This window comes from Pygocentrus nattereri, chromosome 15 (genome assembly GCF_015220715.1).
Source record: "Pygocentrus nattereri isolate fPygNat1 chromosome 15, fPygNat1.pri, whole genome shotgun sequence".
NCBI lineage: Eukaryota > Metazoa > Chordata > Actinopteri > Characiformes > Serrasalmidae > Pygocentrus > Pygocentrus nattereri.
The window spans coordinates 2,590,216-2,733,885 of record NC_051225.1 but is presented as its reverse complement, the minus strand read 5'-3'; the positions used below and the strand labels follow the sequence as shown (position 1 = coordinate 2,733,885).

Genomic DNA, 143,670 nt, shown 5'->3' with positions numbered 1-143,670 from the left:
TTTTTGCTTTACAGAATTCAGAAAACCTGTAGATGAACATGGATATCTATTTGGAATAGTAATTAGGCTTCTCAAATGTATTAGTTTGTAATGTGTACCAACTTAGCCTTGATAAACAAATTAGTCAGACATGAATAGCTTAAAATACTGAATGTAGAGGCCAAACATTACATTAAATGCCTCTCCTTTTCCAGTCAATACCAAGCTAACTGGGTAAACATTCGGTTGTTATAAGTAACACACTAACTGTGACGCTAAGCTTGTTTGTAGCAGATGCTAATAACCTTTCAGGCAGTGACTCACCTTTCCGGGTGGGTTTTCAGGTGGCGAATAAAATTCGATGTGGTGGAACCAGCGTCCTGTATTTTAATTCCACAGACGCTGCAGTTTGCTGCTCTTTTATTTTCCACTTGTGCGAAGTTTTTGTACCCAAAACATTTTATAAAAGGAGGAGCAGAAGCAAGCGTCCTCACCGGCGCCGTCATGATTGCGATGGTTTGCGGCGCGCGCATTTGAGTCACGTGACGTTACGTCAGCGGGAAGTGAAAAGCATACAGACAGGCGGAGACGAGATTGTCAAATGAAACACAAAAGAACGTTACAAATAAAAGATTGTTCACGAGTCTCAAATCACGAGTCCAAGTCGAGTTGGAAGTCTTTTGAATGCAAGTCTAAGTCGAGTCTGAAGTCACTGTATATGCGACTTAAGTGCGACTCGAGTACGAGTCCCAAACTCGAGTCCCCATCTCTGCTGTAGACAGAAGAAAACTTGGTAACTTTACAGGAGGAAGGAAAAAAAACCCCATACACATTAATGCAAGTCAATGGAACCAGAGAAATGAAGTCTTTTTCAGCTATTTGTTTTGGTCCATTCCAATAAATAAATGAATCAATATATAAATAAATAAATAAATAAATATTATTTATTCATTCATTCATATAAAATGTATGATTCATCTGCACTGGCCCAGAATTCCCATACTGGGAATCTCTAGGCATTACCTGATAAAATGCAATTAATACTTATAAAATCTCTCACAAAACTGGGTGTATGAGGGGTAATGTAATTAAAAAAAACAAAGACCCCAACAACAAGAGTTCAGGTTGATGAGGTGAAATAAAGGTCAATTTCTCCATCGTCATTTCAACTACCAGAAGAAACGAGGTGGGAAAAATGAATTCATTCATTAAGGACAAGCGGGAGAAAGACGAGGCACCAAACCCTCCGTTTATGAAGACGACACCACGGGGGTTTGCGTAGAGGCGCGTAAAGCAAACAGCCCGACTCCGTTAATAACTCATCCATTCCTGCGACTGCCCCGGGCTGAGGCGCGAGCTCGGAGTGACAAACATAAACAGTAGGTTCGCTGTGCTGAAGGAAATTACCTCCCAGAACTGCTGGAACCAATCCAGCAACGACACACTCACACGTTTTCTCCCATCCTGCCTCACCACGCAGCGAAGAGGGAGAGTGTGTTAGAGCGAGGCAGCACGCGGACAAGTACGGAACGAGAGCGGGAGAGACAGAACGAGAAGAACGGTGTCACGGTAGGTGATGCGAAGCAGGACTGGGGATTCCTCCAAACCTCCAGGACCAAAGGAAAAATAAAACGGAAGTCAGACGATACTTGGATTTTTTTTTTTTTTTGCTTTTAATTCCTTTTTTGTGAGCACTTGAAATGTGTGAAGCAACAAACGGAGAGGCTTTGTACATTTGTAAAAAGAAAAGAAGCAAAGAATGACAGAAGACGATACTGCAAAGGGCAGAAAAGGGCACAACTAACAAAGGACTCCGTCAGGTTTCAGTTTAAGGTAAGCTCAAAAACACTGCTCACCATTAGTCAGACGTCTGTTCCTTCTGAAATCAAGGGAAGACCTGAAACTGTAAATGCACCTCTGGTCAGTGTTTAAAAGGAACAGAATTCACCAATTCCACCCAGCCTTTAGAGTATTTCACTGGGGGCTTTCACTTATATAATCACTTACAAGTAAACCAATATCAGGCTTGTTTGAATATCCAAGAACATCACATCAAAATCCCGACACAGCTGAACTATTCAGACGGTCAGGTTACCAAGTGGAATCTGCAATTTTGCAAATTCATTCACATTAGTGCTCTTGAATCGTTCCCAACTGCTGTTAATTTACGTGAACTACGCAAACCGATGAAACGCGGATTATATTAAATCAAAACCAACTTCTGTAAACACAAATATTCCCATGAACCAACCAAACTGTAATCTGAAACCTGATTGAGAGGGGAAAAAAAAAAGTGCCATCTGTTCTGATTTATTAAATTTCATTAAAACGTGAAATTGGCCGAGTTTATGAGCAAACAGTGATTACGGCAGATAGCCACTTCCTTGCTTAATTACTCCTCTGCTGTCTAGAACTAATGGCACTAATGGCAGCAGAGGGAGATCTGATATCATTTGTATGGCTAAATGTCAGCTCGAGCCAAGATAGAGACGGCTGATGGAGGCATGCGCTTTGTTTTGTGTTTGCAGCCAGTCTCGTAGAGCGAAGAACATGCTGACCGCAACGTCAAAAGCTCCCGCACTCGACGCACTGACCACTCGCTTGGAGGTATCCCCTCTTGACGGATTACCCTGAGGATCGCGCACAGGCAGCTTGAGGCACATACCCGACTTCTGCTTGGAGTATTCGTCGTGTTTTGTTGTTGACGCTTATTCAAATGGGAACCGTGTCACTCCTGAGCTGAATCTTCCTCCAGTCTAGCTTCCCTCAACGCCCGCCCCAATGTGACAATGCTGGCGAAGCCCCAGGAAAAAAGCCAAAGCACTGCTTCCCACAGCCTGGCCATCCACAGCAGCATGTCCCAGAGCGATGCAGCGAGTCCGTGGCAGACCAATCGCACCACCACGGAACAAAACTGCAGCGTTTCGGACTTTAAATGGGAGGACCTCCACTGGGCCTCGCTGCTCATCATCATAGTCATCATCCCCACCATCGGAGGCAACATCCTGGTCATCCTGGCCGTCTCGCTGGAGCGCAAGCTCCAGAACGCCACCAACTACTTCCTCATGTCGCTTGCTGTGGCGGACCTGCTGGTGGGTCTGCTGGTGATGCCCATTGCACTGGTGACCGTGCTCTTCAGTGAGTGACCCTCTTTTTCTTCTTCACTTCGGCTTGTTTACGCTCTCTTACAGGTTTGGTACATGAACAGACTTCATCAAAAAGCAGATGCACTTGTACAGACTTCACGGCTCACATTGTCCTGGTTGTCTGTCCAAGTTACAAATATTCGCTGATGCTATTTGGAGCGCAGAAGAACAAAGTGAGGTTCATTAATTATTTTGTGGACAGATTATTTGGCGGGGAAGGAAAACAAAATATTTCCATCTATTCTCCCATGAAGTCATGGACGTAAAAATTTAAAATAAATAAAAACCTCTTAGCCGGAACCTCCCTCCCGCCATGGCTTGATGGCTTTCTTCAGAACTGAAGACAATGCACCTACGCAAAACGTTACCTTGTCACCCAGCGAATGACAGCGCTGTGCCTATGCAGCTGTGCTCAGGGCTAATCCTGCTCTCTCTGCCAACTTGGCATTCGGTTCCAGTGCCACTGATCTCCAGCCAGTCCATTCCGCCTCATTAATTAGATTACACAAGGTTCAGCGACACAACATGAGCCTGGACTCGTTTACGCACTGTAGGATTTAGCTGTTACACCAGGCTTTCAAAAAAGCCTTTTACCTGTTTAGAAGCTACATGGGCAGTTCTGCTTCAAGTGGGTGAAAGATGCGGTCAGCCCAACTTTAAATGTCCTTCAGATCAGATAAAACAACAATTACAAGAGTCGCATACCAAGTGATCCACAATCTGCAGCATCAAACAATCAGTTTCCATCAAAGAATGACAACAAAGCATGAAGAGACTCCCAATACTGATGAAAAATGAGACCTCAAAGTGATCTGAGCACTGAAAAGTGACCCACAGGGGTTAACTGAGTAGTGACCGATATAAACTAAAGTCTAGAACTTCACACAAGGCCCAAAAAGCCTTTGGTGAGGGAGAACCACAGGCGCTCTGAGAACATGTCAAGTGCTCTCAGTAGTCAAAGGGGGTTTGGTGCAAACGGCCAAACTGAGCTCGAAATTTACCAGAAGACAGGAACTCTCACGGCTAATTAAATCATATTACTGGGACGGAGAAGGAAGGATAAAGTGCAGTGACCGGTCATTTATCATGAGACGATACTGCAGAGCCGCTTGTGTAGTGTTTATATCTGCCTGGGACTTCCAGGACAGTTGTCTGAGCACAATCTGTGGTCAAAAATGTGTCACTGGCCTTTTGGTTTTGAGAGGGGGAAGAAAAAAAAAAAAGTACAAAAAGTGAATTTAGTTTTCTCAATTTTTAATTTAAGTATTCATAAAAATGATTACAACAAAAATGTTTGGAATTAAATTCATTTACATTAACTTCACTACGCATCCAGTACAGTTGCCATTCTGGACAAGCTTTATTTTGGGATAGGTACAATATCAAATCAAATAAGTTGCATGTTCTCCTCCTCCTGCTTCTCATTGCTTTGAAGTGAACTGCCCATCTTGAGAACTTCTGCAAAGTTTCGTGGCTTTATAGGAGTTTTACTGTTACATTCAGGTATATTGCCTCTTCAGGCAAAGAGCTAAATGAGAAACTGACTTGCTGGCCTTGCCGTCTAGAGAGCAAATGGCTAACGTGTCCACATCTGTTAAGCAGGTGAGCGCAGGATTTACTGTCAACACCTTGAAAAATTAAATGGTTCAATGTCAGGGTAAAATGCTGTCTGACCACAGATGAAATTTAGACAGAGCTTAGATTGCTGTAAAAGGACACCACCAGGGCTAAAAAGGCAAGAAAAAAAATTAAACGTACTCATCAAGGATGGAGAGAAATATTTACATGGGAAATTTCAGGCTTGGCACCAAAAGCCTGGCAGGGCAGACCGTCCTTTTATACTGTTCTCAGGAAAAGGGAGATTACAGGGTAGTGGATCTTACCTGTTAGTCCATTTAGAGGGACAGAAGAAACGACCAGTCGCTCTTATGGTCACACACCAGAGAGCAAAGATCTACAAATCTGATCTCAGCAGGATTTCTGCATCAGTGACGACAAAACACCCTGAACGCTGGTGGCACAAGAGCATCATCCTCGAAATGAGAGAAAATCCCAAGCAAGAAATAAAGGATCCACTCTGGTTCGCTGATTTACACTGTCGCAAGCATCTGAAGAAGAAAGGGCTTTAACTTTTTTTTAAACCACAATCATGTTAAGGACTTCAAAAGTCAGACTATGACAGTTAAGTGGTGGATGAAGTGCATGTACCTGAGTTAATGTCGAGACACCCAAGGTAAAATATTCCTCCAGTAAAAGTAGAAGTTCCTCCCTTTAGACCTCCACTTGAGTAAAAGTACTAAAGTATTTCCCTTCAAATGTACTTAAGTATAAAGTAAAAGTACTAAAAGAGTAATTGTGGCTCTGATCTGGTCCTGTTATCATTTTTATAACCAGACTGGCTTCATGAACTCATTTCAGGTGAAAGTCCTCCAGCGTCTCTCTTGGTAAACCAGTCTTTTAATAGAACGTCATTAATTAGTGACGCTGACGTCTATTAAAATGATCAGAAGCACAAAACACTGAAGGTAAACAGTTTCCATCAGGGAGAACCGAGTGGCTCTGAAATCACTTTTTACACATAAGCAAAGTTTCAGTTTCAGATTTATTTACAACTTAGTTCCAAGTTTAAGTTGAATAAAAACTGGCTTTAAACTCAGGATCACAGATGAGCTCCTTTACTATGTTGATCTGTAGGCGTCTGTTCATAAACATAAACCAGCCCAAACTCATTTACTATTAGACTCTGAAATGTAGTGGAGTGAAAGGAAAAAGTCGCCCAGAAACGGAGAAACTTCAGTACAGATACACCAAAAATACTAAAGTACAGAAACTAATTACATTTACTCAGTTAGTGTCCACCACTTTCACAAAGGATAGGAAATAAAGACTCTGCAAAGCTCTCATGAAACCCAGCAGTGAACGTACAAAGTATTAAGCTATATCTACTGTAGGAAACCTGCTTGCTGTCAGCGATCAAGTCCAACAAGAGGTAGAGATCCTCCACCAAAATCCCCTTCAAAGGGATTATTTTAAAGGCCTTCTGTTACACTGGGCTTCACAATTACAGCGTTTACCGCTACTGCAATTGATGAGGTGATCATGGTATTACACACACCCTGAAGACGAGCTCCAGCACGTTTAATCTCTTCGCAGGTACTACAAGAGGCACAGCTTAAGGTTATAGGCTTGGCCAACTTAACAGCAGGGACTGACAACATAAAGGTGGAACAGATTTCGAATACATTATATTAAACCGTAATTAATAATTAAAGCAGTACAGACAATTTTAGACCACATTAAAAAGGAAGACATGCATGAAGGCATCTGTAGATGGATCTATGCACTGGATGATCTGTTGCTTTCTTAATGAAACGTTTGCTTGCACTGTAAAACGTTATCTTGGCGCCAGAAGCCCAAAATGTTTTTAGTATTATTTCCGGTTTAAAAAATTGTAAGAATATAATAAGATCACTCAACTTATTCCTACATTTTTACACATTTCTAGAAAGTAATTTCATCTGTCTTACTGCACCGGGAGATATTTTAGCTTATTTCACGAGACAAGTTGCTTGTAAATGACCTGCCGATAGATCATCACTGTGGTCGGATCAAAACCTCGTATCGCCACAGCAGCAACTTTGCAGAAGAAGGCAAAAAACATGCTATACTTTGAATGGAAGTCTACGGAACCAGACATTTTCCACGTCATGTTGGGCCGTTTTTTTCGGTCAGTTCATCATGAAATTTACACGCAATGAAAAAGACAACAGGCACTTTAGATTCTGTCAAAAACAAAAAAGAAAAATGACCAAAACGGAGATATAAAGTTTAGTTCAGACAGCAGTGACGTGTTATTCCATACAATTTCACTAGAAACCACGTTAAAACAAGTAAAGCAATGCCTGGGAAGAAGTTATAGTCTCCTACGTCTTCAAAATAAGAAATATTAAACGTGTCAAAGATTATACGACTCGCCGATGTCACTTGGTGCTGTGAGGGCACAAAAGCACTGCTTTATCAATTGAAAATGCAAGTCATGGTTTACTCCCATCAGCCGCAGCAAGAAGTGTGTACACAGTCTGCGGTTTGTAGGGACATCAGTAAAGCCGTTTTGTCCCAGGATCGCCTTTGATCAGGAGTACACTTCAACAGAAACCACATATCTTCAGCTCCAGCTCTTTTCCGGAAAAGCACCTGCACTGACACAATCGCATTAGTCTGTTTAAGCGTCGCACAAAGTGTCACAACTGCTTAACACAACATTCAGCCCAACCAAAGACCACAGCTTTCTGCACAACAGTTTCTGATTTAAGACGTACCTAATCAGGACAGAGAGCGGCAAACAACGTTTGAACTGCGCCTTGTTTCTCTCAGAAGACGACTGGAAGCAGTTATGAGAACAAAAAACAATCCTGTACTGTTTATTTTCTTAAAACTCCTCTGAAAGACAAACAGCATCAAAAGGAAAGAAAAACCAACTCCAGTCCAAACAACAACTAGAAGAATGCTTAAATGCAATTATTTGCACTGGGACAAATTCCAACTAATGTATACGCTGTTATTCATCTCATGTCGAAGGTAAATAATGCCATAAAAGTAACAAAGTAAATAATAGACGTACAGAAGCACTCAGATCAAAGTTATTATTTGATAGAGGTCTGCATCACTGTAAAGTCTGTAAGTGCAGAAAAACCTAGAGAGTCCTAATTAAGGTCATACAGAAAACTTCAACAAGTGCTCTAGTACCGTATTTCTGCTTGCCTGAACGACACCGTTTCGCATACACTACCTCAGGCCAGGCCCCTAAGCACAAATTCACTGTTGTTCTGACCCGCACTCATCTGTTTGTCATTTTATTCCATCCCTCGTTTCTCCCGTAGACTCCAATTCATTTTTGCCACCCCACAAAGTCCATCACTTCTTTGCACAACAGTCACCAAAAAACTTCATGTACTCATTCAGGCCAGGTCCACAAGCTCTAAGCCACAACCATACTGCCCTCACTCTTCTATTTGTCGTTTTTCTACCCCTCCTTTCTTCCATTGTGTCCCATTCATTTTCGCCACCACTCAAAACACTATTACTTCTTTGCCCGACAGCCACCGAAATGCATGGTACTCACTCAGGGCACACCCCTAAGCTCTAATCCACAGCCCTACCTACCCGCACTCCTCTATATGCTGTTTTTTTTTTTTCCATCCCTCGTTCCTCCTATAGAGTCCCATTCATTTTCTAACAAAACAAAGCCCCCCTACTTCTTTTGCCTTCCTTGTATGTTATGCTGCTGTTAACACCTAAATTCCCCACCTGGCATTAATAAACTGCTTTATCCTGACATTAATACAGTCTCCAGCTTCAGTAAATCAGGTTCAGCTATACCCTAAAGAGAAAGAGAAAATGAAGCCGGTTTACCTTTTGCGCTACTTCTACACATCATTAACAACGTGACTGATCAGTTCTCCATGTTTCAGACGCAGAGTGGCCCCTACCCGACTTCCTGTGCCCCATCTGGCTCTTCCTGGACGTCTTGTTCTCCACAGCCTCCATCATGCACCTGTGTGCCATCTCTCTTGACCGCTACATAGCCATCAAGAAACCTATTCAGCACAGCCAGTACAAATCCCGAGCCAAAGCGATGGCCAAAATTGCACTGGTCTGGTTGATTTCTATAGGTAAGATCTCAAATGTCAAAGGTGGATTAAAGCCTAAGACCAGCATTTCCCATGTTATTTGTCATGTTATGTAACATTCTGCAGTGCAAACCTGGATTGTTGGCCTCACAGGTTTGAAAGAATTAACATTGCATTCATCATGTATTATGTACTCAACACCAAGCACATTATGTAAATACAGGGTGATTCAAAAGGGTTCATCCAATTTTAAAATGACTAATTTCTCTTGTAAATCGTTACAGATCAGTGCAGTGAGCAAAAAGTTTATTATGTAATTGTACAAGGTCTCAGTCTGAACCTCCTCCAGCTGTACGGACGACATCAACACCACAGTCAAACTCATCCCATACTGGATTGAGCATGCCAGGTGTCGCTGCACTCACGGCAATTTCAGTGACATTTCAGAGATCATCCAGCGGCACATTAACAAAACCCTTAAGGTACCCCCACGGCATGAGATCTGGTGATGCTGGTGACTTTCACCTTGGAACTGTTGGTACCAACGATGAATGTTCTGACAGAAACCCTATGATCTCCTGTTTCAACTGGATTGTGATTGGTTCCTCGGCGCCTCATGGATATAAAAAAAAACGGTGCCTTAAAATTGGATGAATCTTTTTGAAATCACCCTGTATGGCGCACACCCATCGGGAATCTCCAACAGTGGAAAAGAACTCTAGCTTAGCCAGGCCAATAAACAGCATCCCCCTCAAGCACCCCCTACACTGCCCTTGCAGTGTTTCCAAAGTTCTGCCCACGTTCAAGATACATCAACAAAAGCAGGGCATCCTAGTCTGAAAACTGAAGCCTCATGTGGCTCTGCTGTAGTTGGAAATTAATATTGACAACAGATGCAGTGATGGCTACACTTTTCTTTTTGGTGCGAATGTCGCTTGAACTACGCTAGTCAGCTAACAATGCAACCGGAAAGCAACAACAAAGGCAAACTGCGATGTTGCTGGACTGTAGCGTAGCCATGCGCATAAGCAATTTCCCCGTTTTTCAGTCTCCAACAACCTCTACGCTTCCTCTATTCTCTAAAACTTGCCAGCAAGGATGAAATGTTTACTCTGAGTAACAACTGGTCAGTTTCCTTGCTCTTATCTGATGGTAATCTTGCTCCAGAGATGATAATCGTTTGTGCCACTTTCAAATAACTGACAGCGAGTAGCAATGAACGAGCAGTTGTTTATTTTTTCTGCCACCGTGAATACCACACCTGCCAAGGAGATAAGTTACTTTACTATCTTTGACTTCAAATAAACTCCCTGTTAATAAACTTAAAGCCAAGCGCTGGGGCAGGCATAGTACATCATTTCCTGACCGGGGCTCTTCCCCTCCCTCTCCCCGACAAAACAACATGATTGACCGTTAATGATCCTGGGGCCCGTCTCACGAAGCATGTTCATCTTTGACTGGGTTCCTGACAAACCTTCAGCTTCACAAACACAGCTAGGTTGATACCCAAGCTATGATTAATCCTCTCGCACAAGAAACGGTCACATGAAACGTGGACGAGATGAGCGGCTTTTATTTCCACCACAGACAGTAAGAGAAAACATACTAAGCAAATTTAATGGTTAGGGTTTGGTAGCCGTACAACTGCCAATGTGTTCGTGCTTACTGAAGAAATAATTGCTTTATATTCTTGATATCCAAGTAGTTTGACTTCAGCCGTCAATTTTCAACTAAAATTATGACCTGAAAATGACCAGAGGGGTCCAACTTGATTGGTTTTAGAGTAGGTTCTGATCCAATTTCCCAAAGTTAACTTGCCCTGGAGCAGGTTAGGCATGCAACACAAGCGCTGTAGCGATGTAACCTGGTTTAAACAATAACAAAAAACAAACAAACAAACAAACAAATAAATAAAGTGATCCATTGTAGTGAAACCAAAAAATCAAGGTCAGATTAAACTAGGTTTAAAAATTTAACTGGCTAAGCAAGAAATCGTTCTCCGTGAGACCTGCATCTGGTCTCAGTTCTAAATTTGTTCACCTGGGAAGAAAACCAGTCACCTAGCAGTTCTGCTCATTAACAGAAGTTCAAGCAATCTTTCAGACTGTGTCGTTTTGAGAACTGCAGCATCCAGCACTATAAGAGGAACCTCAGCTGTGCTTTAGAGCCATGAAAGGCAGGCCCTGTGCATCGATACTTCAATTCTACCCCAGCACACCGTGTCCCTGCTTACTCCACAGGCATGAAATCACATATTCCCGCTTTTGACAAAGCAGTATTACTGAGCAAAACCAGACAACAGTAGCTAAAGTTATGGAAGCTCCTCAAGCCAAGGTTAGTGAAAGAGTCTGCTAGCTCAAGATCTACGGTCACTGTCATAACTGCTTTTTCAGCGACAAATGGTTCGTTTACTCACTGCAAGTGTTTCATTTTACAGAGCTCTATAATGCAGAACTTGCCGTTTCACCTGCTGAAAACAAGCAAGCTATGGCGCCACATTTGTCATTGTTACGACTGTCTTGATCGTCTTTTAATGATACTAACTTAATATTCCTCTCTCCTGTAACAGGTATCGCCATACCCATACCCATCAAAGGACTAAAAAGCTCTGATCATCCCAACAATGTAACTTTCAAATGCAACCACACCTGCTTGCTGACACCAGAGAGCTTTGGAGAATTTAAAGTATTTGGCTCTCTGGCTGCCTTCTTCATTCCCCTCATGATAATGATGATCATCTACTTGCTGACAATCCAAGTGCTGCGCAAGAAAGCCTATCTCCTCAGGTCGAGGGTCTCTCAGCGCTTTAACAGACCCACCGTATCTACAGTCTTCCAAAGAGAGCAGCCGGTTCCTTCTCCGCCGGAGAAACTCACCATGCTGGACGGAATTAAAAGGGACCAAATATTGAACTCTAGGAACCCCACCACGGGTGATGAGGTCCCGATTCGGAGAATGTCCACCATAGGAAAGAGATCCATGCAAAACCTGAGCAACGAACAGCGGGCATCGAAGGTCCTCGGGATTGTATTCATGTTGTTTGTGGTCATGTGGTGTCCATTCTTCATTACCAATGTTACCTCGGTGCTCTGCCAGAGTTGTGACATCGATCTAGTGGAGAGGCTTTTGGACATCTTTGTATGGGTGGGTTACATCTCATCAGGGGTCAACCCTCTTGTCTATACGCTTTTCAACAAGACTTTCCGGGAGGCTTTTACACGCTACATCATGTGTAACTTTGGCAGTAAGAAAGCTCCCAAAATTCAATGTAGGAACTTAAACAGAATCTCTTTCCAGTCTTCTATGGCAGAGAATTCCAAAATGTTTATGAAGAATGGGATGAAGAACGGCATTAGCCCTGTAAGCTACCAGAGTCCCTTGCGGCGCCGGCCAACACACCTACAGCCTTCACCTAGCGTCATGCTGGATACCCTTCTTCTTACGGAGAACGAAGATTGCAAACCTGACGAGAGCGTCAGCTACGTATAACAAAAATATCAGAGAGAAAGTTGTGCCACCTTATAAGGTCAACCAGAGCAATGAAGGTAACATGAGGATCATGGGGTTTTGGCAGGGTAACGGCAGATGGAATAACCCATATTTATGGCCTTGAAGTGAATTTTATATGGGTCCATAAGCCATGGAAATTAAAACAAGGCAAAGGAAACCAATGACATCAACCTGGAATGGAAAGAATGAATGACAGGACTGTGCATCGTCAAAACTGACCAACTGAATGGCCTATGTATGTTATTCACATCACTGCTGGTCAACAGGGTCTGCTATAAGTAGCTTAAAACTGAGGGCCTTCTTATGCATGATGAAGGCACTACAAAATCTAAACCTATACCTTCGCTAAGAGAAAGATGAACCATTCTATTGAAGTGTACAGAGGAACATCAAAGGAGCATTTCTGAGTGTATTTAAGAGTATTTGTGCTTCATCGTAACTCGCCTTCTCAAATGTTATAAATATGCAAAGCTATTTGTAGATAACTGAGATGAGATGTCCACACAAACTCTTCTTGTCAAATAAAACGTTTCAGATCAATACTATGCTTTCATGCATTTAATTCAACAAAACAAAAATGTACCCCATTTCCTAAAAAAGCTGGGACAAAATGCAATGATGCGCAGATCATTTAAACCCTACACTTCATTGAAAATAGTCTAAAGAAAACATATCAAATGTTGAAACTGAGAAATGTTGTTTATTGAAAAATATTTGCCAAAAAAGCTGGTAAAGTTGTGTAATGCTAAAAAACAAACAAACAAACAAACAAACAAACAAACAAACACCTGATTGTTAATTGGCAACAGGTCAGCATCATGACTGGGTATAAAGAGCATCTCAGAGAGGCGGAGTCTTTCAGAAGTAAAGAGGAGGAGGGGTCACCACTCTGTGAAAGACTGCACCATCAAATAGAGAAACAACTCAAGAAGAAAGATCTCAACATAAAACAGCAAAGAGCTTCTGCTTTTCATCGTCTACGGTGCAGAATATCATTAAAGACTCAGAGAATCTGGAGAAATCTCTGTCTGTGAGGGACGAGGTTGAAAACCAGTATCAGCTGGCCGTGATCTTTGGGCAGTTCATCACTGCATCCACAAACGCTGTTAAACCTCTAAAACACAAAGAAGAAACCAAATATAAACAGGACCCAGAAACGCTGCCACCTTCTCTGGGCCTGAACTCATTTAAAATGGACTGAGGTGAAGTGGAAAAGTGTCCAAATCAACGTTTGAAATTTTTTGGGGAAATCATGGGCACGGTGTCTTCCAGGCTAAAAAACCACTCAGTTCCAATTGTTTGTAGCATTTTAAAAACATGGTTTACATGATTTGCATATCATTGCATCCTATTTTTATTTATATTCTGCAGTTTCCCAATTTTTTCGGAAATGGGGTTATACACCTGGCATATTAAAACATCAGACTTAACATTGGTAAGCACACAAAAACGATGTTATAGGAGGTCTTTGCATCTGTATATTATGAATTGTGATCTTTCTGCAACTACAGACTGAGGCTTGCCGTCTTCCCTAAACAGAAGCCCGATGGAGGAATATTGCCATAGTGTATATCTATAACATCCCAAGCCCAGGCAAGCTACAGGACTAAAAGGACAAGACACCAGTGAATTGTTACAGCTCTGGAGGCTCTCTAAACACAGGAAGGATTTACACGGGCTTTAGCTCACAGCCAATTGATCATGTGAATATCGTATGGCCTTTTTAGGGCTTTAAATAGTTTGCCCAGTTCCTGCACTTGGCCCAGAACACTTCATGGATACCTGAAGGGTAAATTCACTCCTGGAGAAGAGCAGCACATGTGCTGCTTCTGGTCAATGCAAAACAGCAAATTCCATAGTTAGATTTATGCCACTTAAGTATTAATCTTTATTCTTAATGGAATAAATTAAATTCGGAAGTGAGATCCTACAAACAAAAGTGTCCACAATAATTTAAAGATGCATTCGACTGCAAAGCTACAAACAGTGCTGAAGCAGAGCTAAACGACAACATCGGAATCATAACCGTACATCTGACCAATATTTCAAACGGTCATTTAATAATGTTTATTATATTCCAGAACAACTGAACGTTTGAGGGACACCGGGCTACTAGATTAAAATATCAGAACTGTAATAATTCTGAACAATCAACACAAAGTTCACATACTATCCCTTAACGCATATCCATTTCCCCTTTGATGGATTGGTGACCTGCCCAGGGCATTTCCTGTGTTCTGGCCAACGAGCGCCAAGATAGGCCGAAACACCCCCATGACCCAGGAGGATAAGTGGCTTAGATGCTAATCCAGATATCTTAAGTCTCAACTTCTCAACAGACAAAAAATATCAGATATCAGCACCTTTCACATGCTGCGGTCATTTAAAGTGCTTTACAAATCAGAAAGTACAGACGGGTGAAAAAACAAATTAAAACATGATTAAAACAAGATTTAAAAAAGAAAATCATTAAAATCTAATTGGGATCATTAAAAATCTAAGAGCGACTTTACAGATGACAAGGGTCTAGAAACGCCAACAGTGTTTAAACTGAGCTGACCCGTTCCTAATGATCTGAGAGTTCAGCTCGGCTCATATCGCTGCAGCAGATTAGATAAATACGCTGCTCCTGCAGCACTGAACGATTTATAGACCAGTAACAGTATCTTAGTGTATTCTGGAACAGACAGTAAGGATTTACTCCTAGTGAGACTCTGGCAGCTGCTTTCAGAACCAGCTGAAACTCTTTTATTGTCTTTTTGGTAGTCCAGTACAGGAGACCATTACAGTGATCAATCCTGCTGGAAATAAATGCATGGGTGAATTTCTTTAGACCAGATCAGATCATCTCTGATCATGATATTCTTAACATGATAAGAAGCTGATTTAGTAACTGCTCTGACCGTTCTAGTGCATCTCTAGGTTAAAGTACTAGACATGTGCACTTTGAAATACAATAACACCAACTATGCACTGAAAAGTCTTAGTCTTTGTGTACTGTGTATGTACAAAGCACTTCTGTAAGCAGCTCTGGATAAGAGTATCTGCTCAAGGCTGCAATGTAAACAATGTAATGTAAATGTACAATGTAAGAGTTAAAAGGCAGGGCATGAGGTCCAGAAGAGAATTTGGTTCATAACAAAATGTACCAGTCAAGCTATAAACCCATCATAAGGCCCTCTACAAAGGGGCATAAGCATTGAATGAAGTATTTAAATGTATTTTAAAAGCAATACTTGAACATTTATGACCAACGTATATCAGTTTTCACATGATCAGAGTTCTACAGTGCAAGCCTAATGCATCTCACTGGAACTGCTAAGTAACTAACCTACACAGACGTCTAACGTGCAGTTAAGACCTGCTGGTGTTGCGTACAACTCACTTTAGCTGCGTTCTCATTGCTGTGTAAACCTCATGGGTTAAAACTGGACTACGTGACGTATTTCTAGGGCACTGGCCAGTGTTATTATCCAGTACAGCAACACCAAATTAAAGCCAAAAGTGTGGATTTCACATTGGTATTTAAAACGTTCTGCCACAACTGACGGTTAACAAAACAACCAGCAGTTAAAAGAATCCTCTTACCCCCAAATGAGGGCTCAGTTTGCCTACACTGAGAAGCAGGCCAGGCCAAACTTATAAAAATTGCTGGTACAAAAACAAAACTTTTTGTTAAGCAAACAAAAGACAAGAACTGAAATAAACTGCAAGAGAAGAAGGCAATAAATACTGAATGAACACTGAAAACGAGGGTTCTTAATCTTGTTCAGGTCATCCTTAACGGCCTGGACAGTGTAGGAATAGTGGTAGGTAGTGATGGGAGACACAAAGGAAAAAAGACAGAATAAAAATAAACAAAACAAACAAATAAAAAGGTTCACATGAAGTGAGCGCTCACAGATTTTTCTTCGCGTTCCTGTTTAATCAAGTCAGGTGGACCAGGACTACTTGGAAAAAGGCTCCCTGCAGAACCTCAAAGACATTTAACAAAGCAAATGCTATTGTATCAACACAGGAGCCCTTAAAGTGAAGTGAAAGTCTTCTGTCCCGAGTTAGACGGCCTTCAAATCAAAACACACCAAAAGTAAAACAGGGTTCAAACACGAAAGCCGGCTGTTATAAAGAGGTCAGACAATTGTTATGAATTTAAACATATTCTGATTACCAAAACTGACAAAGGTCTTCGTTGGACAGCTGCTCATAGTGTCATACTGATAAATATACATACTGGGTGCTGCTTGTCCAAAAGAACATCTTACAAACCTCATACAGCTCGTTTTGACTTGGCTGTATTCTTTTTCTCTTAAAATTCCTCCAAAGGGAACCGTATACAGCACTGTGAAGGTTAACCAGACAGACAGCACAACTCTTTGATTTAAACTGTCCTTTCAAAACAATCTGAAGCACCCAGGGAAAGTGTGATGTCCGTCAGATCCTGGATGTCATGCATCAAGCGCATAAAAGTAGAGTAAAACTAAAATCAAACCTCAAGGTAACAGACACACCCCTACAATACTCTCTACGTAGACCCATCAGTGTGTTCGGTTGGAGCTTTGAGTTATTCGTAACACAAAAAGCTTTGAAATATTTCTGTGCACACTTACAAATAACACATTTTGGGACACTTTTCCACAGAATGTGTTAAAATCAGAAAACGATGACACAAAAAGTGTTAAAACAGGTAACAGGAGTATGTTATTTAATGTTTTAGAGCATATATCACTAAAAATACGGCAAAAACTGTGATAATTCAATGTAAATATCACAGTAAACACACGTCCCAAGGATTGTAGACACCAGCGTTTCTTCTCAAATGTTGGATGGTCAGTTCTGGATCACTGCAACTCATCCCAAAGGTAGTGGATGAAGCTTCATCACTCCAGACAAAGTAGTGCCACAGCTCCACAGTCTAATGCTGGGGGGCTTTATACCCTTCTAGCCCATGCTTGGCACTGGATATGACCTTGGAGTCGGTAAGACAAGCTCTCGAGACAAAGCAGTCAACTCCAGAAGAGTTGATGCTGATACTGCACCCAAGAGGGATAAACTCCCTATTAACACCTGCAAGCTCAGAATGAGCAGGTGTTCACAAACCTTTAGACAGACAGGCCCAGTCCCATTTCTTATCTCTACCCCTACCCCTTGTTTTCAAGTGTCACTCTAACCCCTAGTTCCTGAGCTACAGGGCAGTGGTTGAGATCTTCCCTCTGAAATGAGCCCCTCTAATAACAGAGCATCACTTCATTAACGGCTACTAGCGCCGCTCTGTAGGCGACCCTGCCCGTCTGCAGGGACAGCAGAGGAGGGGAAAGTTCAGCTCCTCACTGCTGGTTACATTTAGGGATCATACGCCTTCAAAGAAGGGGCAGTTATTTATTACCACCTCCCCCCTAATTCTTCAGGGATATGAAGCTGAAGTCAGAGATTCTCCAGATTCTTGTTCGAATTTTCCCGTTCCACCTTAAGTCGTCCAGCTGTTCTCAAGCCTGAGGCGCCAGAATGCAACTGCACCACCATTTAAGGTGGAACAGGAAATTTAGCTAGCTTGCTACTGAAACATGAGCTACTACTAGAGCTTTTTTATGCTTGTTATGGCAGAAGGACCATAATGCACTGAAACGACATTAAACTAGGACAATGCAATGGTTAGTGTCATTTTAACTGAGAAAATACTTAAATTTGTGGGCTTCTTTGGTCGCGTGCACGGTCATCCTGCCGGTTTTTCTTTGTTTCCACCTCATAATACTCTATTCGGAGTGAGTCTCTGGAAAAACCTCTGTTTGGAGCGTCTGGAAGCCCTAACACTTCGCCCTACCCCTCTATCTCAACAAGAATCTGGACACCCTTTGCCTAGACGTGGTGTGTACCAGTATAGATGATGAATCGCCCAGTACAAGCCGTTTACACATCTAAACTCCAAGCGCTTTGACAGCGTGGCAGTCCAAATCCAAAACAAACCGTTCAGCCCAAGCCATACAGTCGCAGCAGAAACACCCCAAGGCTTGGAATCAATCAGATCACATAAGTTAAGAAAAGCCAGCACTTCAGAAAAGACGGCTGAAGTTTCCACCGACTTCACTTGTAAAGGGGGGAAAAAAAAAACGACATCCAGTCTCAAAAATACTGACATGCTGGTTAGACACTGCGAAGCAAACGATGGTGGGCGCAGACCCACTAACAACAAAGCACGGAAAAGCCATCTTCATTAAAAGTCTGGGCGGAAGGGATCAATCCCAGTGTTTCTTTTGGAGGTATTAATGTGAGGGAGGGCGGGTGAAGCCAACCACTAGCAACATCCATTTGAAAAGATACTCCAAACACATTTGGAAAATATTCCAGAAGAATGGATGGAATCTTGCCTTTGTGTATACAAGTGCAGGCAGATTAATCAAGCTTAGCTGGGAAAAGGTTCTGGGACAACGCTGACAGACAGGGGTTGTCCAAATAGGAGCCAAACAATCAGAACTCGTCTAAAATAAGAATTCGTACTATTTCGGCCTGAAGGGGGTCACGAAATCTCACGTACAATTGCAGCAGCTTCAAAGGACATTTTAACCATCAACCACAACAGTGGAAGGAATTAGAAAACAGAAGCAGCGTAACAGGAAAGGTTCCCGTCTTGGTTGCTAACATATTTTGGAAAAAGTTCAAAGCTGCGCCATTCAGATTTGGTTTACTGTTGGCTCGGAGACCAGAACTTTAGTTCCAGGAACCTTTTCAGAAGATTCATCAATTAAAACGAGAAGTAACGACGATAAATCATCAAGTCTGATGTCGTGATTTGATTACTGATAACAAAAACCCAAAAAGTCACAAATGCCTAAACTTAAGTGACTTGAGAAAAACCTTCAGCAGGCTGCACACAGATGCAGCTCTGATCACCGACAGCGGTTTCCACGAGCATTTATTAGACAGGAAACGGTGAGGAGCGTCAGTAAACACATACCTGAACATGATGAAGCCAATAGACTCGACAGCTGCTCTACGCACGTCATCATTCACATCACTCACCTGTTAAACGACAGAAAGTGTCATTCACACAGAACTGAAGCACTGTAATAAAATGAGGATGAATTTGAATACTAAAAGAAAGCTGGGCTGCACAATATATCATTTTTGGCAAATTTATGCAAATGAGCTGTTCCTGATGAGTTTGTGGTGAATCAGGAAGCTTGTTATCCAACAAAATACACACACAAATTTATTATATATATATATATATATATATATATATATATATATATATATATATATATATATATATATATATATATATATGTGGAAGTATATTAATGCGTGTGAGTGGAGTAGCAGTAGGGCAGCATCTGAATTGACTGAAGTAATTATCTTGGAGATGTACTGTATGTTTTTGACATGTTACTGAGAGTCTGTTGAGTAAGGAGCCCGCTGGTGACATCCTGTATAAATAAAAATTGTTTGTGGCCATGACTTAGTAAGGTGTGGGTACAAGATCCTGACACATGGTCACAACGTAGTGAAGCATTCTCTCATTCCAACACCTTACTAAGTGGCATGGCTCTGTAGTTCAGTGTCTGTTTTATCTAATGGAACACTCAGTTTTATCTCTCTCTCTCATTTTTTATATATGTGTGTGTATATGATTTTTATATATATATATATATATATATATATATATATATATATATATATATATATATATATATATATATCATATACACACACACACACACACAGTAAATAAAACATCAGCCAACACAGGGAATCGCTCTACAAACATCTGAATGAGCATGAAAAGGCTGCCACCTACAGGTAAACACATTCCTCCACAGTACATAACCTCTCACTGGTCTTCAGTCAGCTTAGATGTAGATTTTTAGCACAATAAACGAGAACTGATTTGTTCAATCTTATCCAGCTCCCTCGCCAGAGGAACTCTACAAAACCGGATTATTTTTCTTTATAATTATTACATTACTCACACAAAGTAATGTAATCAAAACGTAAAGTAATCAATAAGGAGGACATGACTCGAGTCTCGTTAAAGGGGATTCTGTTAACACTTAAGTATGTGTCTGGCTAGCACGAGAATGTGAGGGGAAGACTTACGGCCACATGCAGCAGGCGTCGGATGGCCTTGTTGTTCCCAGAGCCGCAGTACGCCATGCCCACTGTGTACATTCCTGAGCGACGGAGAATAGGATCCTGAAGGGCAGTGAAACAGAACAGAGCTTCAGTGTGCAGACAATGCCAAGCACAGGCTACATAATCAGTGCCACTAAGCGGAAGCAGTGCCTGGTGAATTCTGAGCAGTCAAACTGCCTTTCAGGCTGAAGACATGGATACCAAGAAATGGACAGCAGGACAGAGAGAGAGAGCCAGTCAAGGCAAGAGCTGGAAACATCTGTATTTACCAATAAACACTGAACAGTACGGGAATAGTTCAAGCAGGTAGGAGGACTGAGCCAATTCCGACGACTTGGGATATCTATACACCCGACTGGCCACTTCATTAGATGCAACAACCTTGTATCTACACTCACTGTCCATTTCACCAGCTCTACGTTGTAGTTCTGTAGTTCCATCTGTTTCTCTGCATACTTTATTAGCCTTTTACCCTGATCTTCAGTGGCCATGGACCACTGATGTGGTGGTGGTGTGTTAGTGTGTGTTGTGCTGGTACGAGTGGATCAGGCACATCAGTGCTGCTGGAGTTTTTAAACACCGTGTCCACTCACTGTCCACTCTAGACACTCTTATCTCGATGGTCCACCTTGTAGATGTAAAGTCAGAGACAACAGCTCATCTGCTGCTGCAGTTTGTTAGTCATCCTCTAGTCCTTCATCAGTGGTCACAGGACGCTGCTGGCTGGATGTCTTTGGCCCTGTGGAGGTCCTGACCACTGAAGAACAGGCTAACAAAGTATCAGAGAAACAGATGGACACTAGTCTGTAATTGTAGAACTACAAAGTGCTCCTATATGGTCAGTGGAGCTGACTACATAAAGCCTTGCTTTCACAGAGAGAGGAAATAAAATACTAAAATCAGATTAAAAACTCACTGTAAAAAAAAAAAACTCTGAACAACAGAGATTAGTGTTAAAGGGCCTATATCATGGGGGAAAGTCTTCCTGGCTGAGGAGTCTGATGTAGACTCTGTGTAACACGGTTTCAAAACATGCCATTCGCTTCCCAGTCAATACTTCCCACATATGGAAACTAAGCTGCAGAAACACTCCAGTTTTAAGTCACTGCTTCTGTGATGTCAGGAAAAACACATTTACATATATCTGCATTTTCTGTCTACAACAGTTTAGCCTCTCCCTTTAACACAATGTGGGATCATTACACAGATAAGCACTTTGGAGCAAAATATATAAATAAATAAATAAAAGGTGCTCACTTTATCCCTGCACAGGCTCTCAATCAGAGCATCCGCCTCCTCCATCCTGCCATACATGACCAGCGCGATGCCCACCGCCAGTCCGCGCAGGATCTTCTCATGTTGGGTCTCCTGGGCGTAACCCACCATGTCCTCGATAGCCTGAGCGGACTTGGAGCCCAGCATGACCAGACCAAGAGCCAGCCCAGCAGCCTCTCCTGTACACACAAACCAATATAATGTGATCAAAACAACACGCACACTGACCGATTAGCACCTAAAGGAGTTCCGAGTGAGGATTAACTGGACGCATTGCTGACGCCGTTATACCATTTAATTACAATTATGTTTACTTTTCATTCACCAAACTAAGTCACTTGCCTGTAACTGCATCATCCTGGTAGAGGTTTGATTTGAGCAGATCATACACATCTTGTCGGGCAGTGCCAAGGGCAGCTAGTCCAAGACCAAGTGCACCACCGTGACGGACAATCTGCAACAGAAGGCAAAAGGACTTTAACTTCAAACAACAATAACTTTGTTTACATTCACACTGACATACAATCATGATGTGATCACAAACATAAATCAACACAAACTAGAACTAGAGCGAAAACAAAGGGAGCAGTCTAAAGATCGACATTATAAACATTAACAGGGCCCATCTTTAAAATACTAGAAACATACAACAGACATGCTGACCACCTCCTCGTTTCTACACTCACTGTCCACTTTATCAGCTCCACTTACTGTATAGCTGCACTCTGTAGTTCTACAGTTACAGACTGTAGTCCATCTGTTTCTCTGATACTCTGTTACCCTGTTCTTCAGTGGTCAGGACCCCCATGGACCCTCACAGAGCAGGTACTGTTTGGGTGGTGGGTCATTCTCAGCACTGCAGTGACACTGACGTGGTGGTGGTGTGTTAGTGTGTGTTGTGCTGGTCTGAGTGGATCAGACAGCAGTACTGCTGGAGTTTTTAAACACCTCAGGGTCGCTGCTGGACTGAGAATCGTCCACCAACCAAAAATACCCAGCCAACAGCGCCCTGTGGGCAGCGTCCTGTGGGCAGCGTCCTGCGGGCAGCGTCCTGTGACCACTGATGAAGGTCTAGAGGACGACCAACACAAACTGTGCAGCAGCAGATGAGCTGTCGTCTCTGACTTTACATCTACAAGGTGGACCGACGAGGTAGGAGTGTCTAATAGAGTGGACAGGGAGTGGACACAGTGTATAAAAACTCCAGCAGCACTGCTGAGCCTGATCCACTCGTACCAGCACAACACACACTAACACACCACCACCACGTCAGTGTCACTGTTGGGCTGAGAATGATGCACCACTCAAATAGTCCCTGCTCTGTGAGGGTCCATGGGGGTCCTAACCACTGAAGAACAGGGTAAAAGGGGCTAACAAAGTGTCAGAGAAACATTCTGGTTTGAATGCTGGCCTCCACACACGAGCACTGTTCACTTTCAGCGACATAAAATTAGATTTTTACGCAAAATATCATCTGTGCCAGGATACCACGATATTACATACCCGCATTTCTGTTAGTGATGAGTTTAGCAATATATTTCACAGATAAGGATCATTTAAATTTGTGCACATTTAACTAACTCAAAATCCATAAAAAAGGGCAATTAAGATGTTCATTAACTTTAATGTTAAACTTTACATTTACCTGAATATGATTGTGATGCACTTAAAAACCCAAGATAGTGTTACTGAATTTTATCAGTAACCCAGCACTAATTTAACACAGACAGATATTCTGAGAGGGAAAAAAAGCTTATTAAAATATTAATAATTCAATTTTAACAGAATGACTGCGAGTGAAACTGAAATCTGACCCATGTGTGGATTTCTGCACCACGTTTAATAGTCAGACCTCAAAGAACCGATCGGTCATTTTGCTCAATACATTAATGTTTCATAACTTCAGAGGCAACAGAAGGGTTTGCACTATTATGGGAAGGAAGAGATGCCCCCTTTTATCAGAGACAGGCATCAGGGGATATTTAAACGGATGGAAAAATGGGATGCGCAGATAAACACAGCAGTATGAGGGCGCGCATGTAAACACGACTATAAACAGATTAGACTTTTAAACGACTGTTGTAAAAGTCTTGCTTTGATCTAGTTTTGTAGATCAAGCAAAAACGTGCACTGTGTGCGTGTAAATGTAGTTCTTGTAAAAGCAGACGGGACACTGACGTCATTGCTTGCGTTTTTCAGTTGACTGAGGAGATAATCAATGATGTCCCCTCCGTGGTTGGCATGGATCAGCCCGAGAGCATAAAGACCACCTCCTTCCTGGTAGGCTGAGCCAGGTGAGGTGTCTTTCGGCAGGTAAGTGGCCATTAACTGCAGGGCTTCTTTTTCATGACCCTAGAAAGAGCATAAAAAACGCGCCAATTACCTTGAGGTTTGCAGGGATGCAACAAGCAAATCATTCTGGCATAAAAACAAAAAGCAATTAAACTGAAAAAAACTGCTTACCTTATGAATGACACCAAGACTTGCTGTCGCTGTGAACTTCGCCCAGTTTGTGGCTCTCGCAAGCCATTCCAGATTTTCTCTGTAAGGAAATTAAAACATTTTTATTTTACTTTGGCTGCCTTCGGGATGAACGTTTACTCAAATAAAACATAAAACATATTAAAAAGAGCCAAACAAACTACTGTTAAAAGGCAGCATTACCTGAGAAACTGGTCACTTGTGGTTCCCGTGTGCATGAAGGAGTTTGCTATGACCGTTGCTGTGTGGCATACTGAATTTCGTACTGCATCCTGAAAACACAAAACGCTGCAAATATTAGTACTGCTCCTCCAGCTAATAACACTCCCATCATACAGCAAAAATGAGCGATTAGAGGTTTTTAGAGGCTTTGTTGTGTTATATTTGCCAATATCTTGACAGGTGCCTCGTTTACACGCAGCCTGATAATCTGACTAATAGCTCTGACCAATAGAATAGTTTTTCAGATCGAACAAGGTGGGTATTCCTGTAAATAATCTTAAATTGAGGAATAATATCCGTGTAAGCGTCTGCATCTGATTACATTCCCTATCGGAAAGTTTCAGTCCGTTCTGCATGTGCGTCGCGTCACAGTGAGAGTTTATACCGTTCAACACGGCGGAGCAGAAACTGGTCTGCAGAGGAGACGAAGTTCATGCTCTGATCTTTAAAAGACGGCGGTGGGAGGACGTCCAGCTTATGCGTCTCAGACCACGACGTCTTCCTCTCGGCCTTCTTTAATAAGGACGTGTGAGGGACGTTTTCCTGAGTCTGACGTCATTTTAAAGCAGTTAAAAACTCAATCACTGCTCACTGCTGCTCATCTCACTCTGAGTGGACCTCATGATGCTCGCTGTCATGGTAACGTCTACTCTAAGCAGTTCGATATGCATAATTTTAGATTGGATTACTTGTCGTGAGCATGTAAACAGATTTTCCATCAGATTGTTCTGTAGAGTAAGAATAAACCCCTCAGTCTTAATCTATAACTGAAATATTTTCAATGGGATCGGCAAAAATCTTTGCACGTAAACAGAGTTACGTTCACAAATGATATATTGTGCACTCCTATTTAGATCCACACTCACTTTTGCTACAAACAGACCATTCTTGATTGATTGATCATTGATGACTGAGCTCCCCCGATCGAACACAGGTATTTTAACTCAACAGCTTAATAATAAAACTTTCCTAAGCGCTACATTATTTATTGCATTAGAGAATATAAGAAACTGAGCAGTATCATATCATATCACACATAATTAAGTCCTGCAATCAGTTACAAGGAACTTAATCTTTCACCTTTGTGTTTTTGAGGATCATTAGGTCTGTGTTGTTGTTTCGAATGAGGAACTGTAGATGTAGCTCGATGGCCATTTCGCCGCTGAGAATCTTGATCATTTTTGAGTTCTGGTCCTTTGGCTCGTCCTTCTTTTGAAACAGGAACGTTAGAATGGATAATAATTAGAACCTGATTGTAAAAACATGCAACTGTCACAGTTTTACACACATTTTTAAATCGTAATCAACAGCTTCAGCTGTGTCACAAGCCTTGAAAGCCAAAGTATAAAGTGTTCCAGACATAATTACCCCATCTGCCGCTTTTCCAGCAGGGGAACTGCCAGCCTTGTCATCTGTCTCCATGGCATCACTGAAATAACAACATCCACAGTGTGAGCAAACAGGAGAAAACACTGCTGTCGTTCTCTAAAGTGAGTCGATCCTAATCAGAAAGGAATCTACACATTTAACATTACTTATACAGCCAAACCGCCTGCAATGTGGCTTTAAAAACACACCTAACCACACTGTCCATTAGCAATACGAGACAAAGTAATCAGGAAATAAACGAGAGTGCCAAAGCTACCAGGTGTGCCAGGTGTGCAAATATGAATCAAATCATGGTGTTAAAATTAGCTGCCAAAACTAGACTCACAAACAGGGGATGTAGTTCCAGAGCCTGAGCAGGAGGTCCTTACATAATATGCAAGAAACTATGAGGCCAAAGTTAAAGGTTTAGCCATGCTGCCCTGCCACAAGCCTCCAACAAGTGAAAGGTGGTGTACTATACTACCATCACCAGAGTTCGCACATCCTGGATTAATGCAATACAAGTTGTCAGCGGTTTGTAGGTAGAAGGTGCAACAATCTTAACTTTAACATCTTATTGCAATTATTTTATTGTAATATTGTTCAAACGAACTGTTGCCATGATGAGTAAACACTAGATGAATCAGCCAATCACAACCTCTTTCCAACAGTTATGCTTAAAATCTACACTATGCTTATTAAAGAAGTAAGTCAGTCTCCACACAGAACCTAGGATTTAAAAGCTTTTCAGAAAAAGGCACAGTGATTAGGTTATAATCACTTGTAGGTAGTCTGACCAGAGGAGGACGGGTCCCCCCTGGTGAGCCTGGTTCCTCCCAAGGTTTCTTCCTCAGGTCTGAGGGAGTTTTTCCTTGCCACTGTTGCCCCTGGCTTGCCCACCGGGGGGTTTCTGTACATTCTTACAGTCCTGTTGAAACTTTGTCTTTTCCGAAATTCTGTAAAGCTGTTTTGTGACAACATCCGTGTGTGTGTGTGTGTGTGTGTGTGTGTGTGTGTGTGAGAGAGATTCCCCTCCCACAACTCTGACAGAAGACTAGTTTCAACCATTGAGAGCAGTTTCCCGTCCTGTGCCCACCTGTCTTTATCCTGAGTTGGCACAGTGCCGGTGTTGGTGGACCCTGGGACGGCAGGGATCGGAGTACCGACAGTGCGCAGGTTCTGGATGACTGAAGACAGGAACTGTTGGCTAGCGCTTTCGTACAGGTCAAAGCAAATCTGATACGCCATCAGGAGGTTATCCTCCTTCACCAGCTTCTCCAGGATATCACTCACTGCTTGGGGATCATCCAGGAAGATCAGGCACTACAACAGGACAAAAAAACAAAACAAACTTAACGGCGGTTTCTCACAGAATTCTGTCTTTTTGTTGTGGCGCTCACTCTAGATGACAAACTCCTCAGAGATCATGACACAAATAAAGCTAAAACTTGGATGAGGAAACATGTAGTTTTATACAATCAAAAAACAGGGGCAGTCGTGGGCTGGAGGTTAGGGATCCAGCCTCGTGACCGGAAGATCACCGGTTCGATCCCCAGAGCCGACAGCACATGACTGAGGTGTCCTTGAGCAAGACACCTAACCCCCAACTGCTCCCCGGGCGCTGCGGATTGGGCTGCCCACCGCTCCGGGCAAGTGTGCTCACTGCCCTCTAGTGTGTATGTGGTGTTTTACTGCCCAGATGGGTTAAATGCGGAGGTGAAATTTCCCCGTTGTGGGACTAATAAGGGTCATTTAATCTTAATCTTAACATTTGGATAATAAGCGAACAGTGAAAAAAAGATTTATAAAAAAGGACAACAGTAGAAATTAAATTCAGGCCTTTGTCCATGTTCATAGAAAACAGTGTCCGAAGTCACAATCCAGCTGTGTGGAGTTCAGTATCTCCAACTGGTGGGGCAGAAGCTTGCACTACTTACGAGCTACATTAGCCTCAGAGCTCCAGTGCAAAGAAACAGCACCAAACTGGTCTTGGCTGACTGACTACAACTGGGCTAAAGGGGAAAACGGACTCCTTTAATATCCACGCCGACATCCTCACCTGGCAAACGTTGATGAAGTCAGGCTTCTCCAGGTTCATGTAGAGCTTGACGAGGACTCTGAGAACCTCGTTACGGAACTTTTTATTCTGCATTAGCGTCATGCAGATCTTCAGGCTGTAGGCCAGCAGCCCACTGACATCGTTCTGTGAAGAAAAGGGGAGAGAGCTGATGTGATTCGCTGCAGCTGTGCTCAGAAAACATCAAATTCATTATATGAATGGTCACAAAACAAGAATGCAAATAAACGGAATTACACTAAATAAAGACCAAGTAAGCAAACAAAAGATGGTACAACATGTCAGCGAATCTTTGTATGGATGTTAGAAATCAGCCAGTATAAACATTACAATAATAATAATAATAATAATAATAATAATAATAATAATAACAACTTATTTAGCACCTGGTTAGAAGTACATAATGCTGATTGGTAACATTTTATATGGTCATAAACAAAATAAATTCCAACAGTTTGGTTTTTAGTACAGACTAAACACTGTGATGCTGACAATGACTCATCCATGAGTGACACGTACCTAATAGCGTGTAAAATATTGAATAACAGCTGCAATTCAAATCGACATGGATGGGACAAATTTGCAGATGTAGGCAACATCAAATGTTCATGCATCATAGAAACGTGCAGTTTGGCCAGATTTCGTGGACGCCCTCCCTGGCGTTGTTCCAGGTCCCACAGATTTTCAAGAGGTTTCAGATTTACTGTTACCTCAACCAAAGGATCCACTTCTGTGGAATTAAACCACCCCAAAAGATCAGAGCTCCTCCAGCTTGAAACCACTCCTCGCACTCATCCCTCCCTGAAGGCTTTCTGAGGTCTACGATGAACACGATCATTCACATAAAGGCAGATTAGTAAATAAAAGATTAACCTGACCAGGTAACATGTTTCTAGTCCACGAACAGTCCAGTTTTTGTCCCCTCACCCACTGAAACCGAGCAGAAGTTAGCAAAGGCCCCTTGCACGGTACTGTGCTCCATACGTCCACGGCATGCAGCTCTACGGCCGTCAGTTCTGACGAGGATTTCCTGCAGGCTGGGATTTTTGCCACTTCTGGTCGACCCGTATGACCATACACCTCAATACACCTGCAAATTCAGCTACTTCCTTCACACTGTGGCCTTGCAAACACTCTTTTCTGCCAATCGTTAACATCTACATTGCAACCCACTTTCCACACTTCCAACAAGACACTCACTACACTGTGCCACCTTTTCTCAATCTATGAATCACGTTGCACACGCCGCAAGTATTTATAGCCTGATCATCCTCGTTCAGCGCCATCTGCAGGAACCTACAGTTACTACCGCCTTAAACAATGCAAGGTGACTAATTTTTTGCTTATATTCACTGCTCATTTTAATAATCAGCAGAGACATAGACAAGTCCTGGTGAGATTTCAAACAATAGGCAAGGCCCAAAACATACATACATACGCAAGGACGCAAACTCAGACACTTTGAGCTACGCAGACAGGATTTCACATGTAGCTGCGTTCAAAAATGTGTCACGACGCATCTCATAACGCAAAGCAAGCACGAGCTGCACTCAGTGTTAGAGCAAGGACCACTATAACGACAGCCAAGTCTGACCAAGCGGTCATGTAGCAGACGACCACTTACGCGTCATGCAAAGATGGCATAAAAATATGATTAACCATCACATTTCCAATCCAAGTGAAGAGGTAAAGCAGCTCACTCTCCTCTACTGCCCACGTTTAGCCGTTGAGGACTGGAATAGGTCTGATTTGAAACCTCTCTCCCCGTTCAGTACTGAGCGTTTTTACCTCAAGAACACACGGCGAGTTTGTACAGAAGGTCCGATTGTTTGCAGTGCGTTGGCCGAACGCGGTCACTTGCATTGGCGTCTTTGTGCAAAGCATGTTTCGGGCCTAAGGAGCAACATACCGACTCAAGGATGGTCTTCTCAAAGATGTCCAGGCGCCTCGTCTCCAAAGCTATCCCGATGGCCTGCTTGTACTTGTGGTCATCAAGGCAGCGCTGGAACATCTTGTTAACGATGCCCTCCAGACGAGGATCGATGCTCTTTTTCTCCTCGTCCTCCGGCAGCTCTGCGTTCTCCACGCGCAGCTTGGTGTAATGATCAATACATTTGGCTGTTGGGGAACAGAAAGACAGGATGACGATGAACCAGGGTCGCCCACCCGTGAACTGCCCTGAACTCTCCACCCCCTCGTCGAATGAGAGAATAAACGTTTTTTGTCTACAACCTATTTTGAAGCACTTCTAGTGACAAAGCACACCGTCTAAAGTGGAAGGATCTGATATCAACATAGAAAATGTATATCATGAATAAATATGAGCACAGACCTTGACCTATTTGCATAATCTTTGTTTCTTTTTGACCCACTATATACTTTTATCTGGCTTCCCCAGAATAAAGTCTGAGCACTCTTGCTTTCAGCCATGGTCACACTAAATTAGGGGTGGGCGATATGACAATACAATCCTGCCATCACGATACACCGCATCACTTTATGCTTTCTGAGCATATCATGAATATCATCAGTACTTAATGAGCACTGACTATGTTTTACTACTAAGTGAACATACTTTAGCTTTTTCAACTGGATACAGTTTGTGAAAAGCTAAATAAAAATAATTGCTGTTGTAAACGTACTACTATTTCAGAGGCAGCTGTCCAAGCAGGCAGCATTCGCGCTCCTGAGACGAAGGCTGTTCCATTCGGAAGGCAGCATAGGGCAGCTGCCTTATTTTGACCAAATCTGAAGGCAACATCGCCCACATGCTTCTTGGCGAAGGAAATCCTACAATACTGTTCACCTCCTCACCTGTTACGGGGGAAAACTGCACTGAGCGACTGAAAGCAGCTCACTTTTCAGTGTATACGGGGAAAATACAGCGGAATTCTCCCTGAACAAGGGAAAATACGACGCAGAACTTCAGAAAATAAAGGTTTTATAATATTATAATAAATTTCAATACCACAACAATGCTTATTTTTGCCTGCTCTGCTCGTCTCGCATTGCTGCGTTTATCAGTCACATCAGTAATAGATGAATGTTGACGGCTAAATCAGACTAGGAGCTCATCGATGGGATGAAATAAAATGCATATTAACTGCTTAACACATTGTGCGCGATCATTTTTTCTGAGTGCATGTTCTACAAAATTATAAGCAGTTTTTATCCTTTGTGTGTTAGAAATAAAGTGGGTTCATCAAGGTGGATGAGGACAGTGAATGAACTGAAATGGTTTACAAACCAGTAACCACAATCATCTGCATTTACATGGGGTGTTGAGTCGAGTATAAAACAGATACGGCTCCTCAAGTCAGCCTGATCTTCATATACAAATTTACACAACAGCGTTGGTGAAACAGCTGCGGATGCGAGAGCCGTCCTCTACAGTCAGAAGCAAGTGTAAGCTAATAAAATAATTATAAAATAATAAAGTAATAAAATGTGAACAGCGCAGTGAAGGTATAATGTATGATGACTCTGAAGCGCTGTCCTGAATGTGATGCCTACTATGGTTCCCTTTCAGTTAAAATGCTGCCCAACAAGAGAGCTGCCTTCACACTATATAACTACTATTATCATCAACGTTATCATTAAAAAATATATATGATATTTGCACTATAAGGATATTTTTCCGTGTGAATTTCAGGCAAAATATCCTTACAGCGTAGATATTCTAGCTTTTTATTTACTTACAATTCTTTATATTGTTTTTTGTGGAAAATAGAGTTTATATATTTCTTTAGGTTTAGTTTTATGTATTTATACACACACACACACACACACACACACTATATATCGTAACAAGCAACAAGCTGTAAAAAACCCTGTTAAGTACTTACCAAAGTTAATTACTTGCTTGTTAATTCTCTTTTTCTTGAGTGCTTGGCTCTCCCTTTGCTGCTGTAACACTGAGGATTTCCCCGTTGTGGGACTAATAAAGGATTATCTTATCTTATTAAAGCACTATTATTGCACTATTATAGCCCTTCAGACATGGCACTATAGTTTCTATTTTGTCTATTCCAACTCGAGAAACCTCAGGAAAAACCTGCCTGATGGAAAAGCTGATCTGATCTTCCCTCCACCCCAGAGAAGCAAACAGCGAGGTGAAGGTTCATCGTGACCACAGCTTTAGGCTTAAAGTTAAACCCAAACTACATGCATGAAGAAAACTCACCAATGATCGTCTCCACATATTCAGAATCATCAGTGACATTGAAAAGATCACCGGCACCGAGAGCGTAGTTCAGGGACTCTTCAAAAGCACCAAGGTGGTAAAATACTTTTGAGGCCACCAGGGCGGCGAACTCTCTGCTACGGAACGTCTCATCTTCATACAGGACCTCACTGAAAGAAATGAGGAAAATGGAATTAACCACCCAGAGAAACATTCACACGTAGAGCTGTTTATACAGGTACGTGCACAGGAACCCGAGACCTCCCAATCCAAATATTCCAGCAGTCAGTTACAATTTACAATCACAATTTTATCCCCAGTTCCCTTCCTAATTTAGACGCATCCAATTCCACCCACTAGTTTTGGACCCCAATCACACGACACCACCAATGCTCGGAAGGTGAGAACTAGCCCTCCCAAAGATATCGGATGGAGCTCCATCACTCCAGAGAATGCAGCTTCATTGCTCCACAGCCCAGTGCTGTACGGCTTCATAGCCCTCTAGCCCACACTTGGCTTTGGGCATGGTGACCTTGTAAAGCTGCTCCAGAGCATCTTATTCTACTGGACATTGCTTTTCTGGGGATATCATACGAGCCGTGCTCTTCAAAGTAGCTAAATACACTCATTACAAGGACTGTCTGGATACTTGGACACATACAGGGCACATTAATATCAAACCGAACCCCCCAGAATCATTATCCACTATATCAATGCTGTTGATTAATAATAACACTCTTATGGAAAGCTTACTTACATTTTATCCACAGACTCTGAAATCTCAGCCCAGAAGTCATTGACGATGGAGTTCAGCTTGTGGAGTGCAAACTCCTACAAACATAGAACAGATTTGAGCTCAAAAGACAGAAGCAAAGCACAAGCAACTTATCAAACCATGATGCACTCTTACAAAAATGAAAATATCTAACTTCAGAATGGCTGAAATGGCCCATTTTTCCCACCAGACAATGCAAAACCCATTATCTGAAACATAAAAGCCACCAAATAGGCACTGCCAGACCTCTGATAACACATTCGTTTCACATTAGAACTAATAGAGTTACAGCACTCCTGCAAAGTGCAGTGCTCTTACCTTCAGCTGAGGTTCATCCTCGTCCAGGAGGGAAATGATACCAGCTGCATAAACGACAACAGGTTATGAGATTAAACACACATTTGCGAGTACAGTTGTCAGCAATACCGGCTTCTAGAGAACAACATAATATTAGTGATCCTCATACTGGATCAGTGAATTCATCACCATTCATGACCACAATCAATAATAATAATAATAATAATAAAAAACACCGATCTGATTCTAAGTTTCAAAAGCCAGGATTTGCATGTGATGCATCATCGCAGTGTACCTGTATCAGGTAGGGTTATATATTTGGAGCAAACTGCCTGGAGGACGGCTGTGACAAGTATTACAGCCTTAACGCTCTTTTCAGATTCATTACTATTTTCCGTATAAAAGCTCAGAAGACTCGTGTAGGTTCGCTGGTGGTTCTGAACAGTGAAGTGGTTGGTTAGTGTAGTGGGTAACTCGGCCTTCTACGCTGTGCACTGGGGTTCAACCCCCGCCTGGGTAAACACTCTGCACTATACCAATAAGAGTCCTTGGGCAAGACTCCCAACACCACCTTCACCTTCCTGTGCACAATGATTGAACTGTAAGCCACTCTGGATAAGAGCGTCCGCCAAATGCCGTAAATATAAATAAAGTGTCTATATCTGTGTTGTAGTCATGGAGACCCCTGGTTCCTATCACCACCACTGTAAAGACGGCTGAACCATTTCACACCAAACCCTCTGAATCTCTCTGTTTACACCTAAATCAGATGTCTACTTTAAATCTGTTGTCCATCTCTAGTTCTGTAGACGAGGTAGCCTGGACTTGGAGAAAAGGCCAACTTTGAGCCTGAGCGGTCAGTGGAAGTGGGCTGAAGGCATACACCCTCACCGGCCACTTTATTAGGTACAGGTGCTTTATGTTCAGTTGCTTGTTAACACAAATAGCTAATCAGCCAATCACACGGCTGCAGCTCACTGCATTTAGGCCTGTAGAGGTGGTCAAGACAACTTGCTGAAGTGCAGACCGAGCATCAGAACGGGGAAGAAAGGGGATTTAAGGGGCTTTGAACGTGGCGTGGTTGTTGGTGCCAGACGGGCTGGTCTGAGTATTTCAGAAACTGCTGATCTGCTGGGATTTTCACGCTCAACCATCTCTAGGGTTTACAGAGAACGGTCCGAAAAAGAGGAAACATCCAGTGAGCGGTCAGTTGTGTGGACGAAAATGCCTTGTTGATGTGAGAGGTCAGAGGAGAATGGGCAGACTGGTTCCAGATGATAGAAAGACAACAGGAACTCAAATCACCAACCAGAATCTCTGAGGAACGTTTCCAACACCTTGTTGAAAGTGTGACACGAAGAATTAAGACAGTTCTGAAGGCGAAAGGAGGTCCAGCCTTTTACTAGGAAGGTGTACCTAATAAAGTGTATCTTAATTTAACAAGCCCATTCAGCTAAGGAGCTGTCAAACGCAGCTACATCCCAAAACACGAGGAAACGATCCGTCCAGCTGCTGACCAACAGGTCAACTGTGATATTAGCATTAGCTTAGCACAAGCTGAGCACTTTGACTCGCTAAAGTTAGCTTTAAGATCAAGCGCAAAGATTTGGCTCTTATTTAGACTGACATTTAAGAAACCCGTGTTTATACATACATACATATAAATAAATACATATGGCTCGAATACAAGCTAATTAGCCAAGTTGAGTCACGTTAGCTGAGCTCGTTTAACTTAGCTTAGCCATGTTCGGCCCAAGTCCCTTTCCTGCTGGTTCGGTTCCGTCGGAACAGAATAAATAAGAGAGAAAACAATCGACTGACTTTGCACGTTGGTCCACACACTAACCCACCACAATCACCACAACCGAGTACGAGCCGATGCTAAAGGGCAGCTAATGCTAACTGACCAAAACAGGTCACTACTGGGCTGCGGTTTAAAAAAAAACTGGCCATGGCTTTAAAGAAAACACCAGACGTCTATAACCATAAGTCATATAAACGTTATAACAGGTGTCGAAATGCCTTACAACGTCTCTCTAATGTCACACGACGGCTGAATAAAGTCGGGACCGGTCTGAGTCGAACTGGCTACGCTAACGTCGCCTCCTTCATCGTTAACGAGAAGAAGCCTCTTTATTCCAACTGTCCTCTCGTTTAAGTTGAATTACTGGGAGAAGTCGTCGTTTGTGTCCGTCTCCAAACACTTATCCGCAAAAGTCAGTCATATTAAACAGAGCATGCGGCTCTAAAACGAATCTGGATCTTGGCTTCTCGCTCGCATCTCCCGCTCCACCTTAAATGCCGTGGCGGCTGCGTAAGGCGCAGCAGGAAGGCAGCTACGTTCCGCCGGAGCATTTAAGGTGGAACTGGGAATTTAAACAAGACGCTGCAGAAAGCCCACACTAAAATAACCCGAGTTAACCTAAACCAAGCGAACGCTGGCCCGCGCTGTCTGAGCCCGTGTCGCCTAGTTCAGCTCGCTTTAGCTTAGCGTGCTAAGCTAAGGCAGCCCAGTCCGTGTGACTCAGCTAAATGAGCCCCGTTTCTCAGCCCCGCTCACCGGCTGAAGTGATCATCCTGCAGTCCGAGCGTCAAACCCCGTCTGAGTGAAGCAGATCCCCGTGTGTGATCAGCGGAGCCGCGCCGATTAAAACAAATAAACAAATCAGAAAAACACAGAAGGACAAATCAGTAAATCAGTAAATCCGCCGAACGCGCTTCGCTCCAGCGGCACTTCGGCTCCCTCGTCCACAATGAGCTCGGGTCCTCCCGGCAAAGCTGCCCGAAGCTCCCTCCCGCCCTCACTCACTCATATGCATGTATGAATGACAAGCGCATGCACGTTTAAACCTGTGTGCAAATAACGGTGTATAAATATGTATATATGTTTTAACGCTTTCCTATAATTCCGTTCATTTTGTGCATTTCCATACAGGCAGTCAGCGTGGAAGCCCCTTGACGCCGGGGTATGGGCGAACAAACAGCGCCACAGAGCGGCCAGCTGAAGCCACTACAGCCGGGACTAAAAGGGGACGTCCACGCGTGTTTCAAAATTTCTGCACAACATCTCAGCAGTAGTGGTGGGGCAGCAACTCAGCGAATGAAAGAAACGCGGAATGGTTGCGCAGCGGTTACTATGGAAGTCTACAGGAGGAATGAGGGATGAAAAAACTACACATAGAGGAGTGTGGGTCAGTAAGTGGATTTAGTGGATTAGAGCTTAGAGATCTGATCGGTTTGTCATCGGGTAAAGAAGCAGTAGAGTCTGAGTGGTGGTGAAAATGAATGTGATTCTAAGGGCGGAATGAGGGATGAAACAATGACAAATAGAGGAGTGTGGGACCGTATGGCCGTGGATTAGAGCATGTAATTATTTTCTGTACTTTAGTATTTTTGGTGTATCTGTACTGAAGTTTCTCCGTTCTGGACTTTCTCCTTTCACTCCACTACATTTCAGAGTCTAATATCCGACTTTTTCCTCCTACATTTTGAGAAATCTGTGGTTCCTTTTGGTTTCTGTGTGTATAAAAACGTAACATGTCAAAACGAAAGAAGCGCAAAGCCAGAGCACCAATCAGGGCCCAGCGGTCACTTTGTTTAGAGCTGGTTTTGACCTGTTGGTCATACCGACCCAGTGCAGCACGCGGTTCAACGTCAGCGCAGCAGCGTAAAACTTTGGGAGAGTCTGTTCAACATAAATGATGAACTAACCTAACTTTGTGTAAATAGAGCTCATATAGAAATATGTCCACATATGCAGTCGAGACTGACGCGGCTTTTTTCTGAATTTCTACAAACACCATTTCATTTTATAGTAAATGAGTTTGGGCTGGTTTATGTTTATGAACAGACGCCTACAGATCAACATAGTAAAGGAGCTCATCTGTGATCCTGAGTTTAAAGCCAGTTTTTATTCAACTTAAACTTGGAACTAAGTTGTAAATAAATCTGAAACTGAAACTTTGCTTGTGTGTAAAAAGTGATTTCAGAGCCACTCGGTTCTCCCTGATGGAAACTGTTTACCTTCAGTGTTTTGTGCTTCTGATCATTTTAATAGACGTCAGCGTCACTAATTAATGACCTTCTATTAAAAGACTGGTTTACCAAGAGAGACGCTGGAGGACTTTCACCTGAAATGAGTTCATGAAGCCAGTCTGGTTATAAAAATGATAACAGGACATCAGAGCCAGAATTACTCTTTTAGTACTTTTACTTTATACTTAAGTACATTTGAAGGGAAATACTTTAGTACTTTTACTCAAGTGGAGGTCTAAAGGGAGGAACTTCTACTTTTACTGGAGTGATATTTTACCTTGGGGGTCTCGACTTTAACTCGGGTACATGGTTTGTTTACTTCATCCACCTCTGCAATGCAGTGGTTGCGATGTGAACAAAAAACCATTCAGAGTGGTTTGGTGTGAAGTGGTTCTATATAGAGAAACATACGGACTGATTTCTGTACAGTGGTGGTGATGGGAACCAGGCGTCACAGTGTCTACAAATGTATATATTATATTTTGCTTACTATCCAAAACCACCAGTGAACCTACATGTTTCTTTTGAGTTTTTATTTGGAATGTTGATGATGGTAAAACAGTCATAAATGCTGAAAAGAAGTTTTCTTTGGGGACCATTTTGCCTCACAACACCCTACACGTATCCCTCCACCATGTATGGGTTAAAATAAACTGACTTAAAATATATTTGATCAAAGCTTTACAGCAAAACTGTCACAAAACAGCGTCTCAGGCATCAGGCAGTGAATTCAGAACCAGTTCATGTAGGAACTTCTGTGAGGAGCTTTTAGAGGGACGTCTGGTTCCTATCACCACCACTGTGAGCAGCTCTGACTCGGAAAGTTGCTCTAGAACAGAGCGTTTCACACCAAACCGCTCTGAACGACTCTGTTTACATCTGAATGGTTTATTTATGCTGACATTTAAAAAAAAAAAAAATCAGTGGAATTCCCCTTTCACATGAAGCGCTGTCGGAACTGTTCTCACATCAGGGCAAATGATCTTGACTTAGTACCTCAAAATAACGACTTGCCACGTTTAAAAAAAGCCACACATTCTCAAAGCAATGACTTGTTCAAAGTTTTAATATAGTATCTCAAAATAATGGACCTATTCCACTTCAAGAAAGCAATTAAGAAAGTAACTGAGATGTTATTGTGGGATATTAATTAAAAATGGTGAGAAAATAAGCTATTTTATCATGATATGTCATTGTGTTAAGATACTAAGTCAAATCTTGGAGAAAATGAGTCATTGTTTTGAGAAACTGAGGCCAAATTTCAACAAAATCATTCATTATTTCAACACTGTAGGTCATTTTTGTGAGATACTAAGACAAACCTTTGAGAAAACAGGTTATTTTAACATACCAAGGTGCAGTGTTGATAAAACAAATAATTAGAAAAACATAGTAAGTCACGATTGTGAGATACTTAAGCGAAAATGAGAGACAATAAATCGCAATTTCAAGAAAATAAGTCACAATAATGACTAAAGTCAAGTCAAAATCGACCGAAAAAATATATTTATATCTATATCAAATATATTTTGACATAGAAAGTTATTATTTTGAGATGTGAATAATTAAGTCATTATTAATCCAAGAAAAGTCAAGTGGTCATTATTTATAATTCAACATGTTAAAAATCTCACACGTTAAACAGAGAAGCAGAAAAAACCCGGCGACTTCTTTCTCCTGAGAAATAAAGTTAATCCTCTCTGATTCTAGAGTGATTTTACAGAGAATTCACTCTTCAGCTGAAGTGTTTTTACCGTGTTATTGTAGTCAATATTGCGCCTGTCAGTCTGTTTAATTTCCTTGTGGAGTTTACGGAATTCCAGCTCTTTTGTCCGACATTATTGGTGCCACCTGCAGCGGATCACGGAGGCTGAAGAAACCTGGCAGCTCCTGAGTTACAGCAGGCTGTGGAACGCATAAGCCTTATTATGTCAGGAAGCGTGTGGGGTCAGATTAGAGCAGGTGGTCTTCAAGTCAAAACTTGCAGACTATAAAATACAATCAGACTATTTAAATGCACAGCATCATGATTAATAAATAATCTAATTTATTGAATCTTCTAAAACTCATTTTCTTAACAATGAAAACAAACGAAAACTAAATTCAAATATCATGAATTAAACCAAAAAATTATAAAAAGTATAAGAATTATAAAAGACATCTTTAAAAATGTCCAGGCTCATTAGAAAAACACTGAAACAGTAGAAATACAGCAAAGAAATCAACATTATACAGTACATTATTACAGCCTGTCATAATCCAGCATTAAAGACATCTATCATTTCTATGATTCCAAACAGTGAAGATTAAATTAAGTAATTAAGTAATTAAGTATTCAGTAAAGTTTAATGAGAGAATATTACCCACATACTGTGTAGTTAAGCTGGAGCTGATGGTTTTGGGAGTTTGTGAAAGGTTGCCTTAGTTACAGCCACACTATAAGTTTTGGGGATTTGGAGACCTCTCGGAGTCAGTTTACATGCTCTTAGTAACACCACAACTGCAGAAAATCAGGTTTTGTCAGTAATCCAATCAACGCATTTACATGCACTTGAGTAATCAGATAACGGGGAAACTCCGGGTCTACATGAGTCAGATAGTAATCAGATAATGGGGAAACTCCAGGTCTACAGGAGTCAGACAGTAATCAGATAACGGGGAAACTCCAGGTCTACATGAGTCAGACAGTAATCAGATAATGGGGAAACTCCAGGTCTACATGAGTCAGACAGTAATCAGATAACGGGGAAACTCCAGGTCTACATGAGTCAGACAGTAATCAGATAACGGGGAAACTCCAGGTCTACATGAGTCAGACAGTAATCAGATAACGGGGAAACTCCAGGTCTACAGGAGTCAGACAGTAATCAGATAATGGGGAAACTCCAGGTCTACAGGAGTCAGACAGTAATCAGATAACGGGGAAACTCCAGGTCTACATGAGTCAGACAGTAATCAGATAACGGGGAAACTCCAGGTCTACAGGAGTCAGACAGTAATCAGATAACGGGGAAACTCCAGGTCTACATGAGTCAGACAGTAATCAGATAACGGGGAAACTCCAGGTCTACATGAGTCAGATAGTAATCAGATAATGGGGAAACTCCAGGTCTACATGAGTCAGATAGTAATCAGATAATGGGGAAACTCCAGGTCTACATGAGTCAGATAGTAATCAGATAATGGGGAAACTCCAGGTCTACATGAGTCAGATAGTAATCAGATAACAGGGAAACTCCAGGTCTACAGGAGTCAGACAGTAATCAGATAATGGGGAAACTCCAGGTCTACATGAGTCAGACAGTAATCAGATGATGGGGAAACTCCAGGTCTACATGAGTCAGACAGTAATCAGATGACGGGGAAACTCCAGGTCTACATGAGTCAGATAGTAATCAGATAACAGGGAAACTCCAGGTCTACAGGAGTCAGACAGTAATCAGATAATGGGGAAACTCCAGGTCTACATGAGTCAGACAGTAATCAGATGATGGGGAAACTCCAGGTCTACATGAGTCAGACAGTAATCAGATGACGGGGAAACTCCAGGTCTACATGAGTCAGATAGTAATCAGATAACAGGGAAACTCCAGGTCTACAGGAGTCAGACAGTAATCAGATAATGGGGAAACTCCAGGTCTACATGAGTCAGATAGTAATCAGATAACAGGGAAACTCCAGGTCTACAGGAGTCAGACAGTAATCAGATAATGGGGAAACTCCAGGTCTACATGAGTCAGACAGTAATCAGATGATGGGGAAACTCCAGGTCTACATGAGTCAGACAGTAATCAGATGATGGGGAAACTCCAGGTCTACATGAGTCAGATAGTAATCAGATAACAGGGAAACTCCAGGTCTACAGGAGTCAGACAGTAATCAGATAATGGGGAAACTCCAGGTCTACATGAGTCAGATAGTAATCAGATAACAGGGAAACTCCAGGTCTACAGGAGTCAGACAGTAATCAGATAATGGGGAAACTCCAGGTCTACATGAGTCAGACAGTAATCAGATGATGGGGAAACTCCAGGTCTACAGGAGTCAGACAGTAATCAGATAACGGGGAAACTCCAGGTCTACAGGAGTCAGACAGTAATCAGATAACGGGGAAACTCCAGGTCTACAGGAGTCAGACAGTAATCAGATGATGGGGAAACTCCAGGTCTACATGAGTCAGATAGTAATCAGATAACAGGGAAACTCCAGGTCTACAGGAGTCAGACAGTAATCAGATAATGGGGAAACTCCAGGTCTACATGAGTCAGACAGTAATCAGATGATGGGGAAACTCCAGGTCTACATGAGTCAGACAGTAATCAGATGACGGGGAAACTCCAGGTCTACATGAGTCAGATAGTAATCAGATAACAGGGAAACTCCAGGTCTACAGGAGTCAGACAGTAATCAGATAATGGGGAAACTCCAGGTCTACATGAGTCAGATAGTAATCAGATAACAGGGAAACTCCAGGTCTACAGGAGTCAGACAGTAATCAGATAATGGGGAAACTCCAGGTCTACATGAGTCAGACAGTAATCAGATGATGGGGAAACTCCAGGTCTACATGAGTCAGACAGTAATCAGATGATGGGGAAACTCCAGGTCTACATGAGTCAGATAGTAATCAGATAACAGGGAAACTCCAGGTCTACAGGAGTCAGACAGTAATCAGATAATGGGGAAACTCCAGGTCTACATGAGTCAGACAGTAATCAGATGATGGGGAAACTCCAGGTCTACATGAGTCAGACAGTAATCAGATGACGGGGAAACTCCAGGTCTACATGAGTCAGATAGTAATCAGATAACAGGGAAACTCCAGGTCTACAGGAGTCAGACAGTAATCAGATAATGGGGAAACTCCAGGTCTACATGAGTCAGACAGTAATCAGATGATGGGGAAACTCCAGGTCTACATGAGTCAGACAGTAATCAGATGACGGGGAAACTCCAGGTCTACATGAGTCAGATAGTAATCAGATAATGGGGAAACTCCAGGTCTACAGGAGTCAGACAGTAATCAGATAATGGGGAAACTCCAGGTCTACATGAGTCAGATAGTAATCAGATAACAGGGAAACTCCAGGTCTACAGGAGTCAGACAGTAATCAGATAATGGGGAAACTCCAGGTCTACATGAGTCAGACAGTAATCAGATGATGGGGAAACTCCAGGTCTACATGAGTCAGACAGTAATCAGATGATGGGGAAACTCCAGGTCTACATGAGTCAGATAGTAATCAGATAACAGGGAAACTCCAGGTCTACAGGAGTCAGACAGTAATCAGATAATGGGGAAACTCCAGGTCTACATGAGTCAGATAGTAATCAGATAACAGGGAAACTCCAGGTCTACAGGAGTCAGACAGTAATCAGATAATGGGGAAACTCCAGGTCTACATGAGTCAGACAGTAATCAGATGATGGGGAAACTCCAGGTCTACAGGAGTCAGACAGTAATCAGATAACGGGGAAACTCCAGGTCTACAGGAGTCAGACAGTAATCAGATAACGGGGAAACTCCAGGTCTACAGGAGTCAGACAGTAATCAGATAATGGGGAAACTCCAGGTCTACATGAGTCAGACAGTAATCAGATGATGGGGAAACTCCAGGTCTACATGAGTCAGACAGTAATCAGATGATGGGGAAACTCCAGGTCTACATGAGTCAGATAGTAATCAGATAACAGGGAAACTCCAGGTCTACAGGAGTCAGACAGTAATCAGATAATGGGGAAACTCCAGGTCTACATGAGTCAGATAGTAATCAGATAACAGGGAAACTCCAGGTCTACAGGAGTCAGACAGTAATCAGATAATGGGGAAACTCCAGGTCTACATGAGTCAGACAGTAATCAGATGATGGGGAAACTCCAGGTCTACAGGAGTCAGACAGTAATCAGATAACGGGGAAACTCCAGGTCTACAGGAGTCAGACAGTAATCAGATAACGGGGAAACTCCAGGTCTACAGGAGTCAGACAGTAATCAGATGATGGGGAAACTCCAGGTCTACAGGAGTCAGACAGTAATCAGATGATGGGGAAACTCCAGGTCTACAGGAGTCAGACAGTAATCAGATGATGGGGAAACTCCAGGTCTACAGGAGTCAGACAGTAATCAGATGATGGGGAAACTCCAGGTCTACAGGAGTCAGACAGTAATCAGATGATGGGGAAACTCCAGGTCTACAGGAGTCAGACAGTAATCAGATGATGGGGAAACTCCAGGTCTACATGAGTCAGACAGTAATCAGATAATGGGGAAACTCCAGGTCTACATGAGTCAGACAGTAATCAGATGATGGGGAAACTCCAGGTCTACATGAGTCAGACAGTAATCAGATGATGGGGAAACTCCAGGTCTACATGAGTCAGATAGTAATCAGATAACAGGGAAACTCCAGGTCTACAGGAGTCAGACAGTAATCAGATAATGGGGAAACTCCAGGTCTACATGAGTCAGACAGTAATCAGATGATGGGGAAACTCCAGGTCTACATGAGTCAGACAGTAATCAGATGATGGGGAAACTCCAGGTCTACATGAGTCAGACAGTAATCAGATGATGGGGAAACTCCAGGTCTACATGAGTCAGACAGTAATCAGATGATGGGGAAACTCCAGGTCTACAGGAGTCAGACAGTAATCAGATAACGGGGAAACTCCAGGTCTACAGGAGTCAGACAGTAATCAGATAACGGGGAAACTCCAGGTCTACAGGAGTCAGACAGTAATCAGATAACGGGGAAACTCCGGGTCTACATGAGTCAGATAGTAATCAGATAATGGGGAAACTCCAGGTCTACATGAGTCAGACAGTAATCAGATAATGGGGAAACTCCAGGTCTACATGAGTCAGACAGTAATCAGATAACGGGGAAACTCCAGGTCTACAGGAGTCAGACAGTAATCAGATAACGGGGAAACTCCAGGTCTACAGGAGTCAGACAGTAATCAGATGATGGGGAAACTCCAGGTCTACATGAGTCAGACAGTAATCAGATAATGGAGAAACTCCAGGTCTACAGGAGTCAGACAGTAATCAGATGATGGGGAAACTCCAGGTCTACATGAGTCAGACAGTAATCAGATAATGGAGAAACTCCAGGTCTACAGGAGTCAGACAGTAATCAGATGATGGGGAAACTCCAGGTCTACAGGAGTCAGACAGTAATCAGATTTCTGCTTTCAACCAGCCAATAAACTCACAGAAGAAGACGCGACGTAAACGTAACGTAAAGCCCAAACTTCATGTTGCTGCTTATTTTTAAAATGGAGGTCAGGGAACCAGCCTCGTGACTGGAGGGTCACCGGGTCGATCCCCTGAGCTGACAGTCCATGACTGAAGTGCTCTTAAGCAAGGCACACCCCCCCCCCCCCTGACTACACTGACTACAGCGAGGTTAGACGTCTGTCAGCAATAGAATACCGTGATGGTTAAAGGACTGACCAGCACCACACTTCTGTCCGTAATAAGTCAAAGGTGTAAACAAGGACATCCAAAAAGACGCAATCAAGTCAGAGATCCAGCCAAAACGATAAGCATCAAGCAGATGCTGGGAGCAGCAACGCTGAGTAAACTCTGGTCCTTTAATATGGTCATCAAATAAATCTGTGGGTTTGAACTGTGCGTACATTTCACGGGTCCAGTGGTCATTCTGTCCATCGGTGCCCTCGTCCTCATAAGCGTGGCTCGGCTCTCGTCTGCAGGGGGATTTCTTCTTCTTTCTTTTCTGCACTTCCTACTGAAATTAAACACCTCTCTTAAATAAAACTGACAGCAATCGGTTTATATACAAATGTGGACGAACAGGATTCTCTCCAGCTCACCTTTCTGAACCTGGTCATCTGATGCCGTGTCATGCCGGTCTCGCCGTCCTCTCCTAAAACACTGTCGCCAGAAAAAATGCCCCTTTCTGCCCGGGCTGGTGTCTGCAGCCATAACGACAAAGAGCATAAACAATCAACAAAGAGCAAATTGTTTGTTGTATGAAAGAAATCTTGTGTGCAGAAATTGATTTCCCCCTCTGGCTTTCCCAAGCCTGAGGAAATGCTCCAAATCCTGTGACCAAAAACGGACTAGACATGCAAACCGGACCCAACAGACATGAAATACACATCAGTGTTGCACTGAAAGTCACTATTACACAAAGTTAAAGTTGATATTTTTCCACTTTATCTATACTTTAATTTATGGATCATTTCACTGGATAATCCAGAGGGGGATTCCAACATTCTCAAAATTTCAGCGTGCCAATAGAAAGTCAATCGGAGCAGTTTAACCAGATGCTCGGTTCTAGAGTGACTTCACGAAATTCACGAAAGTGTCTTAAGAAAGCAAATCTTCTTAAAATGTGTGTTTTCCCTTAAATTTTTTTTTCTTATTTTAAGAAAAAAAGTTGCTAGAAATGTTATTTTTAAAATAAATTCTCAAGAATGACTATTTTCTTAAGAATAATTCCAGGAACTAGTGTTATTCTTGGAAATATTATGTTCTTAAATTCTTTCACAATCTTACGACAGACTCAGGCTATAAGACCCGACAAGGCAAGCGTCTAAATTTATCTGGGACGCCGCCTCTGCTGCTCCTCATCCTCGTCCGCCACCCCACAATTATCATATTTTCCAAGGAGGACTTTTCCTTGTTATTTATTTATTTTTTTAAAGCTTGGTTTGGTGTTTTTCCTCCATTTGGCTCCTCTGAGTGGATTAAACTAAATAATGAAAACAGTTAATACAAATTCAAACTGCGTCTTGTGTCATTTATGGTATGTGGTTAAATGCAACAAAGCCTACAGAAGAAAACTTCTTAGCGTTTGTCTTAAGAACTTTCACAAGTTTTTTTCTTAAGGAAGTGTTCATGAACTCGGCCCCAGACTCCCACAAACACAAGTTTCCTCATAGAAAGTTATTACTTCCCCTGAAAGTAGCTTTGAGGAAGATTTTGGCCTTAAAAATACTTTTAAAATTTGTTTATGGTGGAGGGATACATGGGGGAGGGTTCTAAGGCAAAATAGTCCCCAAAGAAAACTCATTATTCCAGATTTTCCACTATTTTCCATCATCCGTTCCATATAAGCTCAGAAGACGCGTGTGGGTTCTCTGGTGGTTCTGGATGGTAAATAAAGTGTCTATGTCTGTGTTGTAGTCATGGCGACGCCCGGTTCCCATCACCACCCCTGTTCAAGCTCTCTCTCGAATCTAAATTAGGATTTTGAAAAACTGGTGTAATACCCCTTTAGGTCTAAAAGGACAATCCAGCTTTCAGAGAGATCCCGCTTTGTGAAATATCCCCATGTCAGTCTCATTGAGACTAAAATCTATTTGTAAGATGGTCACAAACTAAAACACAAAAGTATAACCCACTTCACCTGTGGACTGGGCAGCCTGGGCGGAAAGCACAGCTTTGCAGATGTGCCTCCTGATGTCCTGCACTCCGTCCGGCGCTTTAGGAACGAAGTGTCCAGCCCAGATGGAGTCGTGTGGATGTTTAAAGAACACTGACCTCAGCATCTGCTCCAGAAGCTCCACTGATTCCCCGGTTTCTGCGCTTTCACAGTGGTCATGAACCAGCCCAAGCAGGGCAGGCCGCACTCCATGACCTTCTGTCCTGGTCCTAACATCCTTCAGCACCTCCCTCACACTCACATGGTTGGCTTTATCACGGACATAAGCATGCCTGAACATGAACACGACCACGGCACAGTGCATGGCCCTTCCTTTATCAGATGTAGCCCGCATTCTGGCACCCACCTCTGGCTTGCTTTGACCTTTTGACCCTGAGCAGCAGTCTGACCCGAGCCCCCCGTTTCTGCTGATGTTTCCACTCATGCCGTCCACCTCCGCCAACACCTCCGCAACAAACTCCTGCATCAAGCCGCACTTACATTCACCATCCTGTCTGTCCACGTCGCCCACCAAGTAAACATTCCCCTTCCCACCGATCTGCTTCAGGATTTGATGGAATTCCTCCTCCGCGGGAGGTGGGACCCTGTTCTGCTGCAGATCCGAGGCCATGGCTCATCCCGGGCCGCCGTCCTCCTTTCCAAAGCCCACAAATTGTGGTTTTCACTCGATGAACCTCGCAGGCACTAATCCAGCCTGACTCACGATTAGCTGGGAGTAGCCACGCCCCTTCGTACGCTCTGATTGGCTATCGGAAGATACTCCCGAGCAGCTCACCAATACGATTGCTGCTTGTTTAAGCAGCTCTGGCCAATCAGAGCGCACAGAGGGCGGGACCTTCCCGTAAACGGGTGTCAAATAGTGCCTTATATGCGGTGGGATAAGAAATGCACAAATTCGCCACTACAGACCGAATACTTAGTTATTACTCGGTTAAACGTCAGACAGGCGCAATAAAATCTACTCAAATATTAGAGTACTTGTACTAAAATGTACTTAAAAGCCATAAAGCAGAAGAAATACGCGAATGCTCTATTGGCTACACGTATTCTCACATGGAAGGCCTCCCTGCTCTAAACCCCATAGCAACCATTAAGTGTTTCTGTTGGTTCCGGATGGTTTTCTAACGTGTTTTTGGCTTTTTGATGGGTTGGGATCACAATGTTAAAGATCCTAATGGTTTAACAGGGCACCAATGGCTGATTCTAAATGCATCTGATGGTTTCCAAATGGATTCTAATGGATTTCTAGTTGAAAACCATTAGGCAAGGCAAGGCAAGGCAAGTTTATTTATATAGCACCTTTCATACACAACGGTCATTCAAAGTGCTTTACAAATGAAAAAACACAGAAAAATGTAATTAATGTAAATAAAATAAAATTTATGTAAATTAAAAAATTTAAAAAACATAATTAAAACAATAGATTTAAAAGAAGTTAATCAAATTTAAAAGAAGGAGATAATAAATTAGAATAAAAATAAGAAACATGATTAAAACAATAGATATAAAAGAAGTTAAATGAATGAGGATAAGAGTGCCATTAAGCCAATTTCCATTAGAAAGCAAAACCACGAGGTTTTAATCTAATTAATCTAATTAATCTAATGGTTTCTAATAGTCCTTTTTAGCAGGGCTTTTATATGTTAAAAGTGGAATTCCAGCTAGTTAAGTATAAAAAAAAGGTGTACTAAAAAAAGTTAAGAATCAACAAATGTATTGATTTGTCATCGTTTTGTTAAGTCAAAGTCTAGCTGCTGAAAATCTGAGTTGAGCATTAAAAATAAAGTGCACTTAAATGTGTTAAATGTTCATGAAGCAATAAAAGTGCACATTTTATTGTATTAAATGAAATTTTCTTTGATGAATGTACTCTTTTTTTTTTATATTTAGTATTATTTTGTATAAAATTGACTTCTAAAAAGTTGAAATGATATCGATTAGTGTCTGGAGTCTCATTATCGTTTGGAGTCTGTCCTTTAACAAGCCTGTGCTTATCACTCCTAATATAAGTGCAGAAGAGCACTAAGCTAATGATAAACTGACTGCAGCCTGAACAAACCTACCCTTGACCTTTAAACACACAACGGTTTATTCTGATCTGGTTTCCTCCTATTTTTAAGTATGCAATGATTTTCACTGAGGTGTCCTTTGGAGTATGAATAAGATTTTATTTCTTATATTGAGAAATTAATGTCAAGTAATGCTCTTTCTGCTGTACTGATATTAGGTGAAGCAGATTAAAGCTGCATAAAGCATAAAAGTACTGCAAAAATACTTTCTATTAGATAAATTAGATACATAAAACGTATAAAATGTATAAGTTCATATATATATATATATATATATATATATATATATATATATATATATATATATATATATATATATATATATATATATACACATAGTGTTTATTCTGAAATAGGTGCTTGTATGTAATAGTGGGTATTCAATGGAGGTAAATACCTACATAAATGGTAACAGCGCCATCTCCTGACTTATCACTGCACTTTTAGAAATGAAGGTTCTGTTCAGGTGCATTTTTCTTCATCAAGGTGCAAACAGTGTAGATGTTCCCTCAAAGGTTCTAAAGTGGGTTTAAGGTCTGATTGTGGAGCTTAAATCAGGTTCTCCAGGTGAAAAGTTGGTATTTGTTCCTTTTCATAACCGAATGTTTTAAAACAGAGCAGTAGAGTAAAAGCCTGGAGGCGAGGCGAGGCGGGGTGTGTGGAGTCAGTCCAGCTTAGAACAGATCATTTCAGTGGATTATGGTTCAGTTATGTTCCCTGACTAAAGGGACTGAGATGGAGCCCTGAGGGTTCCACCCCAGAGACAGTGTAAGGTCAGAGACCCTTTGAATGTTATAAAAAAGAAGAAAATATATTTAACAGAAAATACAAAAAAACCTCCAACACAATAAATATAATGTCAAATCTATTACTATTTAATTTGTCCACTCTTTAAAGGGCCCATATCCTGCACTCTTACTTCCTTCCAATCTTAACACCAGCTGTGTCCACCCAGCAAAAGCTGCTCTCGAACAAGACACTGACATTCTGTTCCCATTCAAAGAGTTTTTAATGGGACAAAAGAAGATTCTTCTGAGGAGATATGATATAAGATAATTCATTTGCTTAAGGAAAGTAAAATGAATAAATAAATAAAAGAGAAATCAGGAGTTTCCAAAATTGGAAGACCTGGTCGACACCAAAACTGCCCCCATTAGATAAACAGCACTGAAAGCTTTGATCTCTGAGAGAGAGGAGAACATCAGCTGCTTCAGATCTGAAAACATCCACAGGTGTTTCTGTCCATCCTTCCACTGTGAGAAGACCACTCAGCGCTGTGGGTCTGAAAGGACGTGCAGCTGATCAAGAAGAACCTCACTGAGAAAAGGAGACGGACACATCAAACAAAGAAGCTGCTGGTGTTCTCAGAACAATGGGCTGACGACCCCAAAAGTCCCTTCTGCAGAGCAACTGTGATACCTTATTAGTAATTATTCAAGCTTTTCTCAGTTATACATGCAGACGAGCCACAAGAGACCCTCAGGGTGTCACTCTCGTTATCTTCTTCACAGTCATCTTAATGGTTTCATTAACCCGGGCCTGAATCTGTCTGGCAAACTGAAATGAAAAGAGTAGCTATTAATCCATTTTATGTGCAGGTAAATGTTCACAGGTCAAAATGGAAAAAATACAGTGGCTTTCGAGGGAATTCATAACCAGGTGATAAGCAGTTATATGCCATTATATAATTTGGTATTTTCCCTGTAAGACTACTGATATAATGTTTCTTCATATAATTATACACTCACTTAGTGCTTTACTAGGAACTCCTGAACATCTGCTCGTTCATGCAATTATCTAATCAGCCAATCATATGGCAGAAGGTTAGTGCATATAATCATGCAGATGTAGGCCAGCAGCTTCAGGTAAGGCTCATATCTGTCATGTTGTCGCTTCCATCTGGGAAGACTATACTTGGACACTCCATGGCTCCGCCCACTCAGATTTGTTTTTTTTTAATGTGGATCTGCCTTTTATGATGCTTGCCTATGTTTTGACCCTTGCCTCTTGAACTGTGAGAATTGGACGCAAAGAAAGGCCTACATGCCTCTAAGGTTACAAAAGACTTCACAGATCAAGGCTGCAGTAAGAGTCTTCAAACCCCTGACCACCAACCAGCCTCTCCACACCATCAGCACACCCCAGCTTTTTCTATGAGGAGCCCACTTTAATGAGTCAATGCGGTCTGAGGAGGCTAAAGTGGCCTTCATGGTACTGTTGTGGTACCTAGTCAATGGGGACCCCCATTGTGTCCCAGATGGCAGAGGAGGGACCCTCAGCGCTATCTAGGGCTCCGGAAAGTATGTGATCTCCAGAGAATGCCAGTGAGACAAGGTTCCAAGTCTCTGCTCAGTGCTATGGAGAGCACTGGCTCATCGTTGCCTGCCCTCAAGGCTCTGCCTGGTCCTAAGAAGAGCACTGGCTCATTGATGCCCTCATCATGCCACCTAGAGCTACACAGATGGTAGGATCAGAGTCCATGGATCCATCTGCCTGTGTCAAAGGTTCAGGCTGGTGGAGGTGGTGTAATGGTGTGGGCAATATTTTCTTGGCACACATTGTCCCATTAATAATCATTGCTAAAATTCCACACCTGATTGAGCATCATTGCTGACCCTGTGTGTCCCTTAATGGCAACAATTTAGCATCCTCTAATGGTTACTTCGGCTATGATAATGCACCATGTCACAAAGCAAAAGTCATGTCAAACTGGTTTCGTTAAAATGACAATGAATTCATTGATCTTCAGTGGCCTTCCCAACCACCAGATCTGAATCCAATAGAACAGTCTGCAGGAATTACATGACACAACCATGTCAATGTGAACCACAAAAGAATGTTTCCAACATCTTGTGGAATCCATGCCACAAAGAATTGAGGCTGTTTTGAGAGTAAAAGGACATCCTACCTAGTATTAATGTTATTAGAGTATTGTCCCTAATAAAGTGCTTGGTGAGTGTATAATTGCAGTATCTAAGAAGGTGCATTAAAAAAAAAAACATGACCTTACCTCTTCTATGAAGGTAATGATTGCATCATTGCTCAGTTCAGTGACTGATCTCATCTTAACTACTGCTGCTGTAACTGGAGTAAAATCTAGAGAGTCAAAGCACATAGACATCAAATTACATAAGACACAAATGCACAGTTTAAAAAGGGTTGAAACAGAGGACATGATTAATTGAATGGTTCTAGGTAATAGACAAGATAAGCATTACTTCTTGGTGGTGAAGTTGACGTCAGTTGAGCTGCAGGTGTTGTAAGCAGCTGAGCTGTAGTTGTGGTTATTGGAGAAGTGGTTGTAGGAGTTGTTGTTGGAGAAGTGGTTATGCTGGTTGTTGAAGTGGTTGTGGTGGTTGTTGTTGGTGAGCTAGTTGTGGTAGTGGTTGTTTTTTGTAGTGGTTCAACTGTTGTCAGAATGGTGGATGTTGTGCCAATTGCTTGTGGCAGTTCAGCTGTTGCTGTCAGAAGGGTGCCTGAGGCAGTGGTTGCTGTTGGAAAGGTGATTGTGTTGGTGTTTGCTGTTTGTGGAGGTTCAACTGTTGTTGTTGGAAGGGTGGCTGAGGCAGCAGTTGCTGTGTGTGGAGGTTCAACTGTTGCTGTTGGAAGGGTGGCTGAGGCAGCAGTTGCTGTGTGTGGAGGTTCAACTGTTGCTGTCAGAAGGGTGCCTGAGGCAGTGGTTGCTGTTGGAAAGGTGATTGTGTTGGTGTTTGCTGTTTGTGGAGGTTCAACTGTTGCTGTTGGAAGGGTGGCTGAGGCAGCAGTTGCTGTGTGTGGAGGTTCAGCTGTTGCTGTCAGAAGGGTGCCTGAGGCAGTGGTTGCTGTTGGAAAGGTGATTGTGTTGGTGTTTGCTGTTTGTGGAGGTTCAACTGTTGCTGTTGGAAGGGTGGCTGAGGCAGCAGTTGCTGTGTGTGGAGGTTCAGCTGTTGCTGTCAGAAGGGTGCCTGAGGCAGTGGTTGCTGTTGGAAAGGTGATTGTGTTGGTGTTTGCTGTTTGTGGAGGTTCAACTGTTGCTGTTGGAAGGGTGGCTGAGGCAACAGTTGCTGTGTGTGGAGGTTCATCTGTTGCTGTCAGAAGGGTGCCTGAGGCAGTGGTTGCTGTTGGAAAGGTGATTGTGTTGGTGATTGCTGTTTGTGGAGGTTCAACTGTTGCTGTCAGAAGGGTGCCTGAGGCAGTGGTTGCTGTTGGAAAGGTGATTGTGTTGGTGGTTGCCGTTTGTGGAGGTTCAACTGTTGCTGTTGGAAGGGTGGCTGAGGCAGCAGTTGCTGGGTGTGGAGGTTCAACTGTTGCTGTCAGAAGGGTGCCTGAAGCAGTGGTTGCTGTTGGAAAGGTGATTGTTTTGGCAGTTGCTGTTTGTGGAGGTTCAACTGTTGCTGTTGGAAGGGTGGCTGAGGCAGCAGTTGCTGTGTGTGGAGGTTCATCTGTTGCTGTCAGAAGGGTGCCTGAGGCAGTGGTTGCTGTTGGAAAGGTGATTGTGTTGGTGGTTGCCGTTTGTGGAGGTTCAACTGTTGCTGTCAGAAGGGTGCCTGAGGCAGTGGTTGCTGTTGGAAAGGTGATTGTGTTGGTGGTTGCCGTTTGTGGAGGTTCAACTGTTGCTGTTGGAAGGGTGGCTGAGGCAGCAGTTGCTGGGTGTGGAGGTTCAACTGTTGCTGTCAGAAGGGTGCCTGAAGCAGTGGTTGCTGTTGGAAAGGTGATTGTTTTGACAGTTGCTGTTTGTGGAGGTTCAACTGTTGCTGTTGGAAGGGTGGCTGAGGCAGCAGTTGCTGTGTGTGGAGGTTCATCTGTTGCTGTCAGAAGGGTGCCTGAGGCAGTGGTTGCTGTTGGAAAGGTGATTGTGTTGGTGGTTGCCGTTTGTGGAGGTTCAACTGTTGCTGTTGGAAGGGTGGCTGAGGCAGCAGTTACTGTGTGTGGAGGTTCCTCTCTTGCTGTCAGAAGGGTGCCTGAAGCAGTGGTTGCTGTTGGAAAGGTGATTGTGTTGGTGATTGCTGTTTGTGGAGGTTCAACTGTTGCTGTTGGAAGGGTGGCTGAGGCAGCAGTTGCTGTGTGTGGAGGTTCAACTGTTGCTGTTGGAAGGGTGGCTGAGGCAGTGGTTGCTGTTGGAAAGGTGATTGTGTTGGTGGTTGCCGTTTGAGCAACAGTTGCTGTGTGTGGAGGTTCCTCTCTTGCTGTCAGAAGGGTGCCTGAGGCAGTGGTTGCTGTTGGAAAGGTGATTGTGTTGGTGGTTGCCGTTTGTGGAGGTTCAACTGTTGCTGTTGGAAGGGTGGCTGAGGCAGCAGTTGCTGTTTGTGGAGGTTCAACTGTTGCTGTCAGAAGGGTGCCTGAAGCAGTGGTTGCTGTTGGAAAAGTGATTGTTTTGGCAGTTGCTGTTTGTGGAGGTTCAGCTGTTGCTGTTGGAAGGGTGGCTGAGGCAACAGTTGCTGTGTGTGGAGGTTCATCTCTTGCTGTCAGAAGGGTGCCTGAGGCAGTGGTTGCTGTTGGAAAGGTGATTGTGTTGGTGGTTGCCGTTTGTGGAGGTTCAACTGTTGCTGTTGGAAGGGTGGCTGAGGCAGCAGTTGCTGTGTGTGGAGGTTCATCTCTTGCTGTCAGAAGGGTGCCTGAGGCAGTGGTTGCTGTTGGAAAGGTGATTGTGTTGGTGGTTGCCGTTTGTGGAGGTTCAACTGTTGCTGTTGGAAGGGTGGCTGAGGCAGCAGTTACTGTGTGTGGAGGTTCCTCTCTTGCTGTCAGAAGGGTGCCTGAAGCAGTGGTTGCTGTTGGAAAGGTGATTGTGTTGGTGATTGCTGTTTGTGGAGGTTCAACTGTTGCTGTTGGAAGGGTGGCTGAGGCAGCAGTTGCTGTTTGTGGAGGTTCAACTGTTGCTGTTGGAAGGGTGGCTGAGGCAGCAGTTGCTGTGTGTGGAGGTTCAACTGTTGCTGTTGGAAGGGTGGCTGAGGCAGTGGTTGCTGTTGGAAAGGTGATTGTGTTGGTGTTTGCTGTTTGTGGAGGTTCAACTGTTGCTGTTGGAAGGGTGGCTGAGGCAGCAGTTGCTGTTTGTGGAGGTTCAACTGTTGCTGTTGGAAGAGTGCCTGAGGCAGAGGTTGCTAACTGTGTTGGTCTAGTTGGTGCTGTGGAAAGGGCACCTGAGGCAGCGGTTGTGTGTTGTGGTTTAGATGCTGCTTTTGAAATCGTGGCTGAGGCAGTGGTTGTGTGTCGTGGTTTGGATGCTGCTTTTGAAATCGTGGCTGAGGCGGTGGTTGAGTGTCGTGGTTTAGATGTTGCTTTTGAAATCGTGGCTGAGGCAGAGGTTGTGTGTCGTGGTTTAGATGCTGCTTTTGAAATCGTGGCTGAGGCAGCGGTTGTGTGTCGTGGTTTAGATGCTGCTTTTGAAAGGGTGCCTGAGGCAGCGGTTGTGTGTCGTGGTTTAGATGCTGCTTTTGAAATCGTGGCTGAGGCAGCGGTTGAGTGTCGTGGTTTAGATGCTGCTTTTGAAATCGTGGCTGAGGCAGCGGTTGTGTGTCGTGGTTTAGATGCTGCTTTTGAAAGGGTGCCTGAGGCAGCGGTTATGTGTTGTGGTTTAGTTGCTGCTGTCGGAAGAGTGGTTGTGACGCTGGTTGCTCTTTGTGGCAATTCAGCTGATGGCATCTGAGTATATTTTGATGATGTACTTGTAGTTATTGATGGTACTTTTGCACATGGATCTGCAGGTTTTTCAGCAGAATCTGAAAGCATTGATGAAAAATCATTAATAATTTATTACTTGTATTGAATGTGTATCTGTATTTACTGATTAAGACTTAGTAGTTATGGATGATATGGTGACACACTTTCCTCAGTTTGTAACGTAATTACAAATAATTTCCAAGAGAACTGCTCGTAGGGGTGGATCAATCTTGCTTTGGGCTTGTGTTGTAGCCACTGGCACAAAGGACATTAGGTACCATTAACTACCAATAAAGTCTGGAAAGCATATATACTGAATATGGCTTTTACAACAGGATAATGATGCTAAACACACAACAAAATCCACGATGGACTACCAAAAGAGGTTAAAAGTGTAGCATGTGTCTATGTGGCCTTGTGGCTTTGCGGCCTCCGGCACAAGCTGGCTGATGTTTAGCCAGAAATATCCTCATGGGACTGTGTAAGAGATTAGAAGTAAACTATTTTGTCCAAGCCGTTTTAGTTGCCCTGCAACCCTGTGACGATGCTTCACCAAACCCTGTGAGGAGACACGAAGTCACCGGGTAGGCTGTGACTGAATTGGTGTAAGATGAAGATACAGGCTAGAGATAGGAGGTATGACTCTGGGTGGTTCTTTGCATACAGTGCGTGATTTATTTACAATGTGCAAAACATACCAAAGAAAAACTGCAAACCCAAAATAAACGGTGGTTTAAAATGTTGACCCGACTTGATGGCAGTACAGGTAAGTATAATTAGCCCTAGGCCACAAGGCCATAATACTGTACTTTTAGCTTTGTCCTTCTCCCTTTCCCCCAGCAATCTCTCAACCTTAGGCGAGTATCCTCGAGCCAGTCTTCCTTGCTGAATCTTTCCCCTACCTCTTATAGGCTTAGCCCCACCCCTGCATCACGTGAGCTAAACCATTCCACTCTGCGGGGGTGTTGCTGTCCTATAAGAGTGGATTAAAACAAGGGTAGATAAAATCATGATCGACGTCGTAAGGCCTTAATATGTTATATTACCAGTAAAGTGTATTACCAGTAAAGTACAGTGCGCACCTTTATTAACCTGTCTCACTCTGCTTTCTGTGACCTAGGTTGGAGACATCACCCCTCCCATGAGCTAGCCATGGGTCCTCCGGCACACTCATAAGTAAGCTCCATCTGATCTGACTCTGCTATGGAACAGGCAAAAGGTACTACAGGTAGATATTCTGGTAAGCATTACACACACACTTACACACATCGTCACAAACCTGTTTATGGTTTATGTTTATTCAGTGTTTGCTTTCACTTTTCATGTGCTTGTGTGAAAAATACAATATCACGTGTGTACAAGGTGGCAGTCGTTGGCTGGAGGTTAGGGAACTGGCCCTGTGACCGGAAGGTTGCTGGTTCGATCCCTACTGCCGACAGCATGTGACTGAGGTATCCTTGAGCAAGACACCTAACCCGGGCGCCATGGATAGGGCTGCCCACCGCTCCGGGCAAGTGTGCCCCTTAGTGCTCGCTGCCCCTTAGTGTTTGTGTATTCTAAGTACTAAGTATTGACTTTGCAGGGTGGCTAAACTTTTGCTTCGGACCTTTTTTCCTTTTTTATTATTTTAAAACTGTAAAAAGTAAATGTAACTGTAAAAAGCAATTTTGCTTAAAACATTAAAGCAATGTGTCGTTTTTAACTTTTTGTAACGGGGAGCGAGGAGGCGGACGGATATGTGGAGATAAGCGAGATTTATTATGGGCAAATCCAAAATCAGGGTCGAGACAGTCCAGGGTCATAGAGCCAACATGGATTGATCGGGGGGCAGACATGACAGACAAAACAGGACATACAAGAGCACATACAGCACAGCAGATAACAAAGACCAGCAAACACAGGACTTAAATACACAGGGAAAACGAGGGACAGGTGGAAAAACAGGAGACAATCAGGGGTGTAGTCTTGAAATGAGGGGGCTGGGCTTTAAGCATCAACAGCTATAGAGACGCTTACAGCAACCAGAAATACCCCTTCTTTTTGAGTGTCACTCTAACCCCTTGTTCCTGAGCTACAGGGCAGTGGTTGAGATCTTCCTCTGAAATGAGACCCTCTAATAAAAGAGCATCACTTCATTAACAGCTACTAGCGCCGCTCTGTAGGCGACCCTGCCCGTCTGCAGGGACAGCAGAGGAGGGGAAAGTTCAGCTCCTCACTGCTGGGCTTTAGTTACATTTAGGGATCATACGCCTTCAAAGAGGGGGGCAGTTATTTATTATCACCCCCCCCCTAATTCTTCAGTGATGTGAAGCTGAAGTCAGATATTCTCCAGATTCCTGTTCTAACACCTTAAATGGAGCAGCAGTGACATTCTGGCGCTTCAGGCGTCAGAACTGCTGGACTATTTAAGGTGGAACGGGAAAGTTAGTTAGCTAGCTACCAAGACATTAGCATACAATTAGTGATTTCTTATGCTTGTTATGAAGAAAAATGACCAAAATCCACTGAAACCACATTAAACTAAGATAAAACAGTGATTATTGTAATTTTTAATGCTGAAAATTCTCACATTTGTGGGTTTCTTTGGTCTCTTGTGCTCGGTCTTGCCTGCTTTTCTTATTTTTTTCTCATAACCCTCCATTTGGAGTGAGAGAAACCTCAGTTTTTTAGTTATCTCAACAAGAATTGTAACACCCTACCCCTAGACGTGAACGTGCAAACAGAGGGCTAAGTGGAAGGGGCGAGGGGTGAAATGGGACCGGGCTGAAGTAAGCAGAGAAACAGATGAACTACAGTCTTAATAACAGGATTTCCAGGGCAGTATAACGTCCACCTCTGCTGCCCGCTACACTCACTCTAACTGAGGGATGAATCACAGTTTCTCCTGAACATCATCACCTCATCGCCAACACTGCCCGTATGTTTTATGAACAACAAGAACAGAGGAACCCAAACACGTCACCTGTGTGGAGGAACTCCGCCATTAGCTGTTTTGGAAAAAGATTCATGGGCTGGTTTCAGGGCTGGTTCAGCTGGGAAGCCTGCAGATCTCATCTATTATTCACACTTGATCTCTGATTTAGTCAGCACACCACAGATTTCAGTATACAGTATATTACTGTCAGTGCAGTTGCAGGCTGTGACTCAAATTACAAGTGTAAACAAAATAACACATTTTTTTGGTGCTTGTCACTGGCTGGAGGTCAGGGAACCAGTCCTGTGACCAGAAGGTCGCCGGAAGTACGTGACTGAAATGCTCTTGAGCAAGGCACCTAACCCCCATCTGCTCCTCGGGCACTGTGGATAGGGCTGCCCACCGCTCCGGGCAAGTGTGCACACTGCCCCCTAGTGTGTGTGTGTTCACTAGTGTGTATGTGGTGTTTCACTGCACAGCAAGGTTAGATTGCGGAGGTCCCCGTTGTGGGACTAATAAATAATAACTGTGATAAGAAGGAGTGAGGATAGTGGGAGCAACATATGGAGATGTACATCATCAGCTACTCAGCCTGCCGGTTCAGCATGACTGACGCTCCATCCTGCGTGTGTCTCTCCATAGATATACATACCTGGATGCCGCATTGCCTGTTGGTCTCTGTCTGAGGCGTTGCGTCTGCGCGTCTTCCATGTTGGAGAGGTCAAGATCTGCTTGTGATCAAATTCACCTGCATTGAGAGATGATGAGTCTCAGGATTAAATCAGCCACAGCTTCCTTACTACTCAACCAATTTTCACCACATTTCACCATGTGTGTGTTATTATCCTGAGTTAGCTTTACCCTCAGTAGCTTTTATTACTTTAATATCTGATCGTGATAATTAACCGGACCATCAGGAAAGTATTCAGTCTGCACTGGGCATTAAAAACCAAGTTTAGTGCGAGTGAAAATACAATCTTATCAGCCAGTTTACGGCGTTTACGGTATTTGGCAGACGCTCTTATCCAGAGCGACTTATACACCACTCTGTGAAAAACTGCACCATCATAGATTCTCAACATAAAACAGCAAAGAATTTTTGCTCTTCCTCGTCTATGGTACATAATGACATTAAAATATTCAGAGAATCTGATGATCCTGTAGTGGAAATCACTGCATGGGCTCAGAAACACTTCTGAAAACCACTGACTGTGAACACAGTTCATCACTGCATCCACAAATGCTGTTAAACTCTAAAACACAAAGAAGAACCCAAATATAAACAGGATCCAGAAACGCTGCCACCTTCTCTGGGCCTGAGCTCATTTAAAATGGACTGAGGGGAAGTGGAAAATGTCCTGTGTCCTCCAGGCTAAAGACCCCTCAGCCTGTTATCAGTGCTCAGTTCTAAAGCCAGTATCCATGATGGTTTAGGGGGCTTTAGTGCACATGGCATGGGTGACGTGCTCATCTGTGAATGCACCATTAATGCTGAATGATATATATGTATATATGTTTTGACAACATCTGCTGCCGTCCAGACGACGTCTTTTTCAGGGAAGGCCTTGATTATTTCAGCAAGACGATGTCAAACCACATTCTGTATATATTACCCGTCACCACTGAGAACATTTGGCTCATTATGACATGAGAAACATGACAAATGAGACCCTGAACTGATGAGCAGCTGAAAATCCAGTATCAAACCAGAACAGGAAAACATTTCACTTTCTAAACTACAGCGGTGTCTCCTCAGTTCCCAAACACTTACAGAGTGCTGTTAAAAGAAGAGGTGATGAAGCACAGCGGTAAACAGGCCCCTGTCCCATGTTTTTTGGAATGTGTTGTTGGCATTAAATTCAAAACGGTCATATCTTTTTCGAAAAACAATAAAATTTCAACATTCGATATGTTGTCTTTGTAATATATTCCCTTGAAAATATGGTTTACATGATTTGCACATCATTCCTTTGTATTACTATTTACATTCTGTACAGCGTCCCACATTTTTTGGAAATGGGGTTGTAATTCAGCCCGTCACATCTAAATCTCAGAACCGCTTCATGACATTACAGTAGCAGTTCAGTCCTGTCAGATCAGCTAACTACTTCAAACAATCAACAATCAAAACAATCATCAAAAGGATTCTTTCAACCAGTGTCCTTTAAACTGGACCTGCACCGTCACATAATCTCTTTCTTTAATGTTGATAGAACTATCTGTGCTGGCTATTTGCTGGTATAGCGTGAACCGTTTGTTGATTGTACACAGCTTTGCATGAAAGTACCTTTTTGTTTCAGATTAAAAAGGCCAAGAAGAGAAATATCAGCAGGTTTAGGCTACTGCTGCACCTTTTTAAAAGTTAAAATGTTAGTGTTGTGGCTGTGATTTGGCAGCACCATGTTAGACCAGATTATTGCCGTACAACTCGAGTGACGTCTGAGGTTTGATTCTGTGTGGGTTGCTATTTGTGTTGTTGTTAAACTAGCATTGCTTGGAGGTATGTACTCTACAAATACTGTGATTCTCAGAGGTGGATGAAGTACACAAATCATGTATCTGAGTTAAAGTGGAGTAATACCCAAGGTAAAATATCACTCCATTAAAAGTAGAAGTTCCTCCCTTTAGACCTCCACTTGAGTAAAAGTACTAAAGTATTTCCCTTCAAATGTACTTAAGTATAAAGTAAAAGTACTAAAAGAGTAATTCTGGCTCTGATCTGGTCCTGTTATCATTTTTATAACCAGACTGGCTTCATGAACTCATTTCAGGTGAAAGTCCTCCAGCGTCTCTCTTGGTAAACCAGTCTTTTAATAGAAGGTCATTAATTAGTGACGCTGACGTCTATTAAAATGATCAGAAGCACAAAACACTGAAGGTAAACAGTTTCCATCAGGGAGAACCGAGTGGCTCTGAAATCACTTTTTACACACAAGCAAAGTTTCAGTTTCAGATTTATTTACAACTTAGTTCCAAGTTTAAGTTGAATAAAAACTGGCTTTAAACTCAGGATCACAGATGAGCTCCTTTACTATGTTGATCTGTAGGCGTCTGTTCATAAACATAAACCAGCCCAAGCTCATTTACTATAAAATGAAATGGTGTTTGTAGAAATTCAGAAAAAAGCCGCGTCAGTCTCGACTGCATATGTGGACATATTTCTATATTGAGCTCTATTTACACAAAGTTAGGTTAGTTCATCATTTATGTTGAACAGACTCTCCCAAAGTTTTACGCTGCTGCGCTGACGTTGAACCGCGTGCTGCACTGGGTCGGTATGACTTCAGTACAGAGGGAGAAACTTTAGTACAGATACACCATAAAATACTAAAGTACAGTAACGAATTACATTTACTTAGTTACTGTCTAATACTGGTGATAATAAGGACTTAGAAATATTCTGGAGAAACTGGAGCCCAAATGAAGCCTCAGATGAATGAAAGCAAGGTGTAATGGACAGCATTGTAAAGTCATTCGTTATTTTAGCAGAAAAGTGGACCAGCTAGGAACATCAAGTTTGATGTAGCCAGTTGTGTTGAATTAAGTAAGATGTTCATGCCTGATAAAGGCATTTTACTCATTTAAAAAAAAAGTTTCATGTTTTTGGTGGTTAATATTTGTACAAAAACTGAATGAATGTAAAGTTAGTATGGCTGAAAATTCCTCCTTATAATTTCCAATCAAGCTTGTAGCCGGTGATGAGTGGTGACGGGCGGTGAAAGGAGCCAGGGCTGGTAATGTCTATTAAAGATATAATGTATATTATTGACTATCCAAAATGACCAGGTGACCTACATGTGTCTTTTCTTATAGCGTCGATGACGGTAAAATGGTAGTTTTCTTTAGGGGTTATTTTGCCCAAGAGTGCCCTACACATACCCCTCAACTATCAACAGGTTTGAGCCAAAAGCTTGCTGTAAAATAATGTACCAGACAGCAGGCGACACATTTGGTACCATTTTGTATAGGAATGTTCAATGAGGAAGCTTATATTGGCAAAACATTTCAGACGTTTGGTTCCTATCACCACCACATTAAACAACTTTGACTCAACAAGCTTCTCTAGAGTGGTGCATTTTATGTCAAACCGCTCTAAATGATGTTGTTGCATTCCCTCTAAAAGAGCAAAGGGCACGTTTTAGAAGTGGCTTATGCTTATTGTGCTGTGACCCACCACCAAAAGTAGACAAATTTGCTCTTTTAAATCATTGCTTTGGGAAAAAAAACTTCATTTTTGACATTTTTTGCTTTTTAACATAATTCAAAAACACCAGCAGGCCTTCACGTTGTTCCCAAATTTCAAATATTCAGCCAACAGACTAAATATGATTTTGTTTTTCACGTAAAATGACCTTTTTGGAAATATAAACTGCTGTTCTCTAAGTGACAAAATGAAGAAATGATCCTCTCCTGTTGTTTAACTTACGCAGTCTGCATTTGTTGGTGCCATCATAGAAGCCCATGTTTATACATTCAACACTACCAGCATGAAGCGCTCATGATTACTGTCTATAAAGGACAAATTAAACCATTTCCAAGGACTTTGAATGTCATCTGACATTAATTCCAAAATAAGCAACTGTTTTTACCTTTACAGTACATTAACATCTAGATATCACTTTCCTAATACTGTCATTGAGGGCAATAAGACAGAGAACGACAAAAGAAAGCATCAGCACACCAGCGTCAACAGATAGTGCTGTCAGTTCTCTACTGGATATTTCCAGCAGCTGTTGGGTTGTTCTCGTAATTCGACCGTCATACTTAATCACATACTTAATTATAATCTTTTCACCTTAATTAATTTGTCCCAAACCTTCATTGGCATCAATGCTATCTAAAAGTCTATGGAATAAAGATGCAGTCTTACCTTCTGCATCTGCACTTTGCCCTTTAAGTGTCACTAAACATCCCAGAAGCAGAAGAAAGCGAAGCATTTTATTCTAATTTGTCTTCAGATCAGCAGATTTGACTCTTCTGAGGATAAACGGTGTAAAACCGGAGCTTTCAGGACCTGGAGTCTCATCAGCGAGTGCGTCTTGCTGATATGGAATTGAATTGATGTCGAGATGATGAGGGCAGATGGACAGCTCTGCTGCTGAACTCCTCCAGACTCCGCCCACTTCTCATCAGTTTCAGATTCATTTTTAGTGACTCTACAGGGAGATTCAATCGAAAGAGGCCCTCAACATTCTGTTGTATCTCCTGTTAGGATGAAGCAATCAGAACCAAAAAATCTGCCACATACATTGATGTGTGTGTAATCGATTGCATTACATGCGATGCTGGAAGTGATCTCAGTTTTCTGCCAGTCATATTTTGACGCAACGCTCCATGTTCTTGAATGTAGCAGCAGAGAGATAATAGCAGGTTTTACAGTGATCTGGCTGTGTGTTTGTGCTGTATTTCTGGATTGTGGGACGTTTGAGCAGGTTTCTCTCACTCTGGCTAGTGATGGCAGGTTCATCTAAATGTTCTGGTGTGAATCATGTTGCTATTTTTGAGCCGGGTTTATAATATGAAGGCTTAAAGCAGAGATGTAGTAAAACAACATGGGGTTTGTGTGATTTTGGAGCTGGATTCCTGGCTGATTGATGGTCACAGGTGAATGAAATCACTCTGGATTGTGATCTGATGTGTGAATCAAGTCGCTGTTATAACCCTTTGTTGGAAAATGAAGGCAAAAAACAGAGCAATAACATCAGGGTTTTCTGGTGATTTTCATAGCTGAATTACTCACTGATGCTGACGTCACAGCTCAGTGACATCACGCTAGTTTGGGCCCGGTCTGCTGCATGGTATGATATGGACCACATAGCTGTAGCTTTAACCATTCTGAAGTTACGACGACTACAAGTTACCTACATTTTTGCCCAAAAATTGCAGACTTTGGTTAAAAAGTACCCAGTACCCCATTGCACAAAGATGAACTCAGTCCAGGTTGTGCCGGTTTGTATGTCAGAGTTTGTGGGTTAATGGTGTTAAAGGCAGGACTGAAGTACGAGAAGGACAGTCTAACATAGGAGTCCTTGCTCTCCAAGTGAGTGAGGGGCAGGTGAAATGGCATCTGTGGAGTGGTCCTGTGTGTATGCATACTGGAGGGGGTTTACTCTTACGTCGATGGTCATCTTCATTCTTGTGCCATGACAAGCTGTTCAAAGCACTTCACGATTAATGGGGTGAGGGCTACTGCTCAATAGTCATTCAGGCATGACACTTTTCAGCTCTTTGGGCTGGGAATAAGACTAGCATTCTTAAGGCATGTTGGGACAGTCGCCTGGGAGGTGTCCGTCAGCACCTCTGAGTATGCACAGTCCCTAAAAGCCAGGCCTGGGATGTTGTCGCCGCCTGCAGCCTTGCAGGGAGTTCACTTTGTGCAAAGACCACCTCACATTTGCTGCTGTACAGTGTTGTACAAACCTCACCTGCACACCACTGACCCTCCTGATGATACTGCTGCATGCATAGACTCGAATTTGACCACAGGCATTGCTATACTATACTATTCCTATACTAATGGTCAAAATGTATTCTCTACTGTTATTGTTTGCTATCTGGTGTGGACCAGAGGTGATGGGTTCTCTTGGTTTCTCTCAAGGTGTCTTCCTTTTGCTCTTAAGGAGTTTTTCTTTGCCACTGTCGCTATTGGCGACGCTCATGGGCATTTGGACCTGGATTTTTCCTGTTGTAAAAAGTGCTACATAAATAAACTTTGATTTGACTCTGAGGAGCAGCTGACCTGGTGTGCAGGGAGTGATCCCGGAGCCAGGAGAGATGTTGGGATTCTCAAAATGAGAAAAAGGTATTAAGGGCATCAGGAAGAGACGGTCCCTCTGGCATTCTGTGTCTATTCTGGTTATATTCTGTGATGCTCTTGATGTCTCTCTGCACACTCTGTGGGTTGTTGGTTGAGAAGTGGCCTGGGATTTCTAAGCATAGGTAGCTTTGATGCTCTTTATACCCTCAGTGGGGTTTCTTCTTGCTGCTCTGTGTGCAAATGTGTCACCAGACCTAACACCAGTTGCAAGTTTCAGCAGAGAACGGACCCCCGCATCCAGCCAGGGTTTCTGGTTGGGGTGGATGGTCATTATTCTGGGAGTAGTAACATCATCCACACACTTGGATGGAGCCGATTACAGATGCATACTCTTCCAGTTCCACCTCTCCAGTGCTTGTTGCTGCTTTTCTGAAGATCTGCTGGCCAGCACGTTCAAAACAGTCCTGGAGCATGAGTTGACAAGACTGAGGAGGGGGCAGGGGATGGCGCTGTATGTCCCCATCTGTTTGTGTACATGCTCTCAAGTGCATTCCTTCCTCGGGTGGCAGCGGTGATGTGGTGGTGTAAACGTCTGTCAGGTTAGCATGACTGAAGTCACGTAGAGTGCTTCCAGGTGCTTGTTTCAAAGTGAACAGATGTTATCATGAAGCCCCCTCAGCACATTGTTAGCATTCACACTTGGGTTATGCAAACAATGGTGATAAACACTGCTTTTAACTCCTGTAGCAAAAAATGCAGCCAGCAAATACTGCCTCAATGAGCAATAGCTGCTAACTAGGGAACAATTCATGCACCAACAAAGTCATGTCAGTCGTGGGCTGGAGCCAGGGAACCAGCCTTGTGACTGGAAGGTTGCTGGTTCGATTCCCTCAGCTGACAGTACGTGACTGAGGCACCACTTGTGCAAGGCACCTAACCCCCAGCTGCAACCTGGGTGCAATGGATTGGGCTGCCCACTGCTCTGGGCAAGTGTGCTCACTGCCCCCTAGTGTGTGTTCGCTAGTGTGCATATATGTGGGTGTTTCACTGCGGCATTTAAATGCAGAGGTCTAATTCCTCTGTTGGCTAACGGTTCTGAATTAACGTCTATGTCCACTTCCTCCGGTTTTCCCTGACAGATGATTCTGGTCTGCTCAGAAGAGAATCGACCCGTCAGATTGAAAAGCAGAGTCCAGCATGTTGCTGTTCAGCCAGATGAACACTCAGCCTCAGTTTGAACAGATTTGACAACCAGGGAGCCAACATTGATCAGAAAGAGTGACGGAATAACTGCCTGCTCAAGTTAGCCTTTAATTTGGCTAAAAGACCAGCCTGCTTGCCAATTGCCCCACTTCTGCCTTTGTGCACAGCACTGCCTCTTGCCTCTGACCCAGTGCAGTCTGCTATGACAGTCCACTGCCCCAAGGCATTGTGCCAGCAAGACCTTTAGTCTGCTGAGCTTTGAAAGTGAAGTGGGTGAGAAATGAATGTACAAAAGTTGGGTTGGAATGTACCTTGTTGATCTGGTTGCATTAGTTGCTTATCTACACATTTACTCACATTAAAAGAAATGTCCCTTTCACTGAACTTTACCCCATAGCTGGGAGTCAGAGAAGCTGCTGTTCTGCCGTGTGTGCATCAGAAAAAGTTTCTGTAATGGAATTAAAACCGTCAGCTTAAATATGTTGGAGGCACAACAGCTGGCTTGGACTTTGCAAGTGGTAAGCAAATCACGTCAGTTCTTGACATCATCAAGGCTCTTCCAAGAGTTATGACCAGCAACGACAGCACCATTTACAACTTTTACAAACATCACAAAAGTTGTTGGAATAAATGGAATAAATAATTACTGATCACTCTCTATTAAAATTCTCTTAAATACTAATGGTTACAAACAGCCATTTAGTCCTGAACTGTAACAGTTTGTACTGTTTGTACTGCTGCTGGTGAATTTAATATCGAGATGTATCATATGGAGATTTTGAAATTAACCCCAGGACCTGCCAGCAGCCCTAAAGTTTTATTACACACTTCTATAAACTAAGAATAGCTCAGCCAGTTTGCATTAAATTCCCTGTAATTACTGAATACTAAGCCTTAGTATGCAATAAGCCTAAGATTTTAAGGGATTAAAGTAAACTAATGGGAAAGAGGACAATTTAGATGTTCACTGGCTTGCCAGTTAGTTAAATGTGTGCTACTTTGTCCGGCTTCAGCTCATTTGTCTGGTGTGAAACAATAAAAGCTGCCATGAGTAAAGCTGATTTGTCCAAGAGTGTAGAGTTACGTAACAGTCATTTATCACATACTATTCCACAAAATTGAATCTTTCGTCGGTCATACTGACTCTGTTTGGTGGCATAAGAAAACAAGTTTTCAGATACGTCTTCAAATATACCATAACTGCAACGACACTATTTCCTAAAGTGTTCACTCATCCATCCAAATCATTGAATTCAGGTGTTCCAGTCACTTCCATGGTCACAGGTGTATAAAGCCGAGCCCCTAGGCCTGCAGACTGCTTCTACAGACATTAGTGAAAGAATGGGTCGCTCTCAGGAGCTCAGTGAATTCCAGCGTGGTGCCGTGATCGGACGCCACCTGTGCAGCAAGTCCAGTCGTGAAATTTCCTCACTACTAAATATTCCACAGTCAACTGTCAGTGGGATTATAACAAAGTGGAAGCGACTGGGAACGACAGCAGCTCAGCCACGAAGTGGTCGGCCAGGTAAAATGACAGAGCGGTCAGCGGATGCTGAGGGGCATAGTGTGCAGAGGTCACCAACTTTCTGCAGAGTCAATCACTACAGACCTCCAAACTTCATGTGGCCTTCAGATCAGCTCAAGAACAGCGTAGAGAGCTTCATGGAATGGGTTTCCATGGCCGAGCAGCTGCATCCAAGCCTTACATAATGAAGTGCAATGCAAAGCGTGGAATGCAGTGGAGTAAAGCGCCGCCACTGGACTCTAGAGCAGTGGAGACGTGTTCTCTGGAGTGACCAATCACGCTTCTCCGTCTGGGAATCCGATGAACGAGTCTGGGTTTGGCAGTTGCCAGGAGACGGTACTTGCCTGACTGCATTGTGCTGAGTGTAAAGTTTGGTGGAGGGGGGATCATTGTGTGGGGTTGTTTTTCAGGAGTTGGGCTCGGCCCCTTAGTTCCAGTGAAAGGAACTCTTAAAGCTTCAGCACCAAGAGATTTTGGACAATTTCACGCTCCCAACTTTGTGGGAACAGTTTGGGGACGGCCCCTTCCTGTTGCAACATGACTGCGCACCAGTGTACAAAGCAGGTCCATAAAGACATGGATGAGCCAGTTTGGTGTGGAAGAACTTGACTGAGTCCTGACCTCAACCCCATAGAACACCTTTGGTATGAATTAGAGCAGAGATTGTGAGCCAGGCCTTCTCGTCCAACATCAGTGTCTGACCTCACAAATGTGCTTCTGGAAGAACGGTCAAAAATTCCCATGAACACACTCCTAATTGAACTTGAGCGACATCCCATTCTTAATCCATAGGGTTTAATATGATGTCGGCCCACCCTTTGCAGCTATAACAGCTTCAGCTCTTCTGGGAAGGCTTTCCACAAGGGTTAGGAATGAATACTTTTGGCAATATAGTGTATGTAAAAAGTGTGGGAGTCAATCCAAAATTATTGATGGCACCGAAGTACTTCTTCTTTTCTTGTACTACAACCCCAATTCCAGTGAAGTTGGGACGTTGTATTAAACATAAATAAAAACAGAATACAATGATTTGCAAATCCTTTTCAACATATATTCAAGTGAATACACTACAAAGACGAGATATATAATGTTTAAATGGAAAAACTTTGTTTTTTGCAAATATTCACTCATTTTGAATTTGATGCCTACAACACGTTCCAAAGAAGTTGGGACAGGGGCGTGTTTACCGCTGTGTTACATCACCTTTCCTTTTAACACTCGTTTGGGAACTGAGGACACTGATTGTTGAAGCTTTGTAGGTGGAATTCTTTCCCATTCCTGCTTGATGTCCAGCTTCAGCTGCTCAGCAGTCCGGGGGTCTCTGCTGTCGTATTTTGTGCTTCATAATGCGCCACACATTTTCAATGGGAGACGGTCTGGACTGCAGGCAGGTCAGTCTAGTACCCGCACTCTTTTACTACGAAGCCACGCTGTTGTAACACGTGCAGAATGTGGCTTGGCATCATCTTGCTGAAATAAGCAGGACTACCTGAAAAAGACGTTGCTTGGATGGCAGCAGATGTTCCTCCAAAACCTGTAAGTACCTTTCAGCGTTAATGGAGCCTTCACAGATGTGCAGGTGACCCCTGCCATGGGCACTAACACCCCCCCACACCATCAGAGATGCTGGCTTTTGAACTTTGTGCTGATAACAATCCGGACAGTCCTTTTCCTCTTTGGCCCGGAGGACACGACGTCCATGATTTCCAGAAACAGTGTGAAATGTGGACGCGTCAGACCACAGGACACTTTTCCACTCTGCGTCAGTCCATCTCAGATGAGCTCGGGCCCAGAGAAGCCGGTGGCGTTTCTGGGTGGTGTTGATATGTGGCTTCGCTTTGCATGGCAGAGTTTTAACCTGCACTTGTAGATGGAGAACCTCACTGAGAAAAGGAGACGGGCACATCAAACAAAGAATCTGGACAATGGGCTGACCACCCCAGAGTCCAGACCTCAGCACCACTGAATGGGTTTTATTACTTCAGAAAATCATCAACCAGAACTTTGGAGGCGTGTCTGCAGGTTCTTTGAGGAACTGAAAGTGAGGCTCCTGAAAAGAATGGAAGCTGGAATGAAGGGAAAGAGAAACTCAATGAAGACTAAACAAAAATATTATATTCAGTTGTTGAGGTTTCTGTGTGATTTTCTGCTGAAAAATGAATATGTTGTGCTTAACGGCCATTTAGACTGGAAGTGAAATGAAGGGTGGTCTCTGGCTTTTGCAGTATTCTGTAAAGCCCCCCAGCACTGGGTTGTGGAGCAGAGGAACTGCACTCTCTAGAGTGATGAAGCTTCATCCAATACCTTTGGGATGAGCTGGAGTGATCCAGAACTGACCATCCAGCATCAGTACCTGACCTCACCAATGCTCAATCAAATCCTCACAGCAATGTTCCAACATCTAGAGCTGTCCCAGAAGAGTAGAGACTGTTCCTGCAGCACAAGTCTACATATTCTTATGTTCTGTGTGATGCACTGCATGAACGTAACTCAATAGCAGTAACTTCATACTAATTGTATGTAAAATAATAAAATAAAACAAAACAATAAGCCGATTGTCTGTGATTTCCTTTAATGGCATTCTACATCGTTACAGTCACTGTCCATCATTATTTACACCTTAGACCATATATTATAGGACACAAAGCAAGATTTTAGTAGACATTTGGATATCACTTTAAAATAAGGCCACCTTTATAAATGGCAAATAAGGTCTTAACAACCTTACAACAATTAATAAGCATGTACAATACATAAATAAAAAGGGCACAGTGACCTGCTGTTTGGCTACCAGTGAACTCACATTCATTTACACTGTCAAACCTCAGATTTTGATCGTTTATTTATTAATCTGACTTTGTTTTTCATCATTTAGCATTAAATCTGTCAACTTTATCAGACATTCATATTCATCAGATACAAAGCTCACATTTGCCTATTTTATTAATGTATTATAACTGCGCATTAATGCTTTATTAAGTGTCCACAAATTGACCCATGACAAACTCTTTTTAAAGCATTTATAAACCCGTCAAAAAGGTAGTCTTCTTTCAAAGTGGTAGATTAATTTGCTTGATCATCACCACAATAGACGTTTTGCTTTTAAAATGGTAAAAAAATCATAATGTTTCAAACATTCTCATGTTACAATCATTTACCTCTGTCCAATTTGCATATTCAGACATGACAGGACACTATATAACTCTGCTATTACATGAATAGCAGCTGAGGTTATTAATATTGTATTTATTTGCCTAGGATTCTCTGTCGGAGGCAACAGAAATGTTCAGCATGATTGCACACATGTACGCCAGCTCCTAACAAAAAGGCAAATAAAATTAAATTAAATCAAATTTAAATTCATGATTTATGATTTTTTTGAGGTTCTTATACATTCCAATGTATATTTTCATAGTTACCGGGTCTCATTATTAAACCCTTGGTAAACTGAATCAAGTGTTGGAGAAGCAAAGCTGGATCTGAGGAACCTCTTATAGGATTTAAATTGAAATAGAATATATTGAAGCCATTCATACATTGCACAAGAATTTTCACCCATGGAGCCTAAACATAATGCTATTTCTTTAGTACATGGTACACTGGTAGAAAAAAGGGTAAATTCTTCGTTCATCAAGGTACAAACAGTGAAAATGTTCCCTCAAAGGTTCAGCAGTGGTTCTAAGGTCTGATTGTGAAGTTAAAATCAGTTCCTCCAGGTGAAAAGTTGGTATTTGTTTCTTTTCATAACCGAATGTTTTAAAACAGAGCAGTAGAATAAAAGCCTGGAGGCGAGGCGGGGTGTGAGGAGTCAGTACCACCTTTGTTGATTGTAATCGATTTCATGGAAACAGACAGCAAAGAGCAGACTTCTCTATCTGCTCACTTGATGACTGTTGATCTTGCCATTCTACAAAATCAATCCCAAACACCACCCTTAGTACAACTATTCTTCAAGCTTTTCTTAGTTATGCATGCAGATGAGCACTGTTGGACGCTGGGGTTGCCACAAAAGTGATCGTCAGGGTGCTACTTTCGTTATCCTCTTCACAGTAATCTTAATGGTTCCATTAACTCGGGCCTGAATCTCTCTTGCCAACTGCAATGAAAAAATAAAGGTGGCTGTTATGTGCAGATCTCATTTTCTTTCTTTACAAATGCAAAACATGATAAAACGAAATAAAAGCCATTTCTGCAGGTGATAAGCATACCACCTCATTTCGAAAAAGTTGGGAGACTGTGCAAGAAGTAAATAAAAACAGAATGCAGTGATGTCTAAATCATTTAGAGCCTATAATTCATTGGAAATAGTACTATGACAACATCCCAGCTGTTGAAATTGGGACTATTTATTGTTTTTTGAAAAATATATGCCAATTTTGAATTTGATGCCATTAACATGTCCCAAAAAGAATGTTTACCACTGTGTTACATCACCTCTTGCTGTGACAACACTCTCTTAGTGTTATGAACTGAGGAGGTAAATTGTGGTTCTAAATGTGAAATGTTTTCCCATTCTTGCTTGATATAAAATTTCAGCTGCTCAACAGTTCGGGGTCTCTTTTACTACAAAGCCATGCTGTTGTAATTTGTGCAGAATGTGGTTTGACATTGTCTGAAATAATCAACGCCTTCCCTGAAAAAGACGTCGTCTAGACGGCAGCATATGTTACTCCAAAACATGTTTATATTGTTCAGCATTAATGGTGCCTTCACAGATGAGCATGTCACCCATGCGTGTGCACTAATGCCCCCTAAACCATCATGAATACTGGCTTTTGAACTGTGCACTGATAACAAGCTGAGTGGTCTTTAGCCCGGAGGACACAGCACCTATGTTTTCCAAAAAGAATTTCAAATTTATATTCGTCAGACCTCAGGACATTTTTCAACTTCACCTCAGTCCAGCTTGTCCTCTGGCCCAAAGAAGATGGCAGCATTTCTGTCCTGATCCTGTTTATATTTGTTTTTTTTCTTGCGTTTTAGAGTTTTAACCTGCATTTGTGAATGCTGCTTGAGGTATGAAAGATCATGGCCAGTCAGTATTGTTTTTGGCCCTTACATGTAGAGATTTCTCAGGATTCTCTGAATCTTTTAATGATATTTTGTACTGTAGATGATGAAATTTGCAGTGCAGACTTTCACAGAGTGGTGAACTCCTCCCCATCTTTACTTCTGAAAGACTCAGCCTCTCTGAGAGGCTCTTTTTATAACCATATGCTACTGACCTGTTGCGAATTAACCTAATTATTTATTGGAGATGTTCCACCACGTATTTTTTTGCATTACACAACATCATAAGTCTTTTTTGTTTTCACTGTCTCAGCTGTTTTCAAATTTGTTGCTGGTATGAAATGGGGTTTAAATGCCATTGCATTCTGTTTTCATTTATTTTTTGCAGTGTCTGAACTTTTTTAAATGGGGGTGGTATATGTTGCTTCATACTATTGCATTTTGCCTGTAAATCTACGGATATAATGTTTATCACAAACACATATAAATGCAGTAACTAAGAAGGTGCATCCTAAAACATGGCCTTACCTCTTCTATGAAGACTATGATTGTATCATTGCTCAGTTCAGTAAATGATCTCATCTTGACTATTGCTGCTGCAACTGCTGTAAAGTCTAGAGAATCAAAGCACACAGATATCAAGTGAATAAAGACAAAATGTACATGTACAAAGGCTTGAAATCATTCACTTAATAGTTCTATTTAACAGACAGGATAAGACAAACAGTATTTGTAAGCAGTTGAGCTGCAGGTGTTGATGGTTGAACCAATGTAGATGGTGGTTGAGGTGTTGATGTCAAAGAAGTGGTAGTAGTGTTTGTAGTTGTGGTGAATGTTATTGGTGGGGGGGTGAATGTGGTAGTTGTGGTTGTTGGAGGAGTAGTTGTGGTATCAGTCGTTGGCAATATGATTGTTGGAGAAGCGGTGTTGATGGATGTTGGAAATGTAGTTGTAGTGATTATTGTGCTTGCAGGGGTAGCAATGGTATCAATTGTTGCTAGTCGCTGGACGACTGCTGTGTCTGTTGCTATTACTGTCTGGGTGTCTGATGTTGATGGTGTAGTGGTTGTATCTGTTATTACTGTCAAGGAATCTGATGTTGAGTATGATTTATCTGTTGTTATTTCTGCTAAGGTGTTTGATTTTGAAGGTGTAGTTGTATCTGTTATTATTACTGTCAAGGTGTCTAATGTTGAAGGTGTAGGGCTTGTATCTGTTGTTATGACTGTTGAGCTGTCTGATGTTGATGGTGTAGGGGTTATATCTGATATGACTGTTAAGTTGTCTGATGCTGAAGGTGTAGTCATTGTATCAAGTGATATTACTGTTGAGGTTTCTGATGTTGAAGTTGTAGTTGTTGTATCTATTGTTATCACTGTTGAGCTGTCTGATGTTGATGGTGTACTGGTTGTATCTGTTGTTATGACTGTTGGGGTGTTTGATGTTGAAGATGTCATTGTTGTCTCTGTTGTTATCACTGTTGAGATGTCTGATGCTGAAGTTATAGTTGTTGTATCTGTTGTTATGACTATTGAGGTGTCTGTTGTTGATGGTGTAGGGATGATAGCTGATGTTATGACTGTTGAGGTGTCTGATGCTGAAGGTGTAGTGGTTGTATCTGTTGTTATGACTGTTGAGGTGTCTGATGTTGAAGTTGTAGTTGTTGTATCTGTTGTTATGACAGTTGAGGTGTCTGATGTTGATGGTGTACTGGTTGTATCTGTTATTATGACTGTTGGGGTGTCTGATGTTGAAGATGTTGTTGTTGTATCTGTTGTTATGACTGTTGAGGTGTCTGATGTTGATGGTGTAGGGGTTATATCTGATGTTATGACTGTTGAGGTGTCTGATGCTGAAGGTATAGCGGTTGTATCTGTTTTTGTCACTGTTGGGGTGTCTGATGTTGATGGTGTAGTGGCTGTACCTGTTGTTATGACTGTTGAGGTGTCTGACGCTGAAGGTGAAGTGGTTGTGTCTGTTGTCATCACTGGTGAGGTGTCTGATGTTGATGGTGTACTGCTTGTATCTGTTGTTATGACTGTTGGGGTGTCTGATGTTGAAGATGTCATTGTTGTATCTGTTGTTATCACTGTTGAGGTGTCTGATGTTGATGGTGTAGTGGTGGTATCTGTTGTTATGACTGTTGAGGTGTGTGATGTTGATGGTGTGGGGGTTATATCTGATATGACTGTTGAGGTGTCTGATGCTGAAGGTGTAGTGATTGTATCAATTGATATTACTGTTGAGGTGTCTGATGTTGATGGTGTAGTGGTTATGTCTGTTGTTATTACTATTGAGACGTCTGATGTTGATGGTGTAGTGGTTGTATCTGTTGTTATGACAGTCGGGGTGAATAATGTTGAAAGTGAACTTGTTGTATCTATTGTTATTACTGCCAAGGTGTCTGATGTTGATGGTGTAGTGGTTGTATCTGTAGTTATGATGTTTGAGGTGTCTGATGTTGATGGTGTAGGGGTTATATCTGATGTTATGACTGTTGAGGTGTCTGATGCTGAAGGTGTAGTGGTTGTATCTGTTGTTATGACTGTTGAGCTGTCTGATGTTGATGGTGTAGGGGTTATATCTGAGGTTATGACTGTTGAGGTGTCTGATGCTGCAGGTGTAGTGGTTGTATCTGGTACTATCACTGTTGAGGTGTCTGATGTTGAAGTTGTAGTTGTTGTATCTGTTGTTATCACTGTTGAGGTGTCTGATGTTGATGGTGTACTGGTTGTATCTGTTGTTATGACTGTTGGGGTGTTTGATGTTGAAGATGTCGTTGTCTCTGCTGTTATCACTGTTGAGGTGTGTGATGCTGAAGTTGTAGTTGTTGTATCTGTTGTTATGACTATTGAGGTGTCTGATGTTGATGGTGTAGGGGTTATAGCTGATGTCATGACTGTTGAGGTGTCTGATGCTGAAGGTGTAGTGGTTGTATCTGTTGTTATGACTGTTGAGGTGTCTGATGTTGATGGTGTAGGGGTTATATCTGATGTTATGACTGTTGAGGTGTCTGATGCTGAAGGTATAGCGGTTGTATCTGTTGTTATCACTGTTGGGGTGTCTGATGTTGATGGTGTGGGGGTTATATCTGATATGACTGTTGAGGTGTCTGATGCTGAAGGTGTAGTGATTGTATCAATTGATATTACTGTTGAGGTGTCTGATGCTGAAGGTGTAGTGGTTGTATCTGTTGTTATGACTGTTGAGCTGTCTGATGTTGATGGTGTAGGGGTTATATCTGAGGTTATGACTGTTGAGGTGTCTGATGCTGCAGGTGTAGTGGTTGTATCTGGTACTATCACTGTGGAGGTGTCGGATGTTGAAGTTGTAGTTGTTGTATCTGTTGTTATGACAGTTGAGGTGTCTGATGTTGATGGTGTGCTGGTTGTATCTGTTGTTATGACTGATGGGGTGTCTGTGGTTAAAGATGTTGTTGTTGTATCTGCTGTTATGACTGTTGAGGTGTCTGATGCTGAAGGTATAGCAGTTGTATCTGTTTTTGTCACTGTTGGGGTGTCTGATGTTGATAGTGTAGTGGCTGTACCTGTTGTTATGACTGTTGAGGTGTCTAACGCTGAAGGTGAAGTGGTTGTGTCTGTTGTTATGACAGTCGGGGTGAATAATGTTGAAAGTGAACTTGTTGTATCGATTGTTAGTACTGCCAAGGTGTCTGATGTTGATGGTGTAGTGGTTGTATCTGTAGTTATGACGGTTGAGGTGTCTGTTGTTGATGGTTTAGGGGTTATAGCTGATGTTATGACAGTTGAGGTGTCTGATGCTGAAGGTGTAGTGGTTGTATCTGTTGTTATGACTGTTGAGGTGTCTGATGTTGATGGTGTAGGGGTTATATCTGATGTTATGACTGTTGAGGTGTCTGATGCTGAAGGTATAGCGGTTGTATCTGTTTTTGTCACTGTTGGGGTGTCTGATGTTGATGGTGTAGTGGCTGTACCTGTTGTTATGACTGTTGAGGTGTCTGACGCTGAAGGTGAAGTGGTTGTGTCTGTTATCATCACTGTTGAGGTGTCTGATGTTGATGGTGTAGTGGTTGTATCTGTTGTTAAAACTATTGAGGTGTCTGATGTTGATGGTGTAGTGGTGGTATCTGTTGTTATGACAGTTGAGGTGTCTGATGTTGATGTTGTAGGGGTCATATCTGATATGACTGTTGAGGAGGCTGATGCTGAAGGTGTACTGGTTGTATCTGTAGTTATCACTGTTGAGGTGTCTGATGTTGATTGTGTACTGCTTGTATCTGTTGTTATGACTGTTGGGGTGTCTGATGTTGAAGATGTCATTGTTGTATCTGTTGTTATCACTGTTGAGGTGTCTGATGTTGATGGTGTAGTGGTGGTATCTGTTGTTATGACTGTTGAGGTGTGTGATGTTGATGGTGTGGGGGTTATATCTGATATGACTGTTGAGGTGTCTGATGCTGAAGGTGTAGTGATTGTATCAATTGATATTACTGTTGAGGTGTCTGATGTTGATGGTGTAGTGGTTATGTCTGTTGTTATTACTATTGAGACGTCTGATGTTGATGGTGTACTGGTTGTATCTGTTGTTATGACAGTCGGGGTGAATAATGTTGAAAGTGAACTTGTTGTATCTATTGTTATTACTGCCAAGGTGTCTGATGTTGATGGTGTAGTGGTTGTATCCGTAGTTATGATGGTTGGGGTGTCTGATGTTGATGGTGTAGGGGTCATATCTGATATGACTGTTGAGGAGGCTGATGCTGAAGGTATAGTGGTTGTATCTGTTGTTATGACTGTTGAGGTGTCTGATGTTGATGGTGTAGGGGTTATATCTGAGGTTATGACTGTTGAGGTGTCTGATGCTGCAGGTGTAGTGGTTGTATCTGGTACTATCACTGTTGAGGTGTCGGATGTTGAAGTTGTAGTTGTTGTATCTGTTGTTATCACTGTTGAGGTGTCTGATGTTGATGGTGTACTTGTTGTATCTGTTATTATGACTGTTGGGGTGTCTGATGTTGAAGATGTCGTTGTTGTATCTGTTGTTATCACTGTTGAGGTGTTTAATGCTGAAGTTGTAGTTGTTGAATCTGTTGTTATGACTGTTGAGGTGTCTGATGTTGATGGTGTAGGGGTTATAGCTGATGTTATGACTGTTGAGGTGTCTGATGCTGAAGGTGTAGTGGTTGTATCTGTTGTTATGACTGTTGAGGTGTCTGATGTTGATGGTGTAGGGGTTATATCTGATATGACTGTTGAGGTGTCTGATGCTGAAGGTATAGCGGTTGTATCTGTTTTTGTCACTGTTGGGGTGTCTGATGTTGATGGTGTAGTGGCTGTACCTGTTGTTATGACTGTTGAGGTGTCTGACGCTGAAGGTGAAGTGGTTGTGTCTGTTGTCATCACTGGTAAGGTGTCTGATGTTGATGGTGTACTGGTTGTATCTGTAGTTATCACTGTTGAGGTGTCTGATGTTGATGGTGTACTGCTTGTATCTGTTGTTATGACTGTTGGGGTGTCTGATGTTGAAGATGTCATTGTTGTATCTGTTGTTATCACTGTTGAGGTGTCTGATGTTGATGGTGTAGTGGTGGTATCTGTTGTTATGACTGTTGAGGTGTGTGATGTTGATGGTGTGGGGGTTATATCTGATATGACTGTTGAGGTGTCTGATGCTGAAGGAGTAGTGATTGTATCAATTGATATTACTGTTGAGGTGTCTGATGTTGATGGTGTAGTGGTTATGTCTGTTGTTATTACTATTGAGACGTCTGATGTTGATGGTGTAGTGGTTGTATCTGTTGTTATGACAGTCGGGGTGAATAATGTTGAAAGTGTACTTGTTGTATCTATTATTATTACTGCCAAGGTGTCTGATGTTGATGGTGTAGTGGTTGTATCTGTAGTTATGATGGTTGGGGTGTCTGATGTTGATGGTGTAGGGGTCATATCTGATATGACTGTTGAGGAGGCTGATGCTGAAGGTATAGTGGTTGTATCTGTTGTTATGACTGTTGAGCTGTCTGATGTTGATGGTGTAGGGGTTATATCTGAGGTTATGACTGTTGAGGTGTCTGATGCTGCAGGTGTAGTGGTTGTATCTGGTACTATCACTGTTGAGGTGTCGGATGTTGAAGTTGTATTTGTTGTATCTGTTGTTATCACTGTTGAGGTGTCTGATGTTGATGGTGTACTTGTTGTATCTGTTATTATGACTGTTGGGGTGTCTGATGTTGAAGATGTCGTTGTTGTATCTGTTGTTATCACTGTTGAGGTGTTTAATGCTGAAGTTGTAGTTGTTGAATCTGTTGTTATGACTGTTGAGGTGTCTGATGTTGATGGTGTAGGGGTTATAGCTGATGTTATGACTGTTGAGGTGTCTGATGATGAAGGTGTAGTGGTTGTATCTGTTGTTATGACTGTTGAGGTGTCTGATGTTGATGGTGTAGGGGTTATATCTGATGTTATCACTGTTGAGGTGTGTGATGATGAAGCTGTAGTGGATGTATCTGTTGTTATGACTGTTGAGGTGTCTGATGTTGATGGTGTAGGGGTTATATCTGATATGACTGTTGAGGTGTCTGATGCTGAAGGTGTAGTCATTGTATCAAGTGATATTACTGTTGAGGTTTCTGATGTTGAAGTTGTAGTTGTTGTATCTATTGTTATCATTGTTGAGGTCTCTGATGTTGACGGTGTACTGGTTGTATCTGTTGTTATGACTGTTGGGGTGTTTGATGTTGAAGATGTCATTGTTGTCTCTGTTGTTATCACTGTTGAGGTGTCTGATGCTGAAGTTGTAGTTGTTGTATCTGTTGTTATGACTATTGAGGTGTCTGATGTTGATGGTGTAGGGGTTATAGCTGATGTTATGACTGTTGAGGTGTCTGATGCTGAAGGGATAGTGGTTGTATCTGTTGTTATGACTGTTGAGGTGTCTGATGTTGATGGTGTAGGGGATATATCTGATGTTATTACGGTTGAGGTGTCTGATGCTGAAGGTATAGTGATTGTATCTGTTGTTATGACTGTTGAGGTGTTTGATGTTGATGGTGTGGGGGTTATATCTGAGGTTATGACTGTTGAGGTGTCTGATGCTGCAGGTGTAGTGGTTGTATCTGGTACTATCACTGTGGAGGTGTCGGATGTTGAAGTTGTAGTTGTTGTATCTGTTGTTATGACAGTTGAGGTGTCTGATGTTGATGGTGTACTGGTTGTATCTGTTATTATGACTGTTGGGGTGTCTGACGTTGAAGATGTCATTGTTGTATCTGTTGTTATGACTGTTGAGGTGTCTGATGCTGAAGGTATAGCAGTTGTATCTGTTTTTGTCACTGTTGGGGTGTCTGATGTTGATAGTGTAGTGGCTGTACCTGTTGTTATGACTGTTGAGGTGTCTGACGCTGAAGGTGAAGTGGTTGTGTCTGTTGTTATCACTGGTGAGGTGTCTGATGGTGATGGTGTAGTGGTTGTATCTGTTGTTAAAACTATTGAGGTGTCTGATGTTGATGGTGTAGAGGTGGTATCTGTTGTTATGACAGTGGAGGTGTCTGATGTTGATGGTGTACTGCTTGTATCTGTTGTTATGACTGTTGGGGTGTTTGATGTTGAAGATGTCATTGTTGTATCTGTTGTTATCACTGTTGAGGTGTCTGATGTTGATGGTGTAGTGGTGGTATCTGTTGTTATGACTGTTGAGGTGTCTGATGTTGATGGTGTGGGGGTTATATCTGATATGACTGTTGAGGTGTCTGATGCTGAAGGTGTAGTGATTGTATCTGTTGTTATGACTGTTGAGGTGTCTGATGTTGATGGTGTAGGGGTTATATCTGATGTTATTACTGTTGAGGTGTCTGATGCTGAAGGTATAGTGGTTGTATCTGTTGTTATCACTGTTGGGGTGAATAATGTTGAAAGTGAACTTGTTGTATCGATTGTTAGTACTGCCAAGGTGTCTGATGTTGATGGTGTAGTGGTTGTATCTGTAGTTATGACGGTTGAGGTGTCTGTTGTTGATGGTGTAGGGGTTATAGCTGATGTTATGACTGTTGAGGTGTCTGATGCTGAAGGTGTAGTGGTTGTATCTGTTGTTATGACTGTTGAGGTGTCTGATGTTGATGGTGTAGGGGTTATATCTGATGTTATTACTGTTGAGGTGTCTGATGCTGAAGGTATAGTGGTTGTATCTGTTGTTATCACTGTTGGGGTGTCTGATGTTGATGGTATAGTGGTGGTATCTGTTGTTATGACAGTTGAGGTGTCTGATGTTGATGGTGTACTGGTTGTATCTGTTATTATGACTGTTGAGGTGTCTGATGTTGATGGTGTGGGGGTTATATCTGATATGACTGTTGAGGTGTCTGATGCTGAAGGTGTAGTGATTGTATCAATTGATATTACTGTTGAGGTGTCTGATGTTGATGGTGTAGTGGTTATATCTGTTGTTATTACTATTGAGACGTCTGATGTTGATGGTGTAGTGGTTGTATCTGTTGTTATGACAGTCGGGGTGAATAATGTTGAAAGTGAACTTGTTGTATCGATTGTTAGTACTGCCAAGGTGTCTGATGTTGATGGTGTAGTGGTTGTATCTGTAGTTATGATGGTTGAGGTGTCTGTTGTTGATGGTGTAGGGGTTATAGCTGATGTTATGACTGTTGAGGTGTCTGATGCTGAAGGTGTAGTGGTTGTATCTGTTGTTATGACTGTTGAGGTGTCTGATGTTGATGGTGTAGGGGTTATATCTGATGTTATTACTGTTGAGGTGTCTGATGCTGAAGGTATAGTGGTTGTATCTGTTGTTATCACTGTTGGGGTGTCTGATGTTGATGGTATAGTGGTGGTATCTGTTGTTATGACAGTTGAGGTGTCTGATGTTGATGGTGTACTGGTTGTATCTGTTATTATGACTGTTGGGGTGTCTGATGTTGAAGATGTTGTTGTATCTGTTGTTATGACTGTTGAGGTGTCTGATGTTGATGGTGTAGGGGTTATATCTGATGTTGTGACTGTTGAGGTGTCTGATGCTGAAGGTATAGCGGTTGTATCTGTTTTGGTCACTGTTGGGGTGTCTGATGTTGATGGTGTAGTGGCTGTACCTGTTGTTATGACTGTTGAGGTGTCTGACGCTGAAGGTGAAGTGGTTGTGTTTGTTGTTATCACTGGTGAGGTGTCTGATGGTGATGGTGTAGTGGTTGTATCTGTTGTTATGACAGTTGAGGTGTCTGATGTTGATGGTGTACTGCTTGTATCTGTTGTTATGACTGTTGGGGTGTCTGATGTTGAAGATGTCATTGTTGTATCTGTTGTTATCACTGTTGAGGTGTCTGATGTTGATGGCGTAGTGGTGGTATCTGTTGTTATGACTGTTGAGGTGTCTGATGTTGATGGTGTGGGGGTTATATCTGATATGACTGTTGAGGTGTCTGATGCTGAAGGTGTAGTGATTGTATCAATTGATATTACTGTTGAGGTGTCTGATGTTGATGGTGTAGTTGTTATATCTGTTGTTATTACTATCGGGACGTCTGATGTTGATGGTGTAGTGGTTGTATCTGTTGTTATGACAGTCGGGGTGAATAATGTTGAAAGTGAACTTGTTGTATCTATTGTCAGTACTGCCAAGGTGTCTGATGTTGATGGTGTAGTGGTTGTATCTGTAGTTATGACGGTTGAGGTGTCTGATGTTGATGGTGTAGGGGTTATATCTGATGTTATGACTGTTGAGGTGTCTGATGCTGAAGGTGTAGTGGTTGTATCTGTTGTTATGACTGTTGAGCTGTCTGATGTTGATGGTGTAGGGGTTATATCTGAGGTTATGACTGTTGAGGTGTCTGATGCTGCAGGTGTAGTGGTTGTATCTGGTACTATCACTGTTGAGGTGTCTGATGTTGAAGTTGTAGTAGTTGTATCTGTTGTTATCACTGTTGAGGTGTCTGATGTTGATGGTGTACTGGTTGTATCTGTTGTTATGACTGTTGGGGTGTTTGATGTTGAAGATGTCATTGTTGTCTCTGTTGTTATCACTGTTGAGGTGTGTGATGCTGAAGTTGTAGTGGATGTATCTGATGTTATGACTGTTGAGGTGTCTGATGTTGATGGTGTAGGGGTTATATCTGATGTTATGACTGTTGAGGTGTCTGATGCTGAAGCTGTAGTGGATGTATCTGATGTTATGACTGTTGAGGTGTCTGATGTTGATGGTGTAGGGGTTATATCTGATATGACTGTTGAGGTGTCTGATGCTGAAGGTGTAGTCATTGTATCAAGTGATATTACTGTTGAGGTTTCTGATGTTGAAGTTGTAGTTGTTGTATCTATTGTTATCACTGTTGAGGTGTCTGATGTTGATGGTGTACTGGTTGTATCTGTTGTTATGAATGTTGGGGTGGTTGATGTTGAAGATGTGATTGTTGTCTCTGTTATTATCACTGTTGAGGTGTCTGATGCTGAAGTTGTAGTTGTTGTATCTGTTGTTATGACTATTGAGGTGTCTGTTGTTGATGGTGTAGGGGTTATAGCTGATGTTATGACTGTTGAGGTGTCTGATGCTGAAGGTGTAGTGGTTGTATCTGTTGTTATGACTGTTGAGGTGTCTGATGTTGATGGTGTAGGGGTTATATCTGATGTTATTACTGTTGGGGTGTCTGATGTTGAAGATGTTGTTGTTGTATCTGTTGTTATGACTGTTGAGGTGTCTGATGTTGATGGTGTAGGGGTCATATCTGATATGACTGTTGAGGAGGCTGATGCTGAAGGTGTAGTGGTTGTATCTGTAGTTATCACTGTTGAGGTGTCTGATGTTGATGGTGTACTGTTTGTATCTGTTGTTATGACTGTTGGGGTGTCTGATGTTGAAGATGTCATTGTTGTATCTGTTGTTATCACTGTTGAGGTGTCTGATGTTGATGGTGTAGGGGTTATATCTGATGTTATGACTGTTGAGGTGTCTGATGCTGAAGGTGTAGTGGTTGTATCTGTTGTTATGGCTGTTGAGCTGTCTGATGTTGATGGTGTAGGGGTTATATCTGAGGTTATGACTGTTGAGGTGTCTGATGCTGCAGGTGTAGTGGTTGTATCTGGTACTATCACTGTTGAGGTGTCGGATGTTGAAGTTGTAGTTGTTGTATCTGTTGTTATCACTGTTGAGGTGTCTGATGTTGATGGTGTACTTGTTGTATCTGTTATTATGACTGTTGGGGTGTCTGATGTTGAAGATGTCGTTGTTGTATCTGTTGTTATCACTGTTGAGGTGTTTAATGCTGAAGATGTAGTTGTTGAATCTGTTGTTATGACTGTTGAGGTGTCTGATGTTGATGGTGTAGGGGTTATATCTGATGTTATGACTGTTGAGGTGTCTGATGATGAAGCTGTAGTGGATGTATCTGTTGTTATGACTGTTGAGGTGTCTGATGTTGATGGTGTAGGGGTTATATCTGATATGACTGTTGAGGTGTCTGATGCTGAAGGTGTAGTCATTGTATCAAGTGATATTACTGTTGAGGATTCTGATGTTGAAGTTGTAGTTGTTGTATCTATTGTTATCATTGTTGAGGTGTCTGATGTTGATGGTGTACTGGTTGTATCTGTTGTTATGACTGTTGGGGTGTTTGATGTTGAAGATGTCATTGTTGTCTCTGTTGTTATCACTGTTGAGGTGTCTGATGCTGAAGTTGTAGTTGTTGTATCTGTTGTTATGACTATTGAGGTGTCTGATGTTGATGGTGTAGGGGTTATAGCTGATGCTATGACTGTTGAGGTGTCTGATGCTGAAGGTGTAGTGGTTGTATCTGTTGTTATGACTGTTGAGGTGTCTGATGTTGATGGTGTAGGGGTTATATCTGATGTTATTACGGTTGAGGTGTCTGATGCTGAAGGTATAGCGGTTGTATCTGTTGTTATCACTGTTGTGGTGTCTGATGTTGATGGTGTAGTGGTGGTATCTGTTGTTATGACTGTTGAGGTGTCTGATGTTGATGGTGTGGGGGTTATATCTGATATGACTGTTGAGGTGTCTGATGCTGAAGAAGTAGTGATTGTATCAATTGATATTACTGTTGAGGTGTCTGATGCTGAAGATGTCATTGTTGTATCTGTTGTTATCACTGTTGAGGTGTCTGATGTTGATGGTGTAGGGGTTATATCTGATGTTATGACTGTTGAGGTGTCTGATGCTGAAGGTGTAGTGGTTGTATCTGGTACTATCACTGTGGAGGTGTCGGATGTTGAAGTTGTAGTTGTTGTATCTGTTGTTATGACAGTTGAGGTGTCTGATGTTGATGGTGTACTGGTTGTATCTGTTATTATGACTGTTGGGGTGTCTGATGTTGAAGATGTTGTTGTTGTATCTGTTGTTATGACTGTTGAGGTGTCTGATGTTGATGGTGTAGGGGTTATATCTGATGTTATGACTGTTGAGGTGTTTGATGCTGAAGGTATAGCAGTTGTATCTGTTTTTGTCACTGTTGGGGTGTCTGATGTTGATGGTGTAGTGGCTGTACCTTTTGTTATGACTGTTGAGGTGTCTGACGCTGAAGGTGAAGTGGTTGTGTCTGTTGTTATCACTGGTGAGGTGTCTGATGGTGATGGTGTAGTGGTTGTATCTGTTGTTAAAACTATTGAGGTGTCTGATGGTGATGGTGTAGTGGTGGTATCTGTTGTTATGACAGTTGAGGTGTCTGATGTTGATGGTGTACTGCTTGTATCTGTTGTTTTGACTGTTGGGGTGTCTGATGTTGAAGATGTCATTGTTGTATCTGTTGTTATCACTGTTGAGGTGTCTGATGTTGATGGCGTAGTGGTGGTATCTGTTGTTATGACTGTTGAGGTGTCTGATGTTGATGGTGTGGGGGTTATATCTGATATGACTGTTGAGGTGTCTGATGCTGAAGGTGTAGTGATTGTATCAATTGATATTACTGTTGAGGTGTCTGATGTTGATGGTGTAGTGGTTGTATCTGTAGTTATGACGGTTGAGGTGTCTGATGTTGATGGTGTAGGGGTTATATCTGATGTTATTACTGTTGAGGTGTCTGATGCTGAAGGTGTAGTGGTTGTATCTGTTGTTATGGCTGTTGAGCTGTCTGATGTTGATGGTGTAGTGGTGGTATCTGTTGTTATGACTGTTGAGGTGTCTGATGTTGATGGTGTGGGGGTTATATCTGATATGACTGTTGAGGTGTCTGATGCTGAAGAAGTAGTGATTGTATCAATTGATATTACTGTTGAGGTGTCTGATGCTGAAGGTGTAGTGGTTGTATCTGTTGTTATGACTGTTGAGCTGTCTGATGTTGATGGTGTAGGGGTTATATCTGAGTTTATGACTGTTGAGTTGTCTGATGCTGCAGGTGTAGTGGTTGTATCTGGTACTATCACTGTGGAGGTGTCGGATGTTGAAGTTGTAGTTGTTGTATCTGTTGTTATGACAGTTGAGGTGTCTGATGTTGATCGTGTACTGGTTGTATCTGTTATTATGACTGTTGGGGTGTCTGATGTTGAAGATGTTGTTGTTGTATCTGTTGTTATGACTGTTGAGGTGTCTGATGTTGATGGTGTAGGGGTTATATCTGATGTTATGACTGTTGAGGTGTCTGATGCTGAAGGTATAGCAGTTGTATCTGTTTTTGTCACTGTTGGGGTGTCTGATGTTGATGGTGTAGTGGCTGTACCTTTTGTTATGACTGTTGAGGTGTCTGACGCTGAAGGTGAAGTGGTTGTGTCTGTTGTTATCACTGGTGAGGTGTCTGATGGTGATAGTGTAGTGGTTGTATCTGTTGTTAAAACTATTGAGGTGTCTGATGTTGATGGTGTAGTGGTGGTATCTTTTGTTATGACAGTTGAGGTGTCTGATGTTGATGGTGTACTGCTTGTATCTGTTGTTATGACTGTTGGGGTGTCTGATGTTGAAGATGTCATTGTTGTATCTGTTGTTATCACTGTTGAGGTGTCTGATGTTGATGGCGTAGTGGTGGTATCTGTTGTTATGACTGTTGAGGTGTCTGATGTTGATGGTGTGGGGGTTATATCTGATATGACTGTTGAGGTGTCTGATGCTGAAGGTGTAGTGATTGGATCAATTGATATTACTGTTGAGGTGTCTGATGTTGATGGTGTAGTGGTTGTATCTGTAGTTATGACGGTTGAGGTGTCTGATGTTGATGGTGTAGGGGTTATATCTGATGTTATGACTGTTGAGGTGTCTGATGCTGAAGGTGTATTGGTTGTATCTGTTGTTATGACTGTTGAGCTGTCTGATGTTGATGGTGTAGGGGTTATATCTGAGGTTATGACTGTTGAGGTGTCTGATGCTGCAGGTGTAGTGGTTGTATCTGGTACTATCACTGTTGAGGTGTCTGATGTTGAAGTTGTAGTTGTTGTATCTGTTGTTATCACTGTTGAGGTGTCTGATGTTGATGGTGTACTGGTTGTATCTGTTGTTATGACTGTTGGGGTGTTTGATGTTGATGGTGTAGGGGTTATATCTGATGTTATCACTGTTGAGGTGTCTGATGCTGAAGGTGTAGTGGTTGTATCTGTTGTTATGACTGTTGAGCTGTCTGATGCTGCAGGTGTAGTGGTTGTATCTGGTACTATCACTGTTGAGGTGTCTGATGTTGAAGTTGTAGTTGTTGTATCTGTTGTTATCACTGTTGAGGTGTCTGATGTTGATGGTGTACTGGTTGTATCTGTTGTTATGACTGTTGGGGTGTTTGATGTTGAAGATGTCATTGTTGTCTCTGTTGTTATCACTGTTGAGGTGTGTGATGCTGAAGTTGTAGTTGTTGTATCTGTTGTTATGACTATTGAGGTGTCTGATGTTGATGGTGTAGGGGTTATATCTGATGTTATGACTGTTGAGGTGTCTGATGCTGAAGGTATAGCAGTTGTATCTGTTTTTGTCACTGTTGGGGTGTCTGATGTTGATGGTGTAGTGGCTGTACCTTTTGTTATGACTGTTGAGGTGTCTGACGCTGAAGGTGAAGTGGTTGTGTCTGTTGTTATCACTGGTGAGGTGTCTGATGGTGATGGTGTAGTGGTTGTATCTGTTGTTAAAACTATTGAGGTGTCTGATGTTGATGGTGTAGTGGTGGTATCTGTTGTTATGACAGTTGAGGTGTCTGATGTTGAAGTTGTAGTTGTTGTATCTGTTGTTATGACTATTGAGGTGTCTGATGTTGATGGTGTAGGGGTTATAGCTGATGTTATGACTGTTGAGGTGTCTGATGCTGAAGGTGTAGTGGTTGTATCTGTTGTTATGACTGTTGAGGTGTCTGATGTTGATGGTGTAGGGGTTATATCTGATGTTATTACTGTTGGGGTGTCTGATGTTGATGGTGTAGTGGTGGTATCTGTTGTTATGACAGTTGAGGTGTCTGATGTTGATGGTGTACTGGTTGTACCTGTTATTATGACTGTTGGGGTGTCTGATGTTGAAGATGTTGTTGTTGTATCTGTTGTTATGACTGTTGAGGTGTCTGATGTTGATGGTGTAGGGGTCATATCTGATATGACTGTTGAGGAGGCTGATGCTGAAGGAGTAGTGGTTGTATCTGTAGTTATCACTGTTGAGGTGTCTGATGTTGATGGTGTACTGTTTGTATCTTTTGTTATGACTGTTGGGGTGTCTGATGTTGAAGATGTCATTGTTGTATCTGTTGTTATCACTGTTGAGGTGTCTGATGTTGATGGTGTAGGGGTTATATCTGATGTTATGACTGTTGAGGTGTCTGATGCTGAAGGTGTAGTGGTTGTATCTGTTGTTATGGCTGTTGAGCTGTCTGATGTTGATGGTGTAGGGGTTATATCTGAGGTTATGACTGTTGAGGTGTCTGATGCTGCAGGTGTAGTGGTTGTATCTGGTACTATCACTGTTGAGGTGTCGGATGTTGAAGTTGTAGTTGTTGTATCTGTTGTTATCACTGTTGAGGTGTCTGATGTTGATGGTGTACTTGTTGTATCTGTTATTATGACTGTTGGGGTGTCTGATGTTGAAGATGTCGTTGTTGTATCTGTTGTTATCACTGTTGAGGTGTTTAATGCTGAAGGTGTAGTGGTTGTATCTGTTGTTATGACTGTTGAGCTGTCTGATGTTGATGGTGTAGGGGTTATATCTGAGTTTATGACTGTTGAGTTGTCTGATGCTGCAGGTGTAGTGGTTGTATCTGGTACTATCACTGTGGAGGTGTCGGATGTTGAAGTTGTAGTTGTTGTATCTGTTGTTATGACAGTTGAGGTGTCTGATGTTGATGGTGTACTGGTTGTATCTGTTATTATGACTGTTGGGGTGTCTGATGTTGAAGATGTTGTTGTTGTATCTGTTGTTATGACTGTTGAGGTGTCTGATGTTGATGGTGTAGGGGTTATATCTGATGTTATGACTGTTGAGGTGTCTGATGCTGAAGGTATAGCAGTTGTATCTGTTTTTGTCACTGTTGGGGTGTCTGATGTTGATGGTGTAGTGGCTGTACCTTTTGTTATGACTGTTGAGGTGTCTGACGCTGAAGGTGAAGTGGTTGTGTCTGTTGTTATCACTGGTGAGGTGTCTGATGGTGATGGTGTAGTGGTTGTATCTGTTGTTAAAACTATTGAGGTGTCTGATGTTGATGGTGTAGTGGTGGTATCTGTTGTTATGACAGTTGAGGTGTCTGATGTTGATGGTGTACTGCTTGTATCTGTTGTTATGACTGTTGGGGTGTCTGATGTTGAAGATGTCATTGTTGTATCTGTTGTTATCACTGTTGAGGTGTCTGATGTTGATGGCGTAGTGGTGGTATCTGTTGTTATGACTGTTGAGGTGTCTGATGTTGATGGTGTGGGGGTTATATCTGATATGACTGTTGAGGTGTCTGATGCTGAAGGTGTAGTGATTGTATCAATTGATATTACTGTTGAGGTGTCTGATGTTGATGGTGTAGTGGTTGTATCTGTAGTTATGACGGTTGAGGTGTCTGATGTTGATGGTGTAGGGGTTATATCTGATGTTATGACTGTTGAGGTGTCTGATGCTGAAGGTGTAGTGGTTGTATCTGTTGTTATGACTGTTGAGCTGTCTGATGTTGATGGTGTAGGGGTTATATCTGAGGTTATGACTGTTGAGGTGTCTGATGCTGCAGGTGTAGTGGTTGTATCTGGTACTATCACTGTTGAGGTGTCGGATGTTGAAGTTGTAGTTGTTGTATCTGTTGTTATCACTGTTGAGGTGTCTGATGTTGATGGTGTACTGGTTGTATCTGTTGTTATGACTGTTGGGGTGTTTGATGTTGATGGTGTAGGGGTTATATCTGATGTTATGACTGTTGAGGTGTCTGATGCTGAAGGTGTAGTGGTTGTATCTGTTGTTATGACTGTTGAGCTGTCTGATGTTGATGGTGTAGGGGTTATATCTGAGGTTATGATTGTTGAGGTGTCTGATGCTGCAGGTGTAGTGGTTGTATCTGGTACTATCACTGTTGAGGTGTCTGATGTTGAAGTTGTAGTTGTTGTATCTGTTGTTATCACTGTTGAGGTGTCTGATGTTGATGGTGTACTGGTTGTATCTGTTGTTATGACTGTTGGGGTGTTTGATGTTGAAGATGTCATTGTTGTCTCTGTTGTTATGACTGTTGAGGTGTCTGATGCTGAAGTTGTAGTTGTTGTATCTGTTGTTATCACTGTTGAGGTGTCTGATGTTGATGGTGTACTGGTTGTATCTGTTGTTATGACTGTTGGGGTGTTTGATGTTGAAGATGTCATTGTTGTCTCTGTTGTTATCACTGTTGAGGTGTGTGATGCTGAAGTTGTAGTTGTTGTATCTGTTGTTATGACTATTGAGGTGTCTGATGTTGATGGTGTAGGGGTTATATCTGATGTTATGACTGTTGAGGTGTCTGATGCTGAAGGTATAGCAGTTGTATCTGTTTTTGTCACTGTTGGGGTGTCTGATGTTGATGGTGTAGTGGCTGTACCTTTTGTTATGACTGTTGAGGTGTCTGACGCTGAAGGTGAAGTGGTTGTGTCTGTTGTTATCACTGGTGAGGTGTCTGATGGTGATGGTGTAGTGGTTGTATCTGTTGTTAAAACTATTGAGGTGTCTGATGTTGATGGTGTAGTGGTGGTATCTGTTGTTATGACAGTTGAGGTGTCTGATGTTGAAGTTGTAGTTGTTGTATCTGTTGTTATGACTATTGAGGTGTCTGATGTTGATGGTGTAGGGGTTATAGCTGATGTTATGACTGTTGAGGTGTCTGATGCTGAAGGTGTAGTGGTTTTATCTGTTGTTATGACTGTTGAGGTGTCTGATGTTGATGGTGTAGGGGTTATATCTGATGTTATTACTGTTGGGGTGTCTGATGTTGATGGTGTAGTGGTGGTATCTGTTGTTATGACAGTTGAGGTGTCTGATGTTGATGGTGTACTGGTTGTACCTGTTATTATGACTGTTGGGGTGTCTGATGTTGAAGATGTCATTGTTGTATCTGTTGTTATCACTGTTGAGGTGTCTGATGTTGATGGTGTAGGGGTTATATCTGATGTTATGACTGTTGAGGTGTCTGATGCTGAAGGTGTAGTGGTTGTATCTGTTGTTATGGCTGTTGAGCTGTCTGATGTTGATGGTGTAGGGGTTATATCTGAGGTTATGACTGTTGAGGTGTCTGATGCTGCAGGTGTAGTGGTTGTATCTGGTACTATCACTGTTGAGGTGTCGGATGTTGAAGTTGTAGTTGTTGTATCTGTTGTTATCACTGTTGAGGTGTCTGATGTTGATGGTGTACTTGTTGTATCTGTTATTATGACTGTTGGGGTGTCTGATGTTGAAGATGTCGTTGTTGTATCTGTTGTTATCACTGTTGAGGTGTTTAATGCTGAAGTTGTAGTTGTTGAATCTGTTGTTATGACTGTTGAGGTGTCTGATGTTGATGGTGTAGGGGTTATATCTGATGTTATGACTGTTGAGGTGTCTGATGATGAAGCTGTAGTGGATGTATCTGTTGTTATGACTGTTGAGGTGTCTGATGTTGATGGTGTAGGGGTTATATATGATATGACTGTTGAGGTGTCTGATGCTGAAGGTGTAGTCATTGTATCAAGTGATATTACTGTTGAGGATTCTGATGTTGAAGTTGTAGTTGTTGTATCTATTGTTATCATTGTTGAGGTGTCTGATGTTGATGGTGTACTGGTTGTATCTGTTGTTATGACTGTTGGGGTGTTTGATGTTGAAGATGTCATTGTTGTCTCTGTTGTTATCACTGTTGAGGTGTCTGATGCTGAAGTTGTAGTTGTTGTATCTGTTGTTATGACTATTGAGGTGTCTGCTGTTGATGGTGTAGGGGTTATAGCTGATGTTATGACTGTTGAGGTGTCTGATGCTGAAGGTGTAGTGGTTGTATCTGTTGTTATGACTGTTGAGGTGTCTGATGTTGATGGTGTAGGGGTTATATCTGATGTTATTACGGTTGAGGTGTCTGATCCTGAAGGTATAGCGGTTGTATCTGTTGTTATCACTGTTGTGGTGTCTGATGTTGATGGTGTAGTGGTGGTATCTGTTGTTATGACTGTTGAGGTGTCTGATGTTGATGGTGTGGGGGTTATATCTGATATGACTGTTGAGGTGTCTGATGCTGAAGAAGTAGTGATTGTATCAATTGATATTACTGTTGAGGTGTCTGATGCTGAAGGTGTAGTGGTTGTATCTGTTGTTATGACTGTTGAGCTGTCTGATGTTGATGGTGTAGGGGTTATATCTGAGTTTATGACTGTTGAGTTGTCTGATGCTGCAGGTGTAGTGGTTGTATCTGGTACTATCACTGTGGAGGTGTCGGATGTTGAAGTTGTAGTTGTATCTGTTGTTATGACAGTTGAGGTGTCTGATGTTGATGGTGTACTGGTTGCATCTGTTATTATGACTGTTGGGGTGTCTGATGTTGAAGATGTTGTTGTTGTATCTGTTGTTATGACTGTTGAGGTGTCTGATGTTGATGGTGTAGGGGTTATATCTGATGTTATGACTGTTGAGGTGTCTGATGCTGAAGGTATAGCAGTTGTATCTGTTTTTGTCACTGTTGGGGTGTCTGATGTTGATGGTGTAGTGGCTGTACCTTTTGTTATGACTGTTGAGGTGTCTGACGCTGAAGGTGAAGTGGTTGTGTCTGTTGTTATCACTGGTGAGGTGTCTGATGGTGATGGTGTAGTGGTTGTATCTGTTGTTAAAACTATTGAGGTGTCTGATGTTGATGGTGTAGTGGTGGTATCTGTTGTTATGACAGTTGAGGTGTCTGATGTTGATGGTGTACTGCTTGTATCTGTTGTTATGACTGTTGGGGTGTCTGATGTTGAAGATGTCATTGTTGTATCTGTTGTTATCACTGTTGAGGTGTCTGATGTTGATGGCGTAGTGGTGGTATCTGTTGTTATGACTGTTGAGGTGTCTGATGTTGATGGTGTGGGGGTTATATCTGATATGACTGTTGAGGTGTCTGATGCTGAAGGTGTAGTGATTGTATCAATTGATATTACTGTTGAGGTGTCTGATGTTGATGGTGTAGTGGTTGTATCTGTAGTTATGACGGTTGAGGTGTCTGATGTTGATGGTGTAGGGGTTATATCTGATGTTATGACTGTTGAGGTGTCTGATGCTGAAGGTGTAGTGGTTGTATCTGTTGTTATGACTGTTGAGCTGTCTGATGTTGATGGTGTAGGGGTTATATCTGAGGTTATGACTGTTGAGGTGTCTGATGTTGCAGGTGTAGTGGTTGTATCTGGTGCTATCACTGTTGAGGTGTCTGATGTTGAAGTTGTAGTTGTTGTATCTGTTGTTATCACTGTTGAGGTGTCTGATGTTGATGGTGTACTGGTTGTATCTGTTGTTATGACTGTTGGGGTGTTTGATGTTGATGGTGTAGGGGTTATATCTGATGTTATGACTGTTGAGGTGTCTGATGCTGAAGGTGTAGTGGTTGTATCTGTTGTTATGACTGTTGAGCTGTCTGATGTTGATGGTGTAGGGGTTATATCTGAGGTTATGACTGTTGAGGTGTCTGATGCTGCAGGTGTAGTGGTTGTATCTGGTACTATCACTGTTGAGGTGTCTGATGTTGAAGTTGTAGTTGTTGTATCTGTTGTTATCACTGTTGAGGTGTCTGATGTTGATGGTGTACTGGTTGTATTTGTTGTTATGACTGTTGGGGTGTTTGATGTTGAAGATGTCATTGTCTTCTCTGTTGTTATCACTGTTGAGGTGTGTGATGCTGAAGTTGTAGTTGTTGTATCTGTTGTTATGACTATTGAGGTGTCTGATGTTGATGGTGTAGGGGTTATAGCTGATGTTATGTCTGTTGAGGTGTCTGATGCTGAAGGTGTAGTGGTTGTATCTGTTGTTATGACTGGTGAGGTGTCTGATGTTGATGGTGTAGGGGTTATATCTGATGTTATGACTGTTGAGGTGTCTGATGCTGAAGCTGTAGTGGATGTATCTGATGTTATGACTGTTGAGGTGTCTGATGTTGATGGTGTAGGGGTTATATCTGATATGACTGTTGAGGTGTCTGATGCTGAAGGTGTAGTCATTGTATCAAGTGATATTACTGTTGAGGTTTCTGATGTTGAAGTTGTAGTTGTTGTATCTATTGTTATCACTGTTGAGGTGTCTGATATTGATGGTGTACTGGTTGTATCTGTTGTTATGAATGTTGGGGTGGTTGATGTTGAAGATGTGATTGTTGTCTCTGTTATTATCACTGTTGAGGTGTCTGAAGCTGAAGTTGTAGTTGTTGTATCTGTTGTTATGACTATTGAGGTGTCTGATGTTGATGGTGTAGGGGTTATAGCTGATGTTATGACTGTTGAGGTGTCTGATGCTGAAGGTGTAGTGGTTGTATCTTTTGTTATGACTGTTGAGGTGTCTGATGTTGATGGTGTAGGGGTTATACCTGATGTTATTACTGTTGGGGTGTCTGATGTTGATGGTGTAGTGGTGGTATCTGTTGTTATGACAGTTGAGGTGTCTGATGTTGATGGTGTACTGGTTGTACCTGTTATTATGACTGTTGGGGTGTCTGATGTTGAAGATGTTGTTGTTGTATCTGTTGTTATGACTGTTGAGGTGTCTGATGTTGATGGTGTAGGGGTCATATCTGATATGACTGTTGAGGAGGCTGATGCTGAAGGTGTAGTGGTTGTATCTGTAGTTATCACTGTTGAGGTGTCTGATGTTGATGGTGTACTGTTTGTATCTGTTGTTATGACTGTTGGGGTGTCTGATGTTGAAGATGTCATTGTTCTATCTGTTGTTATCACTGTTGAGGTGTCTGATGTTGATGGTGTAGGGGTTATATCTGATGTTATGACTGTTGAGGTGTCTGATGCTGAAGGTGTAGTGGTTGTATCTGTTGTTATGGCTGTTGAGCTGTCTGATGTTGATGGTGTAGGGGTTATATCTGAGGTTATGACTGTTGAGGTGTCTGATGCTGCAGGTGTAGTGGTTGTATCTGGTACTATCACTGTTGAGGTGTCGGATGTTGAAGTTGTAGTTGTTGTATCTGTTGTTATCACTGTTGAGGTGTCTGATGTTGATGGTGTACTTGTTGTATCTGTTATTATGACTGTTGGGGTGTCTGATGTTGAAGATATCGTTGTTGTATCTGTTGTTATCACTGTTGAGGTGTTTAATACTGAAGTTGTAGTTGTTGAATCTGTTGTTATGACTGTTGAGGTGTCTGATGTTGATGGTGTAGGGGTTATATCTGATGTTATGACTGTTGAGGTGTCTGATGATGAAGCTGTAGTGGATGTATCTGTTGTTATGACTGTTGAGGTGTCTGATGTTGATGGTGTAGGGGTTATATCTGATATGACTGTTGAGGTGTCTGATGCTGAAGGTGTAGTCATTGTATCAAGTGATATTACTGTTGAGGATTCTGATGTTGAAGTTGTAGTTGTTGTATCTATTGTTATCATTGTTGAGGTGTCTGATGTTGATGGTGTACTGTTTGTATCTGTTGTTATGACTGTTGGGGTGTTTGATGTTGAAGATGTCATTGTTGTCTCTGTTGTTATCACTGTTGAGGTGTCTGATGCTGAAGTTGTAGTTGTTGTATCTGTTGTTATGACTATTGAGGTGTCTGATGTTGATGGTGTAGGGGTTATAGCTGATGTTATGACTGTTGAGGTGTCTGATGCTGAAGGTGTAGTGGTTGTATCTGTTGTTATGACTGTTGAGGTGTCTGATGTTGATGGTGTAGGGGTTATATCTGATGTTATTACGGTTGAGGTGTCTGATGCTGAAGGTATAGCGGTTGTATCTGTTGTTATCACTGTTGTGGTGTCTGATGTTGATGGTGTAGTGGTGGTATCTGTTGTTATGACTGTTGAGGTGTCTGATGTTGATGGTGTGGGGGTTATATCTGATATGACTGTTGAGGTGTCTGATGCTGAAGAAGTAGTGATTGTATCAATTGATATTACTGTTGAGGTGTCTGATGCTGAAGGTGTAGTGGTTGTATCTGTTGTTATGACTGTTGAGCTGCCTGATGTTGATGGTGTAGGGGTTATATCTGAGTTTATGACTGTTGAGTTGTCTGATGCTGCAGGTGTAGTGGTTGTATCTGGTACTATCACTGTGGAGGTGTCGGATGTTGAAGTTGTAGTTGTTGTATCTGTTGTTATGACAGTTGAGGTGTCTGATGTTGATGGTGTACTGGTTGTATCTGTTATTATGACTGTTGGGGTGTCTGATGTTGAAGATGTTGTTGTTGTATCTGTTGTTATGACTGTTGAGGTGTCTGATGTTGATGGTGTAGGGGTTATATCTGATGTTCTGACTGTTGAGGTGTCTGATGCTGAAGGTATAGCAGTTGTATCTGTTTTTGTCACTGTTGGGGTGTCTGATGTTGATGGTGTAGTGGCTGTACCTTTTGTTATGACTGTTGAGGTGTCTGACGCTGAAGGTGAAGTGGTTGTGTCTGTTGTTATCACTGGTGAGGTGTCTGATCGTGATGGTGTAGTGGTTGTATCTGTTGTTAAAACTATTGAGGTGTCTGATGTTGATGGTGTAGTGGTGGTATCTGTTGTTATGACAGTTGAGGTGTCTGATGTTGATGGTGTACTGCTTGTATCTGTTGTTATGACTGTTGGGGTGTCTGATGTTGAAGATGTCATTGTTGTATCTGTTGTTATCACTGTTGAGGTGTCTGATGTTGATGGCGTAGTGGTGGTATCTGTTGTTATGACTGTTGAGGTGTCTGATGTTGATGGTGTGGGGGTTATATCTGATATGACTGTTGAGGTGTCTGATGCTGAAGGTGTAGTGATTGTATCAATTGATATTACTGTTGAGGTGTCTGATGTTGATGGTGTAGTGGTTGTATCTGTAGTTATGACGGTTGAGGTGTCTGATGTTGATGGTGTAGGGGTTATATCTGATGTTATGACTGTTGAGGTGTCTGATGCTGAAGGTGTAGTGGTTGTATCTGTTGTTATGACTGTTGAGGTGTCTGATGTTGATGGTGTAGGGGTTATATCTGATGTTATGACTGTTGAGGTGTCTGATGCTGCAGGTGTAGTGGTTGTATCTGGTACTATCACTGTTGAGGTGTCTGATGTTGAAGTTGTAGTTGTTGTATCTGTTGTTATCACTGTTGAGGTGTCTGATGTTGATGGTGTACTGGTTGTATCTGTTGTTATGACTGTTGGGGTGTTTGATGTTGATGGTGTAGGGGTTATATCTGATGTTATGACTGTTGAGGTGTCTGATGCTGAAGGTGTAGTGGTTGTATCTGTTGTTATGACTGTTGAGCTGTCTGATGTTGATGGTGTAGGGGTTATATCTGAGGTTATGACTGTTGAGGTGTCTGATGCTGCAGGTGTAGTGGTTGTATCTGGTACTATCACTGTTGAGGTGTCTGATGTTGAAGTTGTAGTTGTTGTATCTGTTGTTATCACTGTTGAGGTGTCTGATGTTGATGGTGTACTGGTTGTATCTGTTGTTATGACTGTTGGGGTGTTTGATGTTGAAGATGTCATTGTTGTCTCTGTTGTTATCACTGTTGAGGTGTGTGATGCTGAAGTTGTAGTTGTTGTATCTGTTGTTATGACTATTGAGGTATCTGATGTTGATGGTGTAGGGGTTATAGCTGATGTTATGTCTGTTGAGGTGTCTGATGCTGAAGGTGTAGTGGTTGTATCTGTTGTTATGACTGGTGAGGTGTCTGATGTTGATGGTGTAGGGGTTATATCTGATGTTATGACTGTTGAGGTGTCTGATGCTGAAGCTGTAGTGGATGTATCTGATGTTATGACTGTTGAGGTGTCTGATGTTGATGGTGTAGGGGTTATATCTGATATGACTGTTGAGGTGTCTGATGCTGAAGGTGTAGTCATTGTATCAAGTGATATTACTGTTGAGGTTTCTGATGTTGAAGTTGTAGTTGTTGTATCTATTGTTATCACTGTTGAGGTGTCTGATGTTGATGGTGTACTGGTTGTATCTGTTGTTATGAATGTTGGGGTGGTTGATGTTGAAGATGTCATTGTTGTCTCTGTTATTATCACTGTTGAGGTGTCTGAAGCTGAAGTTGTAGTTGTTGTATCTGTTGTTATGACTATTGAGGTGTCTGATGTTGATGGTGTAGGGGTTATAGCTGATGTTATGACTGTTGAGGTGTCTGATGCTGAAGGTGTAGTGGTTGTATCTGTTGTTATGACTGTTGAGGTGTCTGATGTTGATGGTGTAGGGGTTATATCTGATATGACTGTTGAGGTGTCTGATGGTGAAGGTGTAGTCATTGTATCAAGTGTTATTACTGTTGAGGTTTCTGATGTTGAAGTTGTAGTTGTTGTATCTATTGTTATCACTGTTGAGGTGTCTGATGTTGATGGTGTACTGGTTGTATCTGTTGTTATGAATGTTGGGGTGTCTGATGTTGAAGATGTTGTTGTTGTATCTGTTGTTATGACTGTTGAGGTGTCTGATGTTGATGGTGTAGGGGTCATATCTGATATGACTGTTGAGGAGGCTGATGCTGAAGGTGTAGTGGTTGTATCTGTAGTTATCACTGTTGAGGTGTCTGATGTTGATGGTGTAGGGGTTATATCTGATATGACTGTTGAGGTGTCTGATGCTGAAGGTGTAGTCATTGTATCAAGTGATATTACTGTTGAGGTTTCTGATGTTGAAGTTGTAGTTGTTGTATCTATTGTTATCACTGTTGAGGTGTCTGATGTTGATGGTGTACTGGTTGTATCTGTTGTTATGAATGTTGGGGTGGTTGATGTTGAAGATGTGATTGTTGTCTCTGTTATTATCACTGTTGAGGTGTCTGAAGCTGAAGTTGTAGTTGTTGTATCTGTTGTTATGACTATTGAGGTGTCTGATGTTGATGGTGTAGGGGTTATAGCTGATGTTATGACTGTTGAGGTGTCTGATGCTGAAGGTGTAGTGGTTGTATCTGTTGTTATGACTGTTGAGGTGTCTGATGTTGATGGTGTAGGGGTTATATCTGATGTTATTACTGTTGGGGTGTCTGATGTTGATGGTGTAGTGGTGGTATCTGTTGTTATGACAGTTGAGGTGTCTGATGTTGATGGTGTACTGATTGTCCCTGTTATTATGACTGTTGGGGTGTCTGATGTTGAAGATGTTGTTGTTGTATCTGTTGTTATGACTGTTGAGGTGTCTGATGTTGATGGTGTAGGGGTCATATCTGATATGACTGTTGAGGAGGCTGATGCTGAAGGTGTAGTGGTTGTATCTGTAGTTATCACTGTTGAGGTCTCTGATGTTGATGGTGTTCTGTTTGTATCTGTTGTTATGACTGTTGGGGTGTCTGATGTTGAAGATGTCATTGTTCTATCTGTTGTCATCACTGTTGAGGTGTCTGATGTTGATGGTGTAGGGGTTATATCTGATGTTATGACTGTTGAGGTGTCTGATACTGAAGGTGTAGTGGTTGTATCTGTTGTTATGGCTGTTGAGCTGTCTGATGTTGATGGTGTAGGGGTTATATCTGAGGTTATGACTGTTGAGGTGTCTGATGCTGCAGGTGTAGTGGTTGTATCTGGTACTATCACTGTTGAGGTGTCGGATGTTGAAGTTGTAGTTGTTGTATCTGTTGTTATCACTGTTGAGGTGTCTGATGTTGATGGTGTACTTGTTGTATCTGTTATTATGACTGTTGGGGTGTCTGATGTTGAAGATGTCGTTGTTGTATCTGTTGTTATCACTGTTGAGGTGTTTAATACTGAAGTTGTAGTTGTTGAATCTGTTGTTATGACTGTTGAGGTGTCTGATGTTGATGGTGTAGGGGTTATATCTGATGTTATGACTGTTGAGGTGTCTGATGATGAAGCTGTAGTGGATGTATCTGTTGTTATGACTGTTGAGGTGTCTGATGTTGATGGTGTAGGGGTTATATCTGATATGACTGTTGAGGTGTCTGATGCTGAAGGTGTAGTCATTGTATCAAGTGATATTACTGTTGAGGATTCTGATGTTGAAGTTGTAGTTGTTGTATCTATTGTTATCATTGTTGAGGTGTCTGATGTTGATGGTGTACTCTTTGTATCTGTTGTTATGACTGTTGGGGTGTTTGATGTTGAAGATGTCATTGTTGTCTCTGTTGTTATCACTGTTGAGGTGTCTGATGCTGAAGTTGTAGTTGTTGTATCTGTTGTTATGACTATTGAGGTGTCTGATGTTGATGGTGTAGGGGTTATAGCTGATGTTATGACTGTTGAGGTGTCTGATGCTGAAGGTGTAGTGGTTGTATCTGTTGTTATGACTGTTGAGGTGTCTGATGTTGATGGTGTAGGGGTTATATCTGATGTTATTACGGTTGAGGTGTCTGATGCTGAAGGTATAGCGGTTGTATCTGTTGTTATCACTGTTGTGGTGTCTGATGTTGATGGTGTAGTGGTGGTATCTGTTGTTATGACTGTTGAGGTGTCTGATGTTGATGGTGTGGGGGTTATATCTGATATGACTGTTGAGGTGTCTGATGCTGAAGAAGTAGTGATTGTATCAATTGATATTACTGTTGAGGTGTCTGATGCTGAAGGTGTAGTGGTTGTATCTGTTGTTATCACTGTTGTGGTGTCTGATGTTGATGGTGTAGTGGTGGTATCTGTTGTTATGACTGTTGAGCTGTCTGATGTTGATGGTGTAGGGGTTATATCTGAGTTTATGACTGTTGAGTTGTCTGATGCTGCAGGTGCAGTGGTTGTATCTGGTACTATCACTGTGGAGGTGTCGGATGTTGAAGTTGTAGTTGTTGTATCTGTTGTTATGACAGTTGAGGTGTCTGATGTTGATGGTGTAGGGGTTATATCTGAGTTTATGACTGTTGAGTTGTCTGATGCTGCAGGTGTAGTGGTTGTATCTAGTACTATCACTGTGGAGGTGTCGGATGTTGAAGTTGTAGTTGTTGTATCTGTTGTTATGACAGTTGAGGTGTCTGATGTTGATGGTGTACTGGTTGTATCTGTTATTATGACTGTTGGGGTGTCTGATGTTGAAGATGTTGTTGTTGTATCTGTTGTTATGACTGTTGAGGTGTCTGATGTTGATGGTGTAGGGGTTATATCTGATGTTCTGACTGTTGAGGTGTCTGATGCTGAAGGTATAGCAGTTGTATCTGTTTTTGTCACTGTTGGGGTGTCTGATGTTGATGGTGTAGTGGCTGTACCTTTTGTTATGACTGTTGAGGTGTCTGACGCTGAAGGTGAAGTGGTTGTGTCTGTTGTTATCACTGGTGAGGTGTCTGATCGTGATGGTGTAGTGGTTCTATCTGTTGTTAAAACTATTGAGGTGTCTGATGTTGATGGTGTAGTGGTGGTATCTGTTGTTATGACAGTTGAGGTGTCTGATGTTGATGGTGTACTGCTTGTATCTGTTGTTATGACTGTTGGGGTGTCTGATGTTGAAGATGTCATTGTTGTATCTGTTGTTATCACTGTTGAGGTGTCTGATGTTGATGGCGTAGTGGTGGTATCTGTTGTTATGACTGTTGAGGTGTCTGATGTTGATGGTGTGGGGGTTATATCTGATATGACTGTTGAGGTGTCTGATGCTGAAGGTGTAGTGATTGTATCAATTGATATTACTGTTGAGGTGTCTGATGTTGATGGTGTAGTGGTTGTATCTGTAGTTATGACGGTTGAGGTGTCTGATGTTGATGGTGTAGGGGTTATATCTGATGTTATGACTGTTGAGGTGTCTGATGCTGAAGGTGTAGTGGTTGTATCTGTTGTTATGACTGTTGAGCTGTCTGATGTTGATGGTGTAGGGGTTATATCTGAGGTTATGACTGTTGAGGTGTCTGATGCTGCAGGTGTAGTGGTTGTATCTGGTACTATCACTGTTGAGGTGTCTGATGTTGAAGTTGTAGTTGTTGTATCTGTTGTTATCACTGTTGAGGTGTCTGATGTTGATGGTGTACTGGTTGTATCTGTTGTTATGACTGTTGGGGTGTTTGATGTTGATGGTGTAGGGGTTATATCTGATGTTATGACTGTTGAGGTGTCTGATGCTGAAGGTGTAGTGGTTGTATCTGTTGTTATGACTGTTGAGCTGTCTGATGTTGATGGTGTAGGGGTTATATCTGAGGTTATGACTGTTGAGGTGTCTGATGCTGCAGGTGTAGTGGTTGTATCTGGTACTATCACTGTTGAGGTGTCTGATGTTGAAGTTGTAGTTGTTGTATCTGTTGTTATCACTGTTGAGGTGTCTGATGTTGATGGTGTACTGCTTGTATCTGTTGTTATGACTGTTGGGGTGTTTGATGTTGAAGATGTCATTGTTGTCTCTGTTGTTATCACTGTTGAGGTGTGTGATGCTGAAGTTGTAGTTGTTGTATCTGTTGTTATGACTATTGAGGTGTCTGATGTTGATGGTGTAGGGGTTATAGCTGATGTTATGTCTGTTGAGGTGTCTGATGCTGAAGGTGTAGTGGTTGTATCTGTTGTTATGACTGGTGAGGTGTCTGATGTTGATGGTGTAGGGGTTATATCTGATGTTATGACTGTTGAGGTGTCTGATGCTGAAGCTGTAGTGGATGTATCTGATGTTATGACTGTTGAGGTGTCTGATGTTGATGGTGTAGGGGTTATATCTGATATGACTGTTGAGGTGTCTGATGCTGAAGGTGTAGTCATTGTATCTAGTGATATTACTGTTGAGGTTTCTGATGTTGAAGTTGTAGTTGTTGTATCTATTGTTATCACTGTTGAGGTGTCTGATGTTGATGGTGTACTGGTTGTATCTGTTGTTATGAATGTTGGGGTGGTTGATGTTGAAGATGTCATTGTTGTCTCTGTTATTATCACTGTTGAGGTGTCTGAAGCTGAAGTTGTAGTTGTTGTATCTGTTGTTATGACTATTGAGGTGTCTGATGTTGATGGTGTAGGGGTTATAGCTGATGTTATGACTGTTGAGGTGTCTGATGCTGAAGGTGTAGTGGTTGTATCTGTTGTTATGACTGTTGAGGTGTCTGATGTTGATGGTGTAGGGGTTATATCTGATATGACTGTTGAGGTGTCTGATGCTGAAGGTGTAGTCATTGTATCAAGTGATATTACTGTTGAGGTTTCTGATGTTGAAGTTGTAGTTGTTGTATCTATTGTTATCACTGTTGAGGTGTCTGATGTTGATGGTGTACTGGTTGTATCTGTTGTTATGAATGTTGGGGTGTCTGATGTTGAAGATGTTGTTGTTGTATCTGTTGTTATGACTGTTGAGGTGTCTGATGTTGATGGTGTAGGGGTCATATCTGATATGACTGTTGAGGAGGCTGATGCTGAAGGTGTAGTGGTTGTATCTGTAGTTATCACTGTTGAGGTGTCTGATGTTGATGGTGTACTGTTTGTATCTGTTGTTATGACTGTTGGGGTGTCTGATGTTGAAGATGTCATTGTTGTATCTGTTGTTATCACTGTTGAGGTGTCTGATGTTGATGGTGTAGTGGTGGTATCTGTTGTTATGACTGTTGAGGTGTGTGATGTTGATGGTGTGGGGGTTATATCTGATATGACTGTTGAGGTGTCTGATGCTGAAGGTGTAGTGATTGTATCAATTGATATTACTGTTGAGGTGTCTGATGTTGATGGTGTAGTGGTTATATCTGTTGTTATTACTATTGAGACGTCTGATGTTGATGGTGTAGTGGTTGTATCTGTTGTTATGACAGTCGGGGTGAATAATGTTGAAAGTGAACTTGTTGTATCTATTGTTATTACTGCCAAGGTGTCTGATGTTGATGGTGTAGTGGTTGTATCTGTAGTTATGACAGTTGAGGTATCTGATGTTGATGGTGTAGGGGTTATATCTGATGTTATGACTGTTGAGGTGTCTGATGCTGAAGGTGTAGTGGTTGTATCTGGTACTATCACTGTTGAGGTGTCTGATGTTGAAGTTGTAGTTGTTTTATCTATTGTTATCACTGTTGAGGTGTCCGATGTTGATGGTGTACTTGTTGTATCTGTTATTATGACTGTTGGGGTGTCTGATGTTGAAGATGTCGTTGTTGTATCTGTTGTTATCACTGTTGAGGTGTTTAATGCTGAAGTTGTATTTGTTGAATCTGTTGTTATGACTGTTGAGGTGTCTGATGTTGAAGATGTCGTTGTTGTATCTGTTGTTATCACTGTTGAGGTGTTTAATGCTGAAGTTGTAGTTGTTGAATCTGTTGTTATGACTGTTGAGGTGTCTGATGTTGATGGTGTAGGGGTTATAGCTGATGTTATGACTGTTGAGGTGTCTGATGCTGAAGGTGTAGTGGTTGCATCTGTTGTTATGACTGTTGAGGTGTCTGATGTTGATGGTGTAGGGGTTATAGCTGATGTTATGACTGTTGAGGTGTCTGATGCTGAAGGTGTAGTGGTTGTATCTGTTGTTATGACTGTTGAGGTGTCTGATGTTGATGGTGTAGGGGTTATATCTGATGTTATTACGGTTGAGGTGTCTGATGCTGAAGGTATAGCGGTTCTATCTTTTGTTATCACTGTTGGGGTGTCTGATGTTGATGGTGTAGTGGTGGTATTTGTTGTTATGACAGTTGAGGTGTCTGATGTTGATGGTGTACTGGTTGTATCTGTTATTATGACTGTTGGGGTGTCTGATGTTGAAGATGTTTTTGTTGTATCTGTTGTTATGACTGTTGAGGTGTCTGATGTTGATGGTGTAGGGGTTCTATCTGATGTTATGACTGTTGAGGTGTCTGATGTTGATGGTGTAGGGGTCATATCTGATATGACTGTTGAAGAGGCTGATGCTGAAGGTGTAGTGGTTGTATCTGTAGTTATCACTGTTGAGGTGTCTGATGTTGATGGTGTACTGCTTGTATCTGTTTTTATGACTGTTGGGGTGTCTGATGTTGAAGATGTCATTGTTGTATCTGTTGTTATGACTGTTGAGGTTTCTGATGTTGAAGTTGTAGCTGTTGTATCTGTTGTCATCACTTTTGAGGTGTCTGATGTTGATGGTGTAGTGATTCTATCTGTTGTTATTACTGGTGAGGTGTCTGATGTTGAAGGTGTCATTGTTGTATCTGTTGTTATCACTGTTGAGGTGTATGATGTTGATGGTGTAGTGGTTGTATCTTCTGTTATGACTGTTGGGGTGTCTGATGTTGAAAGTGACCTTGTTGTATCAATTGTTATTACTGTCAAGGCATCCAGTGTTGAAGGTGTAGGGGTTTTATCTGTTGTTATGACTGATGAGATGTCTGATGTTGATGCTGTAGTGGATGTATCTGTTTTTATGACTGTTGAGGTGTCTGACACTGAAGGTAAAGTGGTTGTATCTGTTGTTATCACAGGTGAGGTGTCTGATGTTGGTGGTGTAGCGGTTGTATCTGTTGTTGTCACTGTTGGGGTGTCTGAAGTTGATGCTGTAGTGGATGTATCTGTTGTTATGACTGTTGAGTTGGCTGATGCTGAAGGTGAAGTGGTTGTATCTGTTGTTATCATTGTTGGGGTGTCTGAGGTTGATGGTGTAGTGGTTGTATCTGTTGTTATGACTGTTGAGGTGTCTGATGTTGATGGTGTACGGGTTATATCTGATATGACTCTTGAGGTGTCTGCTGCTGAGGTTGTAGTTGTTGTATCTGTTGTTATTACTGTTGAGGTGTTTGATGTTGAAGGTGTCGTCATTGTATCTGTTGTTATTACTGTTGAGGTGTCTGATGATGGTGTAGTGGTTGTATCTATAGTTAACACCTTTGAGGTGTCTGATGCTGACGTTGTAGTGGTTTTATCTGTTGTGATCACTGTCAAGGTGTCTGATGTTGAAGTTGTAGTTGCTGTATCTGTTGTTATGACTGTGGAGGTTTCTGATGTTGATGGTGTAGGGGTTATATCTGATTTTATGATTGTTGAGGTGTCTGATGTTGATGGTGTAGTGTTTGTATCTGTTGTTATTTCTGTTGAGGTGTCTGACACTGAAGGTGTAGTGGTTGTATCTGTTGTTATGACAGTTGAGGTGTCTGATGTTGATGTTGTAATTGTTGTATCTGTTGTTATGACTGTTGAGGTGTCTGATGTTGATGGTGCAGTGGTTGCATCTGTTCTGATGACTGCCAAGGTGTCTGATGTTGAAAGTGAACTTGTTGTCTCAGTTGTTATTACTGTCAAGGTGTCCCGTGTTGAAGGTGTAGGGGTTTTATCTGTTGTTATGACTGATGAGGTGTCTGCTGTTGATGGTGTAGTGTGTGTATGTGTTGTTATCACTGTCGGGGTGTCTGATGTTGAAAGTGAACTTGTTGTATCAATTGTTATTACTGTCAATGTGTCTATTGTTGAAGTTGTAGTTGTTGTATCTGTTGTTATGACTGTTGAGGTGTCTGATTTTGATGGTGTAGGTGTTATATCTGATGTCATGACTGTTGAGATGTCTGACTCTGAAGGTATAGTTGTTGTATCTGTTGTTATCACTGTTGAGGTGTCTGATGTTCTTGGTGTAGTAGTTGTATCTGTTGTTATTACTGTCAAGGTTTCCAGTGTTGAACGTGTAGGGGTTTTATCTGTTGTTATGACTGATGAGGTGACTGCTGTTGATGGTGTAGTGGGTGTATCTGTTGTTATCACTGTTGAGGTGTCTGATGTTGTTGGTGTAGTAGTTGTATCTGTTGTTATTACTGTCAAGGTGTCCAGTGTTGAAGATGTAGTGGTTCTATCTGTTGTTATGACTGATGAGGTGACTGCTGTTGATGGTGTAGTGGTTGTATCTGTGGTTATCACTGTTGAGGTGTCTGATATTGATGGTGTATTGATTGTATCTGTTGTTATGACTGATGAGGTGACTGCTGTTGATGGTGTAGTGGTTGTATCTGTGGTTATCACTTTTGAGGTGTCTGATATTGATGGTGTAGGGGTTTTATCTGTTGTTATGACTGTTGAGGTGTCTGATGTTGAAGTTGTAGTTGTTGTATCTGTTATGACTGTTGAGGTGTCTGATGTTGATGGTGTAGGGGTTATATCTGATGTTATGACTGTTGAGATATCTGACCCTGAATGTGTAGTGGTTCTAACGGTTGTTATCACTGGTGAGGTGTCTGTTTTTGATGTTGTACTGGTTGTGTCTGTTGTTATTACCGTTGAGGTGTCTGATATTGATGTTGTAGTGGTTGTATCTGTTATTATCACTGTTGAGGTGTCTGATGTTTTTGGTGTAGTGGTTGTATCTGTTGTTATGACTGTTAGGTTGTCTGATGTTGAAAGTGAACTTGTTGTATCAGTTGTTATTACTGTCAAGGTGTCCAGATTTGAAGATGTAGTGTTTTTATCTGTTGTTATGACTGATGAGGTGACTGCTGTTGATGGTGTAGTGGTTGTATCTGTGGTTATCACTGTTGAGATGTCTGATGTTGAAGTTGTAGTTGTATCTGTTGTTATGACTGTTGAGGTGTCTGATGTTGATGGTGTAGTGGTTATATCTGATGTTATGACTGTTGAGGTGTCTGATATTGATGGTGTAGTGATTGTATCTGTTTTTATGACTGTTGAGGTGTCTGCTGTTGATGGTGTAGTGGTTGTATCTGTTGTTATTACTGTCAAGGTGTCCAGTGTTGAAGGTATAGGGGTTTTATCTGTTGTTATGACTGATGAGGTGTCTGCTGTTGATGGTGTAGTGGTTGTATCTGTTGTTATCACTGTCGGGGTGTCTGATGTTGATGGTGTATTGGTTGTATCTATTGTTATGACTGTTGGGGTGTCTGATGTTGAAAGTGAACTTGTTGTATCAATTGTTATTACTGTCAAGGTGTCTGATGTTGAAGTTGTAGTTGTTGTATCTGTTATGACTGTTGAGGTGTCTGATGTTGATGGTGTAGGGGTTATATCTGATGTTAAGACTGTTGAGATATCTGACGCTGAAAGTGTAGTGGTTCTAACGGTTGTTATCACTGGTGAGGTGTCTGATTTTGATGTTGTACTGGTTGTGTCTGTTGTTATCACTGTGGAGGTGACTGACTTTGTTGGTGTAGTAGTTGTATCTGTTGTTATAACTGTTGATGTGTCTGACGCTGAAGGTGTAGTGGTTCTATCTGTTGTTGTCACTGTCGGGGTGTCTGATGTTGATGGTGTATTGGTTGTATTTGTTGTTATCACCGTTGAGGTGTCTGATGTTGATGTTGTAGTGGTTGTATGTGTTGTTATCACTGTTGAGGTGTCTGATGTTGTTGGTGTATTGGTTGTATCTGTTGTTATGACTGTTGAGGTGTCTGATGTTGATGGTGTAGTGGTTGTATCTGTTGTTATTTCTGTGGAGGTGTCCAGAGTTGAAGATGTAGTGGTTTTATCTGTTGTTATGACTGATGAGGTGACTGCTGTTGATGGTGTAATGGTTGTATCTGTGGTTATCACTGTTGAGATGTCTGATGTTGAAGTTGTAGTTGTATCTGTTTTTATGACTGTTGAGGTGTCTGATGTTGATGGTGTAGTGGTTATATCTGATGTTATGACTGTTGAGGTGTCTGCTGTTGATGGTGTAGTGGTTCTATCTGTTGTTATCACTGTTGAGGTTTCTGATGTTGATGTTGTAATGGTTGTAGCTGTTGTTATCACTGTTGAGGTGGCTGATGTTGAAGTTGTAGTTGTATCTGTTTTTATGACTGTTGAGGTGTCTGATGTTGATGGTGTAGTGGTTATATCTGATGTTATGACTGTTGAGGTGTCTGCTGTTGATGGTGTAGTGGTTGTATCTGTTGTTATTTCTGTGGAGGTGTCTGACGCTGAAGGTGTAGTGGTTCTATCTGTTGTTATCACTGTTGAGGTTTCTGATGTTGATGTTGTAATGGTTGTAGCTGTTGTTATCACTGTTGAGGTGGCTGATGTTGATGGTGTAGGGGTTGTATCTGAGGTTATGACTGTTGAGGTGTCTGAGGCTGAAGCTGTAGTGGATGTATCTGTTGTTATGACTGTTGAGGTGTCTGATGTTGATGGTGTAGGGGTTGTATCTGAGGTTATGACTGTTGTGGTGTCTGATGCTGAAGCTTTAGTGGTTGTATCAATTGTCATTACTGTCAAGGTGTCTAATGTTGATGGTGTAAGGGTTATATCTGATGTTATGACTGTTGAGGTGTCTGATGCTGAAAGTGAACTTGTTGTATCAATTGTTATTACTGTCAAGGTGTCTGATGTTGTTGTATCTGTTGTTATGACGGTTGAGGTGTTTGATGCTGAAGGTGTAGTGGTTGTATCTGTTGTTATGACTGTTGAGGTGTCTGATGTTGGTGTAGTGGTTGTATCTGTTCTTATGACTGTTAGGGTGTCTGATGTTGAATGTGAAGTTGTTGTATCAATTGTTATTACTGTTGAGGTGTCTGATATTGATAGTGTAGTTGTTGTGTCTGTCGTTATGACTGTTGAGGTGTCTGATGTTGATGGTGTAGTGGTGGCATCTGTTATGATGACTGCCGAGGTGTCTGATGTTGAAAGTGAACTTGTTGTATCAGTTGTTATTACTGTCAAGGTGTCCATTGTTGAAGGGGTAGGGGGTTCATCTGTTGTTCTTACTGATGAGGTGTCTGATATTGATGGAGTAGTGGTTATATCTGTTGTTATGACTGTTGAGGTGTCTGATGCTGAAGGTGTTTTGGTTGTATCTGTTCTTATCACTGTTGAGGTGTCTGATGTTGATGTTGTAGTGGTTGTATCTCTTATGACCATTGGGGTGTCTGATGTTGAAAGTATAGTTGTTGTATCTGTTTTCATGACTGTTGATGTTTCTGATGTTGATGGTGTAGTGGTTGTATCTGTTGTTATCACTGTTGAGGTGTCTGATGTTGATGGTGTTGTTGTTGTATCTGTTGTTATGACTGTTGAGATGTCTGATGTGGAAGTTGTAGTGGTTGTATCTGTTTTTATGACTGTCGACCCGTCGAATGTTGAAGATGTAGCTTTTGTTTCTGTTGTCATTGCTGCCAACATGTCTGATGTTGAAGGTCTATTTGTGTCTGTTTTGATAGATGCCAAAGTGTCTGATGTTGAAGGTGTAGTTGTTGTACCTGTTGATATGACTGTCGAAGTATCTGATGTTGAAGATGTCATCGTTGCACCTGTTGTCATCACTGCTGGCGTGTCTGATGTTGAAGATTTTGTGGTTGAAGTTGTTGTCATGACTGTCGAGGTATTTGATGTTGAAGGTATAGTTATTGCATCTGTTGTTACGCCCACCGGGGTGTCGGATGTTGAAGACGTAGTTGTTGTATCTGTTGTTCTGACCGTCGAGGCGTCTGATGTTGAAGGTGAGTTGGTTACATCTGTTTTTATGACTGTGGAGATGTCTGATGTGGAAGTTGTAGTGGTTGTATCTGTTGTCATGACTGTCGAGGTGTCTGATGTTGAAGGTGTAGTTGTTGTGCCTGTTATAACTGTTGGGGTTTCTGATCTTAAATGTGTAGTTGTTGTATCTGTTGTCATGATTGTTGAGGTGTCTAATGTTGAAGATGTAGCTTTTGTATCTGTTGTCATTACTGCCAATGTTTCTGATGTTGAAGGTGTCGTTGTATCTGTTGTCATGACTGTCGAGCTGTCTGATGTTGAAGATGTAGTTGTATCTGTTGTCATGAATGTCGAGGTATCTGATGTTGAAGGTGTAGTTGTTGTATCCGTTTTTATGACCGTCGGGGTGTCTGATGTTGAAGATAAATTAGTTGTTTCCGTTGTCATGACTGTCGAGGTGCCTAATGTTGAAAATATAGTTGTTGTATGTGTTGTCATGTCTGTTGAGGTGTCTGATGTTGAAGGTATTGTGGTATCTGTTGTAATTACAGTCGAGGTGTCTAATGTTAAAGGTGAGGTGGTTGTATCTGTTTTCATGACTGTTGGGATGTCTGATGTTGAAGATGTAGTTTTTGTATCTGTTGTTATGATTGTCAAAGTGTCTAATGTTGAAGGTGAGTTGGTCGTATCTGTTGTTATGACTGTCAGGGTGTCTGATGTTGAAGGTGCAGTTGTTGTATCTGTTGTCATGACTGTTGAGCTGTCTGATTTTGAAGGTGTCATTGTATCTGTTTTCATGAATGTTGAGATGTCTGACGTTGAACGTGTAGTTGTTGTATCCATTGTTATGACCGTCGGGGTGTCTGATGTTGAAGGTGTAGTTGTTGTATCTGTTGTCGTTACTGTCAATGTGTCTGATGTTGAAAGTGTTGTGGTTGTTTCTGTTGTCTTGAATGTCGAGGTGTCTGATGTTGAAGGTGTAGTGGTATCTGTTCTAATTACAGTCGAGTTGTCTAATGTCGAAGGTGAGGTCGTTGTATCTGTTTTCATGATCGTCGGGCTGTCTGATGTTGAAGATGTAGTTGTGGTATCTGTTGTTATGATTGTTAAAGTGACTGATGTTGAAGGTGTAGTGGTTGTGTCTGTGTTCATGACTGTTGAGGTGTCTAATGTTGAAGATGAGGTGGTCGTATCTGTTGTCATTACAGTCAGGGTGTCTGATGTTAAAGGTGTAGTGGTTGTATCTGTGGTCATTACTGTCGGGGTCTCTGATGTTGCAGGTGCAGTTGTTTCATATGTTGTCATTACTGTTGATGTGTCTGATGTTGATGGTGTAGTGATTGTATCTGTGGTCATTACTGTTGAGGTGTCTGATGTTGATGGTGTTGTTGTATCTGTTGTTATTACTGTTGAGGTGTCTGATGTAGATGGTGTCGTTGATGTATCTGCTGTTATTACTGTTGAGGTGTCTGATGTTGCAGATGTTGTTGTATCTGTTGTTATTACTCTTGAGGTGTCTGATGTTGAAGGTATCGTTGTTGTATCTGTTGTTATTACTGTTGAGGTGTCTGATATTGAAGGTGTTGTTGTTGTATCTGTTGTTATAACTGTTGAGGTGTCTGATGTTGAAGGTGAAGTGGTTGTATCTATTGTTATTACTGTCGGGGTGTCTGATGATAAAGGTTTTGTGGTTGTATCAGTGGTAATTACTGTCGGGGTTCCTGATGTTGAAGATGTAGTTGTTGTAACTGTTGTAGTGATTGTCAAAGTGTCTGATGTTGAAGGTGCAGTGGTATGTGTTGTCATTACAGTCACGGTGTCTGATGTTAAAGGTGTAGTGGTTGTATCTGTGGTCATGACTGTTGGGGTGTCTGATATTGAAGGTGTAGTTGTTTCATATATTGTCATTACTGTTGGGCTGTCTGATATTGAAGGTGTAGTGGTTGTATCTGTTGTTGTTACTGTTGAGATGTCTGATGTTGTAGGTGTAGTGGTATGTGCTGTCATTACAGTCGGGGTGTCTGATGTTAAATGTGTAGTGGTTGTATCTGTGGTCATTACTGTTGAGGTGTCTGATGTTGAAGGTGTAGTTGTTTCATATGTTGTCATTACTGTTGGTGTGTCTGATGCTGAAGGTGTAGTTGTTGTTTCTCTTGTTGTTAGTGTTGAGGTTTCTGATGTTGATGATGTCGTTGTTGTATCTGTTGTTATTATTGTTGAGGTGTCTGATGTTGAAGGTGTTGTTGTTGTATCTGTTGTTGTTACTGTTGAGGTGTCTGATGTTGAAGGTGAAGTAGTTGTATCTATTATTATTGTCGGGCTGTCTGATGATAAAGGTTTTGTGGTTGTATCAGTGGTCATTACTGTCAGGGTGTCTGATGTTGAAGATGTAGTTGTTGTATCTGTTGTTGTGATTGTCAAAGTGTCTGATGTTGAAGGTGCAGTGGTGTTTGTTGTCATTACAGTCACGGTGTCTGATGTTAAAGGTGTAGTCGTTGTATCTGTGGTCATGACTGTTGGGGTGTCTGATGTTGAAGGTGTAGTTGTTTCATAAATTGTCATTACTGTTGGGCTGTCTGATATTGAAGGTGTAGTGGTTGTATCTGTTGTTGTTACTGTTGAGATGTCTGATGTTGTAGGTGTAGTGGTATGTGCTGTCATTACAGTCGGGGTGTCTGATGTTAAATGTGTAGTGGTTGTATCTGTGGTCATTACTGTTGAGGTGTCTGATGTTGAAGGTGTAGTTGTTTCATATGTTGTCATTACTGTTGGTGTGTCTGATGCTGAAGGTGTAGTGGTTGTTTCTCTTGTTGTTAGTGTTGAGGTTTCTGATGTTGATGATGTCGTTGTTGTATCTGTTGTTATTATTGTTGAAGTGTCTGATGTTGAAGGTGTTGTTGTTGTATCTGTTGTTGTTACTGTTGAGGTGTCTGATGTTGAAGGTGAAGTAGTTGTATCTATTGTTATTATTGTCGGGGTGTCTGATGATAAAGGTTTTGTGGTTGTATCAGTGGTCATTACTGTCGGGGTTCCTGATGTTGAAGATGTAGTTGTTGTATCTGTTGTAGTGATTGTCAAAGTGTCTGATGTTGAAGGTGCAGTGGTATGTGTTGTCATTACAGTCACAGTGTCTGATGTTAAAGGTGTAGTGGTTGTATCTGTGGTCATGACTGTTGGGGTGTCTGATATTGAAGGTGTAGTTGTTTCATAAATTGTCATTACTGTTGGGCTGTCTGCTATTGAAGGTGTAGTGGTTGTATGTGTTGTTGTTACTGTTGAGATGTCTGATGTTGTAGGTGTAGTGGTATGTGCTGTCATTACAGTCGGGGTGTCTGATGTTAAATGTGTAGTGGTTGTATCTGTGGTCATTACTGTTGAGGTATCTGATATTGAAGGTGTAGTTGTTTCATATGTTGTCATTACTGTTGGTGTGTCTGATGCTGAAGGTGTAGTTGTTGTTTCTCTTGTTGTTAGTGTTGAGGTTTCTGATGTTGATGATGTTGTTGTTGTATCTGTTGTTATTATTGTTGAAGTGTCTGATGTTGAAGGTGTTGTTGTTGTATCTGTTGTTGTTACTGTTGAGGTGTCTGATGTTGAAGGTGACGTAGTTGTATCTATTGTTATTATTGTCGGGGTGTCTGATGATAAAGGTTTTGTGGTTGTATCAGTGGTCATTACTGTCGGGGTTCCTGATGTTGAAGATGTAGTTGTTGTATCTGTTGTAGTGATTGTCAAAGTGTCTGATGTTGAAGGTGCAGTGGTATGTGCTGTCATTACAGTCACGGTGTCTGATGTTAAAGGTGTAGTGGTTGTATCTGTGGTCATGACTGTTGGGGTGTCTGATATTGAAGGTGTAGTTGTTTCATATATTGTCATTACTGTTGGGCTGTCTGCTATTGAAGGTGTAGTGGTTGTATGTGTTGTTGTTACTGTTGAGATGTCTGATGTTGTAGGTGTAGTGGTATGTGCTGTCATTACAGTCGGGGTGTCTGATGTTAAATGTGTAGTGGTTGTATCTGTGGTCATTACTGTTGAGGTGTCTGATGTTGAAGGTGTAGTTGTTTCATATGTTGTCATTACTGTTGGTGTGTCTGATGCTGAAGGTGTAGTTGTTGTTTCTCTTGTTGTTAGTGTTGAGGTTTCTGATGTTGATGATGTTGTTGTTGTATCTGTTGTTATTATTGTTGAAGTGTCTGATGTTGAAGGTGTTGTTGTTGTATCTGTTGTTGTTACTGTTGAGGTGTCTGATGTTGAAGGTGAAGTAGTTGTATCTATTGTTATTACTGTCGGGGTGTCTGATGATAAAGGTTTTGTGGTTGTATCAGTGGTCATTACTGTCGGGGTTCCTGTTGTTGAAGATGTAGTTTTTGTATCTGTTGTAGTGATTGTCAAAGTGTCTGATGTTGAAGGTGCAGTGGTATGTGTTGTCATTACAGTCACAGTGTCTGATGTTAAAGGTGTAGTGGTTGTATCTGTGGTCATGACTGTTGGGGTGTCTGATATTGAAGGTGTAGTTGTTTCATAAATTGTCATTACTGTTGGGCTGTCTGCTACTGAAGGTGTAGTGGTTGTATCTGTTGTTGTTACTGTTGAGATGTCTGATGTTGTAGGTGTAGTGGTATGTGCTGTCATTACAGTCGGGGTGTCTGATGTTAAATGTGTAGTGGTTGTATCTGTGGTCATTACTGTTGAGGTGTCTGATGTTGAAGGTGTAGTTGTTTCATATGTTGTCATTACTGTTGGTGTGTCTGATGCTGAAGGTGTAGTTGTTGTTTCTCTTGTTGTTAGTGTTGAGGTTTCTGATGTTGATGATGTTGTTGTTGTATCTGTTGTTATTATTGTTGAAGTGTCTGATGTTGAAGGTGTTGTTGTTGTATCTGTTGTTGTTACTGTTGAGGTGTCTGATGTTGAAGGTGAAGTAGTTGTATCTATTGTTATTATTGTCGGGGTGTCTGATGATAAAGGTTTTGTGGTTGTATCAGTGGTCATTACTGTCGGGGTTCCTGATGTTGAAGATGTAGTTGTTGTATCTGTTGTAGTGATTGTCAAAGTGTCTGATGTTGAAGGTGCAGTGGTATGTGTTGTCATTACAGTCACGGTGTCTGATGTTAAAGGTGTAGTGGTTGTATCTGTGGTCATGACTGTTGGGGTGTCTGATATTGAAGGTGTAGTTGTTTCATAAATTGTCATTACTGTTGGGCTGTCTGCTACTGAAGGTGTAGTGGTTGAATGTGTTGTTGTTACTGTTGAGATGTCTGATGTTGTAGGTGTAGTGGTATGTGCTGTCATTACAGTCAGGGTGTCTGATGTTAAATGTGTAGTGGTTGTATCTGTGGTCATTACTGTTGAGGTGTCTGATGTTGAAGGTGTAGTGGTTGTATCTGTTGTTGTTACTGTTGAGGTGTCTGATATTGATGATGTCGTTGTTGTATCTGTTGTTATTACTGTTGAGGTGTCTGATGTTGAAGGTGTCGTTGTTGTTTCAGTGGTCATTACTGTTGGGTTGTCTGATGTTGAAGGTGTAGTGGTTGTATATGTTGTCATTACTGTCAGGGTGTCTGATGTTGAAGGTGTAGTGGTTGTATATGTTGTCATTACTGTCAGGGTGTCTGATGTTGAAGGTGAAGTGGTTGTATCTGTTATTATTACTGTCGGGGTCTCTGACATTGCAGGTGTGGTTGTGGTGTCAAGAGGCATTGTTGGAGAGGTGGTTGCTGGACCCACAGACATTTGCACTGTAGCATTTGTTGTTGAAGCTGTGGACAATAACAGATATGTGAGTTTGTCAGGTGTGAAATTATGCTCATTGCACGTGAGAACTGTTTAGTAGTTATTAAAACTTATTCTGGGGGGACTTCCGGTAGTGGTAGATGAAGTACACGTGTTCAGAAGCTCCATACTCCTTCTCATAATTAATCTCTCACAAAGTTCGTTGCTGGCGTTAATTAAGGTGTAGTTAAGAGAGGGAAGTGGGGAGGTTGTTTAGTGTAGGGAGGGTGAAAATGTTCTCGTAACATTGACATTTGCAACGGAATCCAGAGGTTCAGTTGTATAGTTCAAGGTTTCTTTATGAATATAAGACAGGACAATACTCATATGCTACATAGCCAGTACACCAAGTATGGCAATAGGCTCACAAGATTTGTAAGCTGGAATGTACAAGGTCTGAACAGCCCAGTAAAAAGAGGCGAAGTTTATTCACATTTAAAATTCTTATAAGCAGACATTTGCTTCCTCCAAGAAACACTAAGCACATAGAATGCTTTGTCCTATATGGGCGTCAGGTCAAATTTCAGCATGAAGATAAGAAGAGTGGCTCTAATCATAAACAAGAACACCCCTTTTACACACAAGCGAAGATTAAGAGACTCTTATTAATCCCACAACGAGGAAATGTCACCTCTGCATTTAACCCATCCATGAAGTGAAACACCACATACACACTAGTGAACACACACACTAGGGGGCAGTGAGCACACTTGCCCGGAGCGGTGGGCAGCCCAATCCGCAGCGCCCGGGGAGCAGTTGGGGGTTAGGTGTCTCGCTCAAGGACACCTCAGTCATGTGTTGTTGGCTCTGGGGATCAGTGGGGATCTCCCTGTGCGCTGTGGATAGGGCTGCCCACCACTCCGGGCAAGTGTGCTCACTGCCCCCTAGTGTGTGTGTTCACTAGTGTGTATGTGGTGTTTCACTTCATGGATGGGTTAAATGCAGAGGTGGAATTTCCCCAATTGTGGGATTAAAAAAGTATCACTTAACATAGTTATCATTTCTGATGATGGATCTGGATTATGATATTGAATAATCTAGCTATTGGTAAAATAGTACTTACTCTGAAGGTGTAGGATAAAGGTTATAGATAAAGGCTCCGTAATAATAGATGACATACCTGCAGATGTTGATGGAGCCTCTGTAGATATTTCTGTAGTCCCAGATGGTGCATTTGCAGCTGTTGATGATGGATCTGGAGCTGTAGTTGTAGATGTTGAACCTGTAATTGTTGATGATAGATATGCAGTTATTTTTGACGATGACAACTCAGGAATCATTGATAATGACTACCTATAGATGGCATTTCTGCAGCTACTGATTAATCTGTAGTTATTGATGATAACTCTTTTGATGTTAATGTGGCACCTGTAGTACTGGAGATGATGAAATATCTCTGATTTCCAGTAAGAAATCTGCAATTATTGTGTCAGTAACTACAGAAAGTGGCTGCGTGGTTTGATCACCGTTTGGTAGATATTGATATGGTATCTGCAGTTATTGAACATTTTTCTGTAGTTATTGATACATATTTTATGATAAGTGATAATGGGTTAGTAGTTACAGACTGTATATCTATAGTTATTGACAATTAATGATAATGGTTCTGTAGTTATTGATTGTGTCTCTTTTGTTATTGACCATTATTCTTGGTTCTGCAGGTATTGATTTCATATCTGGAGTCATTGATAATCACCATCATAATAGTTTTGTAGTTATTGATCACATCCTTCTGTGGTTATTGATAATGACTGTGTAGTTATTGATTGTTGGTAATTATTAATAGTAACTCTGTAGTGATTGATTGTCCTTCTGTAGTTCATAATTATTCTGTAGTTTTTTCAATTTTCTTTCTGTAGTCATTAATGAATGATTACATAGTTTTCAATTGTATTTCTGTACTTATTGATAATAGTTCTATAGTTATTGATTCTCTCTCTGTAGTCACTGATAATTATTCTGTAGTTATTGATAAAGTTTCTATAGTTATCACTTGTATTTCTGTAGTCAGTGATTCTCTGTGATTCTCATTGATAATTGTTCTGTAGATATTGATAGTTTTTTATGGAGTTATTGATAATAGTTCTGCAGTTATTTATTGAGTGTCTGCAGTTATTGGGTATGGTTGTGTAGTTCTGGATTGTGGTTGTGCATCTGGCTTTAGTGTTTATCTTTTTCTTCATATTTCTGTCGTTGTATTTATAAGTTCTGGTGATGTAGTTCCAGATGATGACCAGCAGTGGTTGATGGTGTACCTGTTGTTCCTGATGATGTCCCTGTAGCAGTGAGACCTGTAGATGTTGGAGGTGTGGTTTGCTCTGTTGTTCTCCACGCTGTCGTGCTGATGGCTGAAGTTGAATCTAAAACAGACAATTTAATTAATCAGAATGTTGAGATTTCATTAACTAGCGTCACAATTCAAAGCCTGTCTCCAGAGCTGCATCCACTGCTCTAATAATATAATCCACTTGTGTGCTTTTATGTACCAAAACAGTCATGATTCATTTTAACAAGGCAATTTTCCAACTTCTTTTTATTTCTTATAATTAAACAGGCTGCTTTTGTGCCTGACCTATGCAAATGACCTCTGCTCTGATTGGTTGCACTGTATTGTGCATCACTTCAATAGCAGTCTGAGCTGAAGCGCTCCAGTGTGGTTAATGTGCTTAGCTGAACTGCTGTAGACTTAAAAATGAATGTATTAGGAAAATGTATGGGTTTTGGTGACATTGCAAAAACAAAGAATTCAAAACTAAGATTGTTTTTGAAATTTTGTTTCTGTATTTATTTTGTATGTTTTCGAAAGTTTTAAACAGTTCAGAAATTCAGAAAGAAATTGGGTTTTTGATCATATGGGCCCTTTAATGCACACTAATGTGCCCTTGTATGAGAATGAATGGCCATGCACATTCATTGTATGATTAACACTATTTATGTTATGCAAATCAATACAGGCTGACTGTAGAAATACAGGCATGTGGAAACATTAAGCTTTTCCTTTCGTTTTGTTTGGAAAATTGCATTTCAGTTGCACCTAGTTTTTTTCACATTGTTATGGTATCCCGTGCAGTTGCTAAATTGCTGTGAGGCAGTTGCCATGGTGGATGAGATGTCTATTTAGTTGTTCATAGGGAGCTGCCAAGTGGTAGCTATGTGTTGTTGAAAATGAATGGGAGTCTATTTGATGAATGAGGGATGAAAAAACAACACAGGAGGAGTGCAGGTCAGAATGGCTGTGGATTAGAGTTTAGGGATCTGTCCTGAGTGAGAACATGCATTTTGGTGGCTGTCAATCAAAGGAAAGTATAAGACTTGTTTTTGGGTAAAAGGAATGGGAGTCTATCTGAGGAACAAGAGAGGAAAAAATGACACATAGAGGAGCATGGATCAGTATGGCTGTGGATTAAAAAAAAGACGCATGATGATCTTTCATCTGGGCAAACTTGTTTAAAACTTTTCTCTCAAAGTCCACCAATCCATGAATGAATTCAAGTGAAAGCCTATGAAAAGCAGGCAAGGAAAGCAGGAGAGTGTTTTTAGTTGCCATGTTTTTCCTTTGAACTTCTCTGGACTAAAGGCTCAGTTTTTGTCCTTTCCAGACTAAAGTATGTTGAAATTCTCTGGTTGGTGTGTTTCCGTGTTCTGAGAATTCCTAATTATGGTGTAAACTTGAAGGTGCCCAAACAGGTTTTTCAAAGCTGTGCTGACAGGTTGCTGACAGACCCACTCACACTGGGCCGTATTCAGTGTTGAGGTAAATCTGCGTGGCGAGGAATTAACAGAAATATCAAACATCTGCGACTGTGTGGGAATTTACAGCAAGCGGAAACAAGTAACTGTTAATTCTGCTCCACAGTCACTGAGCAACAGCTTCAACACAATGACAGAACAATGACAGAGAAACAGACTAAAGTAATCAGAGTTCCTGAAAGATTTACACTGAACTGTTAAGGAATGGTGTCGTATTTCATGTCAGAGACTCATGAGTCTCTCTCTGCTCTCTCAGCTAACAATACTACACCAGCTCCACTTATTATATTGATGCACTCTGTAGTTCTACAGTTACAGACTGTAGTCCATCTGTTTCTCTGATACTCTGTTACCCTGTTCTTCAGTGGTCAGGACCCCCATGGACCCTCACAGAGCAGGTACTGTTTGGGTGGTGGGTCATTCTCAGCACTGCAGTAACACTGACAGGGTGGTGCTGTGTGAATTTGTGTTGTGCTGGTATGAGTGGATCAGACTCAGCAGTGCAGCTGGAGTTTAGATAAATTTAGATCCATTTAGATAAATGTACTGAATCTTGATTAGGCTTAATAACAGGATTTCCAGGGCAGTATAACGTCCGCCTCTGCCGCCCACTACACTCACTCTAACTGAGGGATGAATCACAGTTTCTCCTGAACATCATCACCTCATCGCCAACACTGCCCGTATGTTTTAAGAACAACAAGAACAGAGGAACCCAAACACGTCACCTGTGTGGAGGAACTCAGACGTTAGCTGTTTTGGAAAAAGACACTTTTCAGGGCTGGTACAGTTGAGAAGCCCTCATGTTTTATCTATTACTCAGATGTATGAGTTTGTGTGAATCTACCTAAAGATAATAGCAGAGCTGCGTCTTCAAATATGCCTAAGAACTGTTAACCTTACTTAAGGCCAAATTACTGGATGTCAAATTATATCATTTATTATCTTGATCTGATCAAAACGATCAAATTGGGCTTTGCAGTCTCTAGGAAATGCTGTTCGCTGTGGCTCGGCCTCTTCTGGGGTACTGCCCAGTGGTTTGGTCAAAGACTGCTGGAAAACATCTGAAGAAACATTGTAGAACTGAACAGAGCAGCCAGATTAGCTCTTCACTGCTGTTTGCTTAAAATGCATAACCGCTATTAATGGATAACTGTGGCCAAATCGAAACCGTAAAGTCTTTTGTTATTCATGCTGTTTAAAATAACTAGTATTTTCACACGCCAAGTGTGTACTGGGCAGTTGTTCGTGCAAAGTAAATGACCAAGTTGTATGAAGAGAACTGTTCTCTTGAAATATAACGACATTCGTTCACATTACAAGCCTCATTTCTCAAATCAGGTTTTTTTGCTCAAATCCGATCTCTCTGACTCGTTTAGGTAAGAGACTCTAATCTGTCATTAATGTGATGAACCGGCCTGAACTGACCCTCATGAGCTCCTCCTACTCAGTGACGTCACGTGACTGAATCACTGCATCATCAGCACAAACTAACGAGCAGAACGAGCTTCGCTGAGAAGATCATTAACTCTGATCAGCTCTCAGCTTCGTTATTAGAGCCAGACGGAGGAGGAAAAGGTGAGATGAGCTGCTTTTCCACCGTTTACAGGCTTTGACGTCTGTTTGGCGCTGTTGCCATGGTAACGCTGAACGATAGCACAAGCGCAGTGGGAAAAAAGCGCATGAATTCCGATCTGAGCGTCACATTAAGATCACATGGCCACGAATCGGATACATCAGATTAGATCAGATCAGATTTGTGTCCACACAGCCCTGAAAACATCAGATCTGAGTCACATTAGGGCAAAAAAATCTGATTTGTGCCACTTCAACCTGGTAATGTGAACGTAGCCTTAAATCCCTAATAACATCAAACTGATCATAAATAGATTTTCTTTCAAAAAGCCACTTAAGCATAAGTTTGTCATGATAAATTACGCCACAATTTACCAATATCTCCACATAATTAAACGGTCAAGGTGTAAACAGAGTCGTTCAGAGTGGTTTGGTGTAACTTACCGGGTCTGAACTGTTCCCAGTGGTGGTGATAGGAACCAGACGTCCCCCTCTAAAAGCTCCTGTTTTATGATAATTATGAGATGATTTGGGGAAAAATTTAGTTTTTAATCCATTCATGGTGGAGGGATACATTATGCAGGGCGCTGTGCGGCAAAATAGTCCCCAATATAAACTTACTACTTCAGATTTTCCACTATTTTCCATCATCAACATTCCATATAAGCTCAGAAGACTCGTGTAGGTTCTCTGGTGGTTCTGGATGGTAAATAAAGTGTCTATATCTGTGTTGTAGTCATGGCGACGCCTGGTTCCCATCACCACCACTGTAAAGACGTCTGAACCACGTCACCCCAAACTGCTCTGAAACTCTCTGTTTACACCTCACACACTGAGTTATGCAGAAAATGTGAGAAATTGCTGCTGAATTGTTTATCAATGTATAGATGACGTTTGAGACTGAAAAAACCTTGAAATGTAACTGAAAAAGGCAAGTGGTCGGTGTGTTTCACATCATGTTCATGTAATACAAGACTTATAAATGACCATACTTACAAAGGCTGACCACCTCGCTGACACCCAACTACTCAGACTCTCTGACCACTACTTCTTCCCAAACACCAGTCAGAGTAAACCAATTTACTAAACAATGCAAAAACACCTGAAACACTAAAAAAAAAAAACAAATTACTTCAAAAAAAGTCTCTAGCAACACTTCAAGACATCTACAACTGCAGGGTGACGAAGTGCGCCAGCAAAACAAGAGCTCACCCCTCTCATTCAGGGCCATCAAAACCAGCACAACAAGACATGCTACACTGTCAGAAATGAAGGTTCTGTTCAGGAACATTTTTCTTCATGAAGGTACAAACAGTGTAAATGTTCCCTCAAAGGTTCTACAGTGGTTCTAAGGTCTGATTGTGGAGCTTAAATCAGTTCCTCCAGGTGAAAAGTTGGTATTTGTTCCTTTTCATAACCGAATGTGTTTTAAAACAGAGCAGTAGAGTAAAAGCCTGGAGGCGAGGCGAGGCGGGGTGTGTGGAGTCAGTCCAGCTTAGAACAGATCATTTCAGTGGATTATGGTTCAGTTATGTTCCCTGAATAAAGGTACTGAGATGGGCCCTTGAGGGTTCCACCCCAGAGACAGGAGGGGAACTGACCCAGACACAGTCTAGTACCTTTTTTCAGAGTGTAACAGCTTTTCCCCAGAGCTGTATGTAGAACCATTTCATACTTAGAGGGTTCTTCTATCTATCTATCTATCTATCTATCTATCTATCTATCTATCTATCTATCTATCTATCTATCTATCTATCTATCTATCTATCTATCTATCTATCTATCTATCTATCTATCTATCTATCTATCTATCTATCTATCTATCTATCCTGGGGTTTTGTTTTAACTAAATACATTCAGTCATATGCAAACATTTAGGTGCCCCTGGTTAAATTCCATGTTTTGTTGTTTTTCTAAGTGTAAATAAGCAAACGTGTCCTTTACTGAGACGCATGCCTGCACATTATAATGTACAATAACTGTCTATTTACTAAATTTAACCTACTGGGGAAACATAAAACACAAAATTTGGCCTGCACAGAAGTTACAGCACATTTTATATTGTATATTTAGTTTTTTTCTCAAAATGTTAAACTTTAAAGAATTTGAATTTAAAGAATAACAACAAACAAAAGGAACAAGTGAGACATAAATATACACTCGAACACTCAGTCAACCGGACACACCTCAGTCAACAGCTTCCTCGTGTTAAACAAGCAGCTCATTTCCATCAGATCAGCAGTGAAAAAGGTCAACAGTGATTTCCAGGTCAACAAACGTCTTTAACTGGAATCCTGTATAACCAAACCTGCTCTGCCACATGATTAGTTGTGATAAAACTATTTTATGTTGTGATAAAACAAGTTTTGTTGGCTGCTACCTGTTATGGCATGAATCATGCTACATGCTCTGGATACTGTCATGTACATGTATAATGTTATGCTGTCAGTTAGAAACGTAGACTCTCAAATCCAGATTCAAGTGAAGCTCCTTGTTTATCTGCTTCCCACATAATAAGCTTCTGTCTTTGGTCACTAGAACAGAGACTCTACAGAAGAGGAGACGAGGAAGATCTCAGTGACTGTGAGGAAGAGCGCAGAACCGCACTAGAACAGAGACTCTACAGAAGAGGAGACGAGGAAGATCTCACTTACTGTGAGGAAGAGCGCAGAACCGCACTAGAACAGAGACTCTACAGAAGAGGAGACGAGGAAGATCTCAGTTACTGTGAGGAAGAGCGCAGAACTGCTCTAGAACAGAGACTCTACAGAAGAGGAGACGAGGAAGATCTCAGTGACTGTGAGGAAGAGCGCAGAACCGCTCTAGAACAGAGACTCTACAGAAGAAGAACAAAGATTTTGCTGAAATTAAAGCTAGCATCAGCGCAGCTACGGCAAGTAAGTTAGCAGCTTGAGTAGCCAGCTAACATGGTTCCCCCTAAAATACAATGAGTATGTCCCACACTGTTGTCTATACTAAAGAACTCCTGAAGAACCATCTTTTATAAAAGTGTAGAACTGACAAGAAGAGAAAATTCTGAGAGAAGATTCCTGACATTCAAAGTAAGAAAAAATTGTTAGCATGCTAATTCTTCTGTTGACCATCACCAAGTTATTGTCAGATTGCTTCCTCGAGACTTCAGGAACTCATTTGACGCTCAGTGACATCTGAGCTTTGTTTCTGTGCGAGTTGCTAGGTGTGCTATTGAAAAACTAGTGTTGCTCTGAGCCACATGTCCTGTACTCTGGACACGAGGCCTTAAACTCAACAACAGCAAAATCACAGAAATTCTAAGATCAGTAACAGCACTGCAGCTAATAGAGCGCGGGAGCAATATGTAAGTTGTCATTCTCAGTTATTTTGACAGAAAAGACTACCTGCGAGTTACACAAGAGGAGATTTAGGCAATGAAATAAGTCCAGAGTAGATTTAGGTAATGAAATAAGTTCAGAGTAGATTTAGGTTATGAAATAAGTCCGGAGTAGATTTAGGTAATGGAATAAGTCCGGAGTAGATTTAGGTAATGGAATAAGTCCGGAGTAGATTTAGGTCATGAAATAAGTCCGGAGTAGATTTAGGTCATGAAATAAGTCCGGAGTAGATTTAGGTCATGAAATAAGTCCGGAGTAGATTTAGGTAATGAAATAAGTCCGGAGTAGATTTAGGTAATGACATAAGACCGGAGTAGATTTAGGTAATGACATAAGTCCGGAGTAGATTTAGGTAATGAAATAAGTCCGGAGTAGATTTAGGTCATGAAATAAGTTCAGAGTAGATTTAGGTCATGAAATAAGTCCGGAGTAGATTTAGGTAATGAAATAAGTCCGGAGTAGATTTAGGTAATGAAATAAGTCCGGAGTAGATTTAGGTAATGAAATAAGTCCGGAGTAGATTTAGGTAATGACATAAGTCCGGAGTAGATTTAGGTAATGAAATAAGTCCGGAGTAGATTTAGGTAATGAAATAAGTTCAGAGTAGATTTAGGTAATGAAATAAGTTCAGAGTAGATTTAGGTCATGAAATAAGTCCAGAGTAGATTTAGGTAATGAAATAAGTTCAAAGTAGATTTAGGTAATGAAATAAGTCCAGAGTAGATTTAGGTAATGACATAAGTCCGGAGTAGATTTAGGTAATGAAATAAGTCCGGAGTAGATTTAGGTAATGGAATAAGTCCGGAGTAGATTTAGGTAATGGAATAAGTTCAGAGTAGATTTAGGTAATGAAATAAGTTCAGAGTAGATTTAGGTAATGACATAAGTCCGGAGTAGATTTAGGTAATGAAATAAGTCCGGAGTAGATTTAGGTAATGAAATAAGTTCAGAGTAGATTTAGGTAATGAAATAACTTCAGAGTAGATTTAGGTAATGACATAAGTCCGGAGTAGATTTAGGTAATGAAATAGGTTCAGAGTAGATTTAGGTAATGAAATAAGTTCAGAGTAGATTTAGGTAATGACATAAGTCCAGAGTAGATTTAGGTAATGAAATAAGTTCAGAGTAGATTTAGGTAATGACATAAGTCCGGAGTAGATTTAGGTAATGAAATAAGTTCAGAGTAGATTTAGGTAATGAAATAAGTTCAGAGTAGATTTAGGTAATGACATAAGTCCAGAGTAGATTTAGGTAATGAAATAACTTCAGAGTAGATTTAGGTAATGACATAAGTCCAGAGTAGATTTAGGTAATGACATAAGTCCGGAGTAGATTTAGGTAATGAAATAAGTTCAGAGTAGATTTAGGTAATGACATAAGTCCAGAGTAGATTTAGGTAATGACATAAGTCCAGAGTAGATTTAGGTAATGAAATAACTTCAGAGTAGATTTAGGTAATGACATAAGTCCAGAGTAGATTTAGGTAATGACATAAGTCCGGAGTAGATTTAGGTAATGAAAGAAGTCCAGAGTAGATTTAGGTAATGAAATAAGTCCAGAGTAGATTTAGGTAATGAAATACGTTCAGAGTAGATTTAGGTAATGACATGAGTCCGGAGTAGATTTAGGTAATGAAATAAGTTCAGAGTAGATTTAGGTAATGAAATAAGTCCAGAGTAGATTTAGGTAATGACATAAGTCCAGAGTAGATTTAGGTAATGACATAAGTCCGGAGTAGATTTAGGTAATGAAAGAAGTCCAGAGTAGATTTAGGTAATGAAATAAGTCCGGAGTAGATTTAGGTAATGAAATAACTTCAGAGTAGATTTAGGTAATGAAATAAGTTCAGAGTAGATTTAGGTAATGAAATAACTTCAGAGTAGATTTAGGTAATGACATAAGTCCAGAGTAGATTTAGGTAATGACATAAGTCTGGAGTAGATTTAGGTAATGAAAGAAGTCCAGAGTAGATTTAGGTAATGAAATAAGTCCAGAGTAGATTTAGGTAATGAAATAAGTTCAGAGTAGATTTAGGTAATGACATAAGTCCAGAGTAGATTTAGGTAATGAAATAAGTCCAGAGTAGATTTAGGTAATGAAATAAGTCCAGAGTAGATTTAGGTAATGAAGTAAGTTCAGAGTAGATTTAGGTAATGAAGTAAGTTCAGAGTAGATTTAGGTCATGAAATAAGTCCGGAGTAGATTTAGGTAATGAAATAAGTCCAGAGTAGATTTAGGTAATGACATAAGTCCGGAGTAGATTTAGGTAATGAAATAAGTCCAGAGTAGATTTAGGTAATGAAATAAGTCCAGAGTAGATTTAGGTAATGAAGTAAGTTCAGAGTAGATTTAGGTAATGACATAAGTCCAGAGTAGATTTAGGTAATGAAGTAAGTTCAGAGTAGATTTAGGTCATGAAATAAGTCCGGAGTAGATTTAGGTAATGAAATAAGTCCGGAGTAGATTTAGGTAATGAAATAAGTCCGGAGTAGATTTAGGTAATGAAGTAAGTTCAGAGTAGATTTAGGTCATGAAATAAGTCCGGAGTAGATTTAGGTAATGAAATAAGTTCAGAGTAGATTTAGGTCATGAAATAAGTCCGGAGTAGATTTAGGTAATGAAATAAGTTCAGAGTAGATTTAGGTAATGAAATAAGTCTGGAGTAGATTTAGGTAATGAAATACACAGTGTCACAGTGTCACAGTGAACAGAAAAATAGAAACGGTCCAAAAGTACTTGGAATAAATGTTTCTAAATGAACTCATATTAAAAGTAGGTTTTTGCTTTTCCTGTAAACTTAACATTTCAGAGTTACAAGTTTTTATCTCTACAGTGACAAAATTAGAATTAGAGGAAATTAACCTCTCCTGTTATATAATTTATCCAGTCTGACTGCATTTGTTGATGCCATCATATAAGTGCATGATTGGAAGCCCATGTTTGTATGTTCAACATTACCAGCATGTGATGCTGATAATTACCGTCTGTAAGGACCAAACCATTTCCAAGGACTGTCAGAATTTCCACATCAGACGTTTACATAAAAAGAAGGAGTCGTTATTGCTCTTACTGTATCTTAACAACTGAAAATCACTCTACTAATATTGTCATTAAGTGCAATAAGACAGAGAGCAATAAAATAAAGCATTAATAAAATTAAAGTAAAATTAAACCACTCCCATTATTTACCAGCACAAATGTGAACACTTTGATATGTTCAGATAGTCAGATCAATATCACAGTTCTCTACTGGATATTTCCAGCAGCTGTTGGTTTGTTCTCGTAATTCGACCGTCATACTTAATCACATACTTAATTATAATCTTTTCACCTTAATTAATTTGTCCCAAACCTTCATTGGCATCAATGCTATCTAAGAGTCTATGGAATAAAGATGCAGTCTTACCTTCTGCAGCTGCACTTTGCCCTTTAACTGTCACTAAACATCCCAGAAGCAGAAGAAAGTGAAGCATTTTATTCTAATTTGTCTTCAGATCAGCAGATTTGACTCTTCTGAGGATAAACAGTGTAAAACTGCAGCTTTCAGGACCTGGAGTCTCATCAGCGAGAGTGACTTGTTGAAATTGCCGGAATTGAGTTCACGCGGAGATAATGAGGGCAGATTGATAGCTCTGCTACTGAAATGCTCCAGACCCCGCCCACTTCTCAACAGAGGAAAAACTGGTTATTTTGGAATTGCCACCCTGCAGGTTAAATATGTTAAATATGCTATTCCAGTAACTTGCCTGGATGGTGAATGGTGAATGGTGAAAAATGGAGATGGATTTGCTTGGTTATTAGCTCAGAATTTTACTGTAAATTTTAAAGTTTCAATCTTCTTACAGTGTAAGCTTCTTATTCCTGAAATGCTTATTAGTACGTCAACAGAACAATAATCATATTGTGTTGTTATTTCATTCATAGTGTATTACATTAAACAGTTATGTTAAATGACTAGTATACTTCAGCTGTAATGTGTTTGATGTATTGGGTATTACATTAACAATATTGTGTGTAATTTCATTTCATGTGGTGTTATGTTTTGTTTATTACATTAACTGTATTGTATAAGGTATAGGCATTACTTTCACTATATAACTCTGTAATGTAATGTATTGTGCAGTACATTAATTCTATTGAGTTAAGATTTAATTTAGGGTGATACATTAACCAAATTGTGCTGTAATTTCATTTATTCTGCCGTTATGTTTTGTTTATTATTTAAGCAATAAGTTCAAGAGTTTAACTGTCATACGCACAGCAGAAACAGGCAGTAACACTGTACAATAAATTCTTGCTTTGCTGTTCCTCCATTCACCAAATATAATCTTAATACACAGCTCAAAAAAATAAAGGGAACACTGTAATAACACATCCTAGATCTGAATGAATGAAATATTCTCATTGAATACTTTGTTCTGTACAAAGTTGAATGTGCTGACAACAAAATCACACAAAAATCAATGGAAATCAAATGTATTAACCAGTGGAGGCCTGGATTTGGAGTCACACACAAAATTAAAGAGGAAAAACACACGACAGGCTGATCCAACTTTGATGTGATGTCCTTAAAACAAGTCAAAATGAGGCTCAGTATTGTGTGTGGCCTCCACGTGCCTGTATGACCTCCCTACAATGCCTGGGCAGCTCCTGATGAGGTGGCGGATGGTCTCCTGAGGGATCTCCTCCCAGACCTGGACTAAAGCATCTGCCAACTCCTGGACAGTCTGAGGTGCAATGTGGCGTTGGTGGATGGAGCGAGACATGATGTCCCAGATGTGCTCAATCAGATTCAGGTCTGGGGAACGGGCGGGCCGGTCCAGAGCTTCAATGCCTTCATCTTACAGGGACTGCTGACACACTCCAGCCACATGAGGTCTAGCATTGTCCTGCATTAGGAGGAACCCAGGGCCAACCGCACCAGCATATGGTCTCACAAGGGGTCTGAGGATCTCATCTTAGAACCTAATGGCAGTCAGGCTACCTCTGGCGAGCACAGGGTGGGCTGTGCGGCCCTCCAAAGAAATGCCACCCCACACCATTACTGACCCACTGCCAAACCGGTCATGCTGAAGGATGTTGCAGGCAGCAGATCGCTCTCCACGGCGTCTCCAGACTCTGTCACGTCTGTCACATGTGCTCAGTGTGAACCTGCTTTCATCTGTGAAGGTCACAGGGCGCCAGTGGCGAATTTGCCAATCCTGGTGTTCTCTGGCAAATGCCAAGCATCCTGCATGGTGTTGGGATGTGAGCACAACCCCCATCTGTGGACGTCGGGCCCTCATACCATCCTCATGGAGTCGGTTTCTAACCATTTGTGCAGACACATGCACATTTGTGGCCTGCTGGAGGTCATTCTGCAGGGCTCTGGCAGCTCCTCCTGTTCCTCCTTGCACAAAGGCGGAGGTAGCGGTCCTGCTGCTGGGTTGTTGCCCTCCTACGGCCTCCTCCACGTCTCCTGGTGTACTGACCTGTCTCCTTGTAGCGCCTCCAGCCTCTGGACTCTACGCTGACAGACACAGCAAACCTTCTTGCCACAGCTCGCATTGATGTGCCATCCTGGATGAGCTGCACTACCTGAGCCACTTGTGTAGGTTGTAGAGTCCGTCTCCTGCTACCACGAGTGTGAAAGACCACCAACATTCAAACGTGACCAAAACATCAGCCAGAAAGCAGAAAGGTACTGAGAAGTGGTCTGTGGTCCCACCTGCAGAACCACTCCTTTATTGAGTGTGTCTTGCTAATTGCCAATAATCTCCACCTGTTGTCTGTTCCATTTGCACAACAGCTGTGAAATTGATTATCAATCAGTGTTGCTTCCTACAGTTTGATTTCACAGAAGTTTGATTTACTTGGAGTTATATTGTGTTGTTTAAGTATTCCCTTTATTTTTTTGAGCACTGTATAATCTCAGAATAAAAAAAAGAAAAATAGAAAAAAAAATATAAGAATAACAGTAAAAACAACAGTAAAAATTAAGTTATATTTGTGTATGCGCAAGTATATATAGCAGCAGTTCATAAAGTGTCTGTTGCAAGTAAACAGTAGCGTTCTGTGCAGTAACAGATGTAAACAGTAGCGTTCTGTACAGTAACAGATGTAAACAGTAGTGTTCTGTGCAGTAACAGATGTAAACAGTAGCGTTCTGTACAGTAACAGATGTAAACAGTAGCGTTCTGTGCGGTAACAGATGTAAACAGTAGCGTTCTGTGCAGTAACAGATGTAAACAGTAGCGTTCTGTGCGGTAACAGATGTAAACAGTAGCGTTCTGTACAGTAACAGATGTAAACAGTAGCGATCTGTGCGGTAACAGATGTAAACAGTAGCGCTCTGTACAGTAACAGATGTAAACAGAAGCGTTCTGTACAGTAACAGATGTAAACAGTAGCGTTCTGTGCAGTAACAGATGTAAACAGTAGCGTTCTGTGCGGTAACAGATGTAAACAGTAGCGTTCTGTACGGTAACAGATGTAAACAGTAGCGATCTGTACAGTAATAGATGTAAACAGTAGCGTTCTGTACAGTAATAGATGTAAACAGTAGCGATCTGTACAATAACAGATGTAAACAGTAGCGTTCTGTGCGGTAACAGATGAAAACAGTAGCGTTCTATGCGGTAACAGATGTAAACAGTAGCGTTCTGTACAGTAACAGATGTAAACAGTAGCGTTCTGTACAGTAACAGATGTAAACAGTAGCGTTCTGTGCAGTAATAGATGTAAACAGTAGCGTTCTGTACAGTAACAGATGTAAACAGTAGCGTTCTGTGCAGTAACAGATGTAAACAGTAGCGTTCTGTACAGTAACAGATGTAAACAGTAGTGTTCAGTGCAGTAACAGATGTAAACAGTAGCGTTCTGTGCAGTAACAGATGTAAACAGTAGTGTTCTGTGCAGTAACAGATGTAAACAGTAGCGTTCTGTGCAGTAACAGATGTAAACAGTAGCGATCTGTACAGTAACAGATGTAAACAGTAGCATTCTGTGCAGTAACAGATGTAAACAGTAGCGTTCTGTACAGTAACAGATGTAAACAGTAGCGTTCTGTGCAGTAACAGATGTAAACAGTAGCATTCTGTGCAGTAACAGATGTAAACAGTAGCGTTCTGTACAGTAACAGATGTAAACAGTAGCGTTCTGTACAGTAACAGATGTAAACAGTAGCATTCTGTGCAGTAACAGATGTAAACAGTAGCGTTCTGTGCAGTAACAGATGTAAACAGTAGTGTTCTGTACAGTAACAGATGTAAACAGTAGCATTCTGTGCAGTAACAGATGTAAACAGTAGCATTCTGTGCAGTAACAGATGTAAACAGTAGCGTTCTGTGCAGTAACAGATGTAAACAGTAGCGTTCTGTACAGTAACAGTTTAACACTTTACAATAAGGGCACATGATCTGACAGAAATGAAGACATTTCCTCATGAATAACTAATCAGATAGTAATGCATCATTAATCAAGATCAAATTAATAAGTCAAACATTAACAAGGACAAGACTAAATTACTAACGCATGTGCTAATAAATGAAGATGAAGGTAATAAAGGCTTTATTCAACGCCTGAATGTATTAGGAATTCATGCGTTAATTAATGTTTGTTGTCACCAGATCCCCCTCAGCGAATTATGCTAATCAATGTCAACTGTGTTTTTTCTGTAGCCCTTGTCTTCGCCTGTTTCTGCCTGTCAGGTCTCACGTCTATTGTTTGTGATTTCTTATGTTACTTCATCTGTTTCTACCCACCTGTCACGCATCCGGCAAACTCCCTAAAAGACATCATTTCCCAACTTACTATGGGAGATCATGTGAATGTCCGACTCAGACTCCATGTATTTGCTCGTATTTGCGCTCCTATCAGCACTCGCAATCTCAGGACTTCTAGCCATGTTCACCTGTGTACTTTGCTATATAACTTATAGTCTTAGTATATAAGCCCAGGCTTAGTTTAGGAGCTTTGTGAAGTATTGGCTCCTTGTGACCTACTGAGAGTTTGTTATGACTGCCTTCTTGTGTTTTTTGACCTAACTGGATTACCTGTTTCTCAACTTTGTGCCTAACCCCTTTTGTACCGTCTGCTTGATTCAGTGTTTCGACTTTTGGCCTGTTTTTTGATTATGATTTTGCCCAATCCCTTGTTTGAGATTAAACATTTCTTTTCATGATCTGCTCGCGTCTGAATTTTGCTGCTACGTCACACCACCTAGTGACTGTTTAATAAAATTAAAAGCTTACACTGACATTGTATTGCAACTAGTACTCATTTCTGCCCGTTTTAATTCATCTTTCATGTTAATAACATGACACGTACATGTATACTTACATGTATATATATATATATATATATATATATACATATATATTGAATATAAACTCCTATATTGATACACGGTGCCTCATGAGGGAATGGTTACCACTGAACTCAGAAATGACTTCTTTATGGGTGGGGAATCTGCGCCAAACACTGCTGATTTAAATGTTGAATGTCTAAAATGTTCTGGAAATTCAAAATGGAAAAGTATCATAGATCTGTGTCACTGTGTCACTGAGTGTTTGATGGATTTCGAAGTCTTTTGAGTTGCGTTTTGATCCACTCACATAAGATCTTTTCTTTTCTACACTCTCATTTTTCAGACTAACATTTTAGATGGTTAAGGATCTTTTGAACCTTCCTGACCACTGATGTCTGACCAGTACTGAGCCTCCGTGTGACACATCAGACTTGGAAACCGAAGAAGGATCCATGTGCAGGGGCAATCCAAAACTTGTGGTCAAAAGGCATAAAACACAGGTCAAAAACAGAAAGTCCATCCAAAAACCAAACATCCAAAACAAAAATCCAAGAAGTCCAGGCAGAGAGTCAGAAACACAATGCAGGTATTTAATCCAAAACCGCTCAGTATGCAGACGCAAGGGAACTGGCAATACTTTGCACTGCCTGGCTGAAAGGAAGGGGTATTTAAGCTGTGGCTGACTACAGAAATTAGGGACAGGTGGTTTGGTGGGAACAAGGCTAGTACTCCGGGGAGTGAGACCTCTGGTGGCCATACAACGAATCGCTGACACTCCTTTATCAACCAGCTATCTCAGGATACAGGTAATATCACTGTTTACAGGTAAGGCTCAATACTGTTAGGACAAGTATTGGCAGTACATTTTAGCTACAGGTTAATTCAAAGTCCTTTTTCAAAATGATAGTGGTGTGCATTTCTAACCATAATTTAGAGTAAATAACACCATTAATCAGATGTGTGTTTACACAGTGTTTATGGAGCTATTGACGTTTCATTGTCTGACGGTGTCTATTGTCAGCACGAGCAACAAAATATGTATTTAAATGCACTGAAACGATTTGGAGGAAAACAAATGCGTGCGCAGGAATGCAGGCGCAGTCTAGAAGTGCGTGCTTTTTCTCCCAATTGAAAAACTACGTCTCAGTTCTATGGTGTTAACACAACTGGGGCAGTTGTGGGCTGGAGGTTAGGGATCCAGCCTCGTGACCGGAAGGTCTCCGGTTTGATCCCCAGAGCCGACAGCACATGACTGAGGTGTCCTTGAGCAAGACACCTAACCCCCAACTGCTCCCCGGGCGCTGCGGATTGGGCTGCCCACCGCTCCGGGCAAGTGTGTATGTGGTGTTACACTTCATGGATGGGTTAAATGCAGAGGTGAAATTTCCCCCTTGTGGGACTAATAAGGGTCTCTTAATCAGTCTTAATTAAAAGAGTGGTACATTAAATGTCACTCTCTGTGGTCATAGTGTCATGAATATGTAAGTCTTTACTGGCTACCACAGTCTGTTCAAATGTTATGAGCGCTGAAAAGACGAATATAGAAAATAAAACTAACTTTATCTAACTTTATTACTGAACTGGGAAAATCTGCTTTTAGTCTCAGCACCAGCTGGAATTCACTACAGGACACACTAAAACTCGGCTCACTGGCGTCACTCAGTCACTTTAAACTTTTAATATCGAACCACCTTCAGACAGCCTGGACCTGTTTTACTTAATCTTATTTATTCTTAACTTTTATTTCTTGTTTTAGTTATTCTCTTAGTTCTTTATTTATTATTTATTATTTATTTATTTATATTTATTTATTTTTCTCTCATTTTATTTTTAATAGTTTTGTATCATTACTTTTAATTTGTATTATTGTATTGTTACTTTACTAATCTCTTATCTTCTTTTGATCTTAATCTCTTATCATTTAAACCTCAAGTTTTATTTTTATCTTTTATTCATCATCATCATCATCATCATCATCATCATCGTTGACCGCTTGTCCAGACAGGGTCGTAGCAGTTGGGAGAGCAGAGAATCCCAGATGACTCTGTCCCCCACAACTTCCTCCAGCTCATTCCCGGGGACCCCAAGCCGCTCCCAGGCCAACTTGGAGACATAATCCCTCCAGCGGGTCCTAGGGCGACCCCGGGGTCTTGTCCTGGTAGGCCGTGCCTGGAACCAGGGGGCATCCGGATAAGATGCCCGAACCACCTCAGCTGGCTCCTCTCAATGCGGAGGAGTAGCGGCTCTACTCTGAGCTCCTCCTGGATGGCTGAGCTCCTCACCCTATCAAGTAGAGTGTAGCCGCCGCCCAACGAAGAGGCTCATTTCTGCCGCTTGTATTCGTGATCTCGTTCTTTCGGTCATTACCCACAGCTCATGACCATAGGTGAGGGTTGGGATGTAGATCGACCGGTAAACATAGAGCTTTGCCTTTTGGCTCAGTGCTCCTTCCACCGACCGACAATATCCTCAATCGAAGTCAGAATTTCTCCACCCTTGCCGAAGTCAGATGAAACGACAACAAAGTCAATCATTGACCTTTGACCCAAGGAACTCTGGTACCATGTACACTTATGAATATCCTTGTGTTCGAACTTGGTGTTCATTATGGACAATCCATGCCTGGCACAGAAGTCCAATAACAATTCACCATTCGGGTTTAGATCGGTCAGGCCGTTCTTCCCAATCACGCCTCTCCAGGTCTCCCAGTCATTACCAACATGAGCATTGAAGTCTCCCAGTAGGACTATGGAGTCTGTAGGCGGGACCCTTTCTAGAACCCCGCCCACTCACTCCAAGAAGGCCGAATACTCTGACCTGTCGTTTGGTGCAAACGCACAGACAACAGTCAAAGATTTCCTCTCTGCGATTTTAATTCGCATTGAGGCGACCCTCTCGTCCCCCGGGACAAACTCCAACTGCCTGGTCACCAGCCAGGGACTTGTGAGTATCCCCACACCCGCCCGGCGCCTCTCACCCTGTGCAACCCCTGAGTAGGAGAGAGACCAACCCCTATCCAGGAGTTTGGTTCCAGAGCCGACACTGTGGGTGGAGGTGAGCCCAACTATATCTAGTTGGTAGCTCTCAACCTCCTGCACAAGTTCCGGCTCCCCCCAGTGAGGTTACATGCCATGTACCAAGAGCTAGTTTCTGCTGCAGGGGCCTATAGGCCAACTAGGGCCTCCCCGCAATCTCCCACTGCCAATATGGCACTGCACTGCTCCCCCATGCTGGACCTTGCGGGTGGTGGGCCCACATGGTCTTCCCATGTTGCCTCTTCGGGCTGAGCCCGGCCGGATTACGTGGGCTGCCCGGCCACCAGGCGCTTGCCGTGGAACACTACCTCCAGGCCTGGCTCCAGGGGTAGGTCCCGGTGACCCTTTCCGGGCAGGGTACACGATTTTTTGTGCACGATATGCATGGAGATAAACTTTGGAGAAACTTTGGATCGTGTTAGTCTGGGTCTTCACTCTAGACCTGTTTGCCCTGGGAGACCCTACCAGGAGCATATTGCTCCCGACGACTTAGCTTTGAAGATCCCTAGACCACACAAGCCCTTCCGCCACGACAAGGCCCCGATCCAGGAGGAAGGTCTTTTATTCACTGTTATTTTAAATTTTCTTCTAATTTAAAATTATTAAATATAGATATTATTTTCTTTGTCATGTCAATCCCTGTTTGTAAATGCTTGGCTACATTGAAAAGGAGGGTTGCCCTCAATGTACTTCTGAGTCAAAATAAAGGTTGATTGATTAGTTTATTATCATCTTATAGCTTCTACACAATACACAGAACCAGGGCAGGTGAATATGCCACTGTAGAACAAAGAAAATGAACAGGAACCAATACATACTGGTTCTGTTGTTCCACAAACATCTGTAAAACGGACAGAACTGTGCTGGCTGAATAACGTCACAAAGATATTCATATTACAGCGCGCTCAGTCTGTTTACTGCTAGGCCTTGTGAAGCTCTGCCTCTGCTCACACACAACCCTTCAGAATAAGAGTCCCTGTCAAAGGAGGAGTAGCAAATGAACCAAGCAGCATAAAATCAATGTGATTTTGACCAGAGAGATCAGACGTGTTACTACTAGAATCACTCGACGCTCGTGAGAAACACAAACACCTCACTACTCTTAAAACCACAAGGTTTACGGCAGATAAGTAAGCACCAAACCAAATATTTAAGCTATGTTACAACCAATTTAGAAACGACAGCATCTGCAAATCTGTTCTGTTTCACCACAGATAACAGCTGCATGTTTTACACGTTAGTCTAAGGCATGAAAATAAATACCAGCACTCACAGCACTCAGACAACAATACCAGGTGTAAATTTGAACTATGTCTGCGATGTAAATTATGTATATAATACAGTGTACACAACTCTCCTTTAAAGGAAGAAAAATGTGAAATATTGCAAAAATGCGAAAAGAGAAATATATATATTATTATTATTATTATTATTATTATTATTATCTCAATTATTTTCAATTATTTAGATATTCACTCAAGACTCTATGGCCGCTTGACATATAGCATTTATCTCAATGACTGCCACTTACTGGTGAAGAAAAATAGCAGCAGTTTCCAGCTGTGGAAACGGCTGAAGTGTTTCCATTACTAAATCATTTAGATACAGCAATTTTTTAAAAAGAATAACAGATGTATACGGAGCCCCGCTGGTGACATCCTGCATAAATAAAAATAACGCATGGCCACGACTTACTAAGTCGTGGGAACGAGATGATTAAGTGGTGGCCACGACTTAGTCAAACGTGGCCATGGCCACGACTTAATCATCTCATTCCCACGCCTTACTAAGTCGTGGCCACATATTATTTTTTATTTATACAGGATGTCACCAGCGGGGCTCTGTAGATGTGTGATGGGAAACACATTTTCACTTTTCTGAAGGTGGTATGTTTCAGAATAACTGGCATATATTAAGATAATTCACAGTTTTAATGAAATCAAACGCCTGTTTTCAGTGAATAACCTGCAGTGTGACAGAAGTAATCATAACTGCATGAATATGAGGAAACTAACAGAGCTTGTAGCAGTTCGCCAGTGTGTACCAACACTGTTTTTTATGCTTAATTAATGCGTGATTATTAATTTCATCTTCGTTCATTAGTACATTCGTTAGTAATTTAGTCTCAAGGTTGTTAATATTTGACTTATTCATTTGTTCCTCATTAATGACTCGTTACTGTCTGATTAGTTATTCATTTGTAAATGCCTTAATTACTGACACGTCATGTACCCTTAATGTAAAGTGTTACGTACCTCTGTCTCACCTGGGTACAGGACTTTGGGCAGCTCCTCCTTCTTCTTTTGATCAACAATCATTTCCTTGGTCTTGTCTGCATTCAAGGAAAGAGGCATTAAGAAGCAATAAGACGGAGAATTAAATAAAATTTAAGTAAAATTAAACCACTCCCATTATTTACCAGCACAAATATGAACACTTTGATATTTTTAGATAGTCAGATCAATATCACAGTTCTCTACTGGATATTTCCAGCAGCTGTTGGGTTGTTCTCGTAATTCGACCGTCATACTTAATCACATACTTAATTATAATCTTTTCACCTTAATTAATTTGTCCCAAACCTTCATTGGCATCAATGCTATCTAAAAGTCTATGGAATAAAGATGCAGTCTTACCTTCTGCAGCTGCACTTTGCCCTTTAAGTGTCACTAAACATCCCAGAAGCAGAAGAAAGCGAAGCATTTTATTCTAATTTGTCTTCAGATCAGCAGATTTGACTCTTCTGAGGATAAACGGTGTAAAACCGGAGCTTTCAGGACCTGGAGTCTCATCAGCGAGAGCGACTTGCTGATATGGAATTGAGTTCATGCGGAGATAATGAGGGCAGATTGATAGCTCTGCTGCTGAAATGCTCCAGACTCCGCCCACTTCTCATCAGAGGAAAAACTGGTTATTTTGGAATTGCCACCCTGCAGGTTAAATATGTTAAATATGCTATTTCAATATATAATGCAGCAAAAATATTATTGAAATTCAAAATAAATAAAAATTAATACAATTTGTTGCAACATTGTACCCAAAATCCAAAGACTGCATCGTTGCTGACACATCACTGCACCATACACAGCTGTTTTTAGTGATGGACGTGATGTTAATGAAATATTATTTAAATTAAAACTACATCAAAATTTATAAAAATTAGTTATGCAAGTTTATCCAAAATCCAAAGGCTGTGCATCATTGCTGCACCATATACACTTGTTCGTGGTGATGTATATAATGCAGCTTAAATATTATCTAATTCAGACTCCGCCCACTTCTCAACAGAGGAAAAACTGGTTATTTTGGAATTGCCACCCTGCAGGTTAAATATGTGAAATGTGTTATTCCAGTAACTCGCCTGGATGGTGAATGGTGAACAATGGAGATGGATTTGCTTGTTTATTAGCTCAGAATTTTTACTGTAAAATTTAAAGTTTCAATCCTCTTACAGTGTAAGCTTCTTATTCCTGAAATGCTTATTAGTACGTTCTGTGCAGTAACAGATGTAAACAGTAGCGTTCTGTGCAGTAACAGATGTAAACAGTAGCGTTCTGTACAGTAACAGATGTAAACAGTAGCGTTCTGTGCAGTAACAGATGTAAACAGTAGCGTTCTGTGCAGTAACAGATGTAAACAGTAGCGATCTGTACAGTAACAGATGTAAACAGTAGCGTTCTGTGCAGTAACAGATGTAAACAGTAGCGTTCTGTGCAGTAACAGATGTAAACAGTAGCGTTCTGTACAGTAACATGTAAACAGTAGCGTTCTGTGCAGTAACAGATGTAAACAGTAGCGTTCTGTGCAGTAACAGACGTAAACAGTAGCGTTTTGTGCAGTAACAGATGTAAACAGTAGCGTTCTGTACAGTAACAGATGTAAACAGTAGCGTTCTGTGCAGTAACAGATGTAAACAGTAGCGTTCTGTACAGTAACAGATGTAAACAGTAGCGTTCTGTACAGTAACAGATGTAAACAGTAGCGTTCTGTGCGGTAACAGATGTAAACAGTAGCGTTCTGTGCGGTAACAGATGTAAACAGTAGCGATCTGTACAGTAACAGATGTAAACAGTAGCGTTCTGTACGGTAACAGATGTAAACAGTAGCGTTCTGTGCAGTAACAGATGTAAACAGTAGCGTTCTGTACAGTAACATGTAAACAGTAGCGTTCTGTGCAGTAACAGATGTAAACAGTAGTGTTCTGAGCAGTAATAGATGTAAACAGTAGTGTTCTGTACAGTAACAGATGTAAACAGTATTGTTCTGTACAGTAACAGATGTAAACAGTAGCGTTCTGTGCAGTAACAGATGTAAACAGTAGCGTTCTGTACAGTAACAGATGTAAACAGTAGCGTTCTGAGCAGTAATAGATGTAAACAGTAGCGTTCTGTACAGTAACAGATGTAAACAGTAGCGTTCTGTGCAGTAACAGATGTAAACAGTAGCGTTCTGTACAGTAACAGATGTAAACAGTAGCGTTCTGTGCAGTAACAGATGTAAACAGTAGCGTTCTGTACAGTAACAGATGTAAACAGTAGCGTTCTGTGCAGTAACAGATGTAAACAGTAGCGTTCTGTACAGTAACATGTAAACAGTAGTGTTCTGTACAGTAACAGATGTAAACAGTAGCGTTCTGTGCAGTAACAGATGTAAACAGTAGCGTTCTGTACAGTAACAGATGTAAACAGTAGTGTTCTGAGCAGTAATAGATGTAAACAGTAGCGTTCTGTACAGTAACAGATGTAAACAGTAGTGTTCTGAGCAGTAATAGATGTAAACAGTAGCGTTCTGTACAGTAACAGATGTAAACAGTAGCGTTCTGTGCAGTAACAGATGTAAACAGTAGCGTTCTGTACAGTAACAGATGTAAACAGTAGTGTTCTGAGCAGTAATAGATGTAAACAGTAGCGTTCTGAGCAGTAATAGATGTAAACAGTAGCGTTCTGTGCAGTAACAGATGTAAACAGTAGCGTTCTGTGCAGTAACAGATGTAAACAGTAGCGTTCTGTACAGTAACAGATGTAAACAGTAGCGTTCTGTGCAGTAACAGACGTAAACAGTAGCGTTTTGTGCAGTAACAGATGTAAACAGTAGCGTTCTGTACAGTAACAGATGTAAACAGTAGCGTTCTGTGCGGTAACAGATGTAAACAGTAGCGTTCTGTGCAGTAACAGATGTAAACAGTAGCGATCTGTACAGTAACAGATGTAAACAGTAGCGTTCTGTACAGTAACAGATGTAAACAGTAGCGATCTGTACAGTAACAGATGTAAACAGTAGCGTTTTGTACAGTAACAGATGTAAACAGTAGCGTTCTGTGCGGTAACAGATGTAAACAGTAGCGTTCTGTGCAGTAACAGATGTAAACAGTAGCGTTCTGTGCAGTAACAGATGTAAACAGTAGTGTTCTGTGCAGTAACAGACGTAAACAGTAGAGTTCTGTGTAGTAACAGATGTAAACAGTAGCGTTCTATACAGTAACAGATGTAAACTGTAGCGTTCTGTACAGTAACAGATGTAAACAGTAGCGTTCTGTGCAGTAACAGATGTAAACAGTAGCGTTCTGTACAGTAACAGATGTAAACAGTAGCGTTCTGACAGCAGTACAGTGTATGTAAGGTGCAGTTTTTGAGTTCAAAGTCGGCCAAAAGTTAAACCAGTTCAGAACGGGGGGGGGGAAGACGTAGTTAGAGAGGTATTCACCAGCCTGATGGCCTTTGAATAGAAACTGTTTGTCAGACTTTTAGTCCTCTACTTGACAATCCTGTAACGTCTGCCTGAAGGTAGGAGTGTGCCGAATATGTGCTGGGTGTGTACTGTACATGATGATGTTGTGGGCCCTCCTGATGACCGTGGCGTGATAAATATCCTGTAGTGAGGGGAAGGCTGCTCCTGAGATGGACTGGGCCGTTTTGAGCACACACTGGAGAGCCTTCCTGTCCTGAGCAGTGCAGTTTCCATACCAGACCGTGATGGAGCTGGTAAGAACGCTCCTGTAGAAGGTGCTGAGAATTTTTGCTGGTCTGCCAAATTTCCTCAGTCTTCTCAGAAAGTGCAGTCGCTGCTGGGACGTCCTGATGACGAGGCTTGTGTTGTGAGACCAGGTGAGATCCTCACTGATGTGGATCCCGAGGAATTTGAAGGTTTTCACCCTCTCCACCTCAGTCTCACCAATGTACAGGAGTGTGTGCAGCTCCTGCTTCCTCCTTGGATCAACAATCGTTTCCTTGGTCTTGTCTGCATTCAAGGAGAGATTGTTCTCATGACACCAGGTCACCAGCTCAGCCACCTCCTGTCTGTACGCTGTCTCATCCCCACCAGTGATCAGTCCAACGACTGCAGTGTCATCACGAAGCTTGATGATGCTAGTGATGTTCTGGGAGGCCACGCAGTCATACGTGAAGAGCGTGTACAGAAGGGAGCTCAGCACACAGCCCTGGGGGACCCCTGTGCTCACTGTTCTTGTGCTGGATGTGCAGCTGCCGACTGACTGACTGGGGTCTGTCAGTTAGAAAGTTCAGCTCCCAGTTGCAGAGGGCAGGTGTCAGTCCGAGGGTGAGGAGCTTTTCTGAGAGTTTGTGTGGGATGACCGTGTTAAATGCTGAGCTGTATTTAATAAAGAACATTCTGACATACGTCTCTTTTCCCTCCAGGTGTGTGAGGGCTGTGTGAAGGGCAGTGTTCACTGCATCGTCTGTGGACCAGTTCCCACAGTACACAAATTGAAGAGGGTCTATAGTGTTTGGAATGGTCTCCTGGGTATGAGCCATGTGTCACGATTGGCCCCTCCCAGTCCTCCATGTGCTTTTGTTTTCCTTTGGTCCTGTCCATGTGCTTCCTTGTTTTGATTCTTCCCTGTCCTGCCCCCTTGTTTCCAAACCCTGCTCTTGATTGTTCTCACCTGTGTCTTGTTAACCCTCTTGTTAACCACTTGTGTCCTGTTAACCTATTCTAGTAGTTAAGCCCTGTGTTTTTCCTTAGTTGTTTGCTGGTCTTTGTAGTGTATGGTGTTTGATTTTCTGGCCTCCGTTGTATTTTCTGTTCTCTGTTGTTGCATTTAGCCTGTGTTCATGAGTATAGATTTGCCCCTAATAAATCTCACTTATCTCAGCACTTTCTTCCAACTCATCATTGCTCCCTGGCGTTACACCATGACTATTCTCTCAAAGCACTTCATCACGACTGGGGTGAGTGCAACAGGGTGATAGTCATTTAGACAGGACTCAACACTTTTCTTTGGCAGGGGCACGACGGTTGTGGTCTTGAAGCAGGATGGCGCAAAAGCTTGTGCGAGGGACAGATTGAATATGTCCATAAACACGTCAGCCAGTTCTGATGAGCAAACCCAGAGTCTACGCCCAGGGATGTTGTCTGGGCCGGCTGCTCTCCGTAGGTTTATTCTCTTCAAGGTTCTGCACACTTGCACTGATGTCACAGTGAGTGATGTATTCTGTGTGCTCACCTTGGCCATAGCGTCTCTCAGTCGGCCAGGGTTGAGGGCCTTGAAGCGAACATAGAACTCATTCAGCTCATCAGGTAGTGGAGTGTGGCTGGACGTGACCAACCTGCTCGTCTGTTGGTAGCTGGT

General features: G+C 41.7%; 5 protein-coding genes across 7 annotated transcripts in view; 1 reads left to right on the top strand and 4 right to left on the bottom strand.

Annotated features, from left to right (window-relative positions):
- psmd1 (proteasome 26S subunit, non-ATPase 1) overlaps positions 1 to 35,856 on the bottom strand; it is a 79,847-nt gene extending 43,991 nt beyond the window's left edge. Inside the window, exons 1-16 of one of the 2 annotated variants that reach the window (XM_017702625.2) lie at positions 35,631 to 35,856; positions 33,092 to 33,135; positions 32,756 to 32,829; positions 31,999 to 32,168; positions 29,725 to 29,933; positions 27,798 to 27,941; positions 26,835 to 27,061; positions 25,739 to 25,799; positions 25,451 to 25,576; positions 24,332 to 24,420; positions 24,131 to 24,209; positions 23,846 to 24,019; positions 22,010 to 22,121; positions 21,650 to 21,846; positions 20,357 to 20,452; positions 19,215 to 19,279 (exon numbers count right to left, since the gene is read on the bottom strand). In XM_017702625.2, the coding sequence (XP_017558114.1) occupies positions 19,215 to 19,279; positions 20,357 to 20,452; positions 21,650 to 21,846; positions 22,010 to 22,121; positions 23,846 to 24,019; positions 24,131 to 24,209; positions 24,332 to 24,420; positions 25,451 to 25,576; positions 25,739 to 25,799; positions 26,835 to 27,061; positions 27,798 to 27,941; positions 29,725 to 29,933; positions 31,999 to 32,168; positions 32,756 to 32,829; positions 33,092 to 33,135; positions 35,631 to 35,646 (1,883 nt within the window). In that variant the 5' untranslated portion in view covers positions 35,647 to 35,856. Of the gene's footprint in view, positions 1 to 19,214; positions 19,280 to 20,356; positions 20,453 to 21,649; positions 21,847 to 22,009; positions 22,122 to 23,845; positions 24,020 to 24,130; positions 24,210 to 24,331; positions 24,421 to 25,450; positions 25,580 to 25,738; positions 25,800 to 26,834; positions 27,062 to 27,797; positions 27,942 to 29,724; positions 29,934 to 31,998; positions 32,169 to 32,755; positions 32,830 to 33,091; positions 33,136 to 35,630 lie in introns of both variants that reach the window. The other variant, XM_017702623.2, reaches the window with a different exon arrangement.
- Positions 1,445 to 12,805, top strand: htr2b (5-hydroxytryptamine (serotonin) receptor 2B, G protein-coupled). The gene is made up of 4 exons (XM_017702626.2): positions 1,445 to 1,812; positions 2,508 to 3,117; positions 8,597 to 8,797; positions 11,325 to 12,805. Exons 2-4 carry the CDS (start codon positions 2,769 to 2,771, stop codon positions 12,242 to 12,244), a joined length of 1,470 nt encoding a protein of 489 aa, XP_017558115.1. The 5' UTR covers positions 1,445 to 1,812; positions 2,508 to 2,768; the 3' UTR covers positions 12,245 to 12,805.
- Positions 35,857 to 44,681: 8,825 nt separating the features above from the next.
- LOC108430210 lies at positions 44,682 to 47,250 on the bottom strand. 2 transcript variants are annotated; one of them, XM_017702544.2, is made up of 3 exons: positions 46,482 to 47,250; positions 44,941 to 45,042; positions 44,682 to 44,852 (listed from the first exon to the last, which is right to left on the bottom strand). In XM_017702544.2, exons 1-3 carry the CDS (start codon positions 47,125 to 47,127, stop codon positions 44,791 to 44,793), a joined length of 810 nt encoding a protein of 269 aa, XP_017558033.1. In that variant the 5' UTR covers positions 47,128 to 47,250; the 3' UTR covers positions 44,682 to 44,790. The 2 variants fall into 2 exon arrangements, with proteins under 2 accessions (XP_017558033.1, XP_017558032.1); XM_017702543.2 differs by having other exon boundaries at positions 44,682 to 44,855; positions 46,482 to 47,249.
- A 2,639-nt stretch (positions 47,251 to 49,889) lies between these two features.
- Positions 49,890 to 63,175, bottom strand: LOC108430211 (mucin-5AC). Its single transcript, XM_037545199.1, has 5 exons — positions 63,007 to 63,175; positions 58,789 to 58,884; positions 51,805 to 55,281; positions 51,597 to 51,682; positions 49,890 to 50,143 (listed from the first exon to the last, which is right to left on the bottom strand). The coding sequence occupies exons 1-5, from the start codon at positions 63,071 to 63,073 to the stop codon at positions 50,066 to 50,068; spliced, it is 3,804 nt and encodes a 1,267-aa protein (XP_037401096.1). The 5' UTR covers positions 63,074 to 63,175; the 3' UTR covers positions 49,890 to 50,065.
- An 8,152-nt stretch (positions 63,176 to 71,327) lies between these two features.
- Positions 71,328 to 113,792, bottom strand: LOC108415535 (mucin-2-like). The gene is made up of 3 exons (XM_037545423.1): positions 110,079 to 113,792; positions 73,160 to 73,245; positions 71,328 to 71,717 (listed from the first exon to the last, which is right to left on the bottom strand). Exons 1-3 carry the CDS (start codon positions 113,713 to 113,715, stop codon positions 71,640 to 71,642), a joined length of 3,801 nt encoding a protein of 1,266 aa, XP_037401320.1. The 5' UTR covers positions 113,716 to 113,792; the 3' UTR covers positions 71,328 to 71,639.
- Positions 113,793 to 143,670: the final 29,878 nt, after the last annotated feature.

Excerpts from the sequence above, each read along its gene's own strand:
- LOC108415535 (XM_037545423.1), bottom strand. The coding sequence starts at position 113,715 with ATGACAACATATGAAACAACTACACCTTCAATATCAGATACCTCAACA. Across the intron at positions 73,246-110,078 it reads TTCGACAGTCATATCAACAG|ACTTTACAGCAGTTGCAGCA; the intron begins GTACAACAACTA and ends TTGATTCTCTAG. Across the intron at positions 71,718-73,159 it reads TCATAGTCTTCATAGAAGAG|TTGGCAAGAGAGATTCAGGC; the intron begins GTAAGGCCATGT and ends TTTTCATTGCAG.
- LOC108430211 (XM_037545199.1), bottom strand. The coding sequence starts at position 63,073 with ATGCTTCGCTTTCTTCTGCTTCTGGGATGTTTAGTGACACTTAAAGGG. Across the intron at positions 51,683-51,804 it reads GTCAACTTCACCACCAAGAA|ATTTTACTCCAGTTACAGCA; the intron begins GTAATGCTTATC and ends TTGACTCTCTAG. Across the intron at positions 50,144-51,596 it reads TCATTACCTTCATAGAAGAG|TTTGCCAGACAGATTCAGGC; the intron begins GTAAGGTCATGT and ends TTTTCATTTCAG.
- LOC108430210 (XM_017702543.2), bottom strand. The coding sequence starts at position 47,127 with ATGGCCTCGGATCTGCAGCAGAACAGGGTCCCACCTCCCGCGGAGGAG. Across the intron at positions 45,043-46,481 it reads CCAGGCTGCCCAGTCCACAG|ACACCAGCCCGGGCAGAAAG; the intron begins GTGAAGTGGGTT and ends TTATGGCTGCAG. Across the intron at positions 44,856-44,940 it reads AGATGACCAGGTTCAGAAAG|TAGGAAGTGCAGAAAAGAAA; the intron begins GTGAGCTGGAGA and ends GTTTAATTTCAG.
- htr2b (XM_017702626.2), top strand. The coding sequence starts at position 2,769 with ATGCTGGCGAAGCCCCAGGAAAAAAGCCAAAGCACTGCTTCCCACAGC. Across the intron at positions 3,118-8,596 it reads ACTGGTGACCGTGCTCTTCA|ACGCAGAGTGGCCCCTACCC; the intron begins GTGAGTGACCCT and ends TCCATGTTTCAG. Across the intron at positions 8,798-11,324 it reads GGTCTGGTTGATTTCTATAG|GTATCGCCATACCCATACCC; the intron begins GTAAGATCTCAA and ends CTCCTGTAACAG.